At 46.2% G+C, this 125,489-nt stretch overlaps 1 protein-coding gene across 1 annotated transcript; it reads left to right on the forward strand.

Annotated features, from left to right (window-relative positions):
* The first annotated feature begins 10,912 nt into the window (after window positions 1–10,912).
* CDHR3 (cadherin related family member 3) lies at window positions 10,913–84,273 on the forward strand. The gene is made up of 19 exons (XM_032761347.2): window positions 10,913–11,013; window positions 22,289–22,491; window positions 28,358–28,523; window positions 31,564–31,661; window positions 41,968–42,062; window positions 43,501–43,605; window positions 49,029–49,177; window positions 52,439–52,628; window positions 60,789–60,960; window positions 63,039–63,141; window positions 63,855–63,953; window positions 65,767–65,993; window positions 68,294–68,465; window positions 70,122–70,372; window positions 72,305–72,486; window positions 74,606–74,619; window positions 76,451–76,482; window positions 78,639–78,687; window positions 80,244–84,273. The coding sequence occupies exons 1-19, from the start codon at window positions 10,968–10,970 to the stop codon at window positions 80,546–80,548; spliced, it is 2,658 nt and encodes an 885-aa protein (XP_032617238.1). The 5' UTR covers window positions 10,913–10,967; the 3' UTR covers window positions 80,549–84,273.
* The last annotated feature ends 41,216 nt before the right edge of the window (window positions 84,274–125,489 follow it).

The raw sequence follows: 125,489 nt of genomic DNA on the forward strand, positions 1-125,489 counted from the left end.
CTCTGCTTGATAGTTCTATCCTAAGCTTAACTACTCTTTGAATGTGAAGGGGAAAATATTCCCATATCCCAACTCTTTGAGCAGATGATTAGCACTCTGGCTAAGTTGGCTAAAGAGCAGTTTTGGAAAGAGAAGTTCCCATTGGATCCTACCTCACAGCTTAAGGAACTGATATGGAAGGAAGTACTGGGAAGGGCATGGTCCCTTTAAATGATATGGAAGGAGGCAGAGAAGTGCTGAGTAGAGAAGGGCGTGGTCCCTGGCTAGGGCTCCACACTGGGGCCTGTGCCCATGGACCTAGGTGAAGACGGGCATTTTTGTTTTTCTGCCCAAATGTTGCATTTCCCAAGACCACCCTGCCCTGCAACACCCCTATCCTGTGCCTATAAAAACCCTGAGACCCTAGCAGGCAGACACACAAGCAGCTGGATGTTAAGACGAGCACATCAGCAGAGGAACACATGGGCAGCTTGACGTCCAGAGGAATGCACTGACAGGCACTGGCATGCCGGCAGAACACGTGGACTTTGGCTGGGGCAGTTGGAGGAGAGGCCAGGCCTCCGAGCCACCTAACTCCAGGGGAAAACCATCTCTCTTCTGGCTCCCCCATCTGCAGAGAGCTACTTCCACTCAATAAAACCTTGCACTCATTCTCCAAGCCCACATGTGATCTGATTCTTCCGGTACACCAAGGCCAGAACCCCTGGAAACAGAAAGCCATCTGCCCTTGTGATAAGGCAGGGGTCTAAGTGAGCTAACAAAGGCCACCTACGGATGGCTAAACTAAAAGTGCACAATATAACACACTTCTCCTGGGGCTTCAGCTGTAAACATTCACCCCTAGACACTGTCGTGGCATTGGAGCCCCACAGCCTGCACATCTGGTCTATATGCTCCTCTAGAGGTTTGAGCAGCAGGGCACTGAAGAAGTGAGCCGCACCCCCATCGCACGCCCTGCAATGTGGACAAGGAATTTTTCCTATTTCAGAACCGTTTCAAGGAAATCAGAAGCTTGTATTTGGAAACAAAACCATAAAAGTATTAGAAGAAAATATGAAAGTATTATTATCTCAGAGAGAAACCTTTCTAAGTAGCAAGCAAAAAGTAGAGCCATAGAACACAAGGTGATACATTTGACTATATAAAATTAAAAAAAAAATTTTATGGCAGAAATCCCTAGAAACAAAGTAAAAAATCAAATGATAAAGAGGAAATAATATCTGCAATGCATATTACAGGTAAAGGAATAAATTCCTCAACATACCAAGATTTCCTACAAGCCAGTAGAAAATATACCAACAACCCAGTAGAAAAATGGTAGAAATGCCCAATTTTACTCATGAGAAGGAAATGCAAATTGAAATGAGATACGATATTTTTAACCTAACAGATTGGCAAAAAGTAAAATGTTTGATAACACTTTTTTGGTGAGGATTTGGGGGATTCTCCCACATTCTCACATGTCAATTGTAGGAGTATAAATTGGCACAACTTCTTTGAGGAGTATTTTGGCAACGTCTATCAAAATTTAGTTTTCTCCCATTCAAGTCCATTTTTAAAAATTTAGTTTACAAATATACTCTGGTATCATATTATATAGATCCAAGGACGTTTATTGCAGCATTACTTGTAATAGAAAGAAAATTGAGAACAAAGCAAACACCCATCAATAGCAGACTTGATAAATATGTGGCACATCCATACAATGGATATTATGCAGTTACTAAAAAGAATGGTGCTGCTATGTATGCACTGATATGTTAAAATGTCCCAAATATAGTAAGAGGAAAAACTAAGTAAAGTAGAGAGGATATAATATGCTTCCACTAGTAGCATGAAGCACAGACTATATTTCCACAAAGCAGAGACTATGCTATTGAGTATATGTTTGTATACGCATAGACTGTTTCTAGAAGGATCACAAGGCTGTAACAATAATGGCTGTCTCTGAGGAGGGAAACAGCTTCTGGGGAAACAAGATAGGAAGACGTGTTTTTCATTGTTTACTCTTTTGAAGATTTAGAATTTTGCATCGTGTACATGTATTACCTATTCAAAAAATAAATTTTTTCTTAAAAACTGAGCTTCTCTAAGGATAAATCAGCTGGCATAATGCCATAGGGTGAGCCATGCTATTTCATACCTCTATGTTGTTAATTGCTTTTGCCTTTACCCTTCATTTCTTCAGCTCACTCCTGCCCTTAGAAACCTTCTCTGGCAGCTTCACTCTTGACCTGAATTTGATTCTTTCCCTCCACTCTCCCATACCCCACAGCCTCAGGCATGCGTGGAGTTCAGTGGAGGCATGCCTGGATTACTTGGTTGTAATCCTGGGCTTACTGGTTTGTCCCTGGACTGGGACCCAAGTTCCTCGATGGGAGAACCACGTCATAGCAGACCTTCCATCCTGATGCAACCACAGTGCTATGTCCAGAATTGGTGGGTTCTTGGTCTCACTGACTTCAAGAATGAAGCTGTCGACCCTCGTGGTGAGTGTTACAGTTCTTAAAGGCAGTGTGTCCGGAGTTTGTTCCTTCTGATGTTCAGATGTGTTTGGAGTTCTTCCTTCTGGTGGGTTGGTGGTCTCACTGGCTCAGGAGTGAAGCTGCAGACCTTTGTGGTGAGTGTTACAGCTCATAAACGCAATGTGGACCGAAAAAGTGAGCAGTAGCAAGATTTATTGCAAAGTGCGAAACAACAGCACTTCCACAGCATGTAACGGGACCCAAGCGGGTTGCCACTGCTGGCTCAGGCAGCCTGCTTTTATTCTCTTATCTGGCCCCACCCACATCCTGCTGATTGGTCCATTTTACAGAGAGCTGATTGGTCCATTTTACAGAGAGCTGATTGGTCTGTTTTGACAGGGTGCTGATTGGTGCGTTTACAATCCCTGAGCTAGACACAAAAGTTCTCCACATCCCCAGTAGATTAGCTAGATACAGAGTGTGGACACAAAGGTTCTCCAAGTCCCCACCAGAGTAGCTAGATACAGAGTGTTGGTTGGTGCATTCACAAACCCTGAGCTAGACACAGGGTGCTGATTGGTGTATTTACAATCCTCTAGCTAGACATAAAGATTCTCCAAGTCCCCACCAGCCTCAGGAGCCCAGCTGGCTTCACCCAGTGGATCCCGCACCGGGTTGCAGGTGGAGCTGCCTGCCAGTCCCACGCTGTGCGCGGGCACTCTTCAGCCCTTGGGTGGTCGATGGGACTGGGCGCCATGGAGCAGGGGGTGGTGCTCGTGGGGGAGGCTCGGGCTGCGCAGGAGCCCATGGCGGGGGGGAGGCTCAGGCATGGTGGGCTGCAGGTCCTGAGCCCTGCCCTGCAGGGAGGCAGCTAAGGCCCGGCGAGAAGTGGAGCACAGTAGCTGCTGGCCCAGGTGCTAAGCCCCTCACTGCCTGGCTCCAGCGGGGCCGGCTGGCTGCTCCGAGTGCAGGACCCGCCGAGCCCACACCCACCCGGAACTTGCGCTGGCCTGCAAGCACCATGCGGAGTCCCAGTTCCCGCCAGCGTTTCTCCCTCCACACCTCCCTGAAAGCTGAGGGAGCTGGCTCCGGCCTCAGCCAGCCCAGGAAGGGGCTCCCACAGTGCGGCAGCCAGCTGAAGGGCTCCTCAAGTGCCACCATAGTGGGCGCCCAGGCAGAGGAGGCGTCTAGAGCGAGCAAGCGAGGGCTGCGAGGGCTGCCAGCACGCTGTCACCTTTCAGTGCTGCCATGCGGTGAGCTTCAACCAGAGCCACAGCTGGCTGACTGGATGGATGGAAGGTGGGGTGCTTCTACAGCATCTGTTGCTTGTGGCCAGGCATTTGTTTCAGAGAACAAAACAGTTCTCTGCTATAACCTTAGCATGCACAACAGGACTTGACATACAGTAGGTAGTCAATATTTCTTGAGTGAATTAATAAGTGCCACCTGAAGGGGGAAGAAGGAATTAGCTGGCATGAAGATGTTTGAACAAAGTGGCAGAGAGGGTAAGTACGAGGAGACCCACAGCTTGGGTTAGGGGCTCCAGGAAGCCAATGAAGGATGCTGGAGAAGGAGCTGGCTTCAAAGCAGTTAGACATTTGCCCACAAGAATGACCTGGTAGAATCACCATATGACCTGGTGATTACACTTCTAGGTATTTCCCAAAGAGAAATAAAAACCTATGTCGTGCAAAAACTTGTACACAAATGTTCATAGCAGCATTATTTGTAATAGCCAAAATGTTGAAATAACCCACATGTCCATCAACTGATTAATAAGAAAATTAAATTGTGGTATATCCATACAATGGAATAATATTGGGTTGGTGCAAAAGTAATTAAAAGTAATGGCAAAAACCACAGTGACTTTTGCACCAACCCAATATTATTCAGCAATATAAAGGAATGAAGTATTGAGCCATACAACAAAATACACGAACCCAAAGAACATTATGCAAGTAAAAGAAGCCAGTTACAAAAGGCCACATATTGCTGGGTGCGCTGGCTCATGCCGGTAATCCCAGCACTTTGGGAGGCCAAGGCAGGCAGATCACCTGAGGTCAGTAGTTCGAGACCAGCCGGGCCAACATGGCGAAACCCCGTCTCTACTGATAATACAAAAATTAGCCTGGCATGGTCGCACGCGCCTGTAATCCCAGCTATTCGGCAGGCTGAGGCAGGAGAATCACTTGAACCTGGGAGGCAGATGTTGCAGTGAGCTGAGATCACACCACTGCACTCCAGTCTGGGTGATGGAGTGAGACTCCATCTCAAAAAAAAAAAAAAAATTTAAAAAGGCCACATATCGTATGATTCTATTCATATGAAATGCCCAGAATAAGGAAATCTATAGAGATAGAAAGTAGATTAGTGGTTGCTAGGGTTGGGGGCGAGAGTTAGAGGAAAATTGAGAGTAACTGCTAAGGATTGAAGAGGTTTTTTTGGGGGGGGATGAAAATGTTATAAAATTGATTATGGTGATGGTTGCACAACTCTATGAATATACTAAAAATCACTGAATTGTACACTTTGGGTGCATCGTAAGGTATGCGAATTATATCACAAACTGTTTAAAAAAAAAAAAAAGAATTATCTGGGACGTGAGCCCAGAGGGCAGGCAGCCTAGCCCACAGTCACAGCATGTGCCCTGGAGTCAGGTGGGGCTGAGCCCCAAGGACGTCTTCTCAGGCACTCTTCCACCTGTGAAGCCAGGAAAAGGACCCTACCAGTGGGTCCTGAGAGCCTTGGCTTCAGAGGAGCCCCTCCCATGGTCCTCAAGGCCAGTCAGGGAATGCAGCTCCGGGGTTCTAAAAGTGAGAAGGGCTGTGGCACTTCTTTATTTCTATCCCTGCAAGAGCTGGGGGGCTCTCACTGGGTCGATGTTTGGGGTGGGTGTGAGAGGAGAGCATGGCACAAGACAAGGAAGTATAAAGTAAGATCAGTAATTCCATGTTTTTTGAGCACTTACTATGCATCTGGCACAGTGTTAAATGTGAAGCAATTGGAGTGCAAAGAAGCATAAGAGCTTCTCTGTCCTGGAAAACTTGCCAAGGCTGCCTCGAGACAGATGTATAAAAGATCTGGCCAGGCGCGGTGGCTCAAGCCTGTAATCCCAGCACTTTGGGAGGCCGAGGTGGGCAGATCACGAGGTCAGGAGTTCAAGACCATCCTGGCCAACATAGTGAACCCCTGTCTCTACTAAAACTACAAAAAAATTAGCAAGGTGTGGTGGCAGGCGCCTGTAGTCCCAGCTACTCGGGAGGCTGAGGCAGGAGAACGGCGTGAACCCGGGAGGCGGAGCTTGCAGTGAGCCGAGATGGTGCCACTGCACTCCAGCCTGGGGGACAGAGCCAGACTGTCTCCAAAAAAAAAAAAAAAAGATCCATGAGATGTGGTGCTAAAGCAGTGTGTGTGCTAGGACAGTGGCCTACAAAGGAGACACAGGGAGGGATGTGTTTCTATTCTTGCAAGCAGCTTTGTGCCATCTGCATGGCACCACTGCTGTGAGCATGGGTCTTCCCTGAGTGCCTTTCCTGAGGGAGGCCTGAGATGGGGGAGGTGCTTGAATGATGGAACCTGGGTGTTCTGTTCTAGGTTTTGGATTCCTGGAAGCCCATAGTTCCAGTCCTGAACAAACAGACCATGAACAGAACTGCCCCGCAGATATAAAGGTGATGAGGCTTGCAGGCCAGCCCACCAATACCTGTGGAGCTGCTAACAGAGCCCAGCCATTGCACAGACACTTCTGTGTCTCATCTTAAGGCTGTAATATTTAAAGTACAGACAAGTACAGTTTGTTAAGGATGGAGATACATTCTGAGAAATGCAATACTAGGCAATTTCATCATTGTGCAAACATCATAGAGTGCACTTACGCAAACCTCGATGGTATAGCCTATTACACACCTGGGCTGTATGGTATAGTTTATTGCTCCTAGGCTACAAACCTGTACAGCATGTTACTGTACTGAATACTGTAGGCAATTGTAACTCGATGGTATGTATTTCTATGTAAACATAGAAAAAGTACATTAAAAAATACTGCATAAGGCCAGGCACGATGGCTCATGCCTGTAATCCCAGCACTTTGGGAGGCCGAGGTGGGTGGATCATGAGGTCAGGAGTTTGAGACCAGCCTGGCCAACATAGTGAAATCCCCTCTCTACTAAAAATACAAAAAACTAGCTGGGCGTGGTGGTGGGTGCCTGTAATCCCAGCTACTTGTGAGGCTGAGGCAGGAGAATAGCTTGAACCTGGGAGGCGGAGGTTGCAGTGAGCCGAGATCGCGCCACTGCACTCCAGTCCAGGTGACAGTGCAAGACTCCATCAAAAAAAAAAAAAACAAGAAAAAACTGCATAAATGATTTTTTTAAATGGTACGCCTCTATAGGACACTTACCATGAATGGAGCTTGCAGGACTGGAAGTTGCTGTAGGTGAGTGAGTGAGTGGTGAGTGAATATGAAGGCCTAGGACATTACTGTACACTACTGTAGAGTTTGTAAACTTAGTCCACTCCATTTATTTTTCAAATTTTCTTTCTTCAATAATAATCTTATCTTACTGTAACATTTTTACAAACTTTTGTATTTTTAAAACTTTTGACTCTGTTGTAATAACAGCTTAAAATACATTGCACAGCTGTACAAAAAATATTTCCTTTATAGCCTTAATCTATACTATTTTTCTACTTTTTTTAACTTGTAAACCTTTTTTGTTAAAAATGAAGACACAAACACACACATTAGTCTAGACCTGCACAGGGTCAGGATCATCAATGTCATTGTCTTCCACCTCTACATCTTGTCCCACTGGAAGGTCTTCAGGGGCAATAACACACATGGAGCTGTCATCTTCTATGATAACGATGCCTTCTTCTGGATACCTCCTAAGGACCTGCCGGAGGCTGTTCTACAATTAGCTTTTTTTTTGAAATGGAGTCTCACTCTGTCACCCAGGCTAGAGTGCAATGGCGCAATCTCGGCTCACTGCAAACTCTGCCTCCCAAGTTCAAGAGATTCTCCTGCCTCACCCTCCCAAGTAGCTGGGACTACAGGTGCTCACCACCACTCCCAGCTAACTGTTGTATTTTTAGTAGAGACGGGGTTTCATCATGTTGGCCAGGCTGATCTCGAACTCCTGATCTTGTGATCCACCCGCCTCGGCCTCCCAAAGTGCTGGGATTACAGGCGTGAGCCACAGTGCCCGGCCAGCTTTATTTTTTTTCATAAGTAGGAGTATACTCTAAAATGACAGTATACATTTATTATCATTATAAGTATTATGTACTGTACATAACTGTATGTGCTAGACTTTTGCATGACTAGCAGTGCAGTAGGTTTGTTCCACCAGTATCTCCCCAAACACATGAGTAACGTGTTGCACTATGATGTTACAACAGCTACAACATCACTAGTCGATGGTAATGTTTCAGCTCCATTATCATCTATGGGACCACCATTGTGTACGAAGTCCATGGTTGATGGAAATATTGTCATTATGCGGTGCATGACTATATGTTATAGATTATGTAAGGGTAATTGAGTTCCAAGTTCCAAGTCAAAAAATGTTTGGAACACAACTCCTTTGCTAGCAAATTAGACACTTACAGTAGGTAGTTCCCAGGGAAGGCCCCTGAAATACTTTAAGGGCCTGAATCACTGCTAAGCCAGACAGCATGTAGGAGAAGGCTCCTGGGTCTTATGTGAAGCTGGAGGGGTGCCTGCCCTAGAGATTCCAACCCTGCCTGAGGGACCCATTCATCCCATCTGGCTGAGACCTTGGTGGATCCAGGACGGCTCAGCATGCTGGCAGTCAGGGACAGGAGAGCCAGGGACCGCAAGGTCCCATTCAGCCTTGGTGTGATTCAGGCCCAGCTGGGTGTCTGGTGCTAGGACTAGGTGCTTTCGGAGGGAGATGGGAATTGACACATGGGCAGCAGCCCGTGGCAATGGCAGAAACAACCTCGGGGCTGGAAACAGAAGCTGTAATTACAGGAGAAAACACCCACAGCGAATTCCAAAAGATGACCCTTTTGCTCCCTAGAACCAGGGAGGGGAAGGAAGGGGAGGCATGCTATCTTGGTAAAAACAGGGCAACATGAAAAATGCTGTGCAGTCAGGCTGAAAATGAAACAGATGTGAGTTTCTTTAATGCAAAAGTTTAATTATTCTGACGTTTTCCATAACTTAATCTGAGCCATCGCTTCAGCTTTAATTATGCATAATGAAATGGATTATTTACAGTAACTCACATGACAGGAAAAACTGAGAGGTGGGAATTGGTAGCTTGGCACCTGTTGTTTATTTCTCTTTTTATTTGGCCAATATATATTGAGTACCTACTACGTATGTTTCAGCCCTTGCCAGGATCCTATTAGGAAAAAATAGTGTGGCACATGCCTGTAATATCAACACTTGGGGAGGCCAAGGTGGGAGAGTCGCTTGAGCCCAGAAGTTTGAGACCAGTTTGGGCAACATAGGGAGACCTCCTCTCTAAAAAAAAATTTTTTAAATTAGCCTGGCATGGTGGTGCATGCCTGTGGTCCCAGCTACTCCAGAGGCTGAGGTGGGCGGATTGCTTGAGCCCAGGAGGCTGAGGCTGTAATGAGCTATGATCACGCTGCTACACTCCAGCCTGGGAGACAGAGTGACAGTGAGATCCTGTCTCCAAAAAAAAAAAAAAAAGTATTTTTAAAACACATAGTATGGGCCAGTTTCTTTCACTTCTTTCTCTTGCGTATTGCTTGCGATGATACTGTGTAGCAGGTATTATTTTCCCTGATTTACAGAAGTGATTGGAACTGAGATTCTGAAAGGTTAGGTAAATTGCCTAAGGTGACACAGCAAAACTCCCTTTTGTTTTTTTTTTGTTGTTGTTGCTGTTGTTACCATCTATGTGCTTCAAACAGAGACCTATAGACTAACTTTCCTAATCTTACTACCTTTCCTTCATGCTTTACACAAGAAAAGTCAACTTTTCTTAAGGGAAATGTTGTTATTTTGAGCAGGAAAGTAAATGACCAAAGTTGTACTTTGGGGAAATTAACCTAAGTTTCTGTAGGATGTGCTGCGGGCCAGAACCCAGGCCAGAGGCAAGGACCTTAAGCCAGGGCAGTAGCAACAAGCATGGGAAGGGGCCTGGCAGGAGGCCCTGGAGGCTGGAAAGGGCTTGTCAAATGTTTGGATGTGGTGGAAGGGAAGGGCAGCCTTGCCACCCTGGGTTTGGGACGCAGGGGACACAGGGGACACTGGCAGGTGGCACGGCCTGGGTCAAATCCCTCACTCTCTGAGCCTTTCTTGCTTGGCACCCTTGCAAATAAATGCCTTCCTTTCTATTGCTGCAAAAACCTCCGTGTGGATATCTGGTTTTACTGCACCGGGTGAGTGGACCCCAGTTTGGTTCCGTAACACTGTCTCTTTCTGTCCCTCGTTGGTGACCTCCGTGTAGCACGTACCAAAAGCTGGTTCACCTGTGGGGCATGTGTGTAGTTTTCAGAGCGCCTGTGGGGTCTTGTCCAGACTGGGAAGCTCTGACTCAACTCCCCACCTTCTTCACTGCATTCCTGCCCCCAGCCTTGGGCTGCTGGGCTCTCCTACCCTAGCTGGCAGAGGAACAGGAGAGATGGTCCAAGCCCAGCTGCCTTCCACTGTGCCCACTACTTCTCTTACTGCACCATGTCAAGGGGACAGGCCACTCCTTGGCCATTCTCTGTCTGCTCTGCTGTTGCTCCTTCTCAATGGCGACTAGACCCCAGCCGGCGTTTGTTCACATGCCACATCTTGTGCCCTGGCACAGGGCTGTGTGGAACAGGAAGGCATCGTGAAGGGCAACACCTGCATCACTCCCCAGTGGGCAGAAGCCTCACAACTCCAGTAATCTTCCTTCACAGCCTTCTTCGAGGGCTGGAGGAGCGGTGGTGGGGGGTGGAGTCAGAGGGCAGTCTTCCACCTCAAGTCGGCCTCGAGGAGGGGTCTGCTCCCAGCTCTCAGATCTTGTCTTTAGAATGAGTGCCAGTTAATTCCCAAGTCTGAATCCTACTCATTGATTCAGGACAGCAGAAAAACTCCCACTTCCCGCCCCTGTTTCTGGGAATGACCACACGCCTGGCTACAGGGCGACTGACACTATCGTGAGCGGACTATGCACATCCAGCTCTTACTGTGGTCTCCGTGTCTCGGTTTTCTCTTTTGACCTCTCTTTTGGAGCTCTGGGTTGAGATACTTGGTGAGTGTGGACTTTTAAGGTAAACTCTGAGCTGACCAGGACTGGCTGGTTGGTCTCTTGGGTGCTATGCAGTCACAGAAGCAGGTAATCAAAGAACAAACAGTCTTGCGGTGTTTGGAGTCTCCCTTGGCTACCGCCAAAGCCTCTGTTTGATTTCTTGCATGGCAACAAAACCAGGAGGGGAAGCTGAGTGGCGTCTGGAATAAACTTTGGATGTGAGACGGGATTCAGGCTGTGGCTAATGTGCTGGAAGCATACACAGTTGTGACCATCAAGTATGCAAGAAGCAATCATTCTCCTGGCTCTCCTGGGTGCCATGTCAGGTAGGAACTCTATTTTGCTTTGGAACCTTGCTTGCCTACTTGGTCTGCATAATACCATTGAATGACAATGTCCCCCAAAAAGGAAATTGCCCCTGGGAGGCTTGTTCAATTGAGGGCTTAGCTGCAATAATGAGTGAGGTGATGCAGCTCCGGGGAGCCCTGGGGGACCGGGTAGGAGCCCTGGAGAAGAGAGATGCTTAAAGAGCCTAATCTATGTTGGTGTAGACTTCACTTTCCCTCTTGGGTTAACTGGCCTGCATTTGGTAGTCCTCCTGAGATTTAAGGTTGGGAAAATAGTGTTCATAGCAGAGCTTTGTGTGTATGTCAAGTGAGTCTTTGTGGAGATTCTGGCCCTTTTCTGGAGCCTCGTAGGGCAACTTGAGGTTGACAAGTGATCCTGTGAGGAAAGTGAGTTACTGAGGGGGTGTCTTCCTCTTGAGCAAAGAAAACACCTTCTGATAGAAGGGCCAAAGACTCAATCTAGTGATCATTTTACTCTCTCTTCCTCATTCAAGGGCATCAAGAATCTTAGATGATCTTTTTAATGTCAGCTTGGATTATTGAAATTGCGCTTTTAAAATTAAATTTTATTTCTGAATAGGTAGCATATGGATAATGTATAGAATTTAATTATGTTAAATTTGCAATTAATTTAGGGACAATTTACATCTTTGACGAGTTATGTAGTAAAATACCTAGAAGAGTGTCTGAGTACATAGTAAATGCTTAGTGTTAGTGAGTATTATTTATGATCTTGAGTCTTCCTAATCCAAGAACAGGGTTCTAGATACTTGTTTGAGTCTTCGTTTGTTTTTCTTAGGAGTATTTTGAGGTTCCCGTCATATAGATTTGGCACATTCTGATTATGGTTATTTCTAGTTCTTTTACTTTTTTTTTTTTACATTTGTAAATGGAATTTCTTTTTCCCTTCATCTTTCAACTGATTATTGTATGATGTATGGAAATCTATTAACAAATTGTCTTATTATTTGGCATGGTTTTTCAGGTGATTCTCATGAATTTTCCACGTTTGAAAAAATGAACGTTTATATTCTTCTTCTCCTATTTCTATAGCTCCTATTTTTTTCTTATCTAACTGCCAGGCCTGGACATCCTGGCCATTATTAAATAATGACAAGAGTGTAAATTCCTGTCTTGTTTCCCATTAAGCATGATGTTAACTTTTGGTGTGAGAGAGAAATGTTTTATATGTTAAGGAGGTGACTTTTATTCTTATTAATATAAGAATATTACAATATTTATTTCTAAATAAAAATATAATAAATAAAACTAAATGTAAGAATATTCGAGTACTTATTTCTAAATAAAAATTTAATAAATAAAACTAAATGTAAGAATATTCGAGTACTTATTTCTAAATAAAAATGGATTTTTAAATCAAACACTTTTTCAAGATCTATGAACATGACCATTTAATTTTCCTCTTCGATCTGCTAATAAGATAAATAAGTAACTGGGTTTCCTAATATTGAGCCCTCTTCTATCTTGGGCTTTTCAACTCAGCAGAGGGCAGGATGACCTGTGAATGTGAAGTGGGCCATGAGCAGTTCAGACTGTCACTTGAAGTAAACATTTCAGATTTCCCCCAGAAATATGGGCTTTTAGAGCCATAATCATTTGAGTCGAGGTGACTTTTATTGTCACTGGGGAAAGAGTGAGGTTAGGAAGAACCCAATTTCTTATATTGAACACTATCATTTGGAACTTTATCAGAAGTGTGAAAGGGATAGATCACAAAGGTTTGAAAGAAATACTTGAGATTTCTTATTTAAAACACACAATAGAATCCCTTAGGTCAAATCTTATTTTTGGAAGAGCTGCTGTGACACAAACTGTTTCTTTTGTGAGTCTGAGAACCTGGTCATTACCCTCATACTCCAACACCTGGGGTACAGAGGATTCTAGCGGGGCAGCCACATCAGCACCCCTTCAGGCTGTTGGAAGCAGGCATCACTATAATAATCTCAAATAAAGTAACATACAGTAAAAAATTAGCCAAGCATGAAGGTGGATGCCTATAGTCCTAGCTACTCAGGAGGCTGAGGCAGGAGAATCGCTTGAACCCAGGAGATGGAGGTTGCAGTGAGCTGAGATTGCGCCATTGCACTCTAGCCTGGGTGACAGAGCAAGACTCCGTCTCAAAATAAATAAATAAATAAAGTAACATAGAGTATCCTCTTTCCTTTCATGTGTTCTAACGCCTCTGCTTCCTTCAAGGCCCAACTCAAGCCCATAGAGTCTTCCTGGATTGACCTAGCTCCTGGGGAGTGCTCCTGCTGTTGCACCCTGGAGCTCCTCTTGCCTGCACATGGACTGCCTGCCAAGAGTTCAGTCCAGCACCTAATGCAGATTCAGTGCTCAGCCAAAAGTAGCATGAGCTATCATACTGTAATTCATCTGTTATATGGCCATTTCTGCCTCCTCAACTAGAATGTCAGCCCTGCAATAACAGATTTCATATATCTTATTGCTCATTGTCCCTGTGTGCCACATATATAGAGGGTATCCAATACATATTTGCTGTTTCAATTTTTATACTTTTTGAGTCTAGTATTTTCCCCACATTTACTGATACACCCCAAATGTAGAGCTTTAGATCTTCTTCCTGCTTGATATTGACATTTAAATTCACTTCTGTCCTTTCCACCTCCTATGAAGATGAGTTTCCCTTTGTGAAGCTATAGTGCTTATTCCACCAACAGCTTACAAAGGGAGGCTCTATAAGAATACAAACTAGACAAAACTCTCAACTGCCCCAGTGGAAAGAGTTGAGACAAAGCAGTCTTCTGGCTCCATCAGTCCCAAAGGATCATGTGTGAGTCCCAGAAGATGAAGGACCTAGAGAAGGACCCTTGGCATTTTTAAATCCACTGCACATGGAAGCTGTCTATGTTTTGAAGAAGCATCCAAGGAACCAGCTTTTGTATTACCCTCCTGGAAATGAAAAATGCCAGGGTATTTAATGAAAGAAGGGATCCTTGGGAGCTAGAAGATTCGCATGGACATGAAAAGGTACCAAACCCATTGAACTGAGTTTGTCCACAAGCTCTGGGCAAGAGGCAATCACAGCTTTCTTTAGCCCATCATCTGTGCCTGGTTCTCTGCTAGCCAGTGTTGGCAAATCAAACAAAGGCCCAAGACTGAGTTTCTTATTCTCCTTGGGAATTAAAGTGTAAATGCTTCTTAATGCTCTCATCATATGAAAAGGCTAGAAGATGAAATCCATTTCTAGAAAGTCTTTCTGTCAGCCAATTAACCCTATATATCGGGCCGAAAGAATGTTGCAAGAGGTTTCTACTTTTTCCATCATGTCACTTTCCTGTTCAGAGTCACCTCAGAAGAACAAAAGACAGTCCCTTCTCTCAGCTGTTCCTTGCCCATGGCAACCTCACCCCCAGCCCAAGCAGTCAGGCAGTCACTGGAATCCATCCACTTTCGCCTCCGTGTAGTTAGAAGAGATTTGAAAGAAACAAGTCTTTCTCAGGCCCACCCCATAGTGATGCTCTAAGATAAACACGTCTGTTTCTTGCCAATTATGACCTAGCTGGTGCAAAATTAATCTTGGTTTTTGCTATTGAAAGTAATGGTAAAAACCACAATTACTTTTTTTTTATTATTATACTTTAAGTCCTAGGGTACATGTGCACAACGTGCAGGTTTGTTACATATGTATACATGTGCCATGTTGGTGTGCTGCACCCATTAACTCGTCATTTACATTAGGTATATCTCCTAATGCTATCCCTCCTCCTTCCCCTCACCCCATGACAGGCCCCAGTGTGTGATGTTCCCCTTCCTGTGTCCAAGTGTTCTCATTGTTCAATTCCCACCTATGAGTGAGAACATGCGGTGTTTGGTTTTTTGTCCTTGCGATAGTTTGCTGAGAATGATGGCTTCCAGCTTCATCCACGTCCCTACAAAGGACGTGAACTCATCCTTTTTTATGGCTGCATAGTATTCCATGGTGTATATGTGCCACATTTTCTTAATCCAGTCTATCATTGATGGACATTTCGGTTGGTTCCAAGTCTTTGCTATTGTGAATAGTGCCGCAATAAACATACATGTGTATGTGTCTTTATAGCAGCATGATTTATAATCCTTTGGGTATATATCCAGTAATGGGATGGCTGGGTCAAATGGTATTTCTAGTTCTAGATCCTTGAGGAATTGCCACACTGACTTCTACAATGGTTGAACTAGTTTACAGTCCCACCAATGGTGTAAAAGCGTTCCTATTTCTCCACATCCTCTCCAGCACCTGTTGTTTCCAGACTTTTTAATGATTGCCATTCTAACTGGTGTGAGATAGTATCTCATTGTGGTTTTGATTTGCATTTCTCTGATGGCCATTGATGATGAGCATTTTTTCATGTGTCTGTTGGCTGCATAAATGTCTTCTTTTGAGAAGTGTCTGTTCATATCCTTGCCCAATTTTTGATGGAGTTGTTTGATTTTTTCTTGTAAATTTGTTTAAGTTCTTTGTAGATTCTGGATATTAGCCCTTTGTCAGATGGGTAGATTGCAAAAATTTTCTCCCATTCTGTAGGTTGCCTGTTCACTCTGATGGTAGTTTCTTTTGCTGTGCAGAAGCTCTTTAGTTTAATTATATCCCATTTGACAATTTTGGCTTTTGTTGCCATTGCTTTTGGTGTTTTCGACATGAAGTCCTTGCCCATGCCTATGTCCTGAATGGTATTGCCTAGGTTTTCTTCTAGGGAAAAACCACAATTACTTTTACACCAACCTAATATAACGTACAGAATCACTAGTTGAATCACCTTTCCTTCTATGTCCTATAAAGGGCTCTTTTCTGTTAATCTTGCTTGGCCTGGATTGTTCCTTGTTCCTCCCAAAAAAGGGGGTGGGTGAACATCTCATTAAGGAAGAGGTATATATTGTGGAAATTAAAGAAATAGGAAAAAGTTGCATATGTTGAAACAACATTTGACAATGCTTTATAGTTTACTGAGCATATACATTTTCTTTTCTTTTCTTTTCTTTTCTTTTCTTTTCTTTTCTTTCTCTTTCTCTCTTTCTCTTTCTCTCTCTTTCTCTCCCTTCCTTCCTTTCTTTCTTTCTTTCTTTCTCTCTTTCTTTCTCTCTTTCTTTCTTTCCTTTCTTTTGAGATGGAGTCTTGCTTTGTTGCCCAGGCTGGAGTGCAGTGGCGCTACAACCTTCACCTCCCGGTTCAACTGATTCTCCTGCCTCAGCCTCCCAAGTAGCTGGGATTACAGGCAGCTGCCACCACACACTGCTAATTTTTGTATTTTTAGTAGAGGTGGGGTTTCACCATGTTGGCCAGGCTAGTCTCAAACTCCTGACCTCAGGTGATCCACCCAGTTCAGCCTCCCAAAGTGCTGGGATTACAGGTGTGAGCCACTGTGCCTGGCTGAGCATATGCATTTTCTTATGTGGCATCTGTGCTGTGAGAATAAGTTTCCATAGGCCTGATGTTAGCCTGAATTTTTCTGCTGAAGTTATTGCACCACACTGACCCCTGGTCAAAGCATGAAGCATGCTGATTAATAGTGTTGCTTTGGCTGGGTGCGGTGGCTCACGCCTGTAATCCCAGCACTTTGGGAGGCTGAGACGGGGAGATCACGAGGTCGGGAGATTGAGACCATCCTGGCTAACACGGTGAAACCCAGTCTCTACTAAAAATACAAAAAATTAGCCGGGCGTGGTGGCGGGTGCCTCTAGTCCCAGCTACTAGGGAGGCTGAGGCAGGAGAATGGCATGTACCCGGGAGGTGGAGCTTGCAGTGAGCCGAGATCGCACCACTGCACTCCAGCCTGGGGGACAGAGCGAGACTCTGTCTCAAAAAAAATTCCAGCCTGGGGGACAGAGCGAGACTCTGTCTCAAAAAAAAAAAAAAAAAAAAAAAAGTGTTGCTTTGTAACCGTGGGTCCTAGGAGTTTCTGAATGGTTTGTAGCAGCTTGTAAGCATTGTTTATTGATAACAGTGAGATTGATTATTCGCACCTAGTCTCAATGAGGACCTTCTGTGGGTTCTGCCATTGAGGCCAGTTATATAACAAGAATATGCCTACAGCAAAACAGAAAAAAAATCCCAGCAAAGACTCCATAATTCCAAGATATTTGTGCATACATTGGCGGTTCCTGATCCAAGAAAGTGCATTCTTCCATCCCATAGAGAAAAGACAACAGTAAGAGCCTAGCCTGCACCTGGCCTCTGTGGATCTCCTGCCGAGGCAGCCTTCAGCTGTAGTGCATATCCTTACTTTCATGTTGTTGCTATGCTGTATCTGTTTTCTGTAATAAAACTGTAGATTTATAAGCATTGTCACTTGGGTCCCATGAGTCTTCTCAAGCAATGGAACCCTGTTTAGCGGCTACTGTTAATGTAGCACCACAGCCCTGAGAGACAGAGTTGACAGGAACCCCCAGAGAAGTCAAGGGACCAGCCTAAGGTCACACAGTCAAGCAGTGGCAAAGCTAAGGCTTGAAGCCAGGGGTCTGATTCCAAATCTCTTGTTCTTTTCACAGAACTGATTTTGTTCACTGCTGTTTGATTAGGTACTAGAGAGAATGAAGAGGTAGCTATCAAGTGATGGTCTCAGTGAGTCCTGCTCTGTGTATTGAAAGCAGAGATCTAAGTTAGAGCAGCTACACCCCAAGAAGAAGATGGCATCACCCCACATTCTTGACCCACATCTCCACTTTCAGTGTCAGAGGTCCAGGGTGGCCAACTTCCTCCTCTCTGAGACTATGGAAGCCTTAATTATCCCAACACAGGCTCCCAGGGAGGCCGCATTGGTCCATTTCTGGAGAGGCAGTGATTCAAGGGAGATAAATGAACACATCATGCATCCAGATCTCAACCACAAGCAAAATGTTTCAATGGGCTCCATGGCTGACAATAAATCTTTCTCATGCTCTTTCTTTTCCAAAGTACATGCTTCAAGCAATTCTAGTTCGATTCTTAATTAAGATGCATGTGTAAGTCAAATTCCATTAGAGCCTCCTTCTTGCTCTCTAGCACTCAGACCACCAAAGAAAGCCTGGAAGACCAGCCATGGAAGGAAAATATGCGGTGTTTTAGGGAGAGCTGGCACCTGGCCTCTACTTCCCTCTGCCATTGACCAGATGGGTGCCTTTGGATACATCACTTAAGCTTACCTGTATAACAGATGGGTTTAACATTTTGTGAATATTGTATCTTATTAATTACTCTGCTTTTAGGGTATGGACCCTAGTCACTTATTATTCTTGCTATTGCTATTATTACTACTACTACTTCTTTTACAAATAGCAATAGAGCTGGAGAAACTGGATTTTGAATTAAGGTCAGGAGAACCCAGCTTGGCTATCTTTTTAAAAAAATCAGTATCCCCAGCACTTTAGAAGGCCAAGGCAGGCAGATCACAAGGTCAGGAGATCAAGACCATCCTGGCTAACACGGTGAAACTCCATCTCTACTAAAAATACAAAACATTAGCCAGGCATGGTGGCAGGCGCCTGTGGTCCCAGCTGCTCAGGAGGCTGAGGCAGGAGAATGGCTTGAACCCGGGAGGCAGAGCTTGCAGTGAGCCAAGACAGTGCCACTGCGTTCCAGCCTGGGCTACAGAGCGAGACTCCGTCTCAAAAAAAAAAAAAAAAAAAAAATTCAGTATCCCTGGGACGTCTGCCTCAAAGTTTTAAGGATTCATTTGCATGACCCTGGCACACATGGCCTTTCCCTGGGAAGAGAGGCCACCTAAAAAAAAGTAGATCATTTCTAGCAAGAATATCGGCAGAAAGGGCATATCCAAGGACAGTCTGGCTTTCACCATACATGGGACAGGCAGTTCCCAATAAAAATTGCTTGAGAGTCACTGGCTATATCCACTTCTTCAAAATATCTCTCTCACTGCCATTCAAAATATGACCATTCAAGGAGGACGATAAAAAACTCTCTGATTTAAGGAGACATCATGGAGCTGTCCTTGGAGTCAGATGCCTGGGATTGGAAATGCTGGATCTTTCATGGAATTAGTCTCTCAGACCCAGGAATTATCAAAGTTATGATCAATTCAATAAAATCAGTGGATATACTTCTAGAAAAGCAAACCAGGAGCTATCAGCAGGCAATATTTGGGGAGCATGGCTTCTCTACAGTCCCCAGCTCCCCAAAGGAGCTGCACTAAGGTTGGGAGGCACAGTGATCTCTCCACTCGGGGTGAGGCTGTGGAGAGCCCTGAGTGGAGCTTAGCAAGTCCCTTCTACCCGAGCTCACACCACGCTCACACTCCAGCACAATTCTTCGTGTTGTTCCAAAAGCAGCCTCTTACAAATCACAGCATCCAGATCTAACATCCAAGTTGAAGGTCAATTTCTTACCAGCCCCCACAGCCATGTTGTTGCAGTGTCCCAGGGTCACTGAATAACTATGATGCATCCTACATGCATCGTCATGTGACAGGCATGGAGTGACCGACTGTCTGTAGTAGGTATGTGTATTCTGTTAGCTACAAGATCGAGATACCATGAGCCAGGGCCCTCCATGACTGTTCCCTGAGTGGCATAATCTCAGCTGTGTGCAATGGTGACAGCAGTATAATCTCAGATGTGTACAATGGTGACAGCAATACCTACGTCAGAGGATTGTGCTGGGATTAAGGGGATCAGGCAGTCAAGGAGCTAGCATGATGCCAGCTGAGCAGGTGCTTGGTAAATGAAGTGGGTACTTATTTTAGTCTATTCATTTGGGCTAGGCACGACCTTACCCTAGGCTATTATTGAGAAAAACATAGCAAGTTCTAAATTTGCTTGTTGCCTGGAGGGGCACGAGTCACTGGGGAGGGTTGGAGGGGGCAAGGGAAGAATATGGGTGAGAAGGTGGGCATCCCATGAGACAGATTGCCAACTTTCCATTTCCTGTACGGCTGTCCTTGTCTTGCTAAACAGTGAGGGAACACTCTCATGAACAGCTCAGAGAGGTGTGCACTAGTGAGAAAAGAGAATGGGAGGGAATTATGCCCCAAATACCCAACCCATCAAAGCAATAGATTATTTTGCTCATTTTGAAAAACTATTTTTGAGAGCTTTGTCTCTAAATACTCCAACCATACTCTTTCGCTCCTGGTTTTTACCGTAAGAATGCTATAATATCAAAGTCAATTGTAATAGATCTTTAAAAATCTATTCATATTCGCATCGCCCTAAACTTCAGCTGTTTTGATATTTCTGAGTCGTTGCACAGTCCTTGTCTGTAAAACTTGATAATTCTGCAAGCAACAATAACTTATGCATTATGCATTTTAGCCTCTAAACTAAATAAGATGACTTTAGATTTACAAAAGCTTGTATCAGTGAATGTGCTTATATTTCAATTTTTTCCTCTTTTCCATTTACTCCTCTGCCATCACCCCACCCCGCACCAACTGAAATAAAACATTCTGCTTTGTTTGTTCCTAGAACATTTATACCTTTCAGCGGGACAGAACCTTCTTCTGTCCCTACCCACTCCGTGCCTCCTACTTGTTCAGGGTTTTCTTCTCAGGGTCTGATGGTGGCCAAGATTGGGAAGCTGGCTGGGTAGGGGGACCTGTGTAAATCTTGGCTCTGTTATTTATTATTTGCTGTGTGGATTTCAACTCAGTTTCCCCATCTGTAAAATGACATTAATAACTGTCTGAGAGGAGTGTTTGAGGAGCAAATGAAATACGGGATTTTACATTTTGCACTTATTTGTAACATTGGATAAATGATCATTGTATTCGTTTCCTAGGGCTGCTGTAACAAACTATCACAAATTGTTTGCCTTGAAAACAACAGAAATTTATTCTGTCACAGCTCAGGAGACCAAAAGTCTGCAATCAAGGTGTTGGCAGGGTTGGTTCCTGCTGGGGGCTCTGAGGGAGTATCTGCTCCATGCCTACCTCCTAGCTTCTGCGTTTGCTTTCCATTCCCAGGCTTGTAGCTGCATCACTCGTCTCTGCCTCCATTATATCATGGCCTTTTCCCCTCTGTGCGTGTCCTGTCTTCTTATGAGGACACTGGCCACTGGATTTAGGACCCACCCTCATGCAATATGACTGCCTCTCAACCAATTACACCCATGAAGACTCTATTTCCAAATAAGATCATTCTTGGCTGGACATGGTGGCTCACGCCTGTAATACCAGCACTTTGGGAGGCTGAGGCAGGTGGATCACTTGAGGCCAGGAGTTCGAGACCAGCCTGGCCAACATGGTGAAACCTCGTCTCTACTAAAAATACAAAAATTAGCCAGGCATGGTGGAGCACACCTGTAATCACAGCTGCTTGGGAGGCTGAGGCATGAGAATCGCTTGAACCCAGGAGGCAGAGGTTGCAGTGAGCCAAGATCTCGCCAGCCTGGGTGACAGAGCAAGACTGTCTCAAAAAAACAAAAACAAATAAGGTCATTCTGCAGTTCTGGGTGGACATGAATCTTCTGGGGACACTGTTCAACCCACAATAGTAACTATCATTATGAAAGCCTGAGAGAACACAGCTTGTTCCTTTTCTCTGCACTGGCAAAGTCTTGCAGCATCGTGCACCTTAGAATGGTCCCAAGGCTTTCCTGGAAGAAATGTGCTTTCTCTTAAATTGTAAAATTCCCTGCCTGTAAGGCAGCCCAAGGCAATTCACATAACATCCCTGAGCCTCTTGTTTCCTCCTCTGTGGAATGGTTGTTAATCTACCAACCAAGAAGTACTGCTTGGCCCTCTGCATGATGCCTACAGAGTCCAATTATAACCAAAAACTGTCTTTGAGATTACTAATGGATATGGAGAGATTTACCATGATTTTGGTGTTCTCCAGTCATACACACTCAATTCTCAGATGACCTCTAGATTGCTGATGCAGAGAAGGAAAACAAACTCTTGTAAGCTACAGGGCCCTGGAAGAGAGAAGATGACATTATGAGGCAAGGTCCTTTAGGCGGATGTCTGTCTCTTAAGGTGTCACAGTTCTCTTTCCCTGCTCTTCCCAAAGGCTGGGAGAAAAGAGAAGGGAAGCAGGGAGACAAGAGAAAAGCAGCAGCTTTATTTCCTGAGTGACAGAAGCGGATTTCTTGGTTGTTTGGTGGTGGTTGTTTTCTTGGCTCCCAGAAGATCTCACATATCCATTGCCAGCACTTGGCAAGAGCATTTGTTCTCGGGGAGTGACCAGCTCCCATCGTCACCCTGAGCTACGAATTGAAGCCACAAACCAAGCTGTTAAGTCCCTGTTCCCAGCAAAAGGCTTTGTGTTCATGTCATCCTGCACCCTTTTTACTCCACAGGGGGAGAAGCACTACACCTAATCCTCTTACCTGCTACAGGCAATGTGGCAGAGAATTCTCCACCTGGGACTTCAGTGCACAAGTTTTCTGTGAAGTTATCAGCATCACTGTCACCTGTGATCCCAGGATTTCCCCAGATAATCAACTCAAATCCCCTCACTGACGCTTTTAGGGTGAATTGTCTGTCAGGCACCCACTTTGAGGTAAGCAACAACTTACCAACATGGGTGTAGCCTGCAAAGAGGTGATCCTGAAAATGAGGGTGGATGGGATGCCAGATTGGTGATTAATTCCTCCATTCTGGTTTAATCTTCCCTGTTGTAAGATCCAGAAGTCCTGTTTGAGGCATCCCAGGGCCTTCTGTGCTAAGATGCTCATGTAGCCTTTGGACCTTCTCCTCTCCATACAGTTTACATAAGCATTATGCTCAATATGTTGCAAATAGAGGGCTGTTTCTTATGGCCTCCACCCCTCACATGACGTCAGGTGTTAGGTGTGCCTACAGTATCTAAATTCTTTGGGTGGGGTAGTTTGGATATCGATCTCCCTAAAAGCCATGCCCTGATGAACTTGTGTCTAGTGATTCTGCTTTCCTATGAGTCTGATTTTTTCAGAAGATAATCTAAGAGGAGACTTATTTAATTAAAAAGCCATACACCCCTTAATAAAAATATAAGTCTAAATGTCCAGCCCTACCATGTGAATGTTTCCTCTTGGATAATTCAGAGCCAACCATTGACATTCAAGAGGCATGCCTCTGCTGCTCTGTTTTCTAGTTTGTCATTTGAATCTTTTCCAAAGCTGTCACTTCCCTAAAGTGGGGACAAGCCTGCTTCTTGCATGCTTTCCACTGGTAACCGCAGAGGCCTTCTAAGGTGTCTTTAGGGTCCTATGTCTGGATCTGCCTATGTTTCAGTATTCCGTGCCCCTACCTCCTTCCTCAACTGGCCTGGGAACTTCCTACTGTTATCATCAGCTCTGCCATTGGTCCAACCTGCCATTCCCCTGGATACTGAGTCAGGGTTGCTTCCCTGAGGTTCCCACTAGGTGTTCTTAAACTCAGCTTATCATTAGTCACTAGGAGAGCTTTGAAAAATCATGCATATTGGGGCCCTGTAGCAGACCTGCAGAACCCATGACTGGTGGCCAGAGCCCAGGTTTCCGGTATTCTCATCACCCCGGGGGAGCCCTCGGGGAGGTAAGGAGCACACATTCAGTCAGTCTACATTGCAGCATGCGGTTTACATTCCTGGGTCCCAGATGCTGGTTCTGTGACTGAACTGCCCTGTCCACCGACTCCCTAGACATTCAGCTTGTCTTTAACAGCTGCTGCTGCTCCTTGTTTCCTGTAAGCCTTGTCAATTGCTTACCCTTATAGAGCGTGTTGTGTACACTGGGTACTGTTGACAGTGCTTTGCATATGTTTGCTTTTCTAGTCGCAAAACATAAGGATTGTATTTATCTTATTACCTCCCTTTCACAGATGGGGAAAATGAAGCACAGAGAGATTATGTAATTTGCCCTGGGTTGCACAGCTAATAGGTAACTAAGCTGAGATTGGAAGCCAGGCAGTCTGGCTCCAGTGCTCTCATTTTAAAAAACAGCTTTATTGAGTATAATTCACAGAGCATATACTCCAGCCATTTAAATTGTACAATTCAGTAGTTTTTAGTATATTCATAGTCATGCAAGCATCACCACAATCTAATTTTAGAATATTTTCATCACCCCAAAGCAAAACCCTGTACCCATTAGCAGTCACTCACCTATTCCCTTATCCCCCTAGTCCCTGGCAACCACTAATCTACTTTGTCTTTATGGATTTTCCTATTCTGGACATTTCCTATGAATGGAATCATTATAGTATATGGTCTTTAATGACTGACTTCTTTCACTTAGCATAAAGTTCCAAGGGTCACCCATATTGTAGCCTGGATCAGTACTTCATTGTTTTTTATGGCTGAATTATATTATATTCCATATTTTGTTTTTTCATTCATCAATTGACAGACATTTGGATTGTCTCCTCATGGGAGTTCTCAACCTTAGCATTTATGGTCTACAGCCTTTAGTGATGAAAATGACCATGTTCCTTTGAATTTGCATAGAGGCTCCAAGGCATATTCACATACCTGATCTCTCTTTTTTTTTTTTTTTTGAGATGGGGTCTCACTATGCTGCCCAGGCTGCACTTGCATTCCTGGGCTCAAGTGATCCTCTTGCCTCAGCCTCCCCAGTAGCTGAGACTACAGGCACTGCACCACCACACGTGGTTTCATCTCTTGATTGTTACAACATTAATATCACTATTTAGAAATTTTTTATTCCTATTTTAGACATAACAGAGACCCAGCAAGTTTAAATGACTTATCTGAGATCACATAGCCGTAAAAGGTGAAATAAGAACTTCATTCAGTCTCCTGATTTCCAGTTCCAGGCTTTCTGTCACATTGCCATGTATGTCTATTGCTGTTTGGGTGAGCTCTCAACTCTTTCTTCATGGGACCTGCTCTTCCCACATTCCATGGGATTCAAGCAGGGCTGCTAATCAAGGAAGAATTCCATCCTGTTCCTAACCTCTAGAAATGGCAGATTGCTTAGCACCTCAACTCATCTAGGCTCAAGTGTTTGGTGTATTGTCCTAGACCTGTGCTCTCCTTGCATCACATCCCACAGCCGCATACAACCCTGTGTTGGTAGTAAGATGGGCCACAGTTTCACAAGTCATGAAGCTGTTCTTAAGAACTGATTGCTTCTCCCCAGAAACTACCCAACATCATCCGCCTTCCCTCCAAGAAGATCCTACTCTCCAACCGAAATTGCTCATAAGAGTTACTCCTGCAGCCTTCCAGACTTGAAAATCTCTGTGGCAGAAACTGGCCCCTCCTTGGATAGCCTTGACATTCTGGAGGATGGCGAGTGTAGGTCACCATTTCTTGTGACTCATTTGTACTTTCTGAGGGTAAACTCCAAATCATGCAAGAGGCCAAGCCTCCCTGCTTTGGGACACAGCTATTGAGACTTCTGGTGGTGCAGGGAGTGGTGAGGAGGAGTAATGATAATAATGAGGAGGAGGAAGCTAACATTTCATTTACGGGGCATTTACCATATGCCAGGAATTTCCCTAAATATTTTGTGAATGCATTCATTTAATCCTCATAAGAATGTTATGAAGTGGTGTACTGTTATTTGTACACTGATGATGGGAAAACTGAGGCATAGAGAGGTTGAGCAACTTGCCCAAGTTCACATAACTAGGAGATGGCAGGCTTGAGATTTGCAATCATGTAGGCTGCCCCAATAATTCTTGTTCATAGCCCTCATGCTGCACTCGTTTGCTATTGCCCAGCAAGAGGAATGTCGGATCCTCATTCAGCCACTTGTAGCTAATCATAGGTCAAGGGTGTTCTCCTGGAGCAGCACCAGAGGCATAGCTTAAGAGGCCAGGGAAGAGTGACTGCCAGCTGGCTGTGGAGAGAGGCTCTCTCTGAGGTCCTGTGGAGGCCAGCACCTGCCCCTCTTTCATTTGTCCATCTCTGTGCTTGACTCCCCTCTTTTCCTATCTACTGTCGTGAGCACTGTGTCCTACAAATGTGCTCGGTCTTATCCAGAACAACCTCAAATTTAACATGCCTAAAGTGAAGCTTACTGTCTTTCTTTCTAAAACTCTGTAGCAAGCTTGCCCACAACCAAATCGAGGCTCCACCACTCCCAGCTATGACCTTAGGAGAGCTCCTTCCCCTCCCTCTCCTAGTTAATCTCCTTAAACGTGAAATGGAGGAAGTTTTGCCAACCTACGGTCATTGTGACAATTAAATGAAATACTCCACAAAATGACTTGGCAAGTCTGGCACGTAAATGCTCAATAAATGCTGGTAACAACAACGAGAACAGTTTTTCCATTTGTGTTGAGAGCAACCCCATTCTTTTGGTTCCAAGATACAACATTTCTGGACCATTTTTTGACTGTTCTATTTCCTTCCTCTGGGGTGTGAGAGCTACTCCCCAAGGAGAGGAGGCTGGCAATAGGTAATACTGAGGTCAAGGATCTATCCAAGCTTGGCATGCAGGAGGAGGCTCCGGGCTTAGCAGGGAACCAGGCTGTAAATCAGGAAGCCAGGGTGTAAATCATGAGAGCAGATCATCTCAACAGGAGTCCACCTGCTCTGGTGGATGTATATTCCTTGAACAGTTTTTGACTACTTAATGATTAGAAAAGTCACCATTTGCAGACTGTTTGCTCAGTGCCAGACAGTCTTCTAAGTACTTCCCATAGATCAGCTCATCGAATCCTCACGATAACCCAAAAAGTAGGTGTTATTATCCCCATTTTACAGATGGGAAAACTAAGGAACCGGAAGGTTAAGCAATGGGAAGGCTGGCCTTTGAAGCCAGTCAGTCTGGCTCCAGCATCTGTGTGTTTGACCCCTGTGCTACCCCTCACTACCATGTGCCCAGCATAGAGACCAGTTCATCTCCACTTACGTGGCTCCTAGGTTGCCTCTGTTCACTGGTAGACACAGGAATACCTCTTTTTACCCCATCAACAATCCTCCATACCCTCTCCGTTCACCACAAGTACTCATTCACACCTGTGGCCCTGTTCTCTTAACCGACCTAGAACTTGCAACGTCCAACACAATACCCACCAACTCCTCCACGAAGCCTTCCCCAGCTAAACACAGCTCACAGTGAACTTTTCTCTCCTTCAGTTTCCATAGTACCTTGACCTAGCTTTTTAATACCTTGTATCATTCTTCAGCTGTTTAACTAGGGCAATGATTATTTCCCTAGTTACAATCACATGGAAACAAAATCAGAGAAAGGGAAGGTGATTTTCCCAAGGCCACACAGAAGTTCAGTGGTGGAGATGGAGTTGGAGCCAAGTTCTGTCTTCACAGCAAGATGCTGAGTGTCTCATCACCTGGCCCCAGTCATATTAATAACCAAAAGGTTCTACTGGCATGATTAAGGACATACATGGAATTTAGTCCTCAATGTCCCCAAGGGTTCCGGGCCTTCTGGGAGTTCAAGGCTCTAAGTTGGTGGGAGTCTGTGCCTATAGATATGAGCAATCACAGGCTGGTCTCCAGTTGATTTCAGCAGGACCCTCCCAACACAGACCACCAGAGTTCCTGCCGGCAATAGCTCTAGATTCTGGTGATGTCTCTCTGGCCCTGTTCCTCGCATCCCTCCTACATCTACAAAATACTGATAGTGCAGACTACAAAAGCTCCTGACAATGGAAGAATGTGTGGAAAGGCACAAAGAAAGTGAACAGTCTGTTGATTAAGTAAATATCATTACTTACGCGGATGTATCTTTCATCTCTTTTTTATTTTTGGATGTGGCTTTGGGAAAATGAGAATGAAATGATGAGTCAAGATATAACTTAATGGCAATCCCAGGAAAGCTTAGTATTCTTTCTTTTTTTTTATTTTTTATATATTTATTTTTTATTTATCAGGTTTAATGATGAGGTTTGTTGCACAAACCACAATGATAAGGTTTGTTGACCTGCAGCAACCTTATGCGTAATATAAGATGTGCATGGTCTTTGACCCTTGAACATCAGCATATAGACATGCATGTATACATGTTATGGTTCTATTTTTATTTATTTATTTTTTAATTATACTTTAAGTTTTAGGGTACATGTGCACAACGTGCAGGTTTGTTACACATGTATACAGGTGCCATGTTCTTAACAATGAGGAAATCCAACTATATTCAGGGTAGTTAAAGGATTTTTCTAGGAGCCTACCCCCAAGTAGCGGAGAGTTTTTTGTTTTTTCTCAGTCTGTCCATCTCCAGTCAATTGCATCAGAATGTCTCCTGTTTTTCTTTCCTAGGAAACACAGCATCACATGCAGGAGTCCCTTTAGTGAAGTATCATAGGGCTTATGTTGGAAGGACTAAGGCAAAACAACTGGTTCCTCTGACAGTGAATGAATGCTGGTTTCCGGGATGCCAGATGCTTCCTTCCTAGGAATATCCCTTTGCAAAGTGCATGCATGCAAAACAGATCTTCTTTCACATGGTTACTAAGAATTTTGCATTTTGTTTTAGATTGTCACCACTGGGAAGGAACAACTAGATTTTGAAACAGGACCAAACATATTTGATTTGCAGATTTATGTGAAGGATGATGTTGGTGTCACAGACCTGCAAGTCCTGACTGTCCAGGTGACAGATGTGAACGAGCCACCTCAGTTTCAAGGCAACTTGGCGGAAGGTAGGATACACCAGGATGTGCACTGCAGCCCAGACAGTGGCATCAGGGAGGGCCCTGGGGGACAGAGAGAAACAGAAAAAGTAAATAAACAAGCAGCTGTTTCCCTGGAAAAGGCAGCTGCTTAATGAGCAGGGAATAAATGAAATGTCCTCCAGCTCAACACTCCCAATAATAATGTCCAACAGTTTGCAAAGCCCTTCACAGGCAGGGTTTCTCCTGGTCCCCTCCCAGTCCCAGGGAGGAAACTGAAGCTCAGAGAGAGACCTCGAGTGGATCACTGTGGAGGAACCTGGCTGAGCTGCCCCTAGGCTCATCCCTGTGTACCCTGGTCATTGACTGGCTTGTTCATTCTCCCCATGGACTCTGACTCCTTGAGGGCAGTGTGTGTCTGCTACAATAGGGACAATGTAAGGGACCAGAGCACACAGTAACTAATGTCTTACAGGATCTCCCCCAAGCTCATGGCTTTGAGCATCATCCCTATTCTGACAACTTTCAAGTCTGTCATTTCAGTCCAGGTTCTGCCCTGAACTGTGGCAGTTGTAACACAAACATCCACCTTTCTCACCCAGCACCTCCACTTGGATGTTTGACAGCACAAACTTAATGTGCTTCTGAACCAAACTCCTGGCTTCCTCTCCACCCTCCACCCCTACCCAAATCTGCTTCTCTTATATCTTTCCCATTTTGGTTAGCAGTAACCCCATCCTTCCTGTTGCTTGGACCAAGCCTTGAGTCATCCTTGATTCCTCTCTCTTTCACACTTGATATGAAATCCATTAGGAAATCTTGCCAGCTTCTAAATATACCCAGAACCTGGCCCCATCCTAGTGTCTGCATCACTACCACCATGGTCCAAGCCACTCATCCCATCTCACCTGGATTGTTGCAATGGCTGGCAGCTGGCCTCCCAGCCCTCCTGCAGTCTGTTTTCCATACAGCAGCCGGAGGGATCCTATTAAAACATCAGTTAAATCAAGGCACTCCTCTGCTTAAAACCCTACAAGAAATTCCCATCTCACTCAAAGGGAGTCTCCTTAAGAACCAATTAAAGGCCGGGCATGGTGGCTCACGCCTGTAATCCCAGCACTTTGGGAGGCCGAGGCAGGTGGATCATGAGGTCAGGAGATTGAGACCATCCTGGCTAACATGGTGAAACCCCATCTCTACTAAAAAATACAAAAAAATTAGCTGGGCATGGTGGCAGGTGCCTGTAGTCCCAGCTACTCAGGAGGCTGAGGCAGGAGAATGGCGTGAACCCGGGAGGCGGAGCTTGCAGTGAGCTGAGATTGCTCCACTGCACTCCAGCCTGGGTGACAGAGCGAGACTCCGTCTCAAAAAAAAAAAAAAAAAAAAGAACCAATTAAATCTGGCAGGCTGCCTACATTCCTTACCCTCCCACCCCTTCTCCTTTCCCCTTCTCCCCCTCAGTCCCTGTGACCCAGCCTCTGGCCCCCTTACTGATCTGCAAATGCCTCAAACATGACCCTACCTCAGCATTTTGCATTTGCTGATTCCTCTGCCTCCCCTCGTATCTCCTGGCTCTGCCTCATTTCTTTAAGGCCAGGTGCAGTGGCTCCTACCTATAATTACAGCACTTTGGGAGGCTGAGGTGGGAGTATTGCTTAAGGTCAGGAGTTCAAGACCAGCCTGGGCAACAGGGCAAAACCCTATCTCTACAAAAAATACCAATATTAGCCAGATGTGGTGGCAGGTACCTGTAGTTCCAGCTACTCAAGAGGCTGAGGTGGGAGGATCACTTGAACCCGGGAGGTTGAGGCTGCAGTGAGCTGTGTTTGTGCCACTGCACTCCAACCTGGGTTACAAAGCAAGACCTTATCTCAGAAAAAAAAAAAACTTGACAAGTGTCATGTCCTTCCCCGCTACAGTGAACCTTCCATAGCCACTTTATTAAAATTGTAACCCAACTCACACTTCCTTCCCCAATTTTTCTCATAATGTTTCTCACTAATATACACACATTTTACTCGATTATTTTGCTATCCATATCTTCCCATGGAAATGGAAGTTGCATGAGAGTAAGGTTCTGTTTTGTGAGCTGCTTGTATTCCCAGTGTGTAGATCAGTGTTTCGACATAGCGCTCAGTAGATATTTTTTTGAATGAAGCGTGAGAGTGATAAAAAGTGAATGAAAGCTCAAGCTCAGATGTAAGGCATCTGGATTTGAATTTTGATTCTATCATTTACTAGCTAGGACAACTTCATAACTTCCCTGAGTCTGTGTTCTCATTTGAAAAGCACTGATTACACTAAAAGAATAAATACCTGCTTTATATTAATAGAACTGTTATGAAGATGAAAATAGAAAATGTATGTTAAGTCCTCAGCACAGTGCCCCCCAAAAGAGTGAGTTACTTTTCATATTGTCCATCATCACTCAGAAGAAAAAAATGCCCGAGTGAGAGCTCTGTGGCCCCTGGGTCAGTGCTGGTACCGCCTGCTCCTCCCTCCTCTCCCATCACCGTGAAAAACTCTGAAACAGATGAAATCAATTTTTGGTTCCTCCCTTGAGCCTCTGTAGCCCTCCCCTACTTATTCTATTTATCTCTATTCCGCTGTAAGGTCCCTCATTTCAGCGGCTCATTTCTGCAGAGTTGCCAAGTGTCCTTCAAGGGGTAACTTAGCACAGTTAAGGAGGGATTTGCACATTAAAGTGGATTCAGCACATGGGAATCCTCACACCAGAGGTTCCTATCTGGGTTTACTTCCCAACTCTCTGCCCTATCACCTCCTTCTTTCCCCACCCCAAACAGCATCACCCCGGGGCACCTCTCAACAGAGGACATGAGTGAAGACTCGGTACTAGCTTAGCCAACCCTAGCACTTTATGAATTCCCCTAAATGGATCCATGCAGGAAAGTTGGCCAGTGGTCTTGCTCATGGATTTTCTTATTGCGTTCTTGGTCCCACGATGCCAACACCCTTGGTTCCCTTGGTTGTGTACAGCTGCCTTGATTTTGGAATTCCCCATTTTTGCTTTAATAAGATGTTTCTTATTCCACTTTGGACACTGGTATAGGTCTACACCTCTACCTAGTAGAAGGAGCAAACCCTGGATTCATTTACCAGGTTGAGGCCTTCGATCCAGAAGACACAAGCCGAAATATTCCCCTCAGTGTAAGTGTCCTTATATGGAAGAGGTGGTGTTTGTCCATACTGGGTTAGACACAGGAGCCTGCTGTCCTGAGTCTTGGTGGGGTGGGTTTGGGCAGTGGCAATTGGGGGAATGTGCGTCCACTTCCAAACGCAGTGTATGCGGGATGGTTGGAATGAATAAAGGGGCTCTGGGGCCAGACACTCTAGAGTGGATCTGTGGCTCTGTGTGATCTAGGCCAATTTGTTACCTCTCTAAGCTTCAGTTTCTTCATCTGTAAACAAAGAAGAGTACCAGCACCTACTGCAGTAGAGAAGCTGTGAGTATTACATAGACAATGCATGTAAAACCACTTAGCGCCGTGCCTAGTGTATCAAAACTGCTCAATATTTAAAAAATCTAAGCTGATAAAAACCAGCTCTATTTTAAAAGCATAAAATGTACGCCCCAAATCCAAGCATTTACATACCTTTCTCAAGAGATGAAACCAAGCTGCTTAGAGCCAAGTTTAAAAAATTAAAAAAGAGGCCAGATGCAGCGGCTCATGCCTATTATCCCAAGATAGGAGGATGGCTTGAACCCAGGAGTTTGAGACCAGCCTAGGCAACATAGTGAGACCTCATCTCTACAAAAAATAAAAAAATTAGCTGGGCATGGTGGCGCATGCCTGTAATTCCAGCTACTCAGGAGGCTGAGGTGGAAGGATTGCTTGAGCCTAGGAGTTTGAGACTACAGTGAGCTATGATCATGCCACTACACTCCAGCCTGGGCAATAGAGCAAGACCCTGTCTCAAAAAAAAAAATAAATAATTAAAGAGTCCCAAGAATTCTAGGTTGTAGAGCAGGAGATTGGGTCCTGCGAATTGCCTCATGATTCAGTCTGAGACAGCGGATCTCTCTTCTCTCCCTTCTTAATCAGTTTTCTTAATGTAGCTACTAGTGGGGCAACTGTAACCACCAATCCTCAGGTGAAGCCTCTTAGTTGGTCCCTGGGAGTGGACGCCTCAGCTCCTGGCTCTGCCCACTAACGTGGCCTGTGCACACACTGCAGCTGAGCAGCCCAGGTTGGAGAGAAAAAAGAAAAAATAAAGCGAATCCCACCCGACTAACCTTGGAGCCGGAAACACTCCTGCAGACCCTGCCTTACAGAGAAGAGACTACTTGAAATATGACACTCGGGGAATTGGTAACACCAGGAGGCTGTTTCTACTGTTTGCTGCATGATTTGCAGCTTCAATCGGACTACTTTTTCTAACAGGAAGAAATGAGCCTCGGGAATACCAGGACGATATAGTCTACAGACTCTGAAACAAAGCTATTATAAAATTATTGGATACAACTTAAAGTAAGGGAATAGTCGTTTTTATTAGAAGATGATCCTTCTGTGTAAAAAAAAAAAAATCACCCATTCATTCATTAACTCATTCATTCAGAATTCATTCATGCTAATATTTGCATGAATAAATGAATATGCAAACATTTAATGGGTGTCTGTGTTAAGAGCAATACTAGGTGCTTGAAATGCATACTTCTTAATAGCATACTTCTCATACTAGTTAGGAATGTGTTTGTCTGCAAATAACAAAAGTTAACCATGGGAGTGTACATGGGAACTTTTTTTCTTCTCTAGTAAGTCTAGAGGCAGGCAGGCAGGCAGTTCAGCACTGGTGCAGCTGCTACCATCAGGAGCCTGGGCGCTTCCTACGCTTCTATTTTTCTAATCAGAGCATGTTTGTTGGCACTGTCCTCTTTCTCACCTCATGATTGTGAGATGGGTGCTGCACCTCCAGGATTTCCCTCTGAGTTCCATGCAAGAAGAAGAAGAAAGAAGCAGGGAGGGATACAGCGTAAAGCAGGCAGGCCCAATCTGTCCCTTTTTTGTCAGGAAAACAAAAACTCTCTTGGAAGCCCTACCCAGAGGACTTCTGCTATATCTCACTGGCCAGAACTGTGCCCTACGGCCACTTTTGCTTACTGGTGACCAGGGATTCTGGATGGAGATAAGGTCAGAAACCCGAAGTATAGCACCTCACTTATGTATTTTGTTCATTTCAACATTTACAAGGAACTCTCTATGTGCCAGGCATCCTATTAGATGCTTTGGAAACAGATGAGTAGGACACATTGACCTTAGGAAGTGTAAACTGCATGGGAGACATTCATGTGTCAGGGAGAAGGAATAGCGTTTCCTCACTTGTCAAAAGGTTTACGGCTGACACTCCTATAACAAACGAGAGATTAACAACAAGAGTAAAGTGTAACAAATTTATTTAACCAAAGTTTTACATGACATGGGAGGCTTCAGAAATGAAGACCCAAAGACCCCCAGGGAAAACTGTATTTTTATGCTGAAGTTCAATGAAGAATGGCAGTCGTGTAGAATCGTAACTGGACAAAAAGGGGTATGACCTAAAGGTAATAAACTGGGGAAACTTAGCAAGGCCCTGTTGTTCAGATTCTTCTTGGTCTCTGGTTGTAGGGTCTGGAATCCTCTAGAATCAGGTTCTTATGACCTACTTTTAGGGGTGGTAGGTCAGATAATTCCTTTATGATCATGCTTCAGGGGAGAAAGTTGGGAGAAAGAGTGGGCTTCTTGCTCCTGAGAAGGTTTTTTTCAATTGCCAAGATGTCATATTTTGGGGTATCGTGTTCTGATTTCTGACACATGCATACACTAATTATAATCCAATATGACAATTACTGTAATGTTTGTATAAGATCTAGTGGGGGAAAAGTGGAAAGAATTTCAGTTGTGAAGACAAACATATGTTTGTTTTTAAAACTCCACTTTAAATGTATCTCTCCAAATTATGCAGACAGAATAAGGTCATGGCCCCTTTAAAAACACCTCCTGGATCAGGTAGTTACCCTTTCAGAGGAAGGAAAGCTGCCCAGATAGGAAACAACTGCAGCAGGTGCTGCTCCCTTCAAAAAAAAAAAGGTAGTGCCATCAAAAGCATTCTGAAAGCAGCTGCAGAGGCTTGTGGCTTCTGCAGTGAGTTGAGGAGTTGATTGGGGAGGGGGTACTCAGAGTTGCAGCAGAAATTGTTAATGAAATATTTAACACCTGTGCTGGAACAGCTGTACAGAAAGTCAACAGCCAGCCTGCAGGAGCGGTGGACATAATCTGGAAGAAAACTTTCTCAGATTAGGAAAAGGTAATAACAGTTAGGACATAACATATTATGGCCTTTGTACTTAGACATTTTATTCTGGGTGCTTGGGGGTACTAAGTAGAAGCAAATGACATAGTTAACTTCGTAAAAGTAGAAGGGAGGTGGGTTAATTTGCTACTGACCAACCTGTGCTTCTTAACCTTAACCTTGGCTGTAAATTGAAACCACTGGGGGAGCTTTAAAGAACACGGATGTCTGTGTCCCACCGTGTGAAAGTCTGATGTGATTGGACTCGGATATGGCCTGGGCATCAGGACTGTAAAGCCCCCGGGGAATCTAATGTGTGGCCAGGGGTGAGAACTGCTGGTTTGCATATCATCTCCCAAAATTTCCAAGTCCCACTCCTGGAGTTTTCGAGTCTGAGTCTGCATTTCCGCATTGTCTGAGAACAATTTTGTGTATTTGGCAAATATCTTAGGCAATTATTCTGGACAAAAAGGCTGGGAACACTGGTTTATTTCTGAGACAGGGTCTCACCTCTATCACCCAGGCTAGAGTACACTGGTGCAATCACGGCTCACTGCAGCCTCAACTTTCCTGGCTCAGGTGATCCTTCCACTTCAGCCTTCCAAGTAGCTGGGACTACAGGTGCCCGCCATCACGCCCAGCTAATTTTTGTATTTTTTGTAGATAGGGTTTTGCTATGTTGCCCAGGCTGGTCTCAAACCCTTGGGGTCAAGCCATCCACCTGCCTTGGCCTCCCGAAGTGCTAGGATTACAGATGTGAGCCACCACACCCAGTGGAAACACCAGTTTATAAGTGTTTTGCAGGATTTAGAAATGTGTTCAGGCATTAGAACATACTTAGGCTGATTTTAAAAATGCAGATTCCTGGACATTGCATGAGAATGCTGAGTTTGAATACAAACCTCCCCGGTGATTCTGATGTACCAAGTACTTGAAGAACCACTGGACTGAACAAACAAGGACAGAGTTTAACAAAACACTAAAGCACATGCCTGAAGCGACCTAGGCTTGGTTTGTGTCTGTCATCTTAACCTGGTGGGGTCCATGAGTCACCCTGCTGGTGGCAGCAACTAGAGAATGAATAACGGATTTTTAAAAATAGCTCTAGGATGCATTTTGAAACCTCAACCCCTTTAAAATGACAAATCTTACAACTCTTCTCCAGCTTAATAAAGTAAAACCGTATCACAGTTAATGTAAAACAGGTACTAATCTGGAAGCCACTTGTATTTGCTCCCTTCTTTTTAGTGAAATGTAAAAAGCATGTGCTGGTACATTGTTTGGACCAACACTGTTCAATATTGGACTGGCTCTGTCCGATAAAGCTATACTGTGAGCCAGAAATGAGTGCTGCACATGTAATTTTAAATGTTCTAGTAGCCACATTGAAAATAAAACAAAATAAATGAAATTAATTTTAGTAGCTTATTTAACTCAGTATACTTAAAATATTTCAGCATAGTCAACATAAAATGATTAATGAGATATTTTGCCTTCTTTTTCCATACTCAGTGTTCAAACTCAGTGTGCATTTTACACTTACAGATCATCTCTGTGCAGACCAGCCACATTTCAATGCTCATAGTCACACGTACGTAAGGGTAGTGGCTACTGCATTGGCCAGGCACAGGCTTAGATCTAGCATTGGTTCCCCCTCCCTGGGCACCTTCTGTGTTGCGGTGGGCATGCAAGTAGAGCCGGGGCTTGGCTTGGAGGTATGCATTAATAATGGGCTCAGAACATAGAGAAGGATGATCTGCATGTGAATAATTATATTTACTGGCATTTCTTCTTTGGGTACCCCCCCCCGCCACCTCTTCTCCACTTTCTGAAGGAGGCTCTTTGAGACCACCCTCCTCCCATTCAACTCCCACACTCTCTGCTTCCCCCTCTGCTTGGAAATGGCCACCATGACTGCAGAAGAGCCTCCTTGGAGACTCCCAGGATGTTAATCAATCTCTCAGCTGGAGGCAAAATGATCTAGTACAGCAATTTCTCCATTAAGGGGCTTTCTCTTGGCCTTTCCATTGAGGAAGGGCTTTTGCATAAAATGAAATGTGCTTTGTCTTCACCAAGGCAGACAAAGGATTAAATTAAAAGAGCAATAACCTAGCTACTACCTGGACTTTGGGAGAGCAGCAGGAGCCATCCTTCTCTTTCTATCTTTATCTTGCTCACGGCTCTAAGAAGTGGCAGCCAGTTGTGAGTTTTGGTTTTCCTGTGTATAAAGTGGTCATCATATGTCAAACCTGGCCCTATCAAGGGTCCTAGCTGGATGGGATCTTTCAGGTCCATTGAGCAGTCCTTTATTTCTGGATGAGGGAGGGAACTGAGGGATCAGGTAACTCCAGTGAGAACCCAGGTCTTCTGACCCAACTCCCTTCTACTCTGTTCTGGCAAGTTCTGCCACTGGCTTCCTACACCTTTCTTTTCTGAGTGACAGCATCCCTGTCCCCACCATACACCCCCACCTGCCCAAGTCATTCAGCTCCCCTGGTGTCTGCCTGCCAACTCAGGAGTCACCACCTGAAGTCTTAGCAAAAGGCATCCTTCATTCTACTCCAGGTTCTTGTTAAAATGCTCATAAAAGGAAAAAGCAAAGGTACTGGACAATTCCCACTCCAAATCTGTGGTCACTGCTGGCTGTTTGCATGTGGGGTGGGACACTCTCAAATAGATGGGGATCATTGTTATTAAGATTAGCAAAGCCTGAATCTTGCAGCACAGAACCCAGGCTGATTATGGAAAAAGAGTGACAGAATGTGAGGGCATAGGATCTGCAGCTTTATCGGTGAAGGATTACATTAATAATAGCATTTTGCATTTGTCATCGTGTCTCTTCTTAAAAACATTCAAGTACTTGCCTGTAACCCACTTAGCTCATCCTCAGAACAATGAACCACGAGCAGGAGCCACGTTAAGGGCTTGCAGTGGGTAGTTTTTTAACGATAGTTTTTTTTCTTCTGGACACTCTTCCTTCCTCCTCCACGTCCCACCTCTGAGCTGAGACGAGGGTGGAATAGGGGAAAACAAAGAGAGGAATTGAGGCTTTTACAAAATATTCAGCTTCCATTGAAAAATATAGGAATGTGGCAACAGATTTGTAACTTGCCACAGTCCAGAGTGCTCTGGCCCTCTGGGGTGGGTTCGGGTCCATGTACTCAGTGGCTTGTGGAACCATTGACACTCCCTGGATGTGGGCACAATAAGGGTCTTTCCTTCTGGAAACTCGGCCTGCGGTGGCTGGTAGTTGACTGCTCTATTCTATAAAAGACAAGAAGCTGAATTCTTGTTGTTTGTTTCTGCTGCAGGCCTGAAAGCAACTGATAGCTGCAAAGTGGCACAGGTTGAATCATTGGTCTGTGACTCCAACTGCAGTGGGGAAGCGAGCTTGGAGGTGGCGTTCCCCTCGTACCCCAGGGAGCCTGACATTTCTGGAAACTGGGCCAGCTCCCTCTCACCTTCCTTTCTCCCTACACCAAGGCACAATCAAGGGTGAATGCGGAAGGAAGGATGGGCTTCTTGTCTTCCAAACTAAAGCTTTTGTGTCTGAGAGCAAACCTAGCTGCAAAGGGGCTGCAAATAGAGAAACCTGGGGTGGTGGTAAAGAAATATTCCCAGCAGGAAAACCAGAGAGCTTGTCTGACAAGCATTTGTTAACTGAATTGATCTGATTACTCAGGACTTTTCTTAGCCAGGACTGGGGGCAGAGAGGGGCTGCAGTTGCTTTTCATTCTATTTAATTTCTGTTTTCCAAGAATGAATATCAAGGGAGCAGCTTTGATTAAACAAGCCTTTAAAAAGGGGGAGAAAATGCCAGGTTTTACAGAGAGCCTTGCTGAGTCGCTGGCAAATGGCCACATGACACAATATTTTTAGTCTTTAGATATTATCTCCTTTCTAAGTACAAAACTGCTATTCCCATTAACACAGCTCTTAGGTTCAGAGAAAAAAGAAATTAGCCTGGTGTTAAAAAGAAAAAAAAAATCAAGATTCCAGGAAATCGCTCTCTTAATAGAAATTAAAAAGAAAAATCTCATGTGCCTAGTTCTACAGTTCTCCACATCCTTTTTATCTGCTGCTGTTTTTCTTTTTTCCTTTCTTTCCTTTCTGCGTAAGTTGTTGAGACTGTGGGCCCAACTGGAGAAGATTTTAAAGCCAAGTCTAGCATTATTACATTCAAATAGATTTTTAAAAAACATTTTGCAGGATGGTTTTTTGTTGTTGCTTTTTTGTTTTAAGATTCTCTAAGGTGGGATTGTTGGTCTTACTAAGACGGGAAATGAACAAGAAGAAAACCCCAATATTTAACATTGAACAAATATTTATTGAGCATCTATTATGTGCTAGTCACTGAGGATATAGCAGTGAATAAAATGAAGCCCTTTCCCTCATGGATCCCTTCTAACGGGACAGCAGTAGTTAACATTTATTGAGGGCTTGCCATGCACCAGGCATTGTTCTAGCACTTTATATGATAACCCGTGGGGCATGCCCTAGTATTATTACTCTTTGCAGGCACTCACATGGCTAGAAAGTGATGAACCAGGATTCACATCCAGGTATTCTGGCTCCAGAGTCACCAAACTTAATTTACTACCCTAATTTGTGACTCTTGTATTCCAGATGAGTCTAAGAGTCCTTCTTTTCAGTTCCCATCATATCCTGTATGTATCCCCTTTGGAGCACCTCCCCAAACCTTTGTTCTGTCGGTTGACCATAAGATTTTGGAGTGTAGGGCCTGTTTGCATTCTCTGTATCCCAAGACCTTATCGTGCTTGGGACCAGCCAGAATTGGAGACCCAGCTCCTGAGCATTTCAAAACACATGTGGAAGGACGCCCTGATTCAGGTAAATACAGTAAATCTCCTCCCCAACCCACGAGTCTCTAAAACTCTGTCGTTCTATCATATGTAGCTTAAGGCGCTGATTTATGGATATGCGAGGATTCTCTGCAGGGAAGGCTCTGCTCAAAGACACTGGACTGCTCTGTGTGTGGGCAGCTTCAGGCCTAGGCAATTGCTGTCAGGCCATGAGTTGGAGTGTTAATGGGGGCTTGGGATTTAAACCCCACACCTAGGAGTACTGACAAGGTGCTTGCACAATCTGTGGGGCTGGGAGAAGGGTGCTCTGTGGCATCACCCAAATATTTCCCCTTAAAAATGAGCAGAAAACACCTAAATGATCAGCAAGAAAGATTTAGTAAAATAAACCCCTGTGGTAGGGTGCTGTGCCATCGTTAACTAACCAGGCTATAAAATAAGCCTTAAGAATAGGGGTAAATGCTCAAGATACAAACTCAATGAACAGATATTATAATTTTGATGATAACATCATTGCTATTTTTGGAGGGTATACGTTTGCATAGAAAAGAACAGAAGGCTAATCACCAAAATGAGATTTAATAGGTGGCATATTTCATTTCTTTTTTATACTTTTCTGTCTTCCTCAGTTTTGTATAAAATATGTTCATTACAACTAGAAAAACATTATTAAATAATAAACAAAAGGAAACTTTAAAAAATGGCTTAAAAACCTTATATTAGCCTCAAAGGAGACCTTTAATCTATTTTCTGTGCACACTCTCTTCTTGTACTGGGAGCTCAGCAGCGATCATAGCACAGCAAATCGCTGGGTTGGAAACCTTGGCAGGTGTTTCCTTTGATTCTAGACTTCAGGGGCTGTGGCTGTGGTTGCAAAACCTCCACTGATGATCGGATCCAGAGATCTAAGGCCTTGAGGATAGAACATCCCTCATCCTAGCAGGAAATAATGAAACCTTCTAACCTTAAAGCCCTTTGGAAGAAATGAATATAAACATGTAAGTCTCTAGCATTGGAGCGATCCTTCATATTTTACGGCATGCATTCTCATTTAATCCTCAATAATATGAAGAAACAATTGGTCGTATCAGCCCTAAGTTATAGGCAAAAAAGGCACTTGTCCCAGATCTTGTGGTGAGGACCAGAGCTTAAGCCAGACGCAGTGGCTTATGCCTGTAATCCCAGCACTCAGGGAGGCAGAAGCAGGTGGATCACTTGAGCTCAGGAGTTCAAGCCCAGCCTGGGCAACATGGTGAAACCCTGTCTCTACAAAAAAATACAAAAAAAATTAGCCAGGTGTGGTGGCACACACCTGTAGTCCCAGCTACTCATGAGGATGAGATGGGAGTATCGCTTGAGCCTGGGAGGTGGAGGCTGCAGTGAGCCATGATAGTGGCACTGCACTGCAGCCTGGGTGACAGAGCCAGACTCTGTCTCACAAAAAAAAAAAAAAAGAAGAAGAAGAACTTGGACCTTGAACCCAGCTCTTCTGATCCAGGCTCTTCCCCTGTTTTCTTGACTCCATTGTGGAAGAAACAGAGCAATCCTGAGGAGCTGCCATGGGTGGCACGGGCATGGTCCTCCTATGGGCTCACCCTCAGCGGGCTGTACACATAAACCTGTCTCTTCCTATCAGATCAAGGAGATCTGGGCAGGGTGTCATCAAGAGAGCTGGGCTGGGAGCCAAGGATGACAAAGACTCTCAACTACCCAAAGATGTAGGAAGGACTTTCCCAATGCCACGTGCCAGGGATTAGATTTAAAAACAGCTCTTCTAAATCCCTAAACCGGCTTCCAACCTGGTCTGTGAGCCCTGTTATGTTTCATTCTCAGCTCACCCTTGTCCTTTGTTCCTTCAGTCATTTCAATAACTGATGCTCATGCATTTTACACCCTGCTATATTGTAAGTTGTTTTTGAGGGTAGTGACCAGATCCTACTCACTTTGCTATAGTCCTATTACCTAGTGGGTAGTAGCTGTATTTAAATAGTGTTGGTTAAAGCCAAGGCATAGAATCAAAGCCAGAAGTTGTCCAGGAGTGAGAACACAGTGATAGGGATAAGAAGATTGGACTCAGAAGCACAGCCTGCCTTGACAGGAGCCTTTTATATGCTTTCCGTAGTTAGAACAAGATCCACTTACCAGCTTTTCAGGGTGTGGTCAACCAGGGCTCAGACCAACAGAGCCAGAAGTTTCTGTATTCAAGAGCGATTAAATTGGATAACTGCTCATTTGAACTACATCCTGATGCATCGAGAATGTTCCATGGGCTAAGAATATAAAATAGGAAATGAACACACACATCTTCTGGGTAAGGGTGGGCAGGTGGGCTGATTTCATCTTTTTTTTCCCTTGTTTTTTAGTATTTCCTGATTTCTCCCTCAAAGAACTTCAGAATGTCTGCTAATGGCACCCTCTTCTCCACAACAGAATTGGACTTTGAAGCAGGACACAGAAGGTAGTCTTGCTACTGACCTTGCTTGAAATACTGTTTATCTGAGGGTCAAGGAAAACATGAGGGATAGGTCACAGTGCAACCTGAGGGCAGCTGGGGGGGCCCCTTGAGCAGTCTACAGCGTCATTGTAAGTTCAGATGGTAGTGAACCCCAGAGAGGGATAGGGAATAAGGCAATTGTCTGGGAGGCCTCTTTTGGTCTCCAGAGAACAAGAAGGACAGTATGAGAGAGGGTGCCCAAGTACAAGAGTGTCACGAGCAGTACAAGGTCAGACATAACCAGGTCCAAGCACATTTGTGTCTTTCCATAAAGTCAGGTTTTTACTAATGCTACTTCAATCCTAAAAGCCATGAGCTGTGTGGAATTCCCAAGGAGGCAACTCTCCTTAGCCTTCTTGCTGACTCACTAGTCAGAGCACACAGGCTCAAGCCACTCCACAGGTCAGTCAGTATTGTAAACCATACATGGTATACCTCATCAGCACATAAATGTTATAAATTAAACATTCCACATCAAACAAAGTAACATTTAACATCATGAGAAAAGAGGTTAATAAACCAGACCAAGGGTGGTGATGTGGACAAGGAGAGTGTCTTGGCCACATCCAGATGGTCATCAGTGTCTTGCAAGGAAGAGTCTTTGATTTGGGCAGATGCTGGGTGCTGATTACAAGTGACAGCAAGACGGGGTCTGTCAAGATGGCCATGTCGAGCCAGTGAAGTCCTGCTCATTTTATGGCCCTTGAGTCCTCTGGCGAAGACTGATAGTAAAGGATTATGCCCTTATCTGGTTGAGTGTTGTCTTTATTGATTAGGTGGCCATCTGGACCCTGTTGGCTTGATGCCTTTTGAAATGTAAGATGGCATTTTTTTCTAAGATGGAGTCACTAATGTCAAGGGTGATCTATACAAGATTTCTCAGACCCTGTCTTGTTTGGGAAAGGCAGCCATCCAAGCAAAGGGGCTGATAAGGGGAAAGCAGTAGAGTGGGGTGAGCAGGCCTCAGGGAAAGTCCAGGCTTTGTGGATGGCAACACATTGGCCTTGGGGTGAAGCAGGTGAGGCTCCTGGCTCTGCGTCAGGTGTGGGAACAAGAGCTAGCCATGTCAGCCATGGAGGCCTTGCTCCCTCCAGTGGGAGTGATATGCACGTTCCAGGGAGCTTGTGAAAAACACCGGGATAGATGTGCAGCATGGCACTTGAGCAGATGCTGGCCTGGTGGGACGATGGTGGTGAATAGCCCCTGCAGAATGAGAAGCAGCCAGCAGACTGGGGGAGAAAGGTCACTCTGAGGCCCTAAGACTGTGGGGGCATTACGGAGAGGGTCACCACCAAAGGGGCAGGCTCTGCTCTCACTCCTCCCACCCCATGATTTTCCCCATCCTATTTTGAAGTAGTGCCAGCAAAGCTTGATTCTCTCATGTGGAATGTTTCCCTGGCAGTTTCCATCTCATCGTGGAGGTGAGGGACAGTGGAGGCCTCAAAGCCTCCACAGAGCTCCAGGTGAACATCGTGAACCTCAACGACGAAGCCCCTCGCTTTACCAGGTAGGCCTGAGGGCATTCGTGACTCCCTGGGCTGCAGGCGCGTCCTTCCTAGGTGGCCTCGTCTCTTCCGGCACATTTAATACAAGGCAGAGGGATGCCCGTTGCTCTGGCCTGCAGGAGAGATTAGAGGCACGAGCTCTTCAGAGTCTTTATCGGGCCTCTGGACTGCTGTTTTCCACCTTTGCTGCCTCTGCCTCCTGTACCCCCACATTCACATGCACCATGGGATTTTGGATATGGTGGGGAGGAGGGGTGGACACATGCCCCCGGGGTGTGGCCTGCACTGTGCACATGCAGAGGGTGCTTTTAAAATAAAGTGCCGCGCTTTAGTAACAGCAGAGTCCCAGAGCATGCATCATCACTCACGACTCCCTAATGTCCGCTTCTAGCATGTTATCCTCACACTGAGGAGAGGGCTATTTTCATGGTGCCTGCCCTTTACTGGCTGCTCTAAAGTTTCTTCCTGCCATGGTGGATCCAGGAAAGTGATCCGGCTGTGTCTGGCAGCTTCTCTGTCCAGCAGAGGTGGGAAGGGTAAATGCGTCGGGTGGAGGGTAGTTTGTGGAAATGTGCCTGGCACTATCCCAGGCACAAAATGAAGATCTGAGTCCATCGTAGATGGGGATTTAGGAGGAAAAGATGGGATTCTGAGCTAGTAGATGGTACTGCAAACAGCCTGGCATACTGCTTACAGAGCCTCTGCCTGCCCCAGTCCCTGAGATGGGCATAGAAGCCAGCCACAAGGAAAGGCAAAATCACCTTTAACAGCATGAATGGTTACGAATAGATTCAGCACAGGATACTCCACCAGTAAAAGACCATTAGGCCTCAGAGCTGGGTAGAGGGCTTGCAAAAGTACTCCAAGATTGGGAGGTATTAAGGCAAGCTCACTCCCAGACTAACCTGGTGCCACTTGGCAAACACACCACAATTGCACAACTTCTGGATGTTAACACAGTCTACAGTCCAGTTGCAGGTGTCAAAGAATGCATCTGCTCCAGCCCTGCAGCCTGGGCTGCAGTTCCTTTTTCAATCCTTGACCCTCAATTTATCTGCTGCTATTAAATTGCTATGTAATGCTTTCCATCAGCACCTGATGCTGAGTTAGGTTCAGAAGGAGAGCTCAGTGCCTTTGGCCTGACAGGTGGCTCCTGGAGCAAAGTCTAGGCAGCTTATTAACAGTTATGACATCCCAGCCCAGACTCTGGCTCAGGTATGGGCCCGCACAGCTCTGCAGATTCTTCGAGAACCCCCAGAGGAAGGTGATGGCTGCAGGGCTGGAGCAGATGCATTCTTTGACACCTTCCCCACAAGTCCCATCTGGGAGGAGGGGAGGAAGGTTAATGGGGTTGCAAAGGGAAAAATAATAAGTCCTCCCCAGGGGCAGAGCTTGTAAACCATCTGGTTTGGACCACGTCTTCCAAAATACAGAAACTGACTTTAGCAGAGAGAGAACATGACCCTCGCTGGCTTGGGATGCACCCAGAGGTCAGCCTGGAACTCTCTGGTTCTCATTTTAGGTTTGAAAGAGGAACATATTGGGCTCCATCCCCAAGCAGATAGCATGATCTGTGTGACAGTCTTTTTTTTTTTTTTAAGTCAGTCGACTTTATTTCAAACAGCATTCCTTGGATGAAGGTGAGGATGGGTCTGCTAGAGCCTCTCTCCAAAAGAAGGAGTGGGGGCAGGGTGGCTGCATGGGCTTGGCTCAGGCAGTCAATGAGGGTCAGCCTCATCCCTCAGCCATCACAATTTGAAAGCATTTGCTTGGTTTCAAACTACGTGCTGACTTCTAGGGCTTTCATGGCTCCCATGAGCTTCTCAGCCTCCTTTTCCCGTAAATCAGTGCTAGCACTAACGATAACTTCTTTAATTCAGGATTAACAAAATTAAATCTTCAAACAGACTCAAGTGTACTGAGTTTGAGCATGAAATACAAATGTAAAATGTACAGACAGCCTTTCTTTCTTTTTTTTTTTTTTGAGATGGAGTCTCGCTCTGTCACCCAGGCTGGAGTGCAGTGGCACGATCTCAGCTCACTGCAAGCTCCGCCTCCTGGGTTCACGCCATTATCCTGCCTCAGCCTCCCGAGTAGCTGGGACTACAGGTACCTGCCACCACACCCGGCTAATTTTTGTATTTTTAGTAGAGGCGGGGTTTCACTGTGTTAGCCAGGATGGTCTCGATCTCCCGACCTTGTGATCCGCCCCCCTCGGCCTCCCGAAGTGCTGGTATTACAGGGGTGAGCCACTGCGCCCGGCCACAGACAGCCTTTCTGTCTTTACTATTTGTTAAACGCATGCAATTAACACAACCAAACAAGTCCTATGTCTTGTTCTTGAAAATGTCTCCCCATTTTACCCCTGGTGGTGACAAATGTCAGAAAGCTTTATAGACTCAGGATGTATGCTCCAGGAGTCTGCCATTATTGAAGTTGAACATTTTATTATAAAAGCACCTGACAGACTGGGTGCAGTGGCTCATGCCTGTAATCCCAGCAATTTGGGAGGCTGAGGCGGGTGGATCACCTGAGGTCAGGAGTTCGAGACCAGCCTGACCAACACAGTGAAACCCTGTCTCTACTAAAAATACAAAATTAGCCAGGCGTGGTGGCGGGCACCTGTAATCCCAGCCACTTAGGAGGCTGAGACAGGAGAATCGCTTGAACCCAGGAGGCGGAGGTTGCGGTGAGCTGAGATCGTGCCATTGCACTCCAACCTGGGCAACAAGACCTGAACTCCATCTCAAAAAAAAAAAAAAAAAAAGGAAAAAAGAAAAAAAAGCACCTGACATATTTACCGTTTTCCTGTGCACAGAGCTTGCTCTGTGTGCAGAGCACTTTATTTTAGAGTTGGGTAGGTAGGTCTTTCTCCCCTCCTGCCCATTTCTTTTGTTACTCAGTCCTTTTCCACCTGGTGCTTGGCAGTGTCATGCACACCTTGGGCACTTATTGAATACTCATTCATAGTGGTGAAGCCATCCATGACTTCCCAGCATTCACACCCTTCCCCGTGAGTGTGGCCACTGGCCCAAGCTCTGGGGGTCAGGTGTTACTGGGAAGAAGGATGTGGGAATACAAGTGGTAGCAGAGCTTTACTCTGTCAGGGTAGCTGCATGGCACCTGGCTTCACTGTACTTTGAATAGCTCTTAACTGTGGTCTATGTTGAATGATATTTTATACATACCTGTATCTTGGATTCAAAAATCAAATAGACTAGAGATTTTATCTCCTGCCAGGCTCAATGTTAGGTTAACCAAGGAGAGAATATTTCACCTGAGGAGCTGTGTCGTGGCCAGTAGTCTGATCAGTTCCCTTTGTGGGAATCTGGGTTCCTAGAGCACCCAGCATGGACTAGATGAGCCTTCAGAGCAGAGTTTCTTAAACAGCAGAACTGCTGGCATTGAGCCAGGTACCCCTTTGTAGAGGGGTTGTCTTGTGCATTGGAGGATGTGTAGCGGCATCTCCAGCTTCTATCCCCTAAACATCAATAGCAGCTGTCTCCCCTAGTTGTGAAAATCAAACATGTGTTCAGACACCACCCCCCGGCCCCCCAGCTGAGAACCACTGCCTGAGAAGGAAGGAGGGATGATGGGAGGAAGGGGCTTTTCCTCCCCAGGTGTCCTCTGTCTGTCCCGTGGGAGGCTGGGAGCCTGTGGTTGCCACCTCTGGCATCACCTTATAATCATCCTTCTGAAACATTTAAGTCTATGCAGATCAGCTGGGCATCTTGTGAAAAAGCCAGTCCTGGTTCGGAGGGCTGGGGTGGGTGGGCCTGAGGTCTGCATGTCTAACCAGCTCCTTGGTGATGTTTTACTAGGAGCATGCTTGGAGCAGTAGCTCATGGCTGTGTGATTAGCACAGGCATCTTAGTGGCCTCTTTGTTGGGAGTTAACAGAACCCACTTATGATGACCAAAGCAAAAATATACTACATTAGCAACAGGGGCATTCACAGAAGGGACCGAGGGGCTTGGCCCAGCCTGGGGGCACTGGGGCCATCTCCTTCCCTCCTGGCTCTGGTTTTGGCTCCTGCCATCCCACCTCTTTGGCCCCATCCCACTTTGCCTATTCCTAGATCCATCAGGGGCAGCATTACAGACTCCCTGAGAAGGGGATATGTCAGGTAAGGGAAAGGATGAATGGGCCTGTTTCAGTGGGACACTGGAGGGACCTTAGGCTGAACATGATTATTCTCCCCCAGCAATGGAGTATACCCACAGAAGTCCACCTTGTGAATAGATGTGGGGGGACCTTGGATCCAGGGAGGAGCTCTGGTAGAGAGGGTTGGGGTGAGATCCTGGTTCCTGCCTTTCTCTGACTGCCCCTGACTTAGCTATTGATTCCCTGCCATTTCTCCTTCCTCTGGCCCTACCTACCTTATAGGGATGGTCAGATAGCACAGCAGACATATTCTGAGCTCACGAAAGGAATGCCGTCACTTAGATCTGAAAGGTACTATACCCCTCTCAAAGAAGATCCCACATGGGAAGACCTCCACTTGGGAAACTGGGAAATTAGAGGTGACTACTTGCCCCACTGAAATGATTTTCCCTCAGCCAAAGGACTTCCTGCAGAGTTATTTTAAACAGTAGGCCTCCCTTAGAGCATTCAGAATTACTCAGTATATAGTTAGTTAAAACTCCCAACCTATCAGTCTCATTACTGGCCTGTTCCAAAGGCACTGGCGGAGGTCTGAGGAAGATGGGTGAGTTGGTGATTTGGGGTTATCTTGCAAAAAGGAGGACAGTGATGGGGCCTGGTCTTCTTCAGGGGACCTATTTCTCAGTTCAGAGAGCTGACCTCATGATTAATGCAACTTGGAAAGGTGCACGAGTTCTGTGCATAAATTCTATATCCTCAGGCAAAAAAAAAAAAAAAGACAAGGAAGAAAAAAAGTGAGCAAAGGCATGAGAATAGAGAAGCTTTATAATTTTTCTGGCTTCTGGTGGCAGCCATGGGATGGGAGTCAGGAACAAGGGAGGGAACCTGCAGCTCTGGACATAACCCTGGCATGTAACTCTGGACACAGTGATATCTACAAGAATCCAGGGAAATCTGCACAAAAAGTGGGAAAATGAGAAAAGATAGCTGGATAGGCCACCCATCCTTATTTCAAAAGACGTTAATGCCAAGGATGATCTGAAATGACATCAGGCAGATGTGCATAGAGTCAGAGACTGTGGCCCGTGTAAATTGTTGCAACGACAGCGTGGTACTTTCTTCACAGCCACAGGGATGTGATCTTTGGGAATACAAAAGCCAGCCCCCCCCTCCTTTCCACTGCTGTGCTCTCCCTCCGAGCATGTTGATGCAACTTGAACAGCTCTGCACTATATTTAGCACTAACCAAAATACCAATCACCTAGATGCTACCTTCCCGTGCCCCTGGAAATTAGCTGTGTCTGCTGTATCTCTGTTCCAGCCCGACACGAGTGTACACGATCCTGGAGGAACTGAGTCCAGGAACCATCGTGGCCAATATCACAGCGGAGGATCCTGACAACGAAGGTTTTCCCAGCCACCTCCTCTACAGCATTACCACTGTTAGCAAATATTTCATGATAAATCAGTGTAAGCCACTCACTTCCATCCTTAAGTGTATCCTCTAATTCAGCCATTTGGATTGTTTTACAATGCAGTTGTCCCTCGATACCCATGAGAACTGGTTCTAGGATGCACCCTGGATACCGAAATCCACGTATGCTCAAGTCTCTTCTATAAAATGGCATAGTATTTGCATATAACCTATGCATGTCCCCCTGTATATTTTATATCATCTCTAGATTCCTTATAATACCCAATGCAATGTCAATGCTATGTAGATAGTTGTTGTATTGTTTAGGGAATAATGACAAGAAAAAAATGTCTGTATATGTTTAATACAAATGCAACCAGCCATTTATTTTTCCTGAATATTTTAAATCCTCAGTTGGTTGAATCTGAGGATGCAGAACCCATGGATACAGAGGGCCGATTGTATTTTTCTTATCTTCTAGTATGGGGCATGTCTTTCTGTCTGGGGTCATCGCTGGTTACCAGGGTAATAGATGTATTAAAAGCAGCTGGCCTGGGGGTTGGGCAAACTAAACAGGGTTGATAGCTATGTCACCCTTCACCTTTGTTGGGGGATGGGGGGGGCAGTGAAGAGATTTATTTTCTTACCCATTGTTAGGTTTGTGACTGAGACCTCTATAAAAAAAGACAGATTAACAAGAGAAAAGCATACAAATTTATTTAATGTTAAGTTTTATGTTACACCAGAGCCTTCAGAAATGAAGACTCAAAAAACAGAGAAATCCATGTGCTTTTATGCTCAGTTTGATGAAGTGAGTAATTACGGAGAAGTATGACTGGAGGACAAAAGGGTATGATAAACCTGGGGGAATTTAGCAAGGTCCGTTTGTTCAGATTCTTCCTGGCATCTCTGTCTTCCAGAATAGGATGTTCCTTCCCTCCAGGTATAGGTAGGTTACCTCTGGAATGAAGGTCTTATGACTGCTTCAAAGGAAAGCCAGAGGGCTCTTTTATGGGCTGCTTTAGGGAAGAAGGTCAGGAGAAGGTCAGAGAGACCTTCCTGCTTCTGCTGTTTTCTCAAATGCCAAGGTGCCATATTTTGGGGTAATGTGTCCTAAATCCCATCACCTTTTTCTCAAAGGCAGGTGTGTAAGGATGGATGGGTTACTTATCCTGAGAGTTCCCTGAAGTCTTCTGAAGAGAGGGCCTATATTAGCACTGTCCAGTAGGAATAGAATGAAGCAACTTGTGTAATTTCAAAGTCTCTAGTAGTCGCATTTTTAAAAAGTAAAAAGAAATAGGAGAAATTAATTTTAATTAGGTATTTTTAGCATGTATAAAATATTATTTCAACATGTTATCAATACTTAAAACTTATTCATGGCCAGGCGTTGTGGCTCATGTCTGTAATCCCAACACTTTGGGAGGCTGAGGCCAGAGGATTGCTTGAGCCCAGGAGTCTGAGACCAGCCTGGGCAATGTAGCGAAATCCTGTCTCTACTAAAAGTTTAAAAATTAGCTGAGTGTGATGATCCACACCTATAGTCCCAGCTACTCAGGAAGTTGAGGCAGGAGGATCTCTTGAGCCTAGGAGTTTAAGGCTGCAGTGAGCTATGATCATTCCACTCTACTCCAGCCTGGGTGACAGAGCAAAACCCTGTCTCAAAAAAAAAAAAAAAAAAAAAAAGTGATTCATGAGACATTTCATATCATTTTCTTTGGTACCGAGTCTTGGAAGACTGTTGTATGTTTTGTACTTACAGTACATCTCAATTTGGATTAGCACCATTTAATTGCTCAATAACTCTGATGTGACTAGTGTTAACTGTATGGGACAGTGTCATCTTGGTCAATCTGCCAGACTGATGGGAGTTATTTTTCCATCTGAATATTTCTGAAGGGGACTTTTCTGCACTTCTATAACCATCTTTTCTGGGGCCTTAGTGCACACCAGGCATTATGCTGAGTGATTATTCATCTACATCTCATCTCAAGTACTCAAGATAGCAACTCAATGAACTATCATCATTCACATTTTACAGATGAGGAAACTGAGGCCTAGGGAGAGCCTCAGGCAGGTTAAACAATTTGTTCAAGGTCTTACAGCTTGTAGGTCATGAAGCAGAAATACCAACCTAAGCCGCCTGATTCCTCAGGCCTGTCCTTTTAACCACTACCAGACTGTCCCACCCCTGTAAGTCCTGATTGCATCACCAAAAAGGACTTCCAGCCTTAGACAATCCCAGAAAAACAATGTGCTGTTGGCTGCTTAGGCTTTCGGGTAAAAGATACCTATTCCCAGGAGAGCCAGGCAAAGGCAATAATTGTGCACCGCCTCTGAAAACATCCTCATGCCCTGTCAGCTGATAGTGTAGGGACAACCATGGTTGAGAATTCTGTTCACTCTAGCGTTGCAAAATTCAAGTTTTAACAAGTAGAGTGAGGTTTTTTTTTTTTTTTGAGCATATTTATTAAAATTTTTTGGTTGCAGGTAACAGAAACTAAGGCAAACCAAGCTAACCAAAAAAAAAAAAAAAAAAAAAAAACCAGGCAGGGACATCTATCAACAGGATTCTGTGCATCGTTGGCTTGGCGCGGTGGCTCACGCCTGTAATCCCAGCACTTTGGGAGGCCAAGGTGGGCGTATCACGAGGTCAGGAGATCGAGATCATCCTGGCTAACACAGTGAAATCCCGTCTCTACTAAAAATACAAAAAATTAGCCAGGCATGGTGGCAGCCGCCTGTAGTCCCAGCTACTTGGGAGGCTGAGGCAGGAGAATGGCGTGAACCCGGGAGGCGGAGCTGGCACTGAGCCGAGATTGCGCCACTGCACTCCAGCCTGGGTGACAGAGTGAGACCCCGTCTCAGAAAAAAAAAAAAAAAAGAAAATGTAAAAAGATGGGGACATACGAAGGATATGACCCAGTGCTGCTCCAGGGACCTTGGTTCTGTAGCTCCACTATTAGCCTGACTGATCCTCCAATGTGTGCCTTTCAGTTATAAATTCTCCAATAAGAGAGCCCTGTGGGTCAAGCTGGAGTCAGTTATTCACCAGTCCAGTCCACTCTGGGCAAGGGCTGCCACCAGGGACCCAACTCTGAAGTGCAGTGTGAAAAATCCCAGAAGGGTCAGGCCAGATACCCCAATGAATGTCTAACACAGGAACTTCATGGGTTTTCAAAAATGTATTTGTATAGAGATTATGCTCTGCATAAGCTCTTCCTCATGTTAGAATGGTCTTTTCCAGTTTTCTCCAAGTTTCTGTATTCCTTTTCATTTCTCTTCAAAGGGTCACGTTCTAACCTTTGCTTTCTTAGTGACTGGTACAATCCAAGTGGCCCAAAGGATAGACCGAGATGCGGGTGAATTGAGACAAAATCCCACCATTTCCCTGGAAGTTCTAGTGAAGGACAGACCATATGGGGGTCAGGAGAATCGCATCCAGATAACCTTCATTGTGGAAGACGTCAACGACAATCCTGCCACATGCCAAAAGTTCACCTTCAGGTATGCACACTTTGAAACTAGGGCTGGACATTCTACCTCTTTGGTGGCCCTCCACCCTTTGGCTTCTCTGGTATATTCTCAGGAGAATTATAAGCATTTGGAGAAACAGCTCAGTAGAATAAATCGATGTGAACTGTTCACTGTTGTCCACAGGTTCCTTGTTATCATCCTTTTTTCTTCCCTGTCTTTCATTTTCCTGCTTCTTCATTATCTCCCTTTTTCACTTTCTTACTCTTAAGAATTATTTTTTATTTTGCTCCCTTCTATATCTGGCTCATCTCCGTCGGTGAAAAGGACCACAGGGACTTGTTAGGCCCTCTCTGGACTGTGCTTGTTCTTTGTTTATTGCCACGGGTGGCAAGATGGGGCTGTTAGTTAGCAGTTATAATACATGTTTGAGACTTAGGATCAGTGAATAGGAACTCCCAGAAAAACATACCACCAGCCAGATGAATAAATCCAACCAAGTACTTAGGTAAAACCAAACAAAGCATCGAATTCACCTTACACAACTTAACTGAATATAAACAAAAGACATCCGAAAGGGAAAAAATGCAGATACAAGTGGGATACAAGTGATTTTGTATATTTTGACTCATTCTTTGTCCTACAATCTATTTGCTATTATTTTACAATAAAGTCCCTTGTGATTCTGGGTTAATATGCTTTTTGAAAACAATATTGTCTTTCTACTATTTTGTCAAAAAGCCACATGATTAGTACTTGCCCATATTAGCCTCATTTCTGAGGTTTTGTTCCAGCCAACCTCTGGTCTCCTGAGAGGCTGAAGAGGGCTCTTTGGGAGGAATTGGGGTTGTGGGGAGCAACTCCACAGCAGCCCTTGCTAAGAGACAGCCCTGTGTCTGGAGCATGGCTGAAGACCAGGGTGAGTCTCAGTTCCAGATGTCCCCGTGGGGAGAGTCTCCTGAGTTTATCTTTGAGTGGTTTTGTAAGTTTTCTCCAGGCGACTCTGGACATAGACCCAATACATGCAGAGGACAAAAGACCCTAGACCAGGATTGCCTAGGAGGAGCAGGAGAAATAGAAATTCCTTTATTATACTCATGAATGTCTCCCTGTTGTCCCAAATGGCATGCCCAGCATAATGTTAAAGGATCCATGTGGCCTCAAGTCTGATATCAAAACGGTTAAACTCTGTTCTGGATACGCCCCTGACTTGTCCCTTCAGATCCAGTCTCCACCCTGCTCTGTGCTCCAAGATGCTGACCTAGATGGATGCTGTATTAGTCTGTTTTCATGCTGCTGATAAAGATATACCTGTGACTGTGACTAGGCAATTTACAAAAGAAAGAGGTTTAATTGGACTTGCAGTTCCACATGGCTGGGGAAGCCTCACAATCATGGCAGAAGGCAAGGAGGAGCAAGTCACGTCTTACATGGATGGCAACAGGCAAAGAGATAGAGCTTGTGTAGGGAAACTCCTCCTTATAAAGCCATCAGATCTCGTGAGACTTAGCCACTATCATGAGAACAACCCAGGAAAGACTTGCCCCCATAATTCCATTTCCTCCTACCAGGTCCCTCCCACAACATGTAGGAATTCAAGATGAGACTTTGGTGGAGACACAGCCAAACCAAATCATCCTACCCCAGCCCTTCCCAAATCTCACATTCTCACATTTCAAAACCAGTCATGCCTTCCCAACAGTCACCCAAAGTCTTAACTCATTTCAGCATTAACTCAAAAGTCCACAGTCCAAAGTCTCATCCGAGACAAGGCAAATCCCTTCTGCCGATGAGCCTGTAAAATCAAAAGCAAGTTAGTTACTTCCTAGATACAATGGGGGTAGAGGCATTGGGTAAATACCGCTGTTCCAATGGGATAAATTGGCCAAAATGCAGGCGCTACAAGCCCCATGCAGGTCTGAAATCCAGCAGGGTAGTCAAATCTTAAAACTCTAAAATGATCTCCTTTGACTCCATGTCTCACATCCAGGTCACGCTCATGCAAGAGGTGGGTTCCCATGATCTTGGGTAGCTTCATTCCTGTGGCTTTGCAGGGTACAGCTTCCATCCTGGATGCTTTCACGGGCTGGCATTGAGTGTCTGTGGCTTTTCCAGGTGCATGGTGCTAGCTGTCAGTGGGTTTACCATTCTGGGGTCTGGAGGACAGTGGCCCTCTTCTCACAGCTCCACTAGGCAGTGCCCTACTAGGGACTTCGTGTGGAGACTCCAACCTCACATTTCCCTTCTGCACTGCCCTAGCAGAGGTTCTCCATGAGGGGCCGCCCCTGGAACAAACTTCTGCCTGGGCATGCAGTCATTTCCATACATCCTCTCAAATCTAAGCGGAGGTTCCCAAACCTCAATTCTTGGCTTCTGTGCACCCACAGGCTCAACACCACATGAAAGCTGGCAAGGCTTGGGGCTTCCACCCTCTGAAGCAATAGCCCGAGCTGTACCTTGGCCCCTTTTAGTCACAGCTAGAGCGGCTGGGATGCAGGGCACCAAGTCCCTAGGCTGCACACAAGAGAGGGACCCAGGGCCTGGCCCATGAAACCATTTCTTCCTCCTAAACCTCTGGGCCTGTGATGGGAGTGGCTTCCACAGAGGTCTCTGACATGCCCTGGTGACATTTTCCCCATTGTCTTGGTGATTAACATTCAGCTCCTTGTTACTTATGTAAATTTCTGCAGCTGTCTTGAATTTCTCCTCAGAAAATGGGATTTTCCTTTCTATCATTGTCAGGCTGCAAAATTTCCAAACTTTCAAGCTCTGCTTCCCTCATAAAACTGAATGCCTTTAACAGCACCCAAGTCACATCTTGAATGCTTTGCTGCTTAAAAATTTCTTCTACCAGATACTCTAAATCATCTCTCTCAAGTTCAAAGCTCTACAAGTCTCTAGGGCAGAGGCAAAATGCCACCAGTCTTTTTGCTAAAACATAACAAGAGTCACCTTTGCTCCAGTTTCCAACAAGTTCCTCATCTCCTTCTGAGACCACCTCAGCCTGGATTTAATTGTCCATATCATTATCAGCATTTTGGTCAAAGCCATTCAACAAGTCTCTAGGGAGTTCCAAACTTTCCCACATTTTCCTGTCTTCTTTTAAGCCCTCCAAACTGTTCCAACCCTTGCCTGTTACCCAGTTCCAAAGTTGCTTCCACATTTTCAGGTATCTACAGCAGTGCCCCACTCTATTGGTACCAATTTACTGGATTAGTCCATTTTCATACTGCTGATAAAGACATACCCGAGACTGGACAATTTACAAAAGAAAGAGGTTTAATGGACTTACAGTTCCACGTGGCTGGGGAAGCCTCACAATCACAGCAGAAGGCAAGGAGGAGCAAGTCATGTCTTACGTGGATGGCAACAGGCAAAGAGAGAGCTTGTGCAGGGAAACTCCCCCTTATAAAGCCATCAGATCTCATGAGACTTAGTCACTATCACAAGAACAGCACAGGAAAGACTTGCCCCCATGATTCAATTTCCTCCCACTGGGTCCCTCTCACAACAAGTGGGAATTCAAGATGAGATTTGGGTGGGGACACAGCCAAACCATATCAGATACCAACCAGCTCCCTTGCCTTCCAGCTTCTGGTTGGCCAATGGGGAGTCCTAGAAGGAGGAGGAGAGGAGGGTCAGGCTCTCTCTTTGTGAGCTGGGTGCATCCCTCCCCTGCCGGAAGATCTCCATTCCCATAGGCAGCTCTCTGTAGCTGGTGGCAGGACCTGCTTCCTCCACTGGCTTCCCTGGGCCTAGAGGTGGTAAGGGTGCTTCACTCTCACGAGCCCTGAGATATTGCACCATCCCATGAGATTTCCATATACTCTGTGAGCACCTTCTTCATAGTCCCTTTACTGACCCCTCCTAGAATGATCCTAATTCACCAGCTGCTTCCTGCTGACACCTCAATAACGTCAGTCACAATCTTGAGCACGTAGTAGGTTCCTATCCCAACCTAAGCCCTACAAGTCCATTAGATGGGTGGGGACAGCTGCATGGGTAGTTAGGATTGTGACTTCCACACCTTTACATGCCTAAATTGAGAGATGTCTGGGCCCTGGGGATGGAGTAGAGACAATTTGCAGCATCACACTTACACTTTCTTTGACATTTTAAATCTGAGCTAGCACTCTTGGGTGGTTCCAGTACATCCTGGGAAGCTCCTGCCCTCTTCTGCCCTCCTGCTCTTCCTTGTTCCTCTGCCCTAAGAGGTAGGGGGCGAAGGTTAAGAAGTGAGAATGCCTGGAGAGGGCTGTGCTGTCTCAAACCTTCCTTGTCCATTTTCTCTCTTCACTGCATATCTGTTAATTGTATATTTGGCTTCCTGCAGTCCAGAGTCACCTGGGGTATGGGAGGACAGTTTGCAGACTGTGTTCCATATTAGCTGGTGAAACTGCAATTCGAATATCCTAGAGTGTCCAGGCAAGCCCAGAGTCCTGCTCTTGATAATCTTCCCTCCAGATTAGCCCTGAAGGCCAGTGTGAAATCCGCAACTGGACTAACTGCATTTATTACTGAAGATAATCTAACCAAGGCTCAAGTCCCTTCTCTGGGCTCTTCTAGCGGGAGGAACTCTCAGCCACCCTATGAACGCCACGATGTGAGGAAGGGCAATGAAAGGGACCCCTCCTCTGCAGTTCCAGGGGCGGAGGTCTTCAGCCCAAAGCCCAGCCTCGCGTCCCAAGGCTGCATAAGGGCGGGTGCAGAGAGGGCTGAGAAGCCCTGACCTGCAGCACCCGCCATCGCCCCAGCCTTATACCTTCTCCAATCCAACTGTGTCAAAGCCAAGCACACAGGCAGGTCAAAACAGAAAAAAGCGACAATGGCATGGTTCTGCCGCAGTCTCTGACACTTGCTCTTGAATGTTTGTTCCTTTATCGGAGGCTGTGGGCGCAGTCTCTGCTGTGGAGTTCTTGAGAGCAGGTGGCAGAGCGAGTGAGGTCAGCGCGGCTGCTGGAGGCGGCGTGCTGTGCTCCCGCGGGGAGGAGGGCGGCCTGGAGGAGGCGGGCGCCCCCTGCTGCCCGCGTAGGCCCCTGCAGGCTCCCAGCCCTTCGTACCGTGGCCCCCGAGGCTTTCCCAGGCTGATGATGAATGAGCCCAGGGCCCGAGGGAGGCATCCGAGGCACGTGACAACCCCCGCTCTGGTTGTAAATTGTCAGGCGATTCACTGAAAGCGCTTTGCAAGCTGTTTGTGAGCAAGAGGCGGGGCAGTTTGGCTGATTCAGAATGGGCTGGACACAGTCGACTTTGCATGGGGAGAGAAACATGGTCTGATGGCTGGGAGCGAGGGCAGCTCGCTTTTGAGGCAGGGATTGCTGAATGAGGGGAGTGGCTTTCTAAGTTAGGCGTTTAGGGGAAAAATACCAACTGTCAGGGACGAATGAGAGAATAGGCCAAGCAGCCCTGGGGGGCACTCTGAAATGTCTGGCTTCAGGACCTTGGATTCTTTGAATGCTGCAATCTCCTGGCTTCTGCAGAGTTGAAATCAAGGCTTAGATCCCAAACCATCTGTGAGCCTGGATGCTTATGGATGGAAGTTAAAGTTTACAGTGACTCTAACACTGCAGAGGATCAAGTCTGGATACATCCACTTTCCTGGACAGGCCTTGAAAATGCTCAGAACCACTCTTTCTTCCCCTGTGCAGTGGGGACAAGAATACAAACCTCTCTGAGATGAGGAAATTAGAGATAGTGTTTTTAAAGTGCTTGGTATGATACAGCACGCAGTTGGTGTTTAATAAGTGGTGTCTATTCTAAGTCCCTATGAATGAAATCATGACATCGTGCAATCAAGGCAGGAATGCTCAGACTCCAATCCTGCTGAAATACAGATCTTTGCCAATGAGGCATCATGGAGATTCCATTACACCTGTTTTCGCTCCAGCAAGCAAACCTGTTATCCTCAGTGGCCCATGACCATTCTTGCTGTCAGACTTTGCTCCGTATGCGCTGAGCCTAGAGCCGATTTTATCTGCCGTGAAAAGAGGATGTGGAACGAAGAAGGGAGCAGAGTTTGGTTGCAGAGAGAAGTGTATGCTCCAAGAACCAGATGCTAAGATGGGATTAAATGTGCAAGGCTATTATTAGGGGAGATGCCTGTGGCAGAAAATGGGGAGAGAGATGGACAAGGCTGGGCAAGTCATCAGATCATGATGCAAGGCTGACCTGAGTGAAGGGAAGAGGGAGAAAAGGTAGTTGGGCACGTTCTAGGCTGCCATGCAGTCTAAGGAGTGTTCGGCTAGGGCATTGGGGGTCCTGGAGCCAGTGTCAGCTGACATAGGACAGGAATGAGCCTTAGTATCTCTGCCATGACCAGTTGTTGATACGTGGCCTCACCATAAACACAGTGACGGATTTCAGAGCCCAGCAGCTGAGGCCAATGGTCAGTTATGCTCTCATGGTTAAAGGTCTTCCAGGCACATTCTCACAACAGCCACGATATATTTTTGTAAGAAATTCTACCAAGGCAAAATGTGATTAAGGTAGGTAGCCAAGACAAACAAAAAAGAAAGAAAAGCCACAAATTCTTCCCTGCTTGCTCTTTATGCATGCTCCTTTGCAATGTGATTTTGCCATTAGCTCCATCGAGAGATGGGTCTCCTTGAATCTGAGCTTGACTACGTGAATTGCTTTGACCATTGGAGCATTCACAAACATGGCAAAACAGAGGCTTGAAACATGCATGTGCATTGGGACTTGGCCTCTCTTGTTACTTTTGGAACCAGAGACCTCCATGCAATGAGCCTAGACTAGCCTCCTAGAAGATGAGAATAGCAAGAAGCAGAAATCAGGCACCTTCCCACCATGGGGCATGTAAGTGAGGCCATCCTAGACTGTCCAGCCCCAGCCAAGCTGTCAGTGACCACAGAGACCAGCTAAGCCAAACTAAAACCGAAAGGACTGTGGGAAAACCTGTAGTACTGTGAGAAACCATAAATGCTTGTTGTTTTAATTCACTCAGTTTTGGGATGGTGTGTTATGTAGTAAAAACTAATTGATATCATTTATGTCCATTTTATAGATGGAGGAACTGAAACCTGGAAACATGAGAAAGCCCCTCAATGAACTGAAGTCTCAAGCTGTTCATTGGTCTTCCTCAGAGCCTCCTACAGCAAGCTGGGCTTGATCGGAAGGCTCTGAGTTTGGGGGTAGCTTTACTCACTTGTGTTATTTGCCTAAACCCTGGAGTCTACTGAGATTGAGACCCCCAAACTTGACCATTAATAGACCTCTTTTGCATGAATAATATAAAGGTGTTAGGAGGCCTTTCTAGGTCATTGAAGCCACTAGAACACAAGTCAAGGAATTCTCAATCTTCAAAGCATGGGAGATGAGGGGTACAGGGATTCTCCCTAGCCCAATTAGAAACTCCTTCAGGCAGGAGGTAAAATTTATATTTCTGTTCTATTCTTCTTCACGACTGTGCTAGTCTTATAAGTCTATTGTTCATTCATTCAACAAATATTTATTGAGTGTGCCAAGAAAAAAGCAAAGATCTTCGCCCTCATGGAGTTTACTTTCTAGGAGGGAAATAGACAATAAACAGAATAAATAAGAGAAATACATGGTGTATCAGATAATGATGTGTGCTAGGAATTAAAAATAAAGAGGGGAATAGGAGAGGAAGTACCGTACAGGGAACATTGCCATTCTAGATAGGGTAGCCTCACTGATAAGGTGACATTTGATTAGACAGATGAAAGAAAGTGAAAGTGGGAGTCACGTGAGTATTTGTGGGGAGAGGATTCCACAGCTAGTGCAGGGATGCTGAGGCCAGAGCCTCATGAAGAGTTCAGGGAGCATCAGAAGGCCAGAGTGGCAGGAGGAGAGTGAACAAGGAGAAGAGCTAGCGGGAGACGAGTTCAGAGAGGAAAAGGCGGGCATGTCATGAAGCGTCCTGCAGATCAAAGGTGGGACTTTGAGTGAAATGAGGAGCCATTTGGGACTTAGGAGCAGAGGAGTGACATGATCTGACAACATGTTAACAGGATCCTTCTGGCTGCTGTGTTTTAAATAGCCCAAAAGGTAGCAAGGGCAGAATCAGGGAGACCAGTTAGGAGGTGACTGCAATGACCATGGACTTACTTTGAGTTGCAGTTAAAGTAGAGGTGTCTAGCCCAGGGCCCATGTGAGAAGGAACAGTCGATTACCATTTGTTGGGGGAAATACTGGATTGTGTCTTTTCACCAGCATTATGGTGCCGGAAAGAACAGCCAAGGGGACGTCGCTTCTTGACCTGAACAAGTTCTGCTTTGATGATGACAGTGAGGCACCAAACAACAGATTCAACTTCACCATGCCATCTGGAGTGGGGAGCGGCAGCAGATTTTTACAGGATCCAGCTGGCTCTGGGAAAATTGTGGTCAGTTAATGGTCATTGCATCATTAAAAGGGCATCGGGAATTGGTCCAACATGCATCATGCTTTTGCTGCCCCATAGAGAGAAATTTCCAAGGTAACCCCCTCTCAGAGCAACTGTAACTGACAGGCTTAATAGCGCGTCTGTGTTCCCCATTCGCTCTTTATTTTACCCCGGTTCCAGGAATCATTTGTTACACATAGTTGTGCCTGGGCTGCTAAGGTCTGGATTCTTTCTTGCATAGCATACAGTTTGTGTGCCTGCTTAGCGTGCCTTCACAGACACGTCAGTGCCCTCTGTGCTCAGGCACTTTTGTTTATTTAAGTGCTCATTCCTGGCCCATAGAGGTGTGAGGTGAGAGAAAGCAGGGCCGGGACCTTGAGTATGTCTGCATAAATTCCACACCATAGAACCACTGGAGACCAGAGGAGAGTGAGACAGTGAGGATGTGTAGGAAGCCCCCTCCCTGGCAACTCCAAGGGACAAGAGCTGCATTGGAAGAAGGATGGGCATGAAAAGTGGGTCCCAATGAGCTGAGTTAGACCTTTCCTTACAGAGCTCCTGCTGGAAGGTGGTGGGGAAGGAGAAGAGAAAAATGAAAGGGCTGGGAAAGCAGCAGCCTCAGGGAGGGAAGCCAGCAACCCACTACCCTTCCCGTCACCCAGCTTTCTTCTCCACCTCCCATCCCAAGCCCTTCTTCAATCCCCAAGAACATCTCACCCACTTTATTCATAGTACCATCTTAAAAATAATTTCTATTTTTTTCTGTTTAGGAAATTAATACATGTTCACTGTAGAAAATATAGAAAGCACAGAAAAGCAGCACCATTCACTGATAACCAGTGTTAATAGTTTGGTACATGTCCTTCTTGTCTTTTTTCTATAGATATATTTTATGTGTATTTTATACATATATGCACAGGTATTTTTTATTTTTATTATTTTTTTAAGAGACCATGTCTCACTCTATCACCCAGGCTGGAGTGCAGTGGTTCAATCATAGCTCTCACCACAGCCTCGAACTCCTAGGCTCAAGTGATCCTCACATTTCAGCCTCCCTAGCAGCTGGGACTACAGGAGTGCACCACTGTGCCTAGCTTATTTTTTAGCTTTTTCTAGAGCTTTTCTTAAGCTCCTGGTCTCAGGCAATCCTCCCACCTCGGCCTCCCCAAGTGCTGGGATTATAGGCGTGAGCTACTGCACCTAGCCTGCATACGAATTTTAAATACAGTAGTGTCCCCTTATCCACCGGGGATGTGTTCCAAGACCCCTAGTGAATGCTCGAAACCACAGATAGTACCAGATCCTACATATGTTATGTTTTTTCCTTCTATACATAGATACCTATGGTAAGTTTAATTTATAAATTAGGTACAGTAAGTATTGACAATAATAGTGAATAATAAAATAGAAAAAGTATAACAAAATACTGTAACAAAAGTTATGTGACACTGGGCATGGTGGTGCACACCCATAGTCCCAGCTACTTGGGAGGCTGAGATAGGAGGATCACTTGAGGCCACGAGTTTGAGGCTGCAGTGAGCTATGATTACACCTGTGAATAGCCACTGCACACCAGCCTGGGCAACAAAGGGGACCCCTATCTCTAAAAAAGAATAAAGAAAACCAGTTATATGAATGTGGTTTCTCTCTCTCAAAATATCTTATAGTACTGTACTCACTATTTTCAGACTGTGGTTGACTGCAAGTAACTGAAACTGTCAAAAGCAAAACCACAGATAATAAGGGAGGACTACTATAATGAAATAGCCCTCCATACAAGATTCAATTTTGTGCTTTTCTTCAATGAATCTGAAGTTGTGATCCTGTACTGTTGAGCAATAGTGCTTAATGAACATCTTTGTACATAGATTCTCTCTCCTGGTAAATTATTTCCATAAGTTCACTAGCAGTGAGCAAAGGTATGGTCATAACTTTTTAAAGCTTCTCATTTTTATGGGCAAAGTGTTTTCCATAAGCGTTTTGCCAATTTATATATCCATTAGCAGTATATGAAAATGTCTCTCGCAGCACAATAAATAGGATTGTTTGTATAATCTACTATCTCTGTTTTAATCTAGCTGATTGGTGATCTAGACTACGAAACTCCAAGGAACCTAGCAGCCGGCAATAAATATACAGTGATAATCCAGGTGCAGGATGCGGCCCCCCCTTACTATAAAAGCAAGTATCATTTTATTTTATTTCATGAGTGTCTTTCTTGAGTATCAATGACTAAACTCTGCTGGGCAATACTAGGTATTGTGCTAGGTCCCCCATCTCACTAGTACTGCCCTCATGCAGGGACCCCCTCTTTCTTGGCTGAATTACAACACTTAAGAGTCTTTGAAGGGAAATGCAAATGCCGTCATATGTCTTCCTTGGTTAAAGCCTTCGAACATCTCCTGTAGCTGTCAAGTTCAAGTTCCAACTCTTTGGCTTGGCATACAAGAATTTTCATCATTCGGTTGCTGCTTAATTCTCCGGCTTCACCTCCTGTCACTTGCTTCCAAGCCCCCATTTTTTTGCAACTGGGCAAACAGCTTGAAGTTTTCCAAAGTGAATTATGTGGTTTTATACCTTGGCATTTTTGCATATGCCTACAACACCCCCTAATCTCGTCCCTGCCCCATTTATCTAATTCTATCCTTATAAGGCTCAGCTTGTTCTTTCTCCTGGAAGCTGTTCCTCCTCTGGGTTCTGTAGTGCTCTGTGTGCTCATGTGCTTATCAAAGGGTGAACACCCTCAGCATCTAAAAGGCAGGAGCTCCCATGTCTTAGCCACCTGGTATCCCCTATGCGCAAAGCCTGTACACAGGAGATTCTTTAAAGATGTTGAATAAGCAAACGGATGAGTATGGATTTGTGATTAAATGTGTTTCTATTTCCATTTTTAGATAACATCTACGTTTATATCCTAACAAGCCCAGAAAATGAGTTTCCTCTCATTTTTGATAGGCCATCCTACGTATTTGATGTGTCAGAAAGAAGGCCGGGTAAGTAACAGATAAGACACAGACCAGAGTGCTGTCAATGGACTCCATCCAAACGTGTGTTCTGCGGAGTGGAAAACTCCCTTCTGGAGGCTTCGCATGCTGTTTTGCACAGTGATTCACAGCTGATTAGTATTTATTGCACCTCTTATTTCTTTTAAATTTTCCTTGCGGCTGAGGAGCCCTTCAGGTGAAACTTGGACTTTTGAAAACTGTTGATTAAACTGCATTTCTCAGAAGCCTCTGATTGCTTCCTTGCCTGTTTGCCTGATTCCGCTAATCCTCCCTTTTCCTAGTTTAAGTTTTCTCTTGGTCTCCACTGTGAGTTTTATCCAGCTCACTCAGAGAATTAAAATTTAAAAACAGAAAAGGTTTCCCATTTCTATATTTCCTTCATTTACAAACAAAATAAAGACATTTTCTCTCTCCCCTACTAGGATTCCCTGAAGGCCTTCTTTTCTGCCCTTTACAACACCCTGCTTTTTGCAGGCTCTTCCCCCATTAAGGAAAAGACTCACTCCCCACTTCCAGCTTCACTTTCTGCCTCTCTCTCGCTCTCTCAGTTTGAAGGTAATACTATAAATGCTCTAGTGTAATAGACTCCCCACAGCCTTTCATCTTTAGATCATGGATACTTTTTCCATATTAAAAACAACAACAAAAAATCAAACCAAAACCAAAACACTCCCTCTAAAATGACCCATTCTCTTTAGGATGGTCTCCATTTCCTGACATTAAGTTTTCAAGCAAAATGCAAAATGAAGGTCCAAAGAAAATGCTTTTAATTTCTTATACCTTATCCAGTGAATAACAAATTCGAAAGGAATAAGCTTTCTGGGAATTCACAGATCTTACTGCAGTTCTTTTTGATCACCTACTTTGGGTCACACACTTAGTGCTGGGATACAGAATTGAGTAAGAGAAGATTTCTGCCCTTGAGGAGTGTAATTTATGAGAAGGAACTCCTACAAAACTAGCCAGAATGCTAGCAGCCCCACCGACAATATTTGTAAAAATTGCAAAGTGGAAGCGGATTTAAAAATCTATAATCTGTAATCATCAATTGCTAAATTCTTTAACAATTATTTATTTTTATAACAGCAATTCATGCTCGTTATAGAAAATTGAAAAACACGGGACTTTTAGACAACACTGCTACAAAGAGATGTATGTGTGAGGTTGTATGTTCTTTTTACTATTGTTTCTGATAGCAAAATGATTGGTGTCCCTGGAGTCTATATAAAGGCATAAATTGCTGGGCATGGTGGCTGACGACTATAATCCTAGCACTTCGGGAGGCCGAGCTGGGCAGATCACTTGAGGTCAGGAGATCGAAACTAGCCTGGCCAACATGGTGAAACCCCGTCTCTTCAAAACATACAAAAAGATTAGCCAGGTGTGGTCATGGGCACCTGTAATCCCAGCTACTTGGGAGGCTGAGGCAGGAGAATTGCTTGAATCCAGGAAGTGGAGGTTGCAGCAAGCCGACATTGCACCACTGCACTCCAGCCTGGGTGACAGAGTGAGACTCCATCACGCACACACACACACACACAAACACACACACACACACACACACAAAGATATAAATTGTCTATGACACCTCACAGGACTGCTTGGATCATAGGGTCAGTTACCTAGCGGGTGTTGGTTAGCATTATTTCAATTTAGTATAATTGAAGCTATAAAACAGAGTTTGGACAGCAAGGAGGCCTCCAGAAGTCCTTCTTCCCATGGCAGTGAGGACATCTGTTCCTGAATCATCCTTCCCTACCCCTTAAAAGCAGGACTTATTGCAGGTACTTTATTCCTCCAGCCAGAACCCGAGTGGGACAGGTGCGAGCCACTGATAAAGACCTCCCCCAGAGCAGCCTCGTGTACTCCATCTCCTCCGGAGGGGCCAGCCTCCAGTATCCGAATGTATTTTGGATTAATCCCAAGACAGGAGAACTCCAGCTGGTAACTAAAGTGGACTATGAAACAACCCCCATCTATATTCTCAGGATCCAGGCCACCAACAACGAAGACACAAGCTCTGTCACTGTGAGTGGGGCTGCTTGGTATAGTCCCAGTAACCCAACTGGTTGACTTAGGGTCTCTCTGGCACCCCCAGAGTGTGGACGTGGCAATGAGGAAACTTCCCAGGGTACATCCTGCGGATGTGGTGAGAAATAAGTAAAGGTGCCCTGGGAAATAAAGATCCCCATTTTTCTTTTTTTTCTTTTTTTTTGAGGCAGGGTCTTGCTCTGTTGCCCAGGATGGAGTACAGTGGTGTAACCTTGGCTCACTGCAACTTCCACCTCCTGGGCTTAAGCGATTATCGTGCCTCAGCCTCTCAAGTAGCTGGGATTGCAAGTGTGCACCACTGTGCCCGGCTTATTTTTGTATTTTTAATAGAGATGGGTTTTGCCATGTTGGCCAGGCTGGTCTCGAACTCCTGACCTCAAGTAATCCACCCGCCTCAGCCTCTCAAAGTGCTAGGATTATAGACGTGAGCCACTGCACCCAGCCCCACATTTTTTTGAGGCTCAAGTTTGTGGGTGACTGAGAAAAGCACTAACGTTTTTGGCCAGATATTGGAATGTCTGGTGGACCCACAAAGCCAGTTTGTGGGACAAGGTTTCTCCTGTGGCCCTGTAAATCTTGCTTTGCCTTCACTGAAGGCTGTTGGTGAGATGCACACTTCCCAGAACTTGAGTGTGGTTTTGGAGTTACGCATTTCCTCCCCAGGAGCGTTTATGCCGTGTTCCTACCCTGCCTCTACGCATACCAGATGGGGTAGATCTTAAAACGATGCTGTGCTGCTATCTTGCTTCCCAACCTTTGAGGCTGAGAATGTTGTTATATGCAGATTCCGAGTCAGTGGATCTGGGGCCTGAGATTCTGCATTTCTGACATGCTTCCAAGTGGGGCGGCGCTGCTGGTCCCCTGCCACACCTCGAGTTGCAAGGGCCTAATAGGTCCATGTTGTCAGTGGTTTGGATTATCCAAGGGCAACATGATAGCCACAAAGACCAAACTATTCCCTGGTCCTTCCCATTAGTAAAGTAAAAAAGCATGAAGGCAAAATGAACTCTCAGTTAGCAGCAGGCAGCCGTAGACAAAGATTGGTTCAGAGTCAGGAGACCGAGTTCATTTTTCAGCTTTGATCCCAATTTTCCAAGGGAGTCTGAGCAATGCTTATCTCCATGTCCCTATTTCTCTATCTCTTAAATGGAGAGTCACCTGATAACCCAATGCCTGAATAGTCCGCTTCCTCCGATGACTTGCTTTGAATTAATGGGATGATGTTTTTAATGATGTGCAAGGTTTGGCATTGCTACCCAAGGAAAGTTGGAGATAACTGCAGTGTTTGTTAGGCTGTTTTTTTTTTTTTTTTTAAATGAATGGACTCCACTTTGGGGGCTAACTAGAGTGAACATTTCAATTTATTCCCGGGCTCAGAAATAGCTGAAATCCCAAATTTCAAAGGTAGTATGAATATGACTCAAAATTCATAAGCTTTTTAAAAAGGGTGATGAACTAAATGATCACACAAGTCCCTTTCAGGGCTGACATTCTATGATTCTGTGCTGGCAGGCATCCCAGGCTATATTCCAATTTACTAGGCATAAAAGACAGCGATGAAAGAGACTAGGCTGGCCCTTGCTTATGGCAGGTTAGCTCTAGGGCTTAGTACAGTGCTAATAGCCCAGGTTACAGATGAGATCCCAGCTTAACCAGGCCTGCTTGTTCTGTCCCAGTGGGTCTTAGCCCTGGCTGCATATTAGAATCAGCTAGGGAACATCATTGAGGGCCCTGACTCCCACCCTCCAATCTATTGGTTCTGAAGTGGGCCCAAGAAAGCAGAGCCAGGGTTGAGAACCATTTCTGCATATGCCAGAGTTAAAGAAGTTCCAATTTACAAGGGGCAGCAGGCAAGGTGGCACATGGAGACACTGTAAATCCACACCTTCCTGGAAAAACAACTCAGTGTCATCTGCAGGTGAGCCTATGTGTCCAGGTGCATGTGTGTGTGTGTGGGGGGGCAAGGTATACATACACTACATGTGCACACACACATGCACATGGTGTAGAAGTTAATAGCATAGGATTTGGAGTAGGACAGACCTGAATTCAAATCCCAGCTCTGCCATTTACTAGCTGAATGATCTTAGATCAATTACCTAGTCTCTCTAAACTTCCATTTTCTCATCCATAAAATGGGAATAATCGTGTTATCTATCTCACGTGAGTTTAAATGAGCTAATTTATGCAAAGTGCTTAGCCTGAAAACTGCCTACACACAGTAAGCACTCAATGAGTTTTAGCTATTGAGAATGACCACCTTCTTGCTACTCTAGGTTACCGTGAACATCGTTGAAGAAAATGATGAAAAGCCAATTTGTACTCCAAACTCTTATTTCCTGGCCCTCCCAGTGGATCTGAAAGTTGGCACAAATATTCAGAATTTCAAGCTGACGTGTACTGACCTTGATTCCAGCCCCAGATCTTTCCGTTATTCCATTGGCCCAGGTATAGTACTTGGTGTCGACAATCCTGGCCCTGTCTCTGAGGACCCTGAAGTTGTCTAGGGTGGGGGTCTGTGCACACACACTGATCTGGGCAAAGTGGGATAGGAGTTGGGAGGGCATTTTTTTTTGAGATAGGGTCTTGCTATGTTGTCCAGGCTAGTTTTGAACTCCTGGGCTCAAGTAATCCTCCTGCTGAGCCTCCCAAGTACCTGAGACTACAGGCATGCCTCACTGCACCCGGCTTGCTGGGGAAGTATTTGAATGAGGAAAGCAGAGACACAAAATCTAGCAGCCCCTGTGCTTCCTGGTACTCCTCTCGGTTTCCCCTTCTCGTCTTACTCCTCCCAGACCCCATACGTGACTGCCCAAAGGCCCAAGAATAGGGTGAACCCCACCCCCAATTCCTGACTACAGTATGAGTCATAAAGCATATTAGTGTCATTAGAAAAAATGCAGTCCAACTTTTCGACCACCTCTTTTCCTGAAAGCTTGTAGTGGGGGCAGGGAATCCCAGTCCTCTCTCTGGATAATAATAGATTAAATAGATTAAGTGCGTTTTGAAACGTGTCCTCAGGAATTCTCTTCTGCTCCATTCATCTTCTCTCTTTAAAAATATACCATTGTAGGGAAAAAAGAGCACCCCTCAATGGAAATTAGACCAAAATAGCTCGTCTAATGAAGTGCTGGGGCCAGAGATTTAAACCCAAACAAGCAGAACAATTCCATGTGAGAGAGTAAAAATCCATCCCTGCTGCCTGCTGTGCCCTTGGCCGAGCAGGAACTTGAACAGTAGGAAGCCTCTCGAGCTGGCTGTGTCACAAAACCCAGGGGCAGAAACTGCCTCGAGACTGCAGTTGCCGAAGATGGAAATAATCCATACTGAGAGCCCTAAGGCCTTTATGGAGCATTTTGCTGTTAAGGGAGCAAAAATTGCATCATCTCCTGCTCCATTTACTGGTGTTCAGTCGGTAATGGGTCTGGAGCCAGTGGAGGAATGAGCGGGCGTGTGCTTGGGCTGGCAGCCTCTCTGCCCCAGGCTCCCTGAGCTGAGCCATGAGCCCCAGCAGAGCTGTGTGTGTGTTTGGGGGTGTGATGGGGTAGGTTCAGGAGGACCTGGGACTGCAATTCCCGCAAAGCCAGGAGGCACCTTCCTTTGGAGGACTCCAGGGACATCCATAACCAGTGTGACCCACTGGGTCCTGTGAAAAGCATGCAGTGAACTTGGCCTATGGCTAGGGATGTGACCTATTCTACCCTCTTGAAACCCACTCATTTGTTTGAGTGTGAATTACACTTGTTGTTGCCAAATAATTGCCGGATGAGAAATCAGAAGGGGCTGCACCAGGGTTACAAAGTCTCTGCTTAATACTCTGCAAGATGGCACCTAGGCTAAGGGTGTTGTCCTATTGTCCTTTTCTACTCAGCCTTGTTTGCAGCCACACTGGTTGTGAGCAAGAGTTTCTCTGTACTAATGCCATCTCTGGTGCAGTTAAAGCCTATAGCATATAACTAATCCAGCTCTGGTGTATCAGAGATACAGTCTACACTTGAGGTGTGGACATTGGAGAAAAAGATTGAATGCAGTTTTCTTCTAAACCTTTATTTCTTACTCTCTTTTCTTCCTTTTACCAACACCCCTGCATCAAATCTCATTTAGGTAACGTCAACAATCATTTCACCTTCTCTCCCAATGCTGGTTCCAACGTCACACGCCTGCTGCTTACATCTCGCTTTGACTATGCTGGTGGACTTGATAAGATCTGGGACTACAAGCTACTTGTCTACGTAACTGATGACAACTTGCTGTCTGACAGGAAGAAAGCGGAGGCTCTTGTTGAGACAGGAACAGTGACACTGAATATTAAAGTCATTCCCCACCCAACCACTATCATCACCACAACCCCCAGGGTAAGGGCTTTAGGACCTGGAATCCCCAGTCACGTTCCCTTGTGAGTTATGTTGATGGACTTCTTTCACTGGCCTGGAGATATGTGGGGTGGACTGAAGAGTTGAGGTATTAGGATGTTGCCAAAAATGGTAACCATGGGCTGGACTGGAGTAGCTACAGGGTGGCAAAAATCTGGTGAGACCTCAGATGCATAACCACTAACTCAACCACTAACATTTCCTGTTCTGGTAGAGAAGAGTGTGTTGTTTGTGCAGAGACTTGTGAGAGATCAGACCTCAACCACCTGTGTGGCTTGTGGCACAGGAGCCAATTTTCATGGGCATGCTGCCAGTTGCTACCTTCACAACCCCTCTCTGCTTGTTCAGAAGAGTCTTTGCAAGTCAATATCCATGAAATTAGGTTGCTTGCTTACTGCTGGGTGCTCTTTCCCACATCTTTTGAAGAATCACCAGGTACCAATCTGTACCCTACACCCCACCTCTGCTCCAAAAAAATTCATCCAATCTACAAATATCGGTTTAATGCCTATAGTGTGCCAGTCACATTAGCAAACAAGCCAAAAATGATCCCTGCTCTCAGGAAGCTTATTGTATAGGCGAGTGATTCTCAAAGTGCGGTCCCTAGACCATCAGAATCAGCACCACCTGGAAACTGATTGGGAATGCAAATTCTCAGGCCTAGCCTAGATTATTAAAGTTATAGGTTACCCAACCATCATCATCACCATGACCTCCAGGGAAGGATGCTGGAACCTGGAATCCCCAATTCTATCCCTTAACCTAATGGATCAGAAACTCTGGAGGTGGGGCCCAGTGAGCTGTGTTTTTAATCAGCCTTTCAGGGAATTCTAATGTGCATTAAAGTCTGAGAGCCACTGATCTAGAGGGGGAGATAGATTACAAACAAGTATTCAAATTGACAAAGTAAATACAGACCGTGGGAGAAGGTAGGAAGAAAATGACCAGGTGCTATCACAGAATGGGCCTGGAGAAGGAAGGGAGAGCCTTGAATCTGACAACAGGATTATCTTCCCTGCCCCCTGGAGGAACTGGCTTGCATCTATGCTGACTCATCTGTCCCCTTTCTTCCTCCTCCTCTTCCTCCCCCTCCTCCTACTCCTAGTAGGAGCTGCACCTCTGGTCAGCAGCCTCATACCTGCAGCATGCCAGAAGGAAGGTAATCAGAACCTTAGAGAACCCACTATGGAGGCAGCCAGCTTCTTCTCAGAGTCTTCCCAGGAGCTGGTTCATGCTTCTATCTCCCATGCTCGAGTCAATATGACCCCAGTGAGTGGAGGCATATGGCAACCCTAGGACTTTCCTCGTGGGAAGGACTGGTAGGCTCCCCGGCGTGAGGAGTTCCCACCTTTCTTGGGCTCAGAGCATGACCTGATTGTGACATCTCCAATCCTGAAACTTCCATAACTTGTTTGTTATCTGTCTCCAGCTCTAGGAAGCAGATGCTGAACTTGAGGCTTCGCTATGATATCAGCCCACTCCTCTGGCAGTGGCAGCTTGTAGTTGAGAAAACACTGAAAAGCCTACAAGGCGTTTTAAAAAACAACTTTCGTGGCTTATGCTGTCTCGGTGAGAGACAATGGCTATATTTGTCCCTGGGTTATGCCCAGATATGGCAGAAAAAAAGCCAATGGAGTTTTTTTTAGCTTTGGGGAAGGGGAAGACGGAGAATAAAATTAGGCCTAGAGTTGCTTTTCAGTTCCCTAAAATTTCTGGGTTTTGATCTAATGGATGTCTGCAAAGACTATAAATAAGGTGAAGGGTTGAAGCAGCAAGAACTGTGAGCACACAGATGTCCGATTTATAGAGCAATAACAATAATAAAGCGTGGAATAAACACTCAACACGAGAGAGTGCTGAATGTCAAAATCGCTACCACCCTCTATTTACCCTCCCTGCTCTCTATTGTTCAAGCCCAGGGTCACCTACCAGGTCCTGAGGAAAAACGTTTACTCTCCATCTGCATGGTATGTGCCGTTTGTCATCACTTTGGGCTCCATATTGCTTCTGGGTCTCCTGGTGTACCTGGTCGTCCTATTGGCCAAAGCCATCCACAGACACTGCCCCTGCAAGACTGGGAAGAACAAGGAACCTCTGTAAGTAGCCAGCGGGCTGGGCCCTCTTCCCCACCTCCTTTAGGACACTGTTTCTGGTGATATCAGGAGAAGGAAAAATGGAGAATCGGGATTTCTCTACAAAGCAGGTTGCTTGGAGTGAAGGCAGGAAAAGGAGATACGGGGGAAGGAATCCGAGCTCCCCTCAGTCCTGGTGCACTTTCTTTGTCACCTGCTAGGCCAGGAAACCATCCTTTTGGCTTTCCCTGGCAACCTACTCTGTCCTTGAGGCTCTCAATGAGACGGGAGCATCAACCTTCTGATGACCTTGCCCTGGATAAAACCTTCAGAAAAGCCCTGTTGTGAATAGTGATAGAATATGCCATGCTCTATTTGTAGAATATTTAAAGGATAGTATGGAATTAAGGCAAGCACACAAAACCAATAAGGGAATTAAGCTTTTGTCTGCAGTGACTCAGCTGGGTTTTTGTGTGACCAAATAATTCTTGGTGTTTTGCATGTGGTCTCAGTCTCTCACTCTTAAGGTTGTAAACGCAGGCCTGTTTTCTCTCTTTCCAATTTTCACCTGCCCACTAATATGCCTCTTATTGTGCCAATCTGTGACGTGTCTTTTACTGGCTAAAGTGAGGTAGTAGAGTGACGTGAAGAGAGCACCAAGGAATCACAAACTTCTCCCAGAGCCAGGCTTCTTGATTCTCAATAGCTCTTACAACTTACAGCTTAGATGGTTCTGAGCCTGAGTTTTCGAGTCAGATGGGCCTGAGCTCAAGTCTTAGCTCCACCATTTTCTTGGAATATGGCTTTGAGCAAGTGACCACCTCTGTGAACTTGAATTTTCTTATTTGTAAAATTAATCAACTAAGTGAGCAAATGTAAACAAGGCACTTAACTGTATTCCTGATATAGCGTAAATGCTTAGTACACCACCAAGCCATTTTTTTACAAATCTTGTTTCATTATTCTTCACAGATGAGTCCCAGTGAGTTCAGGATTCTAGATTCCAAGTTTAGCTCTATGCCCAACTATCTTGGTGTGTTGGAACCTCTGAGTTCTAGGATCTCTCAATGGCAAAAAGAGGGGGTGATAAGACACGTGTGCCTTTTAAGGGTATTTTAAATATTAACTATTAACTGTCAAATAACAAAATCTATGGATGAAAGCCTCTGTATAAAAGTACAAGGCATTAGAATAAAGATGTGCATTGCATTTTGCCATATTTATTGTGAAAGTTTGTTGCTATTGGCAACCTTGACTTCAAGGTAAGAAATCCTCGAGCATCTGCTGAAATTAAAAAAGGCATTTTTGTTTGAACTCTATTCACAAATTGATTTAAAAAAAAAAACAGCTCTAAAAGAGTAATTGCTTGTAAGGATGGTGGTGTACTGTAATGGGATTTGGATAGAAGTTCTTGAAGAAACAAATCCAATAGACACTGCAACTCTCATGTAATTTGTGGCTAAATGTTAAATATGCACCTTGAACCTGGTTCTTATAACTTATGTTGTAAATATTAATTGTTTTCAACATGGTTGACTTAAAAAAGAAAAGCTAGCTAGAAAACCAGACTCAGACTCAACCTCTCTGGAAATTAGTTATACCATATGACAGCCAACCTTTGTCAAATAGCAAAGAAGAAAATTAGGGTTACAAAGCTATAGAATCCAAGGTGATCATGGGAAATCTCGTAGGGTCTGAGTTCAGCTCTTCATGTGACAGGAAACCAAAATGTAACTGCCAGCTCTCAAACCTCCCTGCTGTGAGCCAAGCCTTCTGCTCTGCTGGCTCTTGGGGAGAAAGGGATGGGGCAAGAAGACTCGCTGGGCAGTCTGACTAGGGCAGGCATGTCCTCACCAGGTGTTCTCATCAGAGACAACGTATTCCCTGAAGTGTATAAGGTGATACTTTTTAACTCATCAAATTCCCAGAACCTCCCTAGTCCAAAGCCAATAGTGATGAAGCTGCTTTGTTTGAAGCAGGTGTGGTGATCTAGTTTTCTTTCTGGCCCCTATCCCTGGCACCTCTTTCAGTCAACCCCTGTATCTCAAAGGGCATAATTGCCCAAAGAACCCCATGGTGTCATGTGTGTGCCAGTGCAGCATACTTTCAAGTGAATTAATAGCCATTCTTTTTCCCCCCATAGGACAAAGAAAGGAGGTATGTACAGTACCTGTTTCCCTTGTCTGTTGTTTTTTGTTTGCTCTGTTGTGCTACATAAAAAGGTTACTACTCGGCAGAGGATCAGGCCGCGATCACATCTTGGAGCATTTTCAGCTGCATCTTCTGTGGATGGAAGGAAGCAGAGGTCGGTTGCAGCTGGAGAATGGGAAGGGTGGGGGCACAGTGCCTTGGCCCGCCTGGATCTCTCAATTTGGTCCTGCCTGTGCCCTACCTAGGGCCCTCGCCAATCAGCTCAGCTGAACACCTAGGTCTGTCCCTTGCCGCATGGCACAGGAAGAAAGAACTCTCCATGTGTTAAATGTAGACAGGACCTGCTTACTGCTGCCCATGGAGGGTGTCCTGAGGACAGCTAATGCTTTGTGCTGGACACAGGCCTCTTTTGAAAGAACAGATAAGGCTGGGCGCGGTGGCTCACATCTGTAATCCCAGCACTTTGAGAGGCCGAGGCGGGTGGATCACAAGGTCAGGAGTTTGAGACCAGCCTGGCCAGCATGGTGAAACCCCGTCTCTACTAAAAATACAAAAAATTAGCCAGGCATGGTGGCGTGCACCTGTAGTCCCAGCTACTTGGGAGGCTGAGGCAGGAGAATTGCTTGAACCCGGCAGGTGGAGGTTGCAGTGAGCCGAGATGGCACCACTGCACTCTAGACTGGGCGACATAGTGAAACTCTGTCTCAAAAAAAAGAACAGATAATACTTGATTCCCAGATTCTAATGGATTTGATCATTTCCACAAATTATTTAGGTTAGACTAGTGAGAAGGGGGAGATGCGGGTGGTGAGATGGGCTGAGAGCTGACTGACTTCAGGGAAGTGGATAAATTGGGAAGGTCCATCTGAGCAGCTCCAGGTCTGAGGAGGTGTCCTGGCCTGGCCTCAAGTAGACTCCAGAGTGTGGGGGAGACAGGACAAAGAATTGGACAGTGTTTTAATTTAAAAAAAAAAAAAATGCTTGCTTTAATCACTCCATCCACAGGCATGTGTCTGACATGCTTAAGGCATGTCTCAGCAGGGTTAGAAATTTGATTATAGTGGTTATTGATCATATTGAGAGAGATGATTTTAATAAATGAGATTTTCACAAACTGTCTCCAATCCCACTTTTTAAAAAGGGGATGGGGGCTGGGCATGGTGGCTCATACTTATAATCCCAGCACTCTGGGGGGCCAAGGCTAGAGGATCACTTGAGCCCAGAAGTTCGAGACCAGCTTGGGCAACATAGTGAAACCCTGTCTGTAGAAAAAAAAATTTTTAATTAGCTGGGTGTGGTAGTGTATGCCTGTAGTCTTAGCTACTGGGGAGATAGCTGAGAGGATCGCTTGAGCTCAAGAGGTCAAGGCTGCAGTGAGTTGTGACCGCACTCCAGCCTGGGCGACAAGAGTGAGACCCTGTCTCAAAATAAAATAAATAAAATAAAATAAAATAAAATAATAAAATAAAATGGCTTGGGGAATGAATGCACAAAACCCACACCTTATGAACAGAGGTATCCAATCCAATCTTTCTTTCTTATCTTAAAAGCCGTGGAAAAGCCAGTTTTCTAGATCCACTGATAATAAGCTAGAAAAAGAGTTTAAAAAAAACTAAATTGTACATGTATTATTGTGTGTGTATACATATGTGTATGTATTTTTTTCTGAGAAAATGGAAAGCTGTCAACAAACATATCTACAGACAAAACAATTCTTTGCTGTGTCTGCAAGACAGAGATCGAAGCCTATTTAGGAGAAATACCATTTTGGAGGTGGAATTTTAAGGTCAATTTATCTCCCAAGAAGCTTAACTTCTGCCTGTTCTGTTCTCTGCAGAAACGAAGACTGCAAAGACAGACGTCGTGGTGGTGAGTATGGGCAGTGTGGGGCACCGGGCATAGACGCTGGGGGATAGGGGCTCCCATCTCCCCCGAAGGCAGGCCTGCCACAACCTTGTGGGCATGTTTATCATTCAGGGAGGTGCTTGCGTTTGGCTACTGGAACAGATTGCTGTGTGACGAGCTCCTGATAGAATTTGCTCCCTCCACTGAACATGCCTGCTGATATATTTGCAGAAGAACTGGATTTCATAAATATTGAGTAGTGGTGTTTATTATCTATACCAGCTCTCCACGAGACTGAGTTGGGGGAATGAAGCTTAAAGACCAAAACTAGTGCTTCAGCCTCCAATGAGATTTAAATTTTCTTTCTTTCTTTCTTCTTTTTTTTTTTTTTTTTTTGAGACACAGTTTCACTCTGTTGTTCAGGCTGGAGTGGAGTAGCACAGTCTCGGCTCACTGCAACCTCTGCCTCCTGGACTCAAGCGATTCTAGTGCCTCAGCCTCCCAAGTAGCTGGGATTACAGACACGTGCCACCATGCCTGGCTAATTTTTTGTATTATTAGTAGAGATGGGGGTTTCACCATGTTGGCCAGGCTGGTCTTGAACTCCTGACCTCAAGTGATCCACCCACCGCGGCCTCCCAAAGTGCTGGGATTATAGGCATGAGCCACTGTGCCCAGCTGATTTAAATTTTCTTTGCTCTTCCACTACCTTGCAGAAAAGTGACAGAGAAAGGGCCCTCCCTGGTCCGGGGTTGGCTCTACCCACTTAGCCTTATCACCTCAGGGACTTCCTTGGTCTCTCTGAGCTTTAGTTTCCTTACCTGTAAAATGGGGCTGAGGAAATCTGCCCTGAGATAACAGACGGAGAAATAGTTTGAAAATTGTTAAGTGTCACACAAATGCAAAGTGTTACAGGATAGCTGGAAAGTTCTCTCTCCTCCACCTCTCTCTCTCTCTCTCTTTCTATCTCTCTCTCTCTCTCTCTGACAGAACCTCATCTACCCGCTGGGAAGTGAAGTGAAGGAACTTGAAGGTGGCTCCCTCCAGCTCTTCCCTACCCCCATGAATAAGGCTTTGTCATGGTCCAAGCTTCATGAATTTATTGCATAATTCGATGGCTCCTCCAATGAGGAGGTCAATGCAGGGCAATGGAATTTTGGCTTCAGGCACATCCATCCCCTAAGTCTTCTATGTTCTGGCCAGTGTACAAACAGGAAGAAGAGGTAGTCTGTGGTCTCCTGGGTCTTACTGTCTAAGGCGAGTACCCTTGGGGATGCCACTTAGAGATTGCTCTAGAACTATGTAATATTAAATTAGTCTATTAAATAAATACCCATGACCACAAACAGTGGGGCTGCTTAGCTGGTCAAATTGATGAAGCCCATATAATCCCCATTTCCTCTCTCTTCAGAGTTGGGGAGTTGTGGGAACTAGGTAGGGGATCCTTTAAGTGATAAAAACTGGGGATTGGAAAGCTTGCTAAACTCCAAACACAATCCTTGTTACTGTGTTAGCGACCCTGACTTTGGCACCTCTAGAGGGCAGCATGTGAGGGAAGGGGGTGTTTCTATGGGGACAAGGGACAGGTGCATTAGGCAGAAGTCAGGTCCTGGAGGGTGGCACCGAGGACAGATCAGAGAAGAGAAAAGACCTGGAGCACAAGGCTTAGGTGAGGCCCAGATGCGACATTGCTTTGGCCTAGGCAAAGGGAGGCCACAGGGGAGGGCCAGAGTGTCAGGGTCAGAGGTACGGACACCTAGGAGCTCACCTGTGTCCACCTTGACAATGCCTGACAGCGATCCACTGACACAACGTAGGTCTCAGCCGTGCTGTGTGGCACTTCCACTCTTCCTTCTACGCTCAGATTTTATTTACTCAGGATACTTCCTTAACCCCCAAGTGTGGTTTAAATGTCCCCTCTACCCCTACCTGTGCCCCATAACACCCTACATCTCCCCATCGTAGCCTTATCACTCTGCATTGCGGCACCTGCTTGTAATTGGCTTTGTACAGGCAGTAACCATGCCTGTCTTGTTCACCGCTATGTCCCCTGCATCTAATTAAAGACTTAGAAGTCAAGGAAGGCTTTGGTTAAGGAACTTGGGTTGTGAGGATGCGTGGCTTTGCCTGGGGTGAGGAATGCAGGGTTGTGTTTGATGCTGTCTCTGTCTTCTCCTTAGGAAACTCTCCAGATGAACACTGTCTTTGATGGAGAAGCCATAGATCCAGGTAATTACGTGGCAATACCACCGTAAGAATGCTTTTTATATTCCAGACTGGTAGAAGCATGGAGGACCTTATCCAATTTCCTGCTTTTAACTCATTTTGTCAATCCGTTTGGCTATGTTGCCTATACAGTGCCGACTCTTTAGGCTAAATACAACGTGAGATCAGCTGTGAATCCAGCTGGCTAGCAGATGCTCAAGTACAGGGTCACACTTACGTGAGGCCTCAGTGGGTCTCCACCTAAAGGCTCACATTCAAGGGCCATGCCTCTTTCTTGCCTCGCTTCCTAAATTACAAACCAGTTGAGGGAATTGGTGAATCCAGGAATCCACATTTTTTTTCCAGCTCTTTGGTACTCATTACCGCCCACCGCCCCGCCCCCATCCACATTTTTCCTGGATGCTTCTAATAGCATTTTATTAGTAGTGGAAGATACAGAGAAATGGCAAGTATAGTTTCTTTTTTCCCTAGATTAGGGCCAAGAATTTCCTCTTGGTCGGCAAGATGAACGTAAGGTAGATCTGGCCTCCAGAGCTCTCATCACCCCCATGAAATCAGCTCCAAATTTAGCTCCTTTACACTCATCCCTCCGCTTACAAAGGCTCAATTATAGACGTGAATAAAGGGAAGGAAACCAAATTCAGGAGGCAAGTGTGTTGGCTTCCTGCCACCCTCATATGCAAACGGCACCGGTCCTCCTCCTAAGGAGGATGGCTCCTCTCCAGTGAGAGGCTGCCGCCGCCGCCGCCGCTGCTGGAATTAAATTCCCTCTATTATTAGGTGCTTGTTACCATAATGTGCCTACATTAGCATAAGTGCTGGTGGGATCCTGAGCTGAGAGGCCACTCATGCTGTATGGAAATGACAAGGAGCAAGGGCTTGCCTTAAACCTGATCTTCCAGAGCAAAAGGCTCTTCCAGAGCAAAAGGGGGGATTTTTGTGTTTTTGTGTAGTTGAGAGAGAGAAAAAAAAAGAAAGACATGAGCCAACTGGCCTAAATCAATTAGCATCTGCTGGCTCGGACACAATAAAAATGGCTTCTTTGCATCATCTCAAGTGGGACCAGATTTTTGTGTCTGTGTCTACAAATTGCTGCTAACCTAACATAAATAAAAATCAGCCTTTTCCTTCTCACTTGGTGAATTCCTTTTTATAGCAGGAATTCAGGGGTCTTTTAAAACAAACAAAATGAATCAGAAAGTAATGGGTAATCCCATTAGAGATTGAACCTATTTATCCAAAGCTTGCATGGAGCTCAAGAGTTACATGGCCTTCTCATCCTGCAATTGAGATGTCCTTGAGACGCTCCTAAGACTTTCTATCCAGAGAGGTTTGCTGTTTACTACCTGTGTGGTCCGAGCAGCATGGCTTGTGGCAAGGGCAGGCTGGTGGAGATTGCGGTGCTATTCACACGCCTGCTGTCTGTGTCAGTGATTCACACCTTCTAGTGTGCTTCATCTTCCCTTGGGAGTCAGAACAGAGCAGGGTAGAAGTGGGGGAAGAGACAGTCATTGGAATTTTCTGGTTTATGTGATTGTTGTATTTTTTTTCTTCACTAGTGACTGGGGAAATATATGAATTCAACTCAAAAACTGGAGCCAGAAAGTGGAAAGATCCACTAACCCAAATGCCAAAATGGAAAGAGTCCAGCCCCCAGGGAGCTGCCCCACGCAGAGTCACTGCTGGGGAAGGGATGGGGTCACTGAGAAGTGCCAACCAGGAAGAAGATGAGCTGAGTGGCAAAGCGTGGGCTGAGGATGCTGGTCTGGGTTCCAGAAATGAAGGTGGCAAGCCAGGCACCCCAAAGAACAGAAATCCAGCCTTCATGAACAGGGCTTCCCCCAAACCACACCCAGGAAAGTAAACGGGGTCTAAGGAGGGGCCTGTCAATCACTGGGATGCTGCCTCACCCTAAATTCTATGGGGACAGTGTGGGCATGGCGTAGGGGGGAAAATGTGGGCTGAGGGGATTCAGACATTCAGGGTCAAACATGGGATGTTTGACAAATTTTTAAACAAATAGAAAGGGGTTTGATCACATAGTTGTGTGTTCTGAACATTTTCTGTCAGATTTCAGAACTACCTGTGCTTCTGATCAGCAAGACTGTTAACTTTGGGGTGTGGAATTGTTGTGTTTCTTCTTTGCACTGACTGCTAGGAAGCTCTATTCTGTTCACCATAGGAAGTTCATAGGACTTCCTAACATAAATAGTGAAGACCATCCTTACATCTGGTTTCCACCTTATTTTCCTGCCCTCATTTTAACATCACCCAGATTTCTTCAGTTATAAATATACCATACACCTTTGTAAGTCACCTCAAATCTTCTTCAAAAGAAGCAGAACAGTGAAAAAACAGATGAATAAGTTAAGAGTTGGTCATCTGGAAAGAAGAAAACGCAGCAGGCACCTTCTTTTGTTTTTTCTTGTGGTGTCCGGATCAGCATCCTGCACGTGAGATTCATCCGTGTTGTCCCGGCTAGCAGTACTTCAGTTCTCTTCATGGTTGTGTCTGATTTCATTCTATGATTATATCACAATTTATCTATTCTGCACTTGGGTGGCAGCTGCTTCAGATTTTTAACTTTAAAAAAATGTACTTAAAAGTGAACTACAGGCAGGGCATGATGGCTCATGCCTGTAATGCCAGCACTTTGCCCAGGTGGGCAGATCACCTAAGGTCAGGAGCTCAAGACCAGCCTGGCCTAGATGGCAAAATCCTGTCTCTACTAAAAAATACAAAAATTAGCTTGGTGTGGTGGTGGGCACCTGTAATCCCAGCTACTTGGGAGGCTGAGGCAGGGTGAATTGCTTAAACCTGAGAGGCGGAGGTTACAGAGTCGAGATTGTGCCACTGCACTCCGGCCTGGGCGACAAAGCAAGACTCTGTCTCAGAAAAAAAAAAAAGTGAATTACAACACTATGAACTTTTTTGTACATGACTTTTGGTGAACATAAACACTCACTTTTTTGCTCATATACCTAAGAGTGGGATTGCTGGAGCAATTGCTGGATGCTGCCAAAGAGTTCCAAAGTGGTGGCTCTGATTCACACTCCAGCAGCAAATAATGAGAGTTGCAATTGCTCTCTGTCCTTACCAACACTTGGGATTGTCAGTCCTTTTAACTTTAGCCATTCTGGTTAAAATTACTATTGAAGTGAAATCACTTTTTCCTCAAAGCTGAAACACCATCAGCCTTACAACCTACCTGCCTTGCTTCTTCCCACTTCCTATAATCGGAAGGAACTGCAGGACTCTGAGTGGGGACATACTGGAAGCCCCATCTAGACATACAACTCAGACTTCCACCTGTAGGCATGAGCAATGAACTGGGAATAAATGGTATTATGATGGAATAGGAAATGTAACTTTCCAATGTGTGCCTAGCAGAGCCTGAGCAAGCTTCACTCGAGCTCTATGCCCTGCTGCCCAGCTGCTGCAACCCTAGTCCAGTAACCCTAAGAAAGGTCCAGGTGAGAGTTCACTGGGGAAGCACTCCCTTCCCGACTGGGGAGTCAGGTGAGAGCCTACCAGGCCCACAAGGTCCTGTGGGAGACAGACTGTATCCATCCAGCAAATGCAGAGCTTCAGAGAGAGCAGCAGCTTGTTTACTGTGTGCCTAGTGCCAGTGTCACTTCTCAAGCAAAAGAAGCGTTTGCGAAATGGCCCGTCCTGGCCTAGATTGAGCGTGATTTATTAATAAGGGTTAGTTGCCAGGGAACTCCCTTGAATGGATTTAAACTTTGCAAAAGGAGGCGGAACTGTTCATTTGTGCAGGTTAAAGTGAGTGAAGTGGCTGATTGCCCATTTAAGACATTGTAAATCTGTGGGGCCCGGAGTCAAATGCTTTCCTCAGAAGCTCTCAGCTTCAATGCAAGTAAAATGAGGCTCTGAGAAGGCTGAAGGGGAACTTAATAACTGCTTATAACCCCATTAAGAATGATTAAAAGGGCTGGGTGAGGTGGCTCATGCCTGTAATCCCAGACTCTGGGGGGCTGAGGCAGCTGGATCACCTGAGGTCAGGGGTTTGAGACCAGCCTGGCCAACATGGTGAAACCCTGTCTCTACTAAAAATAGAAAAATTAGCTGGTCGTGTTAGCAGGCACCTGCAATCCCAGCTATTCAGGAGGCTGAGGCAAGAGAATCGCTTGAACCCAGGAGGCAGAGGTTGCAGTGAGCCGAGATTGCGCCACTGCACTCCAGCCTGGGTGACAACAGCAAAACTCTGTCTCAAAAAAAAAAAAAAAAAAAAAAAGAATGATCAAAAGGAGAGAGGTGAGCAGCTGTTCTTTCTTCTCCAGTGATGACAGGGCAAGAGGCAATTGTGCTTAATGGCCAGAGAAGAGATTTAAGTCAGGCACCAAGAGGGACTTCCTGAAGCCTGGGGCCTCTCTGAAGAGCTCAGTGTCTTCTCTGGTGATGGGCAGGAAGAGCTGAGTGTCTTTCTAGTCACAAGGCAAGCCCGGAGAAACTCAAGAAATAGGGGCAAGAGTGCACCAGGAGGAGAGAACACCTGCTGCCCCTTTTCTTTTGTATATCTGGCTATTTGGTTCGGGGAAATCCAGAAGTCAAAGTGTCACCGGTGGAGGGTCTTGACTGTAAGTTGTCCAGGTTCTTGGTGTTTCGAACAAAGAATGAAACAAAATGCCCAGCAAAGCAAAAAAAGAATGAAGCAACGAAAGAATGAAAGCAGGGATTTATTGAAAACCAAAGTACACTCCACAGTGTGGGAACAGGCCTGAGCAGTGACTCAAAGGCCCAGATACAGAGTCTTCTCAGTCCAAATACCCCTTAGAGGTTTCCCCTTGGCCACTTCATGCTCGCCTCATGGAAATGAAGTGGTGGCCCACAATCGGTCTGATTGGTTGCAGGAAGCAACCAATCAGAGACTGAAGTGGAGTTACAAAGGTCACGCTCCTGTGCAAATATCTGATTGGTTGCAAAAAGCAACCAATCAGAGGCTAAGGTGAAGTTGCAACGTTGCAACGAAGACTCGGCTGGCAATCAGTCTGATTGGTTACAGACAGCCAATTTCCCAACGTTGACCAGGTTTTGGGGAAAAAAAAATTATCTGAATAAAGTGAAGACAGCAACCATCGTGGATTTGGTGAAAGTTTTCTCCCATCTCCCTCTCAAGGCCTTAAACAGGTATGAGTTGATTATAGCCAACGTTTACTTTTTTCATTCTGATTCATTATAAAACTGGGGTAAATACGTTCAGGAATTAGACCATGTAGCAATTATAATTGTCAAAGACTTTGAAACTGCATAGTAGATTGTGACATTGGAGCTTTTTGTTGTGCTCATTGGAAAGCAGGGTCTACAAGTCAGCCTGTGTGGCAAGCGCGGGTGGCTCACAAGCGGAAACTGGGAAATGACACTTCTGCTCCCCAGAGCCCCCTTTCACATCTGGGGTTCTCGTTGTTTGCCTTTTTACTTAATGTATTCTGTAATGGCTGTGAAAATTAAGCTACAAAATGAGTGAACATTGATGAAAATGATTGCTATTGAAACTTGGGATTTCTCATTTCAAACTTAGCGTGTGTTTATCCTTCCTATTCATTGAATAAATATCTATGGAGCAACTACCATGTGCCAAGCGTTGACTCATTAGGAAACACAGCAGCTCCTATCCCTGCCCTTGAGCAGCCTCCATTCTGTTTCTCCAGCTGAATGTGGCCTGCTGTTAAGCTATTCCACAGAGTTCTAGTTCCAGCTGTATCCTGGCCTACTTGCTCCTTGGATCCTTGAGTGTCCGACTTGAAAGATAAATTAGCCTGGAATAAAATCCCTGGACTCTTTCCCCAGAGGAACAGATAATTCAGAACCTCAAAAAAAAAAAAAAAAAAAAAAAAAAGCAGAAAGCCCTTGTCAGAAAATAGTTGAGATGTCCAAGTAGGGCTCCCAGTTTTGGGCTATCAGGACAGTAGACAGTTAATGCACCTCCAGATGGCAGCTCTGAGGCAGTGTGACCTCTGTGTGCAGAAGATGAAAGAAACCTGACATTAGTGAGATATTTGATTTGGAGTTCAGGGCAAAGGTCAAAAATGGGGAGTGGGGGAGATTCCCATCACCCTGGGACCCTCCTATGTGTCACCTGCACAGGGGGCAAGGTGTGGCTCTGGCTCTCAGGGAATAACCCAACTGAGAAGATAATCAGCTCATTCAAAAGACAACCGGCTGCCACACAGGCCCTTTCTGAGAGGAGCTAAATGAGCTCCACATGCAGTGAGTGCTGGAGAAACTAGACATGGGCCCACACAGCCTCTGCAAGAATAATGGGCCTGGAACCTGCAGTGGTATTATAGGTGGAGTTGAATTTAAAGTCAAAGAGAAATTTCGAGGAAAGTCGAAAGCATTTAGAATCCTGGTCGTCAATCCATTTTCTGCTAATACTTGTCTTGTGTAACCTGGAGTGGCCTCACACAGAGCCTCCTGGATATACAGCAGGCACTCAACAAACATTTGTAGAACCGGATTGAATGAAGCAGGCTTGTGGTTGGCCTTTTTTCCACATCATGTAGCAAAATCACAACTTTTCTAACTAGAGCTAGATAAACATGATCATAATCAACAACAGATAGTTTCTGAGTACCTGCTAGGTAACTGGCACTATTCTAGGCTCTGGGGATACAACAGTAAATAAAACAGTATTCTTAGTGTTTATATTCTAATGAGTTACAAAAGACTGAACATACAACAGAACCACAGAGAGATGGCTGGACTCTATATAAAAACAGAACACTGCCCCACAACCTGCAGCAGGGAACCTGCCCAGGAAACCCACTCCCTTATCTATACTTATTATAGATAGTTATTATAATGAACAACGCACGAAGCCAGCCTGCTATCAGACTTGCAGGAGGCCAGACTGCTATCTCTAGTGACAATCTAGGAAGCTAAACAACCCATGTACCAATGGGCCCCAAATGGCCAGAACTTGGTTAATAACTGATAGCTTCCCTATTTTTGTCCCCGAGTCCTAATTAGGACCCATCACAGAAAGCCAAATGTGCACCCTAACCAATCACATAGGCTGCCCTGCCTCTAGCCCACCTCCAGCTTCCTCCTGCCAACAGCCTGTAAGCAGGGCTCACCTGAAGCCTTCCCCGGTTTCACCATGAAGCTCTCCCTCTCCTCTGCCTGCCTTTGGGCCTCTCGCCAAAAGCAAGTGCCAGTTGCTGACTCCCTTAATATAGCAAGCTCGGAATAAATGGCCCTCACTTTATCATAGGGTTGGTCTTTGTTTATTCCCACTGAGATGATAGACAAACAGGTTAGATATATACATATATGATATCCTAGATATAAGTACGTGTGTGTGTGTATATATATATATATGAGATATGTGAATGGTGTTAAGTGCCGTTAAGAAAAATAAACAGGGTCAGGGGTTACGGAGGATGGCCACTTTAAACAGGTGGCCAAGGAAGGCCCCTGTGGTAAGGGGAGATTCAAGCGGTGGATGTGTGGGCAGCGGCTGTGCAGATAACTGGGAAGAACCTTCCAGGCAGTGAGTGCAAGGCAACGTGAAGTGGAGGAGCAGCAGGAGGAACAGGGTGATGAGCATGAGGCTGGAGGATAGGACTTCAGAGAGGGGTCGATGGGGAGGCGGGGGCGGGTGAGTGTGTGTGTATGGTGGTGAGTGGGGGTGTGTGGGCTGGGGGATATGTGTGGAGAGGAGTTTGTATATCACATAGGGCCTTGTAGGTCACCGTAAGGACTTCGGCTTTTACTGTGAGTATGGTGGGAGCCATTGCATGGTGTTGAGCAGAGGAGTGACGTAACTTAATTGTTTTGAAAGCATCTGTCTGCTGATTTGAGAAGAGACTTAAGGAAGGGAGAGAACAAGGGTAGAAGTAGAAAGAACAGCTCTGTAGCTGTTGGATTCATCCAGATATGAGATGGTGGGGGCTGGGTCCAGGGGGGCAGAAGTGGAGGACAGTAGAAACCTTGTGGTACCTTTGTGAAGCAGTGTCCTGGATATGAATGAAGTCCTCAGTTCTCTTGAGCCCTGTTCCTGTATGAGATCAAGGCTCCCCAGCAGGCATGAGCCCCTCCCTCAGTGGCAGCTACCAGATATAGTCATTTTAGATAACACTGAGCGGCTCTCCTGAGTGTGACTGCCCCATGCTTGGTCTGCAGCGGGGGAATGGCAGTCATGTGTGCACACATAGGTGTGTGGGGAGAGTGAAGAGACCGGTCAGTGTTCCGGCCACATTGCACTTCCCGGCAAGATTCCGGTCGATGCCCCAAGGAAACAGGAAACAGGCCTGCTGGGTGATTTCGAGGTCTGGACTCTGTGCCCGGCTGTGAAGGTGGTTGCAGGCAGCCCTCAAGCTGAACAGTGCATTCGATTGGCTCTCAATCTGAAAAAGTACAGTTCTGATTAAACGTCAGGAGACCTGTGTTGTAGGAAACTCTAACTTCTGTCTAGGACTCCCCAGAGAGTTGAAGTTCTTAGAAAACTTGTCTGTTTGGGGGAACAGAAGGAGATGAGTGTGTTCTGGAAAACCGGAGCCTTATGCCCAAATTTTTGGAGACGGATCTCACTTAAAATGGTGTATCCCACTGTCCCCATGTGTACAAACCATACAATCAGTTCTGATGCCTGGTTTGGAAAACATGATCCCCGTCAGTGTTGAAACCGAGGCAGGGCATGCTCGTAAACTCTGATTTTCCCCATGTGACTGTGAGCTGGGCTATCCGGGTGAGGCTGGCCCAGGGCCTGGAGTGAGCATCGTGGATGCTCACGCTCTAGGCCACAGCGCCCTCAGCAGCCTTTTCATTAGGGTGGTGTTCAGAGACAGCCTGTGGCTGCTGCAGCCCCTTCAGAACCCAGGGCAGATGAGGGAGGGAAGCTGCTTAATCTGATTTATAGGCAAGGCTCACGAGAGTTGCACTCCCCGCACGGCCCACCTCATTTGCTGGTCCACGGTCAGAGCACACTCCAGCTGGCAGGCTAAGGGTCCTTTTTAAAATAACAGTTTTATTGTGATTTAACTCACATGCCATCGAATTCAGTGGTTTTTAGATATTCACAGAGTTGTGCAACCACCACTGCTATGTAATTCCAAAACATTTTCATCATCCCCAAAATAAACTTCACACACATTAACAGTCATTCCCCATCCCCAGGCATTGGCACCGCTGAACTGCTTTCTCTCTCTGTGGATTTGCCTATACTGGACATTTCATAGAAACGGAATCATACAATGTTTGTCCTTTTGTGTCTGGCTTATTTCAGTTAGCGTAATATTTTCAAGATTCATCCACATTGTAGGTCCATTCATTCATTTTTATGGCTGAATAATAGCCCCACTGTATGGATATACCGCATTTTATTTATCCATTCATCAGTTGATGGATATTTGGGTTGTTTCCATCTTCTGGCTGCTATAAATAATGCTGCAATGAGCATTTGCATACAAGTTCTTCTGTGGACATTTGTTCTTATTTCGTAGGTATATACATACCTAGGAATGGAGTTACTGGGTGATGTGGTAACTCTATATTTACCTGGTTGACCAACTGCCAGACTGCTTTCCACCATGGCTGCACTATTTTAAATTTCCACCAGCAATGCTCAAGGGTTTCATGAGCTTTTCAAACAGACAAGTTAGGCACCCTTAGCTCAGGTTGCATTGTGGGGCATTCAGCCCTTCCCAGCTCCTGTCTGCTTTGGTTTGAGGAGTCTGGTCTGGCGTGCTGGCACACCTCGCCAAGGTTAGCAGCAACAGCTCCTGCTGCACCTTAGCAGCCTGCAGAGAAGTCTCTGGAAACCTCATGATTGCAGTGCGTGCCTACCACAAGTGGGCCCTCCACCTGCACCATCTGTAATCCACATGGCACGCCTCTGAGAATGGTCTGCATCTTGAAGATCATATCCACTTTACAGATGAGAAAGCTGAAGGTTGGAGAGATTAGGAGACTTGTCCAGAGGTCACAGAGCCAGGGTGACAACTGAGTGTGTCTCCTCTGAGCCTAGGCAGGAAGGGCTTAGTGATGGCCTTTGATTTGTGTTCTGATGGGAAAAGGGGTCAGGTGACTGGACCCCCAGATGGATCCTCTGGCTGAACAGCTCTCTACCCTGAAAGTCCAAGGCTGCTCATGGCTGCAGAAATCTTCACAGGTTCAGAATCAACACTAGCCTCTGCAGGAGCAATGTGTTCTGAGCATATCCTGTCTTTTGAGGCTTGAGTTAGGGGTCTGAAACAGCCCCTGGCCTCCTGCAACCCTGCCAAGCCCAGCGCACTGCTTTGGGCAATGCAGGAGGCAATGTTTATTCTTTTCTCTGTTCTTCACACACCCACTACATATCTGCTGCTCCACAAAAGCAGCCTCATCCTGGCTATGAGTACTGAAGTGCCTTCCAAGCAGAGATCCTAATCACTCAGGAACAGCCTCTACCCAAAGGCTGAGGGGCTGCAGTGATCTATGTTGGCCAGCAGGGGCGTGGCCTCTCTATTTGCCATTTATTGTCCAGTGAATGGTCTAGAAGCGCCTCTGGTAAAAGACTGACTCTCCCTTCTCTCCACCTTCTCCCGAGCCTTTCAGGGTATGTGGCCTCAGTGCCTGCGGAGAGCAGCCACAGGGCATCCCAGGTCAAGATTCCATCCTGTGGCCACCCCAAAAAAACACAGCAGCAATGTGGTAGCTGGAAATCAGGGAATGTGGTGGCACCAAGCCTTCTGGAGGAGGGAGTGAGTGGCTGCTGCACCCACAAGTGGCCTTTTCCCAAAGGGCCCAGGACAGCTATCCTGGCATTTTGCCAAGCAAACTATGGCCACTGACCAAGACAGCACCCAGCTGGGTTCAGAACAGGTCGATCACTGTTGACATATGTAGAGGGGGTTAGAATCCACGGGGGTTCTTGGCATCTCTGAATACACACCCCTGAATTTTGTTTCCTTGACATTCCATCTTGCTACATGCTTAGGAGAGTAAAGGTCCCAAATTCTATGTCTTTGGTTGAGTGTGTGTATATGTATCTGTGTAAGTGTCCATGTAGTCATAAGGAAAATCACTTTGCATTTATGGAATACCTGCTACATGCCAGATCACGTGAGGTCTTCACATTTATAATTCTACTTCATATAGAATTTATATGTGTAAATTTAGTTTAAATATGAAGAATTGAGGCTCAGAAAGGGTGTGTGACCTGCCAAAGGTCACACAGCTAGTAAGTGGCAGAGGGAGGTAGGATCTGAAAGCAGATCTGACTTTTAAGCCCCTGTGTGCCAGGAGTAGAGTCTGACAAGCCTAGTAAGATAGCTGACCCTTGGCCAGGTGCGGTGGCTCAAGCCTGTAATCCCAGCACTTTGGGAGGCCGAAGCAGGCAGATCGCTTGAGTCCAGGAGTTTGAGACCAGCCTGGCCAACATGGCGAAACCCCAGCTCTACCAAAATACGCAAATTGGCTGCACGTGGTGGCTCAGGCCTGTAGTCCCAGCTACTAGGGAGTCTGCAGTGGGAGGATTGCTTGAGCCCAGGAGGTCAAGGCTGCATGAAGCCGTCAGCGTGTCATTGCACTGCAGCCTGGGCAACAGAGTAAAACCCTGTGTCAAAAAAAAAAGGCCGGGCGCCGTGGCTCACGCCTGTAATCCCAGCACTTTGGGAGGCCGAGGGGGGCCTGATCACGAGGTCAGGAGATGGAGACCATCCTAGCTAACACGGTGAAACCCCGTCTCTACTAAAAATAGAAAAAATTAGCCGGGCACGGTGGCGGGCGGCTGTAATCCCAGCTACTCGGAGAGGCTGAGGCAGGACAATGGTGTGAATCCGGGAGGCGGAGCTTGCAGTGAGCCGAGATCGTGCCACTGCACTCCAGCCTTGGCGACAGAGCAAGACTCCGTCTCAAAAAAAAAAAAAAAAAGGAAATTAAAAAGATAGCTGAGCCTCTTGTTGCTCCCACCCCAACATTGCCTCAATCTTGCGGTTGCTTTGAAAGAAAGGGGCCAGGCTGGGAGCAGAGTCGGAAGGGGAGGATAAGGACAGAATTTGCAAGCTAGTTTATTTAGGAACTGGTGAAATTCAGAAGGGTTGAAGGAGGCCTCTAGGATGGCGACCTTTCCCTAAGCAGCACATCGGTGTTACCGGGCACCGAGAGAGAAAGGTAAAAAGGAGAATGAAGAGGAATAATGGGAAGTGGGGAGATAGAGAGAGGCTGGTGGCCTGAAGACGCTTACGCTTGCAAGGGGACTCCCCTGCCTGGGGGGCTGGCAGGAGCAAGCACAACCTTCATTCTCTCTAGCAGGGCCAACAAAGGGCAGCTGAATCACAGTATTTCTCAAGAAATAAAAATTCCTAGCACACCCCTGGGGCCTCGGGGAGAAAAACTGACAAGGTGTTGATTGAAAACATACCGCGCTGTGTGCGCCCGCAGGGTGAGGCCGCGCTCGCACAGGTTCACAGCGACACCTAGTGGTCTCCTGGGGCACCTGCCGCCTCTGCAGAAATGGCAAGGTTGGTGGGCCACAGGGTGACTGGGTTCCTGGAGGAGATTTGGGGTCCAAATCAGACATTTCCTCTTTTCCCTTGCTGTCAGCACGCATATTTTGCACAACTGTCCACCCTCCCACTTTGTGAAACATGTCGGTATTCTGAGGAGAGTCAGGGGTGGGGCCGGGGGCCATTGGTAAAAGACTGGACTTCCTGGTTGGACGTGGTAGCTCACGCCTGTAATCTTAGCAATTTGGGAGGCCGAAGCGGCCGGATCACTTGAGGTCAGGAGTTCGAGACCAGCCTGGCCAACATGGTGAAACCCCGTCTCTACTAAAAATACAAAAATTAGTCGGGCATGGTGTCACGTGCCTGTAATCCCAGCTACTCGGGAGGCTGAGCCAGGAGAATCGCTTGAACCCAGGAGGTGGAGGTTGCAGTGAACCAAGATTGCGCCACTGCACTCCAGCCTGGGTGACAGAAGGAGACTCTGTCTCAAAAAAAAAAAAGAAAAAAAGACTGGACTTTCTAATGTTCACCCCAAGACTAACCAGGTATGCATATCCAACTGGCTCTGCACCATCTAGATTTTCTGAAGTGGTCACTATTTCCTCTAATTTTATTCTCTTCATTTATTCAATATAACTAAACGTATTTAATGATGTTATATTCAGATGGCCTTTACACAAATGAATTCTCCAGTCAGAGAAATTTCTTTGTTGTCGACCTGCTCAGAAAATAGAACAACTATACTTCTATATTAGGTCAAAGACCTTGGTGTCCATAGTGATCCTGATCAATAAATCTGCTTAGAAATGAAAACAATGCATCTCTTTCTGGATAATAGCACTTGAACATTTTTGTTCCCTCCCTGGCTTCCTCTCATGCCATTTAAGCCTTGGCTAATTTCCTTGTCTGAAGGCCCCCTGGAGACAGAGCATATCCAGTGTGAGCACAATGACTGAGACATCGTTGATACTCAAAAATGATTTCTTACTGAATGGCTTCAGCTCCTGATGGAGCAGCAGATGCCACAGGAGGAAGGTCAGAGAGTTCAGTCCCCTGGGAAGCGCTGTCAGAGGATTCCAGACTCTGAAGGGAAATGATCAGACTAGCAAGACCCTTGCTAGGGGGTCCCTACCTGCAACCCAGCTTCTTGTTAATAGCTGGGGATGACTCGTGGTTAAGTGGTAGCCCAGTGTGGCATTTGCAGAGTTCTGGAACAAGGCTATTAAGTGTCTGTGGGCTGGCACTCCTGGGAGGGCTGCATGTGGCTGTGCTTTCCAGACCCCCTCAAAAGCCCCACTGGAGCCTTTCCTTGCAAAGAAGCCATGAGCTTCTGTGAGCCAATCCTGCTGGGATGAAAACCACTGTCTCCAAGCTAAATTTTATCCAATTACATTGGCCAAATTGTGTTGTGTTAACTGGGTTTCTTTCTGGTTGCAAAGAACAGCGAATCATAGGTTTATTGGGATATAACATGTGAAAATAAAGGGTTGCTCAGTCTGTCCAGAACCCAGAAGAAGCAGAAGACCTGACTTCTCAGGGGTGGTGTAGTATAATAGATGTTAGTCATATTGGTGCCAGCCCATCTTCATTTGAAGAACCTTCTTAAATTTGGAAAATACGCCATGTGAGGGGTGCCACCTCACCAGAGTGGAGATCAGAACTCAGTTACTCAGACTCCTCTGCAGCTAGGACACAGGCATGTGACATAGGCTCTGTGGATTGGATGCAGTATGATGAGATTTCAGTCTGGAAGAGTGAAAAGTGGGGAGAAGCTGCTGCATTGGATTGTTCTTGGTGATGGGGTGGAACATGGTTGGAGGGACATGGAACCCCAGAGGCAGCAGAGGCAGAGTTAATAATAGTTACATGCATCAAAGGCAGTGGGATCGAGGCTGTGACCAGACAGGTGAGGATTTGGGTATTGTTTGTGGCTGCAGAGTGCCAACCTCTATTTCTCTGACCTTGCTGGGGTGTCTGTGAGCCACTAATATGCATCCATAAGTTCTTTTTCTGTTTAAACAAATCAGTGGATTTTGTTGTTTGTAGGTAAGAATCCTGATTGATAAAAGCATAGTGAGGACTCAGGGAGACTGTAATCAGAAAGTCATTTAGCATGCAAGGCAGCTGTAAGAGGTTAATATCAGGAGTTCAAGGATCTTTGCTGCGGAGAGGTTGTGCTCAACTATTTTGTTTGGGGCTGAGGCTGTTGTTACTGCCTGTTTAACATCCCTTAAGCAATAACCACTTTCTACTATTAGGTCCTGTATTCTGATGGAGCTGACATCATGCCCTAGCTCCAGAACTGGGCATATGACTCAGGCCAGGCCAATCAGATCACAGCTTCTCCCTGGCTCTGTTAATTGGTTCAGGGATGGATACGTGTGCCAAGGTGGACCATTGAGAACTACCCCTGGGACTTGTGCTGTAGATCTAGGGAATTATTCCTTATCTGCTGATGCTGCTAAGCTGGAAGGAGGTCAGTATGAAGCATGAAGCCAATATTGGTTACGTTGTTGAGTGTGGGAAGAGCCTGCCAACCAAAGAATAATGCCAACTAGAGGAAAGAAAAATAAGAAGAGAGAGAGAAATAATAATTCCTGGTGATGTTGGGCATTTGTATGCAGCCATCATTGAAGTCTGTTCTATCCCTAGATTTTTCAATGACATGAACCATCAGATTCCTTTGTAAGTTAATTTTGAATTGAGTTTCTGTTACTTGAAACCAAAAGGTCCTGACTAATACAATGGCACATGTTCAAATACCAGAATTTTTGGCAAGCCTTTAGAAGAATTAAATAACATCCCTGGTTATTACAGCATTAACTTGGTTACTCGGCAAGCCCATGTCTTTGAGAATAACTGTTATGGCCCCAACTGTGCTCTCTTCTGTCCTCACAAGACAGTTTTCACACATTCTGGGAAACTTGGTTGTGTTGGCACACACTTATCATTATACTCTACCTCTTCCCTCCGATGTGCGTGTTTGGAATTCTCCCATTCTACAAAGAGTATTCCTCTCAACATTCTGTCCAACAAGCACTGTTGTAACAATACATATCCTCAGTTGCAATAAAAGGTTTATTTTATACCTTGAGCACAACGTGTTAGCCACCTGTGCAAGGTATGCCGCCAACCGCTGTGGGTGTGCAGAGATGTTTGGGTTCAGAACCAGTGGTCCTAGGGCTCTGGCATCAATACGACTCTCTGCCTTCGCTCTTCACTCACCTCTTCTAAGTGTTTCTTCAGGACTTTTGTTCTGCTACCAGTTGGCTCATTTTCTCTTTATCTCTAAAATCAGTTTCCTGATTCCTGGCCAGGCATGGTGGCTCATGCCTGTAATCCCAGCACTTTGGGAGGCCAAGGCAGGAGGATCACTTAGGGCCAGGAGCTTGTGAACAGCCTGGCCAACACGGCGAGATCATGTTTCCATAAAAAAAAATTCTCTTTAGACCCTAAAATTAGTTTTCTCAGAGGGAAAGATAATTCAATTGATCTAATTGCTAATTTGAATTCTCATTTGGGCAGAGCTGGTTGAGCTGGGCCATATCAGACAATCCCACTAGTCCCTGGATAGGAGGTCTTGGGCAAAGCATCTGCCCCTGTCCAATCACAGCTGGCCAAGAGGAGGTGTGGGTCACATGGCTAAGAACAAGGCAAACACTGAATGAGGGACAGCTTGGGGGCATTTCCCTCCTTGGGGGCTGTGACTGGGCAGTTTTTCTTAGGCGAGAATGGTGTGTATGACAGCTGTCATGATTGATGTGTCTGATACATTCTCCCATCCTATAAATAATACGAGAAAAGCAAGATGATGGCAGGGGAAGGAATGATAATAATTATCAAGGACTGGCTTTACCTTCAGCACCTCACTTCTTCCTATGTCCCACTCATCAGCTGTCTCTGGGAAAGTGATCAGCTTCCAGGAGCCAGAGGGCTGACTTTGAGGGGCTGTGAGGAAAGAGGAACTGCTTAGCATGGATTTCAATATCCTCAGCATGGAGCACATCACCCTCGCTGTGGGCCCAGTGGCCTTTAGAGATGGTGAGAGTTGAGCTGTGGGCACGGAGTTGAGAGCTGAGTATTCTCAACTCCTTCTCTGAAGCCAGACAAGGACACATTTCCCCTATAGCCTCCCCCTGTAGCTGAGGGCAGGGCTGTGGATCCATATGCTGGCCTCTGTCTTGTTCTTCTGAGTTTATCCTGTGGTTTGTACCAACACTCTACGGCAACTCCAGAACCTCCAGCTTCAAGCCAAAATGTTTTCCAAATAACCAGAAGAGTCCACCTGGGAGGCCTGGCTCAGGCCAGCCCCACATACGAGTGTTGGCAGCTCTGACATTAATTAACCGTGTGGCCTTTTAATGAACTGAAAGACACTGGAACACTGCTTTTCTTAATAAAATACAATCTCTAACCACCACAGTTGGCAGTAGGAGGAAACCTGATGGGGTGGGGCTGTACTAGAAGTCTCACTTGCCTGGTTTGAATGTTCTGGCTTTGTCCCTGGTTGGGACAGCTTATTAAGCTGGACAGCCCATCTTCCCCTGGGCTGACTTCTGCCGAAGCCTAGAATGCTGTCACTAAAGTTTAATTCCTTTTTGTGTTTAAAGGCTCCTGGAGTCCTAGAGATGCAACTCTGCAACCTTAGCAGTTTGTTTCTCCTAAGTTGTAGGGTCTTTGCTTAGGGTTGATTTATTTAATCCATCAGGTTCTGGTGATTAATTTGATTTTCTGTGCCAAATGAGTGACTCAAGACAAAAAAATGGTCTCTAGACTAAGTGAACAACACCAAGGTGACCTGTTCCCACTTTGGAGAAGACACAGCGTAGTGGTTAAGAGTGTAGACTTTGATACTTGATGCACTCGGGCTCAAATTTTGGCTCTGCAATTATGAACAGCGTGACCTTGAGTAAGTTATTGAATATCTTGGAGCTGTGGTTCCTACTGTGTAAAATGGTGATGACGATGCCGTAAGTCTGCCCCATAGTGGCATGTGTACATTAAGTGAGATCACGTGCACAGTAAGCACTCAGGAAAGACCCACTGTTTTTTCCAGCTAGATGGAATTTCTCTGGGAGCTATCAGATTTTTTTCCTAGAGACCTGCTGGGTGGCCCACACTTTGGAGCCCTTCCAGGTGGGGGTGGCAGAAACATCACAGGTGGGCATCATGAGTTTTCCCTCCCAGCTCTGTTCCTTCTGCCTCTCGGTGCTTCAGGCCAACTGTTAGTAGTTGCAGAGAGACGGCCAAGGCAACAGCAGGCTTGGAAGGTGCAAGCCTGGACTGGTCGTTCACTGAGCGGAAGGTGTTTGGAATGCGGAGGGGCATGAATGAGCCACCACTCTTCAGTTGGGGTTTTCATTAAGGACATGTTGCTGTTTGATGCCACTGGGCACAGGACTTTCAGAGCAGGGGATGGGCATAGGGGAGGAGTCCCCACTTCTGGCCATTCACCCTGGTCTTTGAACATCACCTGGCTCTGAGAAAGTGGCTGGACAGAACAGGCCCCCAAGCCCAGGATTTGGGAGACCTAATCTGGGCTCAGCCGGGCTTCTGTTAACTCACTGATCTAAGGAGCTGGCAAATCCCTTAGGAGAGTATCTGGAATTGACGGCCCAGGCAAATCCAGGCTCTGCATCTCAGTTTTGCACATACCTTATCGAATTTAATCCTTGTAACAATTCTGAGTTGCACAGTTTAGAGAGGAGGAAAGTCCCCACGGAGTTTTAAATCTGGAAGAACTTTGAGGTTTTCTGCTTTACCCTCTTGTTATGCAGATGAAAAAAGGAAAGCCCAGCAAGGGTGAGGTCACTCGGCTAATTAGGAGCAGAGCTGGAGCCAGATCTGGAAGCTGGTTCTTTTAGCCGTGCACACTGTAGCTAATGCAGGCGGACCCTGTGCTCTCTTGAAAGGCAACTGCACTGCAAGCCCCGTGTGTAGATTTAGGCTGCTTTGTGCCTCAACCCACATCCCCATCACCAGTGCAGCTTCAGGAATGGTCCTTGGTGGGGCAGAGGGGATAAAACCAGCCTGAGCGACAGCTCCAGCTTTCAGCTACCTGAAGGAATCTCTTCGAGTCCTTGCCAAGACCCAAACTGGGAATCTCAGACTTCGGACAAGAATTCTCCACCTGTGGGGATGAGTGCGTCCAGGCTAAGCCAAGCACTCCTTGGCCTGTCTTGTGTTACCCAAAATTCCCGAAAGTGCTGGGACTTGGCTAGGTGGAATTTGAAAGCCTGATCTCTGGTTTTAATCCATTAAAATAGTTGAGCACAGACTGTTTTCCCAGCACTGGGCTGTCTGCGTGCCACTTGAAGTCGGGGGCAGAGTCCTTTGCACAGTGTCTGGCAGGTGCTCCATAGGAAGGGAGGGGAAACTTGAAGCAGAGGCAGGTCCCGAGGAAGACGGGGTGACATTTTCACAAGAAAATCCCCCAGAAAGGGTGGCTGCCCCATGCTCTCCCCCACGGCATTGTGCCAGGCTGGCTATGCTGCGGCTTCCCTTTGGGTTCCCCTGGGTGGAAGGGTGCTCACTGAGGTGCCTTTTGGGTGGCGTTGCCCATGCAAGCACATTTCCCCAGAAACACATCTGCTCGGCTGCACTAAAAATGGCATCTTGGTTGACTTATTTAGCGTCCATTAAGTTCATATTCAAATTAACATGCAGGATGGGAGAGAGGAGGGGTTACAACACCCGTAAGGGGTTAGAGAGGCATTTAAAATGGATGAAGATCTGTGTACCAGATGTTTGTTTCACCTAAATAAAACAAAATAATACAACAGAACAAAACACTGCACCAAAAACATTCTTTCTGGGAGCAGGGAGAGAAAGTTCCATGTCTCTCATCCCTTTCTCGGGCTTCACCCCAAGGTCACAGGTCCCTCCTGGTGTCGTGGTGGCCTGTAGATAGGCACGAGCCCCATTTCATTGGTGGAGTTACGCAGGAGTGACTGTGGCAATCAGCATACAACAGACTCTTCAAAATCATGAACAACTGGGGGGACCTTGCACATGGAGGGCCCACTGTTGAGAGAGCTGTGCCATGTCTGGCCTCAATGCTGGGGAGCACGTGGCTCTCCTTGGGTCGGCAGAGCAAAGGTAGGGGCATCCGAGAGGGACCCTGGGAGCTCCTTGCATTGCTTGGACCATGAGCCAGCTGGGGCCGGGCCACTTCCCAGCAAGAGGGCACCCACGTTCTCTTTTCTGTGGGGCTGGAGGCTTCCTCTTCACCCTCCCCACCCCTCTTCCATGCAGGAAGCATTGCAACATCTGGACAATGTCTGTATATCTCCTCTGCCTGGAGCCAAGTAGCCTGTGTGGTCCTGCAGCAGAACACAGGCTCGCGCTGTCGGCCCAGCTCACCCCCACCCAGGAATGATGATGGAATGGGGGATGCACACCTGCTTCACTCTTCTTGCTCTCCTTGAGCTCTGTGAGTGCCCTACCCCCAAAGCGTATTGCTTCACCAGTGCTGTGTGAGATTATAGAATTCTCAAACCTGGTTCATGACAGGGGGAAGCCCAGAATGGGCCCGCCTGGCAGGACACCTGGATGAGGTGTCTAGTTCCTCCCTGGTTGCTGCCCCTGTGACCTGGATCAGAGGCCCTTCTGGAACCACCACCTCTGGTACAGTAAACTATCGGTGACTGTAAGTAGCACCTATAATGCCACCATCAGCCCCAGAGGCACAAAGCCAAGACAGAGCAGGAGTCTTGAGAGGGAGAACATTCATGGAGGAGGACTTCTGCAGGAAAAGGGGCTAGATCTGCCTTTGCCACTGCTCCCAAGACAGTCCTTCTCATTTCTCCCTTGTAATAGCTGCTCCCAGCCCAGCCCTCCCCCACATGGCAGCTCAGCTCTCAGTCCTGCACTGCCTGCTTTACTGCTCTCCAAGTCCCATGGAAATGAATCATTCTGCTGGCTTGCTGGAGTGCAGTTCCCTATCTTCTAGAAGCCTATCTTCCAGAAGCCAGTGGCCTTCGAGAATAACTGGCATTTCTCAGTCTGTGATAGAGATGTCTGTCTGTTCCTGCCAAGGTGAGCTCTTCTAAGCATGTGCACATAGCTCATGTGCCTGGGGAAATAAGCCCTTTGCTACCTGGCAAAGCGGTGGGGAGGAGAACACTTTACCTGGAAACCTGACCAGACCCTTAATGAATGTTATGTGTAAGCTTAGGCTGGACGGTGTAGTTGGGAGAACAGGCATTGAGTTTCAGTTCCACAATTGTGTTCTGCTCCCTCACATCTTAGGGCCTTTTTACCTACAACCCTGCTGTCTGAGATTCAGCCATTCATTCCTTCAACACACGCTTGTTGAGTACCTCTTATACTGCAGGCTTACACTCTCATCTGCAAGGTACTGAGTGAACAAGACACAGGCAATGAGGGTGCAGAGAATGAAGGTGAGGTGTGGCTTGTCCCTTCTTCATCTTTTACTGGTGCCCTGTCTGTGACGGTCACTATGAGGGCATCCGAACAGTGGTCTTGATGCAGGATTTTTTACTCCTTAGCTCAGCTAGATCTGGGTTCTTGTCTCATGACCAGGAAAAATTAGGCACGTGGACATCAAAGAGTGAGTGGAATAGAATTTATGAAGCAAAAAGGAAAGCTGTCAGCAAAAAGAGTGGTCATGAAAGCAGGTTACTGGTTGGCCCCCTTCACAGTTGAATACAAGGGGCTTCTATAATCCGTTGATAGGGCTGGGTTCCCTATTTGTATGTGGCATAAATTCCTGATGGCTCCACCCCCGTCCTTCTAGTGCACATGCAGGCCCTTAGTCTGAGCCACTCCACACTGATTTATTTCCCTTATTGCGTGTGTGTTAAGGGACAGAATTTTTCACTGCGAGCATGTTTAGGCAAGCCGCCTGTGCACAATGACCTTGGCGGGTGGGAAGTTCTCCGGGGGCCCTCCCCTATCTGCCTAGGAGAGTGCTCTGCCTCCTGCCTCTGTTGGTCTCAGAGTTGATCAGCAGAGAATCCCACAGGGGTATAGGGATAGAGAAATGGGAGACTCAGGGCAGTTGAGGAGGGCTGGAAGTGCAACCTCTCTCTTTCCTGATATTAATCAGACCAGGGCTTCACAAACTTTTGACCATGATCCATTACAAGAAATATGTTTTACATTACAACCCAATATAACATAGCTATATGAACATATACACATGAAAATACACACCTGGCAAAATGTTATGAGACATTACCAACCTTTATTGTGTGTGAGGAACTCTGATATCTTTTTATTCTATTCTATTTGTTCTATTCTATCCAAAATGACGTTCATGAATTTTGCAGCCCACTAGTGGATGGCAAATGTCATTTTGAAAAACACTAAAGGGCCGGGTATGGTGGCTTACACTTGTAATCCCAGCACTTTGAGAGACCAAGACAGGCGGATCACTTGAGGCCAGGAATTCAAGACCAGCCTGGCCAACATGGCAAAATCCTGTCTCTACTGAAAACACAAAAATTAGGTGGGCATTGCACACCTGTAATCCCAACTACTCGGGAGACTGAAGCAAGAGAATCGCTTGAACCTGAGAGGCGGAGTTTGCAGTGAGCTGAGATCGTGCCACTATCCTCCAGCCTGAGTGACAAGAGTGCATCTCCATCTCAAAAAAAGAAAAAGAAAAAGAAAAACACTGAAAGTAAAAAAGGAAGACAGCTAACACTGCAGGAAAAAGTTACAATCAAATCTTATTTTGAATGCATTCAGAGAACCCTCTATGTAGATCACCAAGGTAAATTCTTCTGTAAATCAAATCAATCTATTCTTAATTTGTATTTAAGAAGACCAAGCCTTCCACTTTGGGGCTTGTTTAAAGCAAAATCCACCTTCCTTTGCCAAGTCAGGTCTGTAGCCATTTTTGTGTGGTCCGTGAACTAAGCATGATTTGAACTGAAAAAAAAAAAATCAAAAGAATAATTTCACAACACATGAAAATTATATAAATTCAGATTTCAGTGTGTCTGTTCATTGGATCACAGACATACTCATTCGTTTGCATATTTTCTATGGCTGTTTTTGAGATACAGTGGAGTTGAATCTCTGTTTTAGAGGCTAAACGGTCTGCAAAACCTGAAATATTTACTGTCCAGCCCTTTACAGAGTTTGCCACCTCTGGGTTAAAGTGTGGTATTTCTTATGCTGAGGATGGAGTGACCCCTAAATAAATGGTTTTGCTGGTGAGGAGCCTTCAAAGGGCTGGCTGAATGAGAATGCCTGGCCTTCCAGAGCCTTCTTTGGCCAGCAGGAGCATCTGCGTGGTGCCACTGTGCAGTGAACTCATCTTAACCGCATGAGCGGGCGAGCAGCTGTCCAGCAGCTGCCCAGAGACCCGGACCGGCTCTCAGGTACTGCGTGGCCTGGCTGAGGGCATCTGGGGGTGGGGCAGGGGCTCAGTGGGTGCAGCCCGTGAAAAATTCACCAGAATTAGACTCTGATGTCTCCATTTGATCTTTTCTTCCCTCCTTGTCTTGCTAGCCACTCTTTTCTCTGGCCTTTTCTTCTTTCTTTTGGCTTACATGATCCCTGCATCATTATTTCCCAAAAGGGAATGTGGCAAAGTAACTTTTTAAAATATTAATGAACCCCCCTTTTCCTTTTTTCCCCTCCCTCCCTCTCTCCCTCCCATCTTTCCTTCCTTCCTTCCTTCCTTCGTTCCTTCCTTCCTTCCTCCCTCCCTCTCTCCCTTCCTCCCTCTCTCCCTCCCTCCCTCCCTCCTTCCTTCCCTCCTTCCCTCCCTCCCTCCTTCCTTCCCTCCTTCCCTTCTTTCTGGCAAGGTCTTGCTCTGTCATCCAGGCAGGAGTACAGTGGTGCAATCACAACTCGTTGCAGCCTCGATCTCCCAGGCTCAAGTGATCTTCCTGCCTCATTTTAAATTTTTTTGTAGAGACAGGGTCTCAATATGTTGCCCAGGCTGTTCTCAAACTCCTGGGCTCAAGTGATCCTCCTACCTCAGCCTCCCAAAATGCTGAGATTACAGGTGTGAGCCACTGTGCCTGGCCAGTCTCTTTTTTTTTTTTCTTCACCTCTCCTTTCCTCAAACTCTCTGCCTCCCCAGTGAAGCAGCTAGGCTGTTCTGCCCTCCTGTTTCAGAGGAGTAAGGGGTTGGGCAGGGAATTTTTGTCTTAACTTCAGGGAGGCCTGAGAATTCTCAGCAGAAATTGTTTCAGCGAACATCAAAATAGAGCAAGGCTTCTCCCACCTCCTTGAAGTGGGTAGGGAAACAGAGAGCTCAGTGCAGAGGAATCAGTGAGTGAAGGGAGAAGACATAACACCTGAAGACACAGAGGCCAGCACTCAGGACATCCATCAGAGGACCATGTGAAAGGCAGGTTCAAGTCCACCTTGACCACTCAGCCTCCATTGCAGTTGGTGGCATCTAGGGCCGCTGGCTGGCCTGCCTTCATTGTGGTGGGGATTTCCTTCTGCAGCAGCCAGTACTTCCTTAGTGACTCCATACAGAGCATGATACTGTCCCAGCCTCCAGCTTTGGTTTTTTCCCCATCTGACATGCCCTAGGAATTCACTGCCTTTGCAGTTTCCCTGGATCTGAGTTAATTGAAGAAATAGACAAAGGGACATTGAGTGAACAAGATGACCAGCACATCCTAGGTTCTCAGAGTTCCCATCGCTAGGTTGGGACTTCACAGGCCAGGCTGGTGGTAATGCCCGGGGTGTGTGTGTGTGTGTGTGTGTGTTCCTTGGCACTCACATATGTTTGTGTGTCTGTGAGGCTGTGTGATGGGATCTGGGAACTAGAGGAGGATGAGAATAAAGGATGGAGCGCTAAGGAGTCAGGCAGGCAAAAACAACCCCCACACACCACGCGGGTGTACGCCTCCCAGGTCCCATGCACCTGGGCATGTGAACCCTGCCGCCCTCCTGCACAAGAGCCCAGTCTACTGTGCCTGAAGAGGCTGGACCTGACGCCAGCCTTCCCTTTGCTTCATTTGTGAGATGCCGGCTAGTCCAGTCTGACTTCAGGAGAGCATCTCTGGCTTTTCTGCTCCATTCCTAGTTTTGGTTCTTCCTTAGGAGGCCCCGCAATGGAGGGAGGAATAGAGCAGAGGAGAGGCGGCATTTCCTCATCTCCCCACACTCTGGCCCAGGACCTTGTGATGACTTTCTCTAATTTCAGAGGTGGAGACAGGCTTCCTCCAGCCCCCTCCTGTGAAGGGACAGTGGGGCCATCTTCCTTCTCTCTCTTGTGCCAGGGCTTAAAAGCCTGACCTGCATTTCGCAGAAGTCAGGACCGGCTTGAATTCAATTACAGTAGATTGCTTGATCTCATTTATTTTCTCCTGTATACTTGAAGTTAGGACAGCTTTAATTTGAAATGGAAATTTATGCAAATACTATGTAAATTAGGTCATTCCCAGATTAACTGGGGGAAAAAATCTGGTCGCTTTAGCAGGCACCATCTGTTCCCTCCTCATTCTTTCCATATCTGAACCCCCCCCCCCCCCCCCTTTCCCAATCAACTTTGAAACTTGTTTTCCTGTGGCTGAGAAAAGAGATCGTTCAAGGGAGGGAAACTAATCCGCCATCAGTTTTCCAGGTGGGTCGTTCCAATGTCTGTTTTGCGGCGAGAAGAGGCTCAGGTGAGAGACTGGGAAGACTTCAGGCTTGGCTCCAGGTTAATGGCTGCCACACTCCACACATGTGCCGCCTCCTCCTCGTTCCTCTCTTTTCTCTTGGCCTCCGCTTCCCTTAGGATTCTTTTCCTCCTTCTCTTTGCCTGAAGTCTTCTAATGGCACCCAGAAGCCTTCTTCCTCCCTCTTGTGGCAGTCGGAGTAGAAGGGCTTTGGGGTTTTGCAATGCCCCCAGAGTTCTTGGGAACTTTTGGGTCCATGTGTGTGTTGGTTGGGAGGCTCAGGACCCAGGTAGGAGGCTCTGTCCCGCCCCATGGCTGCAGCTCACAACTGTGGAACAGGGACAGCTTCAGTCCTGCTCTGTGAAGGCAAGAAAGCCAGGAGCCTCAGAAAAGCTATTGATGTGACGGAAGCAGGGGGCCCCAGCTTCTTTATTCCGCATCGCTTTCTCCTTTAAAGGAACAAAAGTGAGAAGACTTCCCAGCGATTCATTCGCTCCTCCATCCTGCAACGAAACAGAGCCACAGCTGCTCCGCCATGAAGAAGCAACTTGAGGCCGGGCGCGGTGGCACACACCTGTAGGTCAGGAGTTTGAGACCAGCCTGGCCAACATAGTGAAACCCCGTCTCTACTAAAAATACAAAAATTAGCTGGGCATGGTGGCAGCCACCTATAATCCCAACTACTTGGGAGGCTGAGGCAAGAGAATCACTTGAACCCGGGAGGTGGAGGTTGCAGTGAGCTGAGATTGCACCACTGTACTCCAGCCTGGTGACAGAGCAAGACTCCGTCTCAAAAAAATAATAAATAAAAATAAAGAAGCAATTCGAGGGATACTTTTGTTGCTGTTAGCCACCGAGATTTTTTTTTTTTTTTTTAACAGAGTCTCATACTGTTGCCCAGGCTGGAGTGCAGTGGCATGATCTCAGCAACCTCCACCTCCCAGGTTCAAGTGATTCTCCTTGCCTCAGCCTCCCAAGTAGTTGGGATTACAGCTGCCTGCCACTACACCCGGCTAATTTATTTTGTATTTTTAGTTGAGATGGGGTTTCACTATGTTGGCCAGGCTGGTCTCAAACTTCTGACCTCAGGTGATCTGCCCGTCTCAGCCTCCCAAAATGCTGGGATTACAGGCATGAGCCACCATGCCCGGCCTAGCCACTGAGATTTTTGAGGCTATTTGTTATTGCAGCAAAACTTAATGAGAGCTTACTACTACACCCTCTCATCTTCCTCAATCTCTCCTCAAAGCTGCCTCAAAATTTAAAAAATTCTTTAATGTACTCATGTGATATTTTCTCATTTTAGGCCAAGTGAAAAGCCATCTTCATAAACATTTGCTTTTTTTCTTGGTTCATGATATGACTGTACAAACTGCGCTTGTGTGTACGGCTTTAAACCCAGACTGCAGGCAGGGGGAACAGTCAGTGCAAAGGCCCCAAGGCAGGGATGTCAGGAGTCCATGTGGCTTGGTCAGAGTATGAAGGTGGGAGAGTGGTAGGGAGTGAGGCTCATGGAGTGGGAGGTGGGCAGTGTGGACCTGAGCATGGGCCCCAGAGAAGGTGCAGTTTCAGGACAGAAGCACAAGGTGGCACCATGACACTCCCCTCAGTCACTGTGGACCACATATGCGGTGGTAGAGAAGACACATCTTCTCATCCTCCAAAATGGCTCTGCCAGGGAATGAAAGTCCGGCCGAGTCCAGCAAATTAGAAACTGTACTCTTAGGACTGGAAAAGCTTTCGAGACCTCTCAATCCGGGAGGTTTCCATGTGGGGTCCTTGATGCCTGTGCATGGACTCCAGGACCCGGGGGATCCCCTGAATTGCAGTGTGCTTTTCAGGAGAAACCTCTAACATTTTCACTCCAGGGAGTCTATGACCCAAAAAAGGTGAAGAACCTCTGACTCCCACTGGTGCTCCCACCAAGGCCAGACTTGACAAGAACTTCCTCAGCAGCAGGCAGTGCCGGCCAATTCCACATTATTACCAGGTGCCTGGAGACCTGTGAGTCCTTTGCTATCTTAGTGGAGGGACCCAGTAATGCTCGGAACCACTGGGCCTGAGGACACTCGGGCTCTCCTTCCAGAAACTAGAGCTTTTGTGAGGGGTCAGCAAATTTGCGTACATGCGCCCGCGTACACACACACACCCCTCTCTCCACTGTCCTTAGATTGAAGAAATCACATCCTTTGCACATGGATGTCCTGTTGGTTCTCAAAGGTGCCTAGATGCTTCTGTGATAAGTAAAATATGATTGCACAATGTGGTTATTGAATTCGCAGTCACTTTGATCATTATATAGTTTCTCACCCACTGGATGTTTTATAGAAGTCTAATATAGAGTTGATCTAATTGAAGTTTAATATATATTCGACTCTATGTGTCTAATATAATGAATAGGGCAGGGAGTCTCTCATTGAGCTAAATGAGAAACTTCATAATCAAAATGGTTGGAGCCATAGTCTGGTGAGAGGGAGGGGTCGTGAGTGATGTCTGATGGCCAACAGGTGAGCTGGGACGGCACAGGGAGCACGGTGGGGGCGGGACAGGAAGCTGCGTGGGCAGCAGGTGGAGGATGTGAGCAGAAGTGAGACTGGAGCCTGTGGGGTTGCTCAAGTGGAACTGCAGAAGGAGATCAAGAAAGAGGGAAGATGCAAATTTTTAATTCAGCATCTTCTAAAAAAAAAAAAAGTCCCATAAATGACTGTATTTGCTATTGGTGTTTTAAAATATCCATTAAATACCACATTTGCCAGCATCACTTCTCTCATCCCAGCTTCTCTAGCAGCCTGAATTCTGCCTTTTTCTTCCCTGAGAGCTGGGCTCAGAGAACCCACCTATCAACCTCAGGGGGTCAGGCCTGCAGGTGGGTGGCTCCCCTGGGACCCTTTAAAGCCAAACCCGGAGCAGAAAGGAGAGGCTGAGGTTTGGGGCTCCTTTAAAGGCCTCCCCTCAGCCTCTCTCCAGTTCACTGCCTAAGAATGTCCTCCAGACACAGGCTCTGAGGCCAGAGCTATTGAATATTTATCAAGGCCTCCTGGCAGACATGGGAGACTGAGAACAGGAAAATCAGGCCCAGGCGGGCATCTGCGGAGCCTGCCTGGGTGCTAGCCAGATGCTGCAAGATTCAAGTTGCCCAGTTGACTCTGCGGAGCCTGTCCCGCCCTGTCCTCCCTCCTCGGGGAGGCGTGCATGGGCCTGGCTGCTGTCAGGGTGTTTGCTTCTTGTCACCATCCTCCATACTGACTTCCATTGCAAGCCCTGCCCCACTGTGGCTCCATTGTCTGCAGTGGCCTGGGCTGACCAGCTCAGCCTGGAGCCCTGCCCTGGGACGATGCGGGCTAACACAGTGTCACAAAGCCCTGCTTTGTGGCCCTGACAGGAGGATTTATCACTAGCTGTGAGATGGTCCCTGGCAGATCCTGGCATGTGGTGAGCAGACAGATCTCTGCTGATCACAGTATTTTATGTACCCCCAGTTGAATACAGCATCTGGGGCCCTCAAATCTGCCACATGGATCTTATGGCTTCAGGCTCACTGGCACCTTTTGTGTTGGCTGAAGTACAGGTAGGGGGTAGATTAGGAGCAGTAGCTTATACCCAGTGATGTCTGGGGCTAGTTTACAGGAGAGGCACCCTAAGGTTGTGTACGCCCTGACATGTGGTCCTCCTGGCATCCGGGGACAGCATGTCAGGTTTGGGGTCTTCCCATCCTTGCCTTGGGCAGAGGTCCCCAAACAACGGCAGCATCCCTGTGGATGGGATATCTGACCAGCAGAAAATGGAAGTGAATATCTCTTTGATCTCGGAGTAAGGAAGAATTTCTTAAATATAACACACCAAAAAATCACAAATCATACAAAAAAAAGATTCGTGATTTCAACCACATTAAATTTAAGAACCTTGGTTCATCACAGGTATTTTAAAGAAACACAGAAGATAAGCCACAAGCTGGGAAAAGATATGTGTTGCACTTAAGTGACAAAGGATTAGCTTCAAGAATATATCGAGTCCTGAATGCCTGGTGGGGTGGAGGGAGTGCGAAATAGACAAATAGTTCAGAAGAAAAATGGGAAAAAAATACGAATAGGCATTTGACAGAAGAGGCAACACATAGGGCCAGTCAACGTAGGGAGGTGCTAACCTAGTCAGTGTCCAGGAAATTGCAAAACAGGCAATGAGATCCATTTCCTCCAGTCTGTTTCCTCCAGTCTCTCTCCGGGGCCTGGAGATGCTGCTTGGATGGCTCTCAGTGGCCCTGGGCCTCTCCCTGGGAAGCCTGGCCTGTCAGACTCTGCAGAGCCCTCTGTTTTGTCCTTCCCCTGATGTCCTCCCACTCAGAGCCTGAGTCTGCCCCTCCCCCTTCCCTTCCTGTCCTCACCAATGGCGAGTGTGGCAGATCCTCCAGTTTCCAGAAACACCTCCTCACTCCATCCTCATCCTTTCCTTGATGTTTCCCCAGGTCTTATCCGGCCAAGTGGGCTTCAGAGAACATTTTTTTTTTTTCCCTTTGGAGCCAGAGTCTCACTCTGTTGCCCAGGCTGGAGTGCAGTGGCATAATCTCGGCTCACTGCAGCCTTCGCCTCCCAGGTTCCAGCAATTCTTCTGCCTCAGCTTCCCAAGTAGCTGGGATTACAGGCATGCGCCGCCACGCCTGGGTAATTTTTGCATTTTTAGTAGAGACGGGGTTTTGCCATGTTGGCCAGGCTGGTTTTGGACTCCTGACCTCAGGTGATCACCCACCTCGGCCTCCCAAGGTGCTAGGATTACAGGCGTGAGCCACCGCACCCGGCCTAGAGAGCATATTTTCAATCGGAAAAGTAGTTCACTGCACCTCACAAGCCCAACACTGAGTTCCAGGAGGACCTCAGGACAGGCTATTGATGGTACGGTAAACATGGCTGACAACTAGCACCTTCTAGACCAAGTTCAGGTAGAAAGGGACTCCCTCAGCTGGCCACAAAGCTACCCCCTCCCTAGTGCACAGCCCTATCAGGCTACTGTCCAAGGCAGAAGCTGTGTGTAACAAGCAGCCCATGCAGCCTGCAGCCAGGCCTGCCAAGGCGCCTTTCCTAAGGGGCTCCCCATGTGGCCTGCCCACTCAGGATCTTGCTGGCACACTTCTTTGGGAGCTTACCTTGTTCAGAAACCTTTCCTGGTTAGCCTTTACGAGCCTCAACAGGCAGCTGAAAGCATGTCCTGAAATGCCTGAACTCATGCTTGGAATGAGGACTAGCTATAGCTTAGCATGCCATGAACGTTTGAATCACTCCTTGTCCAGTAAATCTGCGGTCCCCAACCTTTTTGGCACCAGGGACCAGTTTCATGGAAGACAATTTTTCCATGAACAAGGAGGATGGGGTGGTTTCGGGATGAAACTATTCCACCTCAGATCATCAGGCATTAGATTCTCATAAGGAGTGCACAACCTAGATCCCTCACATGCACTGTTCGAAGTATGTTCACAGTATGCACTGTGCTCCTATGAGAATCTAATGCTGCCATGATCTGACAGGAGGTGGAGCTCAGGCAGCAACGCTCACTCACCCACTGCTCACCTCCTGCTGTGTGGCCCGGTTCTTAATAGGCCCTGGGGGTGAGGGATCCCTGCAATAAATAACACGTGCTAAGCAGTGGGGTTTGGGTGCCACTTCCCAACTGGCCGCTCTTAGGAACTGGTGAAACCTTAAGTCAAGTGTGACCGAGCGAGCCCCTGGGTCATGGTCTATTCTCCTTGCTGCTCTGCTCTCCTAAGTCTAGTTTGAGGCTCCTCTCCCTCCCTGGTGTCCCACCCTGTATGTCTTCTAAGCCAGTCCAGCTTCCAAGGTCACTGTTGTTTCTCATGGCCTTCATAAAAACAGTGGGCAGGGCTTGTCTCTGGCCTGTGATGGCTCCCCGCTATAGTCCTTGTCATCTGTATATCAAGGAGATTTTATTTCTTTCTTTCTCAGTTCCTCTTTTTTTCTTTCTCTCTTTTTTTTCCTGTTTTTCCTTCACTCAACAAATCAAACTTCCATTATGCACAAAGAGTCTTGTAGACACTTGAGGACATACCAGTGAACAAAACAGTCTTAAATCCTTGCCCTCATAGAGATTCTATTCCGAATGGGAGACAGGAAATAAGCAAAATAAAATGTGAAACCTGTGACATGTTAAGAGTGATATGCAGTCCCGAGAATAACTTTTATTTGCATGGCACCACAGCTGCAAAAAACAGCACATTTCACTAACCCCTTATAGTAACAACCATGGATGGAGCAATCACTACAGGCCAGGCATTGCATTTACATCACTTCAGAACCCCTGTGGGAGGTGCTATCCTATCCCAGTATACAGATGAGGACACTGGCACACAGGGAGACTCAATGACTTCCCATGATCATCCATCTGCTAAGAAATGGAGTCTGGATTCAAACCTGAAGCCGTGGGACTCCAACATCTTCGTTCTTCATCACTGTACAATATGCCTCCCAGCTTCTGCCCTGGCTGCCTCCACAATCACTCAGCAGCCTCTGTACTGCATGCACCGCAGCAGGAGGTAGTGCGTGGCTGCTGAACATATGGGTGATGAAAGGGGTTTTCTGGTGGGACTGAAGTGCCACTGTCCCTCTTCAGTGCAGAAGGCCCTGCCTGCTCTGCATGCCACCATCTAACCTAGTCCTGCCAGCAGCTGCCTGGTGGTGGCTGTGCAGCCGTGTTACAGCCCCTGCCGGGTGCATGATTCACAGGGGTGCAGTGTTGCCCTGCCCAGGCTTAGGCCCTGGCCTGCACCAGCCTGAGACAGAGCACTGGGTCAGAGGTGCCTCCTGTGGCTCCACTGCCCAGGGCATCAAGGAAGCAGGGCCTACGGCGAGCTTCTGGGTATGTTGAGACAGCTGGAACTGTTACTGGTGGAGGGTCTTGACTGCAAGTTGTCCAGGTTCTTGGTGTTTTGAACGAAGAATTGGACAAAACGCACAGCAAAGAAAGGAAAGGATGAAGCAACTAAAGCAGAGATTTATTGAAAATGAAAGTACGCTCCACAGGGTGGGAGAAGGCCTGAGCAGCGGTTCAAGGGTGCTGGTTACAGGATCTTCTGGGGTCCAAATACCCCCTAGAGGTTTCCCGTAGGCCACTTGGTGTACACTTCATGCAAACGAAGTAGTGGCCTGCAATCAGTCTGATTGGTTGCAGAAATCAACCAAATCGGAGAGGTGGGGGTGTTTACAAAGGGAGTAGCCTCTGGTCCTTTTGTTACTTAGGTGTGGAAAGTTGGGGTTTCTCTTTTGATTTAGTTTTAATTAGTCAGTGTGAATCAGCCTTAGGTTCCCTGCCTCCAGACCCTATTCTCCTGCCTCAGAACCTGCCTGGGCAAGACTAAAGGTGGTCTCACAGTCCAGAGAAGCCACAGTAGGGGCCAAGGGAAAAACTCCTTTGCCCTCTGTATGTTCATTAAAAAATCATCTGACAAAATGCAGATTAATAAAAGGCAGACAAATTTGTTAATATGCACATGGGGGAGAACGACAGAGTGATTACCTCCACCCTCCTGGGGTTCAGAAGTATATATACCATCCTGAGGTTACAGAAAGAATGGGGGCTTGGATCGGGGCAAAATAGGTTATGGGAGGAGAAGATGAGGAGGCCTGGTGAGCCAAGATGATCTTGTTACGTAGACGAAACCTCGCAGGGAGCAGCCCCGAGAGAACTGATGGGAAATGTTGCTTTCAGACCTTTAAAGGTGTCCCATTTTCAGTTAATTTTTCCTAGATTGGACAAAGGAGGACCTCTGAGAAAATCTGGCTGCATCAATGCAGATTCTCTGCAGATGCAAATCTCCCCCAGAAAGACAGCTTTGCAGGGCTCCTTCTGTTTGCAGGCCCTCTGAACAACCATCTCAAATTATGTCAAAGAAGTGTATTTGGGGATGAAACGTGGATTTCTTTCACCACCCACCCCGCTGCATCGCTTGTGTACTCTTTTCCCAAAGTAGAGTCTACAGCATGGAGTAGGGGGAGTTGATCTCCAGGTATCCACGTCTCTTCCCTGCACATAGTGACAGGAAGCTGAACCTAGGAACCAAAACTCAATATATGAGGCCAGACAATGGTGCTTGTTCCTCCCTCTTGTTGTGAGAAGACAAGAAGTGAACTCTGGGGTCATGAGTTATTGTGCTTTGAAAAATAAGCTGTGTGACTTTGGGCAATCGCCCAACCTCTCTGGGACTCAATGCCATTGTCTGTAAAATAGGGCTAAGAACTCCTTTCCTGCCTGCCTCCTAGATTTGTGGTGAGGATCACAGGAAATAATGTATGTAAGTGTGCCCTGTAAACCATAAAGTGCCCTAGTGACATGCACCCACGCACCTCCATCATTCCTGCAGTGACTGAAACTTGCAAATCTCACCAGAATGCATCACTGTGAGGCTTGTTTAGAATTAAGTCAAGCAGGGGTTAAATGTGCCAGTCGCCAGAGCACACTATGTGTATTTAAAATCCTCTGCTCTTCTAGTAATTGGGGGCAAAAAAAGAAAAAAAAAATCATCCACTCTGTCCCAGAAACATTATTCTGTAAAGTTAATGAGCTCCATGAAGGGTCTTTGTGGTGATTCATCCCATCACTTCTTCCACTCCTGCCAGCAGGTGAGACCTGGGGAGCAGGTGTCTTAAGGATCTGAGGTACAGGGTGGGGGCTCCCGCCGGGCTGTTTAAACAGGGTCTGCTGACACCTCATCACGGCCGGTTGGGAAACAGCTGCAGCATAAGGCCTCTCCTCAGGCTAGTGTGGAGTCCAGCAGATGTGCCATTTGCCTCCACAGCAACAGATGTGACCCTAAAACCAATGAGGTCCCCGCCCTGAAAGGCTCCACTGGCTTCTGAGCCTGTGTCTAGAGGGAGTGGGCAAGGATTCCAGTTGCATGGAAAGGTGAACGCTATTACTGGATGCCTCTGCTGGCCATATGCTTACTTCCTTTATCCTCCCATCAGCTCTGTGAAGCATCCACCACTTTAGTGCGGAGGAAGCCGAGCCTTAGAGAGGTCAAGGCCTTTGTCTCAGCCTCCCAGCCGGCAGGCAGCAGGGCTCCAAATCGGAACCCAGATTTATTGGACCCCAAATCATAGGCTGTGACAGGGCTCATTATTAACCAGACCATAAATACTTCCTGAGTCCCTGTCCCGTCCCTGGAACTGTTGGGGACATGAAAGGCACAGGAGGCAGGGGCCCGACCTCACGGGGTTGGAGCAGAACTAAAGTGGGATGCGAGCAGAGGAACCCTGCGGCTGGGGCTCTCCACTCTTCCATCGCGCTCTGTCCAGCAGGGCATCTGGAGGGAGCCATGAGCATGCGATGACCTGGCGGCTGCTCAGGATGGGAAGGACCGCTGTCAACCAGGACTCGCAGGACTGTGTGAGTCATCTTAGTGGGTGAGGGAGTCTTCCTGGGCTCTGGGAGCTGTGAGTCCATGATTCCCGGGCATGTGAGGAAGCTGGTTAGGAGCTCAGCCAGAACTTAAACTCTCGATCTAGCACTCTTTACAATCCCACCATATCTGAGCTGAGACTTGAAGGAGTGGGGCATGGGTGATTCTGGCCCCAGGGACCAGAGCCTGGGGGCTCCACCTTTTCCTCTGGTTCTGCACTGACCTGCCCTTGCCAAGCCCACTGGGCCAGCGAACAGTTGTTTCCATTTTCCCTGCAGCCTCTGTTCTGGGAACCAGGCCAGCATTCATAGCCTTTCCCCTCCTTTTCTTTTTGTAATAGAAACTGCTCAGGGCTGCCAAGAGCCAGCAGTGTGCTCCTCGGCTCACCGTTTGGCTGGACTGGAGGTGAAGCTTCTTGGTGGCCCCTTCCCAGCCTTCTATGGAAGCTGGAATCCACTCTCCTGAGGCCAGTTCTCCTCCCGGGGTTCCCTCTCTGCAGCCTCAACCCCCCAGTGCTCTTTGTCCCCTAAACGAGCAGTTTGTTGTCAGTCCAATACCTCCAGGGGATGGGGGGGTGCCTGGAGGAGTGTCCCAGGAGAGGGTCCCACCAGCCACGCTGCCCTGAACCCCCTTAAAATGGGGTTGGTGTGACAGTAACTTAGAGACCACTTAGATGACCTCAGGCATTCTGAGAAATCTGAAGGCTGATCTGAAGCCAGAGGAGGAAAGTTCATTCACCTTTGTCCCAGCCCCTCCCCGACTCCAGGACTCTAGCGTTGGCTGTTTTTATTTGCAGTCCAGCGTCAGGAATGAGCGGGGCTCCTTTCGGGAAGGATGTGCGGCAGGTGTGCTCACTCTGCCCGGGAGCGTCTCTCCGCCTAGGAGCGCCCATGCTGACTGCGAATTGTTCCACACCGCACGCAGAGCATTCCTTTAGCAGCCTCTTATTTTCTTAAGTGACTCTCTACAACTGTTTCCTTGGAGGCGTTTGTCTAAATAAGCTCTTCTTCTAGGCAAACTGGTGGGGGGGATTGATTCACTATCCTCAGAAACTAGGAAGCATGAAATTATGCTGGCTCTGCTACCGGGGAACAAAGAGCAGGGGCGTAGTGTGCAGTGGCCGGTGCAGGGCCCAGGACGGGGTGCGGAGGCTAATCACAGCCCTCGGGGTGGGTGGGAAGTGCCCTAGCCCCAAGCTGGGACTGTGTTTCTCAGCACCTTCCACACCTTATGTAGCGCGCCTTTGGTCTCCAGGTTTCTGGAAGTCACCACTGCACCCTGGGTCACCTTAAGCTTTTTCACAGTGGACCACATGTGATTCTGAGTTACATTACTTTAACCTCAAGAGCTTGACTATTTTCTATATCATGAAGTTATAAAAGGATAGTGGAATCTCACAGTCATTTGAGAGACAATACTTTTTTTAGACCATATGAATGTTTTGTACCATAGAGACAGTGTGAGCCAGGCTAGGAGGTCTGGTCAGAGACACTTATTTTATTTTTATTTTTATTTTTTGTAGAAATGGGAGTCTCACTATGTTGCCTAGGCAAGTCTTGAACTTCTGGCCTCAAGCAATCCTCCTACCTCGGCCTCCCAAAGTTTTAGGATTACAGGTGTGAGCCACTGCACCTGGCCAGACACACTTAGTTTAAGGAGCAGTGTGCTGTAGGCAAGAAAGCCAAATATATCTCAGGTCAAATCCTGGCTCTGCTGTGTGATTTGGGGCAAATTAATGAACCTCCCTGCACTTCTGTTTCCTCCTCTGTCAAAGGGGAATAATAAAACCTATCTCACTGTGCTGTAAAGATTAAATAACGAAATGGATGCAAACTACCTCGCATAGTACCTGGCCCACAGCAAGTTCTTAACCAAAGAGAATTCTTTCTCTTCTAAAACCTAGGATGCCTGAGGAGTCTAGGATTAGGAATCTCTGAATATTTACTAGTAGGTTTGCTGGGGTGGATCAGAAATATTTGGGAAAAAAGTTAGAAGGGAAATGGCACCTATGAGGATGTCATAGTCATCAGCAATCAAGGATGTGAGAAGTTCTTTAGCAGAAATCCGGAGATTACCTCTTTCATTCAAACCCTAGTGAAGGATGCTTTACAGTATGACTACGATTACAGAGAAATGAGAATATTTTCCATTTGTGATATAGAAAAACTATTCCCTTAACTGGGGGCCACATGCTGTAGGGAGCTCAATACCATTCTCCAAGTACATGAGGCCCAACCTACATCCTGGTTCTGTCTCTTTCCTCAGCCCTGGTCCTTTGCAGGAGGTAAAAGTCTTTATAAGTGCATGAGAATAACTGCTCAAAATCACTTTTAGGTTTCCCCCAAATTCTCCTCTAATAAAAACAAATAATTGAGGGCGTGTGACATTACCCTTGGTCACTAGTGATTTAGAGCTTCTGTCCATTGCTCCTTGGAGCTGCTCATCCTCAAAGGTACCCCAGGCAGCGAGTTCAAGGCCTTGTCAAGAAGGTTTTCCTTTAATAATACGCATCCACATACACAAAACACAGGCCTTCCTGGACTTGCCAAAGGAGAGTAGCTGCAAAAAGGACTTGGACAAGAAAGTTTATTGCAGCTTTATTCCAAACAACCCAGATGCCCATCAACAGGAGAGTGGTAAATTATGGCATATTTATACAATGGAATATTACACAGTTATAAAAACAGCAAATTTTTGAAATGTGAACCTCACAGTCATGATGTTGAAGGAAACAAGACACATATAAAAAAGTACATATTGTGTAATTCTATTTATAATGAAGTTCAAGAATCAACAATGTTAATCCTAGATGACAGAAGTCAGATAGCGCTTACCTTTGGATAAGCATGGTTACCTTGGACTTGGAAGGGGCACAGATAGCTTTCTGGGGCTATGGAAATGTTGCGAATCTTGGTTTGGGTAGTTACATGGGTGTATGCAAAGATAAACATTCACAGTGATGTGTGCTCAAAAATTGTGCATTTTACGGAATATAAATTAAAAACGTAAAAATATTGAAAAACAGAAATTGGAGAAGTGTAAAAAGGTCAGGTTGAACGAGGGCTGTCTAACCTGGAGCTGGCATCAGAAACAACTACCAGAAATCCCTGTAACCTGCTTCTCCTTTAGGGTCCGTGAACCACAGGACTAAGACTCTCACATTCTGACCCTGGCACCGGCAGCAGACTACTTGCCATCGGATTGATGTCGAGAAATGATCACAGGATAACAGCCCTTCTCACAGTTTAGCAGATAATAGTAAGTCAAACTTTTGCCCCCGTTGAACATCCTACCTCTAAGTATACCCCCCATTTCCTCTGAACCCCCCTGAACCATTTGCCCAGTCACCCAAATCACCGTTTGTGACCACTACTCCCCTGCATTCCACATCCAATCAATTGCCAAGCCCTGTCAATTCTCCTTACTTGATAGCTTTAACATTCCTCCACTCCTCTCCAGCCCAATGTCTTAAATCCACACTAACATCCTCCTTCTGGATGATGCGCCCACCTCCCACCTGCTCTCCCAGACTCCTGTGGTCTTGCCCTCCCTTCAATGAACTTCCCAACTGCTGAAGGGATCATGGCCCTAAAATGCAAATCATAGAATACTTAAAAGAATCTCTAAACCTCCCAGGATTCACCCAAGCTCCTGGCATGGCTTACAGGCTCTAACCCAAGATGCAAACCAGGCTTGTCTGTCCTGACAGCCTCATCTCTCTATGCGGGGCACTGTCCTAAGTGGTAGAATTAATTACAGCAGTGAATGAAACAAAGTTCCTTCGCTGATGGGATTTGCCATTTTGTAGGGGCGTACAGATAACAAACAAACAAATATATGAGATGATGTGGTATACATGTGAAAGACAGAAAAGCTAGATAGGAGACAGGGAGTGATGTGGGATTCTGTGTCAGCGGGGTTGGTTAGGGAAGGCCATTCTAATGAGATCCCATTTGGGCAGAAGCCTGAAGGAAGAGGCTGCTTGCCACTTCACGCAGCAAGGGTGTGCCACAGTCATCTGCTCTCCTGGCAGTTCCGAGAGCAGGCTGGGCTCCCCCAGGCCTCTGGGCCTGTGCACGCACACTTCCTCTCCCTGCAGTGCTCCATACCATCGAGAACTGAGATCTTATCTCATGTGCAGGTAATAATAACACATGCCAAAATTTCACAGATGTTGGTAGAAGACATGAGGCTCCTGGGTCAGAGAAGAAGGACAGTTTCTTCACTTCCAGTAATAGTAACAGCCAGAGTGGCAGCATTTTTGCACTGGTTTTCTGATCCCAGGTGACCCAACACCACCATTCAGTGAGATAGATGAAATCTAAATAAGAGAGTAAACCATTGTGGAAGGCATTGAAACCATAAAAAGTAAGATGAGAACGGTTGAGAAAAAGATACTTGGAATTGACTGCAACATTTACAGAGTTTTGGTGTCAGCAGAGGCCTTAGTATTAGGTGATGGAAGCCTGCCACTGTACGGTTCCCGCCCTTGAGAATCTGTTCAGGACCAGCTGGGGAGATGGATGTGTCAGCAGATAAATTGCAAGGCTGTGCTCTCAAGCTCTAGTGCACAAAGGACTATGAAAGTCCATAGGATGGGTAGGAGGAGGCCATTCAAGCTAAATCTTGACAGATGGGCAGGAATTCATCAGAAAGACTTAAATATTGGTCTTGAAAATAGCACTGCATACAAGAAAAAAAAACACATGTATTTATGAGGCAAGAGTCCCTGAAGTTTCACATTTACACAAAATGATGTGTGTCTTTTGGTGGGGGTAGAGGATGTGAAATTCCCTACGGATAAGCCCAGGCTAGCTGACCAGATGAGGTGAGATTTCTTTCAGGTACTGCCTAAGCAATGAATGGACAGAGAGGGCTGTGGGGCTGGGCTGCTGGGCTGCTAGGCTGCTGGGTGCTGAGGGAGCAGGGGGAATGTTCTCTGGGGTGTGGCTGGCCGTGGTGCTCGCCATCCTGGAACAAATCAACTGAGGGGCAAATCTGCAGCACCTTTGCCGCAGCCAGAATCCACGGTGATTCCTCTGTGAGCACATGCCCTGAATTCCACCTGGCCTGTGCGTCATGCTCAGTTGGCAGGATTTCAGAACCAATGCTGCCAACACCAGACTCTCCACGTGCAGAGCAATTTATGAAACCCTGGGGCCAGCAATGGCCACCTTTGCATCCTGGAGTTAGAATGACCCTGACACATCCCAGCCCCGGCATACACCACCGTGCTGCCCTGAGGCTGGGCTCTATCTTTTGAGAGCTACTGAGCTCTGCAGAGATGTGGGTGAAGGGAGCCACAGACATATCAATCTGGCGGGGGTTTAGAGTCACTCCTCTAACTGCCTATCTGGCAGGTGAAGAAGCAGAGGCCAGGGCAGGCAAGCCCTGACCAGGGCAGTGTACCTACTTGGTAGATGAGTTCTCTCCTTCTCCCAGTCCAGTGCCTACTGTCTCTCTTTAGCTGTGCCTAGCTGGGTTGGGGTCTTTTCTCTGGGCTTCCCTAACCACTCCTGCTGACCCCTATCTGAGCTCCAACTGCTCCCTGGAAACCACGCATTAACCTATTACCTCCTTGCTACACTGTGAGTTCCTGAGAGGGGCCTGCATCTTTCTCATCTGGCAGTTGGCCAGAGCCCCATAAGTGCACTCAAGTTGAATGAGCGATTAAATGGGTGACTGCAACAAGCCTGGGCAAGAATGGGCAGTGCTCTTTTGGGTCATGGCTTCTTAAACGCAAACAAGGTGGGCTTCATTGGGCCTCATTTCAGAAAAAAATATTCGTCTTATTATAAAAAGTAATGTTCGGCCAGGCACAGTGGCTCACACCTACAGTTTCAGCATTTTGGGAGGCCAAGGTGGGAAGATTGCTTGGGCCCAGGAGTTTGAGACCAGCCTGGGCAACATAGTGAGACCTTGTCTCTTAAAAAAAAATGTTAGCTGTGGTAATGCATGCCTGTGGTCCCAGCTACTTGGGAGGCTAAAGCAGGAGGATCACTGGAGCCCAGGAGTTGGAGGCTGTAGTGAACCATGACTGTGCCACTGCACTCCAGCCTGGGCGACAGAGAAGATCCTGTCTCAAAAAACAAGTAAGTAAAGTAAAATAAAAAGTAATGTTTGACTTGAACTTACAAGTTAAAGAACTGAACCTTTCCTTTCCGAATCTTTGAGTAGAAGTGAGTCGATTGTGCTATTTTGATTCCGTGGCTCCTGTCACCCTTCTCACTCTACCTCCCAGCGACACAGTCCTGTCCTCCTAGATACATGTACCCTAGCTTCAGAAGTGGGACTGGGGGAAGCTGGGCCAACCAGGTGGCTTATTCACTGTCTGCTGGGGCAGGAGGCAGGGCAGGGGCAGGAGGCAGGGCAGGGGCAGGAGGGAGGCAACCCCAGCCTGTGCCTGGCTTCCCCGAGGCGTTTGCCTTGTGCGGCTGCTGAAGGAGTGACTCCTGAGGAAACCAGCTTTTCCAGGGAGGCAAGGGATGGGAGAAGAGGGTGGAGAAGGAAGTGGTCACACCACTTGCCTTCTGCCAATACTGTCCCTTTCTCACGCCTTAACCTTCCACTCTGAGCTATGACACTTTCAGTACTAGTGTGGTCAAAGTTCTACAGGAAACAGGAAACGTGGTTTAACAGACATGCCTTTAAGCTTTAAGCGTAGCCCAGGCCCTGTTCTAGCTAGAATGAAGTTTTGCATAATGAATGAATACCAGATTCCCCTGAAGGGCTCTTGCCCCAGAGACTCTCAGTGGCCCACATCCACAGGTACTTGCAGGCATGCATATATGCTTCTCACCTCTTAGGAAATGGCCTTTGCAGGCATGAAAAAACAAATCGCTCAAGTTCCCTTCCTGAGCCTCTCAGGCAACATGAAAAAACTACATACCAATCCCAAGAATGGAAGCTGGTTTGGAGTTTCACCTCACAAAAAGCTGGCCCCACCATGCTCACCCAAACGGCAGATTTATGAAGATTCTGTTTGACAAGAGCAAAGGATCCACTTTGAGCAGCTCTGGGCCTATGGAAGGCAACGTGTTCACGTTTAAGCACAAAGGTAAACAGAGCATAGCAGTAGGTTACAGAGATCATTTATCTTCCCGCTGATGACAGACATGAGCTCTGGCCCAGGGCCCAAACTTCTTATCCTTGAAAAACACATTTTACAGATTGCTGGCAGAGACAGCCAACCCAGATTAAGCTGCCAGACCTAACTATTTTAGATCTTCCTCCTACTCCTCTGGAAAAAAAAAATAAGATAACGATTTTTGTCCCTGAAAAACAATGAGAGGAACTAAAGGAAAGCCCGGGGCTCTATTCTTAGGGGTCTGCTGCCCTCCAGAAAGCCCAGCATACAACTTCAGGCAGGCCCATGACAAGCCAAGTGTTTGCATTTTGGAAGGATCCTAATAGAATTCCTTCAAGTGGCAGATTCCTGAGGACATTTCAGGATTTATTTACAGATCGTTAACTTACTTGTCACTGAAACTGAAGGGCAGGGAAATTTTGAGCTGACATTTTGGAGTGCCACCCTCAAAGGGTGATCAACCAGAAATAAAGATAAAGTGCCTTTGAAATGATAAATATGAAGTAATGGGGACAAGGATTTGTTTCATAGGCACCGTTTCAGAAAAACATCTCTAGTGTAAAGTGAAGCCCAGAAGTATATTTTACCTGCTCTTCACTGACTATGTAATTAATGTTTCAGTGACTGACAATTCTCAGTTATCGCCATAAATTTTTTTCTAGAAATTGCCACATAAATTGGAGCATCATAAAACAGGTTTCTGCAAACTGGTTTATACATATTTTATCATAAGAATGAGGTTATAGCCGGGTGCATTGGCTTACGCCTGTAATCCCAGCACTTTGGGAAGCTGAGGTGGGTGGATCACCTGATGTCAGGAGTTTGAGACCAGTCTGGCTAACATGGTGAAACCCTGTCTCTACTGAAAACACAAAAATTAGCCGGGTGTAGTGGTGTATGCCTGTAATCCCAGCTACTCAGGAGGCTGAGGCAGGAGAATTGCTTGAATCCAGGAGGCGGAGGTTGCAGTGAGCTGAGATCATGCCATTGCACTCCAGCCTGGGCAACAAGAGTGAAACTTCCTCTCAAAACAAACAAACAAACAAATAATGAAGTTATAAATTTGGACTTACATTCTGGATTAGGGACTTGACATCAAGCACATCAGATATGATTTGATAATTTCTGTCAGGAATGCAATAATAAAATAGCTCTAAACTCTGTGGTCATTATAAATAGTAAACTCGTGCTCCAAGCACTATAAAATCGGCATGGGCGCACTGTCTGCATCCCACTGGTTTCCTGTTACCCCACCTGCTGCCTCTTGCTTGACCATGGGCCGTTGATGGAAACCGAGGACTAAACTTATAAGGCCCATCAAGCTTATCTTGCCTTGCTTGCTTTTAGCCGCTTGCTTCTAGCTGATTTTAAAATCCATATAGCTAAATAATATATATCTGCCAGTAGCTTCCTTATAGATAACATCTCTAAGGCATTGCTCACCATGGTAACAGTTGTTTTTCAGGAAGTGGGGGTCAGCCCTTGTCCACTTCAAACCAGCTGAGACCACCAGCCCTTCAATTGGACCTGTGTGAATGTCCTATTGATATGGACAGGAGACAGGGAAATATTGGGCAGAAGAGGGTGGTTCCCTGGCAAAGGCCCCGCCCTAAAGCCTGGAAACCTGCAGCCTGGAATGAGAACAAGCGTTCCTGTTTTCATGCCCAAATGTTGCCTTTTGGTCTGGCACGCCCCCTATCCTGTACTCATATAAACCCTAAGCCCCAGGCTCCACAAGCACATGAGCAGACAAACAGAAGAGCAGAAGAGCTGCAGAATGGCGTGGCAGAGAAGGAGAGTAGAGAAGGAGCATCAGGAGGAGTTTGCCTGGGGCAGTCAGGAAGGAGAGATAGGCCACTGGACAGCCAGACTCCAGGGGAAGGTCATCTTCCCACTCCACCCGCTTTCCAGCTCCCCATTCATCCCACTGACAGCCACCTCCACCACTCAATAAAACCCCCGCATTCACCATCCTTCAAGTCTCTGTGTGATCTGAGTCTTCCTGGACAGTGGACAAGAATCCAGGTACCAAGAGGACACTGAGCTGTTTAACCTTTAAGCCATCTGCGGATGGCAGAGCTAAAAGAGGACTGTAACTCATCCACTGGGGCTTCAGGAGTTGCAGCCTCCGACCCCTAGACGCCACTGGTGGGCCGGCTCCCAAAAGCACTCACCCTGATTCCTGCACCTGCCTGTGTGCTCCCCCGCCCGTAAAGGGTTTGAGCACACACAGTGGCTGAACAGACGAGCCACACCCTTGTTGCATGTCCTGCAAGGAGGTTCAGGGAAGCTTCCCGTTTCACAATGGGTGACCTTTTGATGTTGGAGGGCCAAAAACTCCACCCTCAGATCACACTAATGATGTCATTTTGTTAACGTGCATCCTGTCAAGAGCCATGAAGCTTGACAACACTTGCGCAGATTTCCCTTACTGCGGGATTGCCTCGTTTTCCCCATGCCTCGGACCGAATTGCTACTCTATCCCATAAATATCCATAAAGCCTCTTCTGTGGGGAGGCAGACCTGAGAGTTATTCTCTAGCTGCTCACTTAGCTGCCTCAAGAATAAAATCTTTTCTCCACTGCCAAACTCATCGTCTCAGTGATTGGTTTACTGTGTAATGGGCAGAATGTGCCTGGGCACTATCATGGTCACATCTATTTTGTCAATACGCTAACTCTGAGGTAGGGAAGGCATATCTTAGTTCCTGAGTTCAACAGATGGGGAGACTGAAGTTCAGGAATACACAGCTGTTTGGAAGCACAGCAGAGACTTAGCAAACGGGTTTTCTTTCAGTGCTTAAGTCCTCACTTTCCAATCTCTGAAGCCCTGCTCGTGGCACAGTGGACATTGTGCATTTGCTTGTCTCGCATCTAAGGGAACACTGATTTACTTATTTATTGTGAGACAGGATCTCAGTCTGTCACCCAGGCTGGGGTGCAGTGGCACAATCATGGCTTGCTGCAGCGTCAACCTCCTGGACTCAAGTGATCCTCCTGCCTCAGTCTCCCGAGTAGCTGGGACTACAGGTACATGCCACTATACCTGGCTAATTTTTTTTTTTTTTTTTTTGAGACAGAGTCTCACTCTGTCACCCAGGCTGGAGTACAGTGGCACCATGTCGGCTCACTGCAACCTCCGTCTCCTGGGTTCAAGCAATTCTCCTGCCTCAGCCTCCCGAGTAGCTGGGATTACAGGCACCCACCACCACACCTGGCTAATTTTTATATTTGTAGTAGAGATGGGGTTTCACCATGTTGGCCAGGCTGGTCTTGAACTCCTGACCTCAGGTGATCCACCTGCCTCGGCCTCCCAAAGTGCTGGGATTACAGGCGTTAGCCACCACACCTGGCCTACCTGCCTAATTTTTTGATTTTTTTTGTAGAGACAGTGTCTTACTTTGTTGCCCAGGCTGGTCTTGAACTCCTGGGCTCAAGTAATGCCCACTCCTTGGCCCCCAGAAGTGCTGGGATTATAGAGCTACCGTGCCCGGCCTGGGACGCTACTCGAAGTGCACATTCATTCTAGCCTCCCAAACTACTTTTTTTTTTCGCTATTTCTAAATCAAAATGCTTTTCTACTTTGCTATGTGGAAACTGTGGGTTGTATAAAGTTATAAAGAATATTTTAATAAGAAATTACACCCAAGAAAAGTATAAAACACATTACAATATAAATGTGACCTGGCACTTAGAATAAACATTTACTTTGCAATACTCTCATTTGTTTTTTTCCTGGAATTTAAATGAGACTTTTTTGGAACCAGATTTTTAAAATAAACAAATGAACAACTGTCCCTAAGAAACCTTAGCTGACACCTTTTTTGTCTGTGTCTTAAAGTTCCCAGCCAAGGTTTTCAAAATCTTTCCCCTGACCTCAGAACTGCTGGAAGTGGTGCAGTGCTGACTGACCGTTTGTTGACAAGAGAGGCAACACTTCACACTTCACTGGAAAGCGTAAAAGCATGCTCCAGGTCATTAAATGAGACTTTTAAGAGGAACTGCTTGCTGCATTTTGATAGTGGGATTCAGGAACATTTCTTTGCAATTCTTACAGTTTTGTGGTTTTTTTCACAAAATGGAATTCAAATGCACAGAATGCAATTAATAAAAATTCTTGAGTTATGGCACACTATCATCATTGGCCCGTGAATGGTCTTATTTTACTTTATATCACATTTAATAATGAACACCTGGTAAAACCAAGGCCCAACCAAGGACTAGCATATCACCACCATTTTACCTTGACCTAAGGGAAAGGGAAGGGCACCCACTCTATCTCTGCCCTCTGGCTCTCTCACATAGGTTACTCTTGTACATCTGGTGTTTGTCATTCCTTTGCTTTTTAAAGATGAGTTTTACCAAATATGCTTGAACATCTAAATCATATGTAATTGGGTCTTCTCAGGTGATAAAAGTAGTATCACCCTGTATATAGTCTTCTCTGGCCTGTTCTTTTCTCTCAACAGTGTTTCTGAGACATTCATGTGGTTGGTAAAGCTGTAGTTTCTTAATTTTCACCTCTGTATTATAGTCCCTTGTGCAACTCTACTAAAATTTATATTTTTTCCTGCCAATAGATATCTGAGTTGTTTGTATTTCTTTCTGTAAGACAAACTTTCTTGCTTAGAACAATCTTCTATTTCATATTAGGTCCTAATGTTTCTCTTGGGTATATAACTAGATGAGGAGTTACTGGGTCTTCAGGCATGAACAACCTTATAAGGTAATGACAAATTATTTTCCAAAGTGGTTATATTAATTTACATTTCTACCAGGAATGTGATCACATTGATCCACATTCCCTTCAAACTCAGTATTGTCACACAAAATTTTTATCAATAGGTGTAAAATGGTATCTCTGTGGGTTTGACTTCCATTTCCCTGATAATGAGGTTCAACAGTGCTTCATGATTTTTACCTATATGTATTTTTTCTTCTGTGAAATGTCTGTTTGAATCTTTTGCAGTTTTGTTAGCTTTTCCCTCTTTTTGTTTGTAGGAACACTTATCTATTCTGCATGCTAATCCTTTGTGCTATAATAACTTCAGTTCGAATTTTTCTTCTATTTCTTTAAAATATTTTTGATGACATGTTTTGATGACTAATTTTAACGTATCTGAATTTGTGAATATTGTTTCTTGTGGTGAGCATACTTTTGTGTGTTATTTAGGAAATCCCTCCCTGTTCTAAGAACAGAACAATATTAGCTTATTTTTCTCTAAAAGTGAAAGTGTGCTTTTAACACGTAAGCTCTTAATCCTTCTAGGT

Source organism: Hylobates moloch, unplaced genomic scaffold (assembly GCF_009828535.3).
Source record: "Hylobates moloch isolate HMO894 unplaced genomic scaffold, HMol_V3 SCAFFOLD_1, whole genome shotgun sequence".
NCBI classification, from domain to species: domain Eukaryota; kingdom Metazoa; phylum Chordata; class Mammalia; order Primates; family Hylobatidae; genus Hylobates; species Hylobates moloch.

Bases quoted from the DNA above. Each gene is read 5' to 3' on its own strand.
- CDHR3 (XM_032761347.2), top strand. From the start codon at position 10,968: ATGCAAGAAGCAATCATTCTCCTGGCTCTCCTGGGTGCCATGTCAG. The intron at 52,629-60,788 runs GTATGCACACTT...TCTTTTCACCAG, and splicing joins TGCCAAAAGTTCACCTTCAG to CATTATGGTGCCGGAAAGAA. The intron at 65,994-68,293 runs GTGAGTGGGGCT...TTGCTACTCTAG, and splicing joins AAGACACAAGCTCTGTCACT to GTTACCGTGAACATCGTTGA.